The 122,574-nt window shown below is 41.8% G+C and overlaps 1 protein-coding gene and 1 long non-coding RNA gene across 7 annotated transcripts; one reads left to right on the forward strand and one right to left on the reverse strand.

Annotated features, from left to right (window-relative positions):
- Positions 1-25,742: 25,742 nt before the first annotated feature.
- LRRCC1 (leucine rich repeat and coiled-coil centrosomal protein 1) lies at positions 25,743-107,644 on the reverse strand. 6 transcript variants are annotated; one of them, XM_075583003.1, is made up of 19 exons: positions 107,601-107,644; positions 84,849-85,054; positions 83,061-83,126; positions 69,281-69,448; positions 68,102-68,268; positions 67,579-67,797; positions 66,596-66,801; positions 64,050-64,251; positions 58,168-58,316; positions 56,890-57,094; positions 53,447-53,586; positions 51,641-51,842; positions 50,326-50,511; positions 49,445-49,619; positions 47,966-48,129; positions 38,811-39,019; positions 38,572-38,709; positions 27,580-27,715; positions 25,743-26,199 (listed from the first exon to the last, which is right to left on the reverse strand). In XM_075583003.1, the coding sequence occupies exons 1-19, from the start codon at positions 107,627-107,629 to the stop codon at positions 26,077-26,079; spliced, it is 3,090 nt and encodes a 1,029-aa protein (XP_075439118.1). In that variant the 5' UTR covers positions 107,630-107,644; the 3' UTR covers positions 25,743-26,076. The 6 variants fall into 6 exon arrangements, with proteins under 6 accessions (XP_075439118.1, XP_075439116.1, XP_075439117.1 ...); XM_075583001.1 differs by lacking the exon at positions 107,601-107,644 and adding an exon at positions 106,377-106,532; XM_075583002.1 differs by lacking the exon at positions 107,601-107,644 and adding an exon at positions 105,928-106,525.
- LOC142482161 (uncharacterized) lies at positions 105,874-120,774 on the forward strand. The gene is made up of 4 exons (XR_012796412.1): positions 105,874-106,739; positions 117,410-117,476; positions 117,838-117,863; positions 120,629-120,774. It is a non-coding gene; the product is annotated as an uncharacterized LOC142482161 (long non-coding RNA).
- The last annotated feature ends 1,800 nt before the right edge of the window (positions 120,775-122,574 follow it).

A 122,574-nucleotide genomic window follows, 5' to 3' on the forward strand; every position in this document is an offset into this window, starting at 1 on the left:
TACTAACTTCAATAGTACTTCTCTAGCCTTTCTCAATGTCTTGACTCTCATGTAAAAGTTGTGAGCAGAAAAGATTTATGGTTAGGGGGAACAGGTGGGGGTAGAAGAAAAAAAATAAGGGAACCTCCCCCTCCGGGAACTTGGATAATAACAAAAGAAAAAACACCAAAAACAAAAATGAAACTACAAAGAAAGATGAATTAGGTGTATTCTTAACCCTGACTTTGGGAGGCGCCATTGCAGTGTTTTCTGTATATGCTAGAACCAGAGTTGGTAGTCATACAGGTGGCCAAACTTCACTTGCAGAGTTCATAGCTCTCGCAGGCGTCACTGTAGACTTTATTTTTTCTCCAGCACGTTGTAGCTTTTCTGCCTGGATGTGTATCCCTTTAATTCTGGTCACTTCTGCACTTGATTATTTTGTTCTGAAACTGTAGACAAACAAAAGTACAACAATTTTCCCAGATGGCTCCCAGGCCCCTTTTGACATTCAAAGACCACCTCTCATCCCAACTTCTTATACCATATGTAGGACACGAGTGCAGAGGTTCAACCAGGGAGACAAAGACTGGGGAAATATACAGTGGCTTTTATTTAGCCCGTATCTTCTAAAAACAACACAGATTTAAGGCAGCACACAAATAAATAAAACAGCCTATCGCTTTATAAGCCCTAATCACATTTCCCAGTTCCTATCTGCAGGGCTGGGAGAATAGGCCTCTTACCAAGCTCTGACCCAAAGTCAAAAGAGGTACCTGTTATCAGAGTCTCTTTCCTTTAGTCCGGGTCTGGGTTGGTGTCCATGGGGTGCACCCTCTGGCGGGTTCCAGGGACCCCTGTATCCTGGAATAGAGGGTCTGATTCCTTGGGATCTCTGTCAACACACACTTCATTAGTGCTAGAGATCCCTTGAAGTTTACGGAGGAGGCTTTTCTACCTGACTGATGTGCCAGGTGGACACTGGCTAATTGTCTGTAGTTGCAATTAACCAGCTCCCTGCTGGCATCAATAGTCAGATCTAGGCTTTCTATTTGAAGCTCTTTTAAAAAGGTGTTAAAGCCCCGCTACAGTCATTTTGATCTAATATCGAGCTTTCAGAGTTCAACTCGCTGTATAACGTGGAGCGTCTATAAGTAACCAATTTAGTGACTGTCGTATGGGATAGGAGGGAGAACTAAAGAAAAAATGGGAATCAACTGGCTATTGGGTTTGGTTCCCACTTACTGTATGTTGGACATTTGACTCTGTCTGTGGGACGGGGTAGAATCTCAGAGTCTACGGGGTGGGTTGGGGGTCGTGTCAGACGCTTTTCGTCTAGTTCACACTTTAGATGTTCTGGAGTACTATACGTTGCATTATGTTTTCTCCCTTAACAACTTGGAGCTCCAATGAGCTCTTAACTGGACTGTGGTTATACATACATCTTTTTAAATTCAATTATTCAGTTTAACTTTTTTTTTTTTCAACCAAAATTTTTTTATTGAGCGCCTGGCACAGGCCAACATTTATCTAACAACACAATGTCATATATCACAGTAACCACGGCGCCGCCTTATTCTGCAACATACATGATCAGACTTACTGGGGAAACTGACTGACGTACGAGACTACACACAGAGACAACAGGAGGAGGGGGATGGGGGGGGGGGGGTGGATTGCCGTCTGGAATGCTGCCCGCTCTTTACTGATGAGTGTGGACCATATCTACTCCAAAAGGCCTCCTCTAGTGGCTCATGACTCTCCCGCAGATCCTTGGAAACCCCGGTCTGCCCTACATGTCTCTGCAGCATCAATCGTCAGAGCTCACCCATCCAAGGAGAACGCGTGTTTCACTAATAAAGCAGTATATTGGAGGCATCTACCCCTGGGATATCCGTTTGGGCCAGCCAGGGAGCCCAGGTTTTTAGGTAATTTGTGCCGGTGTCGTTGACCAAACTCGTCAACTCCTCCATTTGGCAAACGTACCAAATTCTGTTCCGAATCTTTGGAATATTGGGTACCTCGGGTTGCTTCCACAATGCTGCGAGTTCGCATCTTAATGCTGTCGCAAAATTTGAGATTAATTTGTGCTCCGATCTGTTTAGCCCCCGCGTGCGCCTGCCTAATAGGAACAACAAGGGGTCCAATGGGACCGTGTGTCCGAGAATCCTCTGTAGCCAATTCCTGATGTCCTCCCAGATTGGGGACACCTTTGCGCAACTCCACAGCATGTGCAACAAGTCCGAGAACAACAAAAACCGTGTAAAAGCTCCAGGTGGTTTAGCAGATAATGCTAGTAAAGCATGATAGTTGATAATAACAAAAGGAGCTAACACCGGACATTGGGGAATGAAGGGTTAAGCAGCAACAGTATAAATGAGGATGACTGGGGGTAACAAGAGGGGAACATAACAGGGACAGAAAGTGTGATATTTAATCACTGAGTCCTCATAGCCCCGGCTATGCCCTGTGTGGAGTAGTTTCTACTCACGATAAGACACCGTCTTGATCCCCCTCCTTCCAGCTGCTTCCCTGACGCTGCCAGATGCGTCTCCCGTTTGGCCTCCGGTGGTGTAGCAGATCCTCTCAGACAACAGCAGAACAAGATAAGGATCACATAAACATCCGCTCCAAGAAAAAAGGTAAGGCGCTCACCAGCAAAAGGGGATAAAATCAGCTTTATTAAACTACATAAAAAACAAAGAAACAATCAGTGCTAGCTACTTTCCCACGCGTTTCACGCCCACTGTGGCACTTTTTCAAGTAGCTAGCACTGTTTGTTTCTTTGTTTTTTATGTAGTTTAATAAAGCTGATTTTTATCCCCTTTTGCTGCTGAGCGCCTTACCTTTTTTCTTGGAGCGGATGTTTATGTGATCCTTATCTCGTTCTGCTGTGCAACAAGTCCGCCTGTTCCCCACAATGTTTTGGGCACAATGGGGGGTAATCTTTGACGAACTTTTCTAATCTCATGGGGGTGAGATACCACCTCATTAGGACCTTATACACGTTCTCCTTTAATGTGGTGCATATAGAACTTTTTGCCGCCGCTAGTACTATAGTGTCCCAGTCCTCGTCATCTAAAGTCTCCCCATAGTCCTCCTCCCACCTAATCCGATAACTAAGTTTGATGTCTTCGTCCTTTGCAGGACAGACCACCTCTCTATATATACCAGAAATCAGTCCCGCGGTATCCGTTCCTCTTGAACAGAGCTGCTCAAAATTTGTTCGCCTGGGGCGTTTTGGTATTTTAGTAGAGAACGCTCTAATCTGGAGGTATCTAAAGAATTCCGAGTTTGGCAACTCTTTTTCGGATTTAATTTGCTTCAAGGTTTTAATTGATACTCTACCCTCCAGATGTAAGAGCCTCGTGAGGCCCTTCTGCTTCCAAATTTCGAGGTCTTTACTATGCAGGCCCGGAGCGAAATCAGGGTTACCCACAAATGGGGTCATTAAAGAGTGTCGCCTGGTAAGCGCACACTTGTATCTGCTGCCCTCCCACACCGCCAACGAGTTGCCCACCACGGATAGCGGGATACTGAAACTCTTATGCACTTGTTTTGGTAGCCAAATTAAGTCCTGTATCTCCACTGGGGAACAGCACTCCTTTCCAGCGCCACCCACCTCCTTAGGCTTGGGTGTGTGTGCCACGGTGTGATTTGTGCCAATTGGGCCGCTTTGAAATACGACAACAAGTCAGGTACCGCCAGACCCCCTCTGTTCGTGGGCCGAATTAGTGTGCTACTTTTAATGTGTGGAGTCTTATTACCCCAGACAAATCTCACCATAGAGGCCTGCAGCCGGAGGATATCATCTCTGGCCACTTGTAAAGGGAGTGTCTGGAACAAATACAGAATTCTGGGGAGAAGATTCATTTTTAAACTCTGGATTCTGCCAATCCAACATATTCCATAACCTGACCATCGCCTTAGATCCTCCTTCAGAGTCCTTATCAGTCTGGGGTAATTTGCTTTATAAAGGGCGCTATAATCCTTTGTGATGTTAACCCCTAGGTATTTTATGTGAGAGGCTTGCCATTTGAAGTTGAAATTTAATGCTATTAATTTTTCGATGACCTTGGGAAGGTTAATGTTAAGCACCTCCGTCTTTGACTGATTGATCTTGAAGCCTGATATCATATTAAATTCCCCTAGCAGACTGAAGACATTTGGCAGAGAGGTAAGGGGCTGTGATAATGTTAAGATAACATCATCGGCGTACAGGGCCACTTTATGTGACTGCTCCCGGACTTGGATCCCTGTTATATCGGGGCTGAGGCGTAAATGCGCCGCTAAGGGCTCGATGCATAATGCAAAAAGGAGAGGGGACAGAGGGCAGCCCTGTCTGGTGCCGTTCTTTATCGGGAAGTCTGCCGACGGGAAGCCCTGGTGTCTAACCTTCGCCGTCAGCCCCTTATACAGAGCCAGAATGGCGCCCATCATTCTCCCCCCCAACCCATACTCCCCCAGCGTCTCTCTCAAATAGGGCCAATATATTCTATCAAAAGCTTTCTCGGCGTCCAGACTTACCACTAATGACGGCATATTTTTCTTTTTTGCCAGATCTATCAAATCAATTATCAGTCTGGTGTTGTCTGCCGCCTGCCTGCCGCATATGAACCCTACTTGATCGGGATGGACCAGTTTTGGCAATACCCTATTAAGACGGTTCGCCAGTAATTTGGAAAATATTTTAATATCTGAATTAATCAGGGATATGGGTCTATAGCTTTTACAATCAGCTGGGTCCTTCCCTTGTTTGTGTATCACTGAGATGGACGCCTGGAGCATTTGAGCTGGAATAGGGGCACCCTCCAAAAATGAGTTAAAGAGCTTCAAAAGGTGAGGAGCTAGTATGTTCCGAAATATTTTGTAATATAGATTGGAAAATCCATCAGGGCCTGGGGCCTTAGATGGCTTCAGTGACTTCATTACCTCTAAACGCTCCTCCACCGTGAAGTCTTCCTGCAGCATGTCCCTTTCCTCTCTGCGTAACCTAGGTAAATTCGCCCCCTCCAGAAATGTCTTCAATCGCCTGTGCGTGGACTCACACTGGGAGACCTTCGCCCCATCATAAAGGGTCGCATAATAATCTTTGAATTCCTCCACTATTTTTGGGGGGTCAGAAGTGAGATCACCGTTTCTAGTCCGAATTGCCTGAATATGATAGTTTTGGTCTCGCTCTTTAAGTTTATTGTCAAGAAGGGTATCTGATTTGTTCGCTTTCTCGAAGAATTTCCGCTTGGACCAGGATATCTCCTTTTCGGCACGGGAGGTCAGCAGCAAATTTAGCTTAGTTTTGGTATCAAGCAACCTCTGTAGAGTCGGAGCTTGTTTGTTTTCTTTATGTAGGGTAGATAGGACCGCAAATTCAGACTGTAACTGTTTTATTTTAGTGTCCTCCCTTTTTCGTCTGCTCGCCAAACCAATAAGTTCTTCGCGGAGAGTCGCCTTATGGGCCTCCCAAAGGATGGAGTGTGAATCCACACTGCTGACATTCTCTTGAAAATACTCCCTGATTTTTTCCCCCACCTTCTGTTCAATCTCGGGGATTTTTAACAATAACTCATTGAGTTTCCAATTCGCTCCTGGTCTGTCTAGCCTAAAATCAGAGCACCGCAGCTCGATTGGTGCATGATCAGCCCATGAAATATCATGGATTCCTGTATGGGAGATCTGAGAGACCATTCTGTTCGACACAAAGAGGTAGTCTATCCTGCTGTATCTATCGTGTGGGTGGGAGTAGAAGGGGAAACCCCTCTCAACTTGATGTTGTTCCCACCATATATCTATAAGGTTGTTGGCCTTAAGCCATCTATTCCAAGTGGACCGAGCGGTTCGATGCTTACTACCTCCCGGGGTGCACCGGTCCAAAACCGGGTCGATCGTCTGGCTAAAATCTCCACCCACCACCACACAACCCTGGGCCAGTTTTCCCAGTAAGGGGAAGAATTTATCTAGAAAGGGTTCCGCATGGTCGCTGGGGGCATAAACATTTGCCAACGTGATGCTTTGGCCTTGTATGTCCCCCACAATAATTATGAACCTGCCATTCTTGTCTTTCTTTATGAGGTTAACCTGTAGCGTCAGTCGGATGTGCACCAGAATTGCCACGCCTCTCTGTTTTTTATTGGCCGATGCCGCAAACCAGTGCGAGTATCTACTGTCAAGAAATTTCGGGGAGCTGGATTTGGAGAAGTGAGTCTCCTGCAACAGTATAATGTCGGGTCGTACCTTTTATAATCGTCATGGCCAATCTCCTTTTATGCGGACTATTGAAACCCTTCACATTGTGCGATAAGATTACAATGTCCTTACCCATTTAGAAAAACCCAAACCTGCGCTTGAACAAGGGCTATTAACTCCTGCATGGGTAACTTGTGCGAAGCCATCTGCTGCGGACTGCTCCACTGCCAAGCTGTGCTTTCCGGCTGCAAGGGGGAAAAACAAAGGAGCACACGCAAGGAAAACAAGGAGACACTGACTAACCAACACCTAACAACATTGAAAGAACAATCGACGACCAGCTGGGGTCGGCCCCCTCCTGTCGCCGTATCTGCCCCTCCTGGGCGTCCAGCCTGGGCGCAGTCCCGGGTGATCTTCATCCCGCTGCGAGCTCCCATGTCTGCTGACCCAGTGGACTTTCCTGAGCCGTCTGGGCAAAAACTCCCCAGTGCTCAGATGGAGACCCATGAAAACGGTGGGCAAGGACCCTGATCCTCCCCCTCCTTTCTACAGAGACAAACATTAACCATGAAACAACCACATTAACGTTTGCTTACCCCTTCTACCCCCTAACCCGCAGCTGAGCCTAAACTGCCCTGGAACACTATCGTACCTGCGTTTTTTTTTCGTTTTTTTCTCCCCCTTCTAAAACTTTCTAACTTGTCCCTGACGCCTTGAAGTGACCTCCCCCCACTTTGGCCTACCGTTGGGACCCGTAAACGCTCCTGCTGCCTATCCCTCTGTCCCCTCCCCCATCTGACCCACCCCGCTGCTTTGCACTCTTCTAGCCTGCTATGGTGTAAATGCCCTCTCCTGCTGCTACTAACTAGAGTCTGCCGCCACCTTCTCTTAGCACCCCCCCTGGTCTTCCGGAACGCCCGGGGTATCATGGACCCCCTGTTGCCAGGGGCGGGATAGCACGGCCTTTATATTTTGGTATGGGTGCATGGACCCCCTGCTGCCAGGGACGGGATCGTATGGCCTTTATATTTTGGTATGGATGTATGGACCCCCTGCTGCCAGGGACGGGATAGTACGGCCTTTATCTTTTGGTATGGGTACGTTGGTCAGACCTCCCAGTCGCTACGAGCATGTCCACTATCAAGGTCCTCTGGGCCCCCTGTAACTCCCCTATGCTTGTCCCTGCCGGGTGTCTGTCTGTGCCCTTCCGGCGCTGCGAACATAGTCTCGCGAGAGCACGGGTCCCCGGTGCCATTTGCTGACGTCAGCTGGCAGCCCAGCCCGCCACCTCCAAGATGGCGGTCTGATCACTTCCGGCGACGCACATCCGGACGCCGTCATTTTCTTGCAGGAAGCCTGCGAAGACGGCTGCTCTCCCGCCTGTTCTTCCCGCCATCCAGCCTTCCTCATTCGTCCGCATCCAGCATGTCTCCCAAGCCATCCGAGCCCGCCATCTTGCTCATCTGCGTGTCACCGGCAGCGGCCATCATCTCCTCTGCTTCTGGGACAGGTAGGAATTATGAGAAGTTATTTTTAAAGATAGTTTTTATTGCAGCGGGGTGACCGGGGCAGAGGCGCCAACCTATTCTGCTTGGACCTGCTCTTGCCATCCCGGGGTGATGCAAGTTATGGGGAATGTGCACTCAGGTGTCCAGCACTTTTTTTTACTAAACCGAACTTCTTAAACTTAGAAAACTCATTTGAGCAACCGGCAACAATGTCCAAAACCTTCCTATTAGTCCTCATCACTTTCCTCCGTGCCACGGTTCGCCCGGGACTTGCCCGCCTTCTGCCACCCCTCCCCCGGCACTTGTGCTCTCCTTGGGCCTTCCGGTGGGCCTTCTCTCACCCCCAATTTGTGCAGAAAGTCGTCGCCCTTCTCAATCTCCTTCATGGAGATGGCCTTCCCGTTTTTCAGTACCAGCAGGCCAAACGGGAAGGTCCATCTCTAGCGAATCGCCCTGTCCCGGAGGATTTTTGTGATGGGCTGTAGCCGACGTCTTCTGTTCAGCGTTACCAAGGAAAAGTCATGAAAGATCTGTAGGGAGGCCCCTTCAAAACGGCAGGCCCCTTCAGATTTCGATTTCTGAAACACTGCCTCCCTGGTCCGAAAGTAGTGGAGCTTAGCAATAACATCTCGCGGTTGCTCTGTCGCCACTGGCCTACTCCACAGGGCCCGGTGACAACGGTCCATCAGGAGTTCCCCTTCTGGCAAGTCCGGGAGCAGCGATGCCAGCCAGCGAGACACAAATCCCTCCACGTCTGTCACTACTTCAGGGATGCCACGGACCCGTAAGTTATTGCGGCGGTCCCTGTTTTCGGCATCCTCTTGCCGGTCAGCCAGCTCTGCGATTTGGGCTTGAAGATAAGTTGATTCCTTGTCAGCTTTTTTGATGGTTTTGGTTGCGGCTGCCATCTTTACTTCCAGGGCTCCAGTTCTTTCCCCAATAGATTGCACATCTTTGCGGAGCTCCTGGATCTCCGTCTGCAGTAAGGTTTTTAGATCCCCGTAGAGCCGATCAAAGTCCCCTATGCGAACCGGCCGCTGCTCCGGGCCCTCCGCTGTATCCTCCTCTCGTTCTGAGTCGGAGCCGGCATTTGAAAGAGGCGCCATTTCTGCCTCCGCTGCTCGTGAACTGGAGCGGTTTAAATATCTTCTCAGATCTCCTGTATTCTTCTTCTTTGTGCCCTGCGGAGCCATCCTCAGCAGTTCCCTTTTATGTCTAGGGCTGCTGTGGGGTTAATAATCTACTTTTTTCGTGGTTAAATCACAGTTTATTGATCGGTGGGGGACGGAGCTCAGGGCTTACACATCCAACCACCTCACCATCGCGCATGCGCCTCCATTCAGTTTAACTTTTGAAAACCACACAACAAATATTGAACAAAGATGATAGCTGGTCATGATACCCTCTTATGGCCTGGCCTGGATCGCCCACGTATCACTCTGTCATTCTTCTTCTTCAGTCATCTTGAGATGATAAAGTCTCCATAACCATTGCTGGGCATCTAATGACCTGGCCTGCTCCGGGTTTGTCAACAGTCTTTAGGTACCTCTCCATCTGGTTCTTTGGTTTCTGGGGAGGGGCGGGAATGGAGCCTCAGCACTTGTTTCAACAGTCATTCATTTCTTGGTGCTTCTTGTCCATTCCTCTGTGGCTTAACTGCAGAGGAGGATTGTTTAAAGATGTCTGCCATCTCACCCAGTCCTAGTTATTCCAGGAAGGCATTAGCGTCCCTCATGGTAGCTGTTTTACCCTTGTGGGTGGCCTACAGACAAAAGGGGAAACCAACACTTTACCTGACTCCCCGTTTTCACAGGAGAGTGGTGATCCCCCTGAGTTCTCTTATCTTTGCAAGATTAATCACTGCTAAATCACTGAAGAGCTGCAGGTTGCTTTTCTCAAATGTGATATTTGGCAGGTTTCTGGTTTTGTTTAGTATGTCTTTCACAGAGAAGAAGTACACCCTCACTATGATGTCGCTGGCTCTGCCCCCCTCCATTTCTCTTGGCCTCAGTGTGCGGTGCGCTCTATCTAGTTCATAACTGTCTGGGGCTTGTCAGGAATCAGATTCTGGAAAAAACGTAGGAGTTAGGGCCTGATCTGATCAGAGGTAATGGTCTGTTAGATTTCGTACCCTGAGATTGTTTCTTCTTGATCGATTTTCTGCTTCCTCCTGAGACTTGAATTGTGCTTATTTGTTTTTTTTCAGCTCCCTGATAGCACCATCAGCCTCCACTTGCTTCTCCAGGACCTCATCCACTGCTGTCTCCAGGTTGTCAGCTAGGTTTTGTGCCCTGACAGGGCAATCTGCAGTTCCTCATGGATGGTTCTCTTTATCTCCGCAACCCAAGCCTTTAGGTCCCTCCTTATTCCCAAGTCGCGGTCTCATTCAGAGCTGTGCTGATCTCGTGGCGATCCGCCATTTTCATTTTCAGGGCATGCAGTCAAAGTCTCTTATTTATTTTTTTTTAAAGAACAAAGAGGCATCTGATCTTTGGGACTTTCTTGACTTTCGGGGCATCCTGCACATTGTTTGTGGGATTAAGGGGATTAAAATCTCGGAGTTTCAACTCCTTTTAGCAGCTGTTTGCTTCTTTATGTAAGCACAGCTCTCCCTTCATGCTGCCATCTTGAGACTGGTTGTTTTAAAGCCCTTTCTCACACAGACATCAAATCTAGTAGCTACCAAGTAAAATGGACATTCCTCTGCCCCCCATATAGCATATGGGGGTTGTAAAAAGCAGAGTTAGTATCAGGGAGTAAAACAGTTTTGTTAGGATGGCATGTATGAGTTCCATGCATATGTTCATATTCCTTTAATAAGGGAAATGTTGAAGTTGATGAGAGAAGGGGTTTTACAGAAATAAAAAAGAATTAACAAACAAGTTATGGTAAGTAAAAAAGTGACATTATGAGTGCTTATTTGCATGTAGTTACCCAGAGTCTCTGGCTGTCTAACTCAGAAACATTCAACCCCCTTGGAAAGCAGGACAAAACATCACTAGGTACAGTGTACATCCTTCTAATAGTCCACAATACAAAATATGTGAGAATATCTCTGAGTGGAAAGTCCAGGGCTGGCTTGATGGCAGTTCCTTTGGTGCCATCACACAGAACCCTGTGGTTACAGGGGCCCCACAGCAATTAAGCTGATTGCCGGGTGAGAGTGCAGGGCCTCTGTAACTGTCTTTTACCTTGTCTGGTGGCATCTCCTCCTGCAGGGTTTCGGTAGTACGACGCCATAACAATGTGACGCCACAACATATTGCCATGATAACATGGCACTGCGACGTCACGTGATGCCGCAACATCATGACACTGCATTGGAAGAAGAGGAGATTCCACACCGGACAAGGTAAGAGTCCCTGCAAAAGCCCCTGCACCGAGCCCTGCAATACTCCCAGCCGGCCCTGGTGGGTACTATCTGTAAAACAAAACAACCAGTTCAAAATGAGACATACTGTACACATGCTAGTCTCTCTAATGCAATCTACTACATTCAATGAACAAAATGCCCCAATACGAGATTCTTGAGAAACCAAAGAAAGATTGCAAAAAAGGATGGATGCACATAGATTTACTATAAAACGCAAACCGGAAGACAAACCCATAGGATAACATTTCTCACAACCAGGTCTCTCTGTCTCTGACGATTTTGTATTGATCCTACTGTAAAGCTGTAGTAGGCAACACGATATACCTCAAATGCTGCATGTGCAGTCAGGGACATTGCAGCCATAGGTATAAATGAATGAAGAAGCATTTTTAGATTAATTAGGCCTTTAAATTCGTTGTGTTATTTTTAGGGACCTTTTGTCAGTGCCTCTGGCAAAGCAGTACACATCAATACATGAGAAGTCTCATTCTGTCGTAACGCGGCACCCAGTAATGAGACACCTAAAGTAATGTTTAGTGCAGGGGTGAGCAAACTTTTTATGCCGAGCCCCCCTTTTCATCCATGAAATTTCTCGGGCCCCCCCTGCCTGATGTAATCAAAATCACATGACGTCAGTGCATGTGCAGTGCATGACGTCAGTGCGAACCAGCTTTGTAACGCCCCCGCCACGCGTCTACAAAAAAAGTATTTATAGCACAAATTACATAACTTAAAAATAAATATTATAATATTTGTCTAATAGCGTTCCCATTTCTGCTGTATTATTAATCTCTCTCTTCCCGCCACATTAGAACACCTCAGGACCTCTCTAACCTCTTCCAGTCTCTCCCTGTATTTCTCACTCCCCCTCCAGTCCCTCTCTATTCCTCCCCTCAGTGTCTCCCCCTCCCCCCCCACTCTCTTTCCCTCCCCCCAGTGTGTGTCTCTTTCTCCCTCCCCCCATTGTCTCTCACTCTCTCCCCTCTTCCAGTCTCACACTCCTCTTCCAGTCTCTCCAACTCCCTGTATTTCACACTCCCCCTCCAGTCCCTCTCTATCCCTCCCCTCAGTGTCTCCCCCCACTCTCTTTCCCTCCCCCTGTGTGTCTCTCTCTCTTTCTCCCTCCCCCTAGTGTCTCCCTCCCTCCATTGTCTCTCACTCTCCTTCCAGCCATTGCCTCTCCCTCCCCCCAGTGTCTCTCTTGCACTCTCCAACCAGCTATTGTTTCTCCCTCCACCCGGTGTCTCTCTCACACTCTCCCTCCAGCCATTGTGTGTCTCTCTCCCTCCTGCCAGTGTCTCCCTCCCTCCCACCAATGTCTCTCTCATCCCCATCCCCATGTAGCTCTTTCACCCCCCCTCCCCATGTCACACTCACTCTCACCCCCATCCCCATCTCACACTCTCACCCCCCTCATGTCACTCACACCCTCCCCATGCCTCAGTCTCACACTCACTCCCCCATGTCCCAGTCTCACACTCACTCCCCCATGTCCCAGTCTCACTCTCCCACCCCCCCATGTCCCAGTCTCACTCCCCCCGCATGTCCCAATCTCACTCCCCCCATGTCCCAATCTCACTCCCCCCCCCATGTCCCAGTCTCACTCCCCCCCCATGTCCCAGTCTCACTCCCCCCACATGTCCCAGTCCCCCCCCTCACATGTCCCAGTCCCCCCCCACATGTCCCAGTCCCCCCCCACATGTCCCAGTCCCCCCCCCCCATGTCCCAGTCTCACTCCCCCCCCCCCATGTCCCAGTCTCACTCCCCCCCCCATGTCCCAGTCTCACTCCCCCCCCATGTCCCAGTCTCACTCCCCCCCCATGTCCCAGACTCACTCCCCCCCATGTCTCAGTCTCACTCCCCCCCCATGTCCCTGTCTCACTCCCCCCCCATGTCCCAGTCTCACTCCCCCCCATGTGCCAGTCTCACTCCCCCCCCATGTGCCAGTCTCACTCCCCCCCCATGTGCCAGTCTCACTCCCCCCCATGTGCCAGTCTCACTCCCCCATGTCCCAGTCTCACTCCCCCATGTCCCAGTCTCACTCCCCCCCATGTCCCAGTCTCACTCCCCCCCATGTCCCAGTCTCACTCCCCCCCATGTCCCAGTCTCACTCCCCCCCATGTCCCAGTCTCACTCCCCCCATGTGCCAGTCTCACTCCCCCATGTCCCAGTCTCACTCACCCCATGTCCCAGTCTCACTCCCCCCATGTGCCAGTCTCACTCACCCCCTCTCCCCATGTCGCTGATGCAGGAAGCAACGAGATGCTGCTGTGTACTGTAGCACAGCGCCACCTAATGGCCAAAAGAAAAATTGCAGCTGCAGACGGCTTTTTTCCCTCTGCTCCTGGCAAAATCGCCGCTGCTTCCTGCGCCCCCCCTAAACAATCTTGCGCCCCCCCAGGGGGGCGCGCCCCCCAGTTTGCGCACCGCTGGTTTAGTGGCTTCTGTTTTAACTAAATGTCTTTCTTTTTTTAAATTTTACTTATAAATCATTGATGGAATAAGAGTAAAAATAGTCTTTAATAGCGGCAAATGCCTGATTGGGCTATTGCTCGTTACCCAGCACTTCAAGCTTCCCATAACAACAATTGAGTATTCAACAGGAGCTATAGTTAAAAACATGCAGCTTTGAATTTAAATGCAGAGCACTTGTTCATGCGTAGGTAAGAAAAGGTGAATATTGTCTGAAACAAAAATTATATTTAGTTAGTAAACCAGCAGGATGGAGGGTTCATTGAAATTAATACTCTGCAGGTAATATCTATATTAAGTTCAGTTCTTGTATCATGCTGCATGGAAAGTACAGAAATGTCACAGCAACTTGTCAGCAGCATGGCATCCGCTGTCAATTCAATCTACAGTGTCATATGAATGAAATGTCAAGTCCTTTATTAGGTCTATGCGGTGACACCACAGAAACAAGAGCAACGTTTTGTGCTGGGCTAATCATGAATGTCTGAATTCAAACCAAACTACTATTATTTCCTCAAGTAGTTTTAGCGATTCAGTTGTAATTCTCACATATTTAACATTTGTCAGACTAAACGTTGGCTTGACCTCACTAGCAAGTGTGCATTCAATCTATCAGATGAATAAGAGGAAATCACAGAAATAAGACTACTTATACCCCAGGATATATGCTAACCAATTTAGTGGAGCTACGTAGCCTTCAAACCCCTTAGTTTGATTATGATTGGTGATTAGAGATGGGCAAAATATTCAACTAAATTTGAATCCGCCATGGATTGGTAATTTCCTTTCAGCTGCTGGATTCCACGGATCCGTCTCAAAAAGGCTGATTTGTTTTCTTCCATCAATGATAATCCTCCAAAAAATCAGGGGCTTGTCTCGTAGCCATAAAAATAAAAAGAACGTTACATAGTGCAATAATGTTTTAAATCAGTGATTTGTGCAAAAAAGGCTCAAAAATGACTACTCACATTGAAGTAATCAAAATCGGGCAGTCATCCAATTTAAGGGGTGGATGCACCCTGTGTATATGCAGCAGCCACCAGCCCCCAACCTCCAAGGAAAAAAGAAGAGACCATATAGTGCAGATGGTATTATATTAAAACAGGGAATACAAAAATGAAGGCTTACACTTCATATGATCGAAATAGGCAGTATTGAAATGCGGATAACGGGTGCTCAGCTGGTCGCAATCCTCTGAGTTCCTCGCTCTCCTCTGCTCAACCGGAAACACTCGCGTCCACGCCGGGGCTCCCGTCACGTCACTTCCGGTGCAGTGGGAACCAGCGGATCTGATGATAGGAGTGGATCCTCGGTGTTCTTCCTCTCTGGTGTGGGCTGAAACACTCTACGCGTTTCATCGTTACTTCTTACGGCTTCGCCCACACCAGAGAGGAAGAACACCGAGGATCCACTACTACCATCAGATCCGGTGGTTCCCACTGCACCGGAAGTGACGTGACGGGAGCCCCGGCGTGGACGCGAGTGTTTCCGGTTGAGCAGAGGAGAGCGAGGAACTCAGAGGATTGCGACCAGCTGAGTACCCATTATCCGCATTTCAATACTGCCTACTTCGATCATATAAAGTGTAAGCCTTCATTTTTGTATTCCCTGTTTTAATATAATACCATCTGCACTATATGGTCTTTTTTTTTTCCTTGGAGGTTGGGGGCTGGTGGCTGCTGCATATACACAGGGTGCATCCACCCCTTAAGTTGGATGACTGCCCGATTTTGATTACTTCAATGTGAGTAGTCATTTTTGAGCCTTTTTTGCACAAATCAGATTTAAAACATTATTGCACTATGTAATGTTCTTTTTAATTTTTATGGCTACGAGACAAGCTCCCCTGATTTTTTGGAAGATCACCTGATGCAAGACGAGTGGAAGTCTTTTTCAAGGGTTGCAGTCTGTTTCTAAGTCTTTTATTCACTATTTGGTTATTTAGACACTATATTGTTATTTAAGCATGAATATCACTATTATTGTTTATTATTCACATATGAGTGGTTATATTGTGTATTTTACATTTAGGGTGTGTTAGAGCGCTATTGTCACTTTTTTCACTTAATCAATGATAATCCGACTGATTGGCTCTGAATTTGTACCTGGAACTGGAATCCGAATCCGCCAAACAGAATTATTATGGGAGGAGGAGAATATAAATAGAGGTGCAGCCTCAATTTTAAGCCATTGTGTTGCAAACAGGGTTTGGGTGTCTGTTGGTTGGGCTGCTGCTGTAGTACTTACTATAGATCATACATTTATACATTATTTACTTAATAAAAATTGTAGCTTTACCAACATTAGCCATTAACCTGTGACTGACTGCACTGACCCCTGTTTGTGTGTGTCCAATGACAGTTCACTATCTGGGCTGTGTCCTGCCTGGCTTCAGTGGTCTGGGCTCCTGTACTGTTTGTGTAAATTAAATTAATTATATAGCAGTATAGCAATATTTAAAAAAAAAATACTCCAGACAGTTGCGATGTTGCCTCGCTTTATACCTCTATCATGTCAGTGGTTGTGAGGCAATAAGAAGGGTTCTAGATAGTGATCCAGATGTACGGAAAAAAAACAAGTAACATTTTTAATAGTTTTAGTTTAACTCATAATTCCTTTTTGTTAAATGGTGATTATTTCTTACAAAAGTCTGGTCTGGCGAAGGGGAACCAGGTTCGCACCGAGCTATGCCAATTTATTTATGGGCATTTGGAAGTCAGACTTCATTTGGTTTAACCACCAGTTCGGTGTGAACCTGGTCCTTTGAAAATGCTACATCGTCGATGGCTGGATAGTGATAGTTATCTACAGCTCTTTCTTGACTCTCTCAATAACAACCCTCTAAATTTAAAATGTACATCTCAATGGAGTAGTTAACAAATTGACTTTCTAGATTTGACAATTTGTATAGAAAATTACAGAATAAATACTAAAACGTTTTTCAAGAAAGTAGCTAGACACTGGCACATCCGTAAGAAAGACCCAATTCTGGGTAAAAAATATTCCAGACTATTCGGAAGTAATTTTTAAGAAGGCACCAAACTTAAAAGAAAAATTAGCACGGAGTGTGTTCAGAACATCAAAAAAAGATGCTGGCCCTTACTGGCTACAGAAAATCAGCTTCTTTAAATGTTTAATGTGTAAAGCCTGTACGTTTGGATCTATGGACAGATTCAATTTTGACTCGCACATCACAGGTGGAAGTTTCCAAAATGAAACAATATTTGAACTGTAAAATGATTTTTCGGAGTATACCTTTTGGAAAGCCCCTGTGGGTTCCAATATGTAGTATGGACTATGAGACCCTTACGAGTCCACATATTGGAAACATTAAAAAACAAGGTCTTACTCAGTGTATCTAAACACTTCCATCTAGCCCATGATGGAAATCTCACAGACCTTGTATATAAGGCTATAGTTATTTATTTATAAAATATTTTACCAGGAAGTAATACATTGACAGTTACCTCTCGTTTTCAAGTATGTCCTGGGCACAGAGTAAAACAAATAATACATGGTTATAACAAGAAAAAAGTGAGAAGCGCAGTCAGTGAGGGGTTGTGATTAAACTAATGTTCTTTATTAAATGAACTTGTCCCAAGAAAATCCCTCTAGGACAACAATGATAAAAAGACAATACATAAATGGTGGTTAAAAATAGTGCAAATAGAGTGGGTATACGGTAACACTTGATGGGTCTCCAGGGGATTGAAAACGGGAGTAGCCCGATGGATAGTCTTAATCCTGTAGGTTGTGCACTGCCCGGGCAGGTATTAGTGAAGAAGGGTACCCCAGGGTTGAGACAATGTTGGATACGCTCACCCTTTCAGTACTGTAGATCCTTAGCGGTCCTGTTGTCCCTCAGATCACGAAAACCGCTCCGGTGCACACTGCTTGAATGTGCTGTAGCACGCGATACCACGTAGCCCTCCGGGTGTCCGGGTCTGATGTCACTTCCGGCTGTGACGCACAGACCCTTCCCGGTAGTCTCTGGGCTCCGTCTCTCAGTGCTCCTCCTCCTGATGGTTGCCAATGACCATGTAAACAGCCCAGCAAGTGGTGTTATCCGCTCCTCTCAAACGCACTGATGGCAAGCAAACACCCTATTGCTCCTCCTCCTACGCGTTTCACCAAAAGGCTTCGTCAGGGATAACGTCACACCATGTGTCTTCATAATTTATAGCAAAGTTAATTGCAATAGCTTAAATGCCCAATTAGTAGCTAATTCAACTTTGACACAAATTCAAATGAGTCCATTATTAGAACGAAATGGTGCAAACAGTATATATGACTGGTTCATGTCACAAAAAGAAAAGAAAAAACACACAGTAATTATACAAAATGCTAAATATCTTTAAAATTGATAAGAATGTATTAAAAATATATTGGTAAATTGATTTTATAATTGATGTTTCAAAGAATAATACAATAAATGAAACAAATACATTCCTTTATAAATTAATTGAAGGTGGTCACTATTAAACACTAAAATTCAATGGTAGATGGTATTTATTTTTAATTTAATTTTTATATTAACTAAATAATTGCAACACATTGATATTCCACAAACATTTTCAAAAAATTGATAGCTTATTGGCTAAATAGAAAAAAGATTAATACATAACACACGTTGATTGGTATGGATCATTCTGAAGCATTTATATGTATTGTTCATTATTGTTAAAGCTAAATAATTGAAGATACATTCTTAACCCACAAACATTTTCAAATAGAGTGCTGACTCACATAAATACAGTAGATCAATACATAGTATAGATAATTAATAAAAAAGATTTAAATTATATAAAATCTGATAAAGAATAAGAATATCAACTTTTTTATCATTTAAAGGTATTGGTGACAGATATCAACTATTGAAAAGCTAAAAGGTCCAACTCTTCATTCAGACCTACTGGACTCATCGTTTGTAATTTAAATATCCAGTAGGTCTCCTGTTTCCTAAGTTTTAGAAGTCTGTCACCCCTCAAGGTTGTTTGGCTAATGTGTTCAATGCCCACAATTGATAATCCTCCTACATCTTTATTATGTGCTAATAAAAAATGGCGAGAAACCCCATGTCCAAGGAAACCTCTTAAAATGTTTCTCCTATGCTCAGTAAAACGTTCCTTTAGACTTCTCTTTGTGCGGCCTATATAATGAAGGCCGCATGGACAACTCAGCAGATAGACAACATATGTTGTATTACAGTTGATAAACTGTTTTATTCTGAATTTTTCTCCCGTGACGTTGGATACATACTCAGAACACTTGTTTTTAATGTGTTTGCAGGTTAGACAATTTGTACGTCCACATTTATAGCAGCCACCTGGGCATGACGGTAACCACGTGGTTTGTTCAGTTCCTGTTGCATTCAGTTTGATTTTGTTTTGTTTTAAAACTGTAGGGGCTAAAACATTCTTAAGGTTTCTTGCACTTCTAAAAACAATCCCTGGTCTGTTTTGTAATGTCTTACCTATGATTGGATCATTTAATATGATCCCCCAATGTTTTGTGAGAATCTTCTTGATATCATTACTGGCCCCATTGTATTTTGTAATGAATAAGCAGTCGTCTTTATCCTTATGATCTGTGCTGAGTAAATGATCTGTTTGATTGGGGAATTCTTTATTGTTATTTTTTTTATTATTATTATTTTTATTATCTTGTATCAAGCACAATCTATTTTGTCCCTTCACCTTTAAAAGTGCTGCATCTAATTTATCCTTACTGTACCCTTTTGCTAAAAATTTCTGATAAAGTGCTTCTGATTGTTCAATAAAATCCGAATCTTTTGAGCAATTCCTAAAAATTCTTAAAAATTGCCCGTAGGGTATATTGTTGATCCAAGCCTTTGAGTGGTTGCTTGTCCGCTCTAGATAACTATTAGCATCTACTTGTTTAAAAAAATGTTTTGGTAAGAATTTTGTCCCCTTCACTGAATAAAATTAAATCTAAAAAATTGATGCTGACCGGATGATGCTCATGTGTAAATTGTAAGTTTAATTCATTATTATTCAGATAATTATAAAATTCTAAAAGCTCCTCTTGTGTGCCCTTCCATATTATTAAAAGGTCATCTATGAACCGTTTATAAAAATAGATGTTGTTAAAAAAAGGATTGTTCTGCCAGATATTCTCTATCTCCCATTTGCCCATTAAAAGGTTGGCAAAACTGGGGGCAAATTTTGTCCCCATTGCTGTTCCGATTCTCTGAATATAAAATTTATCATCAAATAAAAAATAATTGTTTTTTAAAATAAAATCTATACTTTTAATTATGAACGAACGTTGTTCATTACTCATAGAGGGGTCTTTCTTTAGAAAATAGTCTACTGCTTCTATTCCTTTTTCATGGATAATGCTTGTGTAAAGTGCAGTGATGTCACAGGTTACCCATGAGGTCGTCAGCCCATTTCATGTTCATCAATAAATCTAAAATGTGTTTTGTGTCCCTCGTGTAGGATTTCCAATTTTTTACGTTTCTGGAGGTATGAATCCACAAATTCAGACAAATTTGAAGTGAGAGAGTTTATCCCTGAAATAATCGGGCGACCTGGTGGGTTGATGAGACTCTTATGAATCTTGGGTAGGTGGTACATTATTGGTGTACTAGGATTTTCCACATAGAGGAATTTAAACTCTGCTTGATTCAGTACACCTTGCTGTTTCCCATCTTTTAATAAATGCATAAGGTTTTTTTGGAAAATAATCAGCGGATCTGTTTTGAGGGTTGAGTATGACTCCCCATCTCCCAAAATTCTAGAGGCTTCCAACACATAGTCAATTCTGTCCTGTATCACTATCCCTCCGCCTTTATCAGCTTGGCGGATAACGATATTTTGATTATTTTTCAAATCAGCAACAGCTTCCATCTCAATTGGTGTTAAGTTAGGTCTTGTTTTAGGGGGGTGCTCACAGAGAATCTCCAAATCTTTTAAAACAAGGTCAAAAAATACCTCTACATTTGGACCTTTTGATTGTGTTGGGTTAAAATTAGATCTAGGTTTGAAGTTAGAATGTATAGTTACGTTTTGATCTCCTATTTGGTTCAACAATAACTCTGTTTCTAAAGGCCCCTCGTTCTCCTCGAGTAGTGCAACCATTGATGCTAGGCATTCTTTTTCTTTTTCCTGCACAGAACTATCATATATAGGAACATTCTTAATACCATTCTTTAGAAAATGTCGCTTCAATGTTAGTTTTCTTGTAAACCTGTGCAGGTCAATAAATAGATCAAATAAAACTGGTCCACTAGTTGAAAGAGAGGCCTATAGTGGTCTATAGTGAGTGGAAAGCTGGACAAATTGAAAATGCTTCCCTTCTTGGTTTCCCTGGCTATTTTACATTGTCTCTTTCTTTGAACCTCCTTGCCCCCTCTGCTACCTCTCTTTCTAGTTTTTTTTTAAGTTTTTCTGTGTTTGTACTAATTGTTTCTTTCTCTTTTCTAGAAGTAGTATCTCCTTCTCCCGAGCTTCTTTTAAATCTGGGTCTTTCTTCTGTTTTTGGTTTTGATGCACTAAATTTTTTCCAATCCTTCCTTTCTCTAAAAAAGACCCACTTGGTGTATTTCTAAAACTTTCTTGAAAGCCTGACCTTGTCTTTGGTCTTGCTCCTAGATTCCCTTCAATGTGTGAGACCTCATTTATTCTAAATGTATCAGAGGCTGGTCTAAATGAATCCTGGCCTAAATCTTTAGGTGTTGAGTAGCCTCCCCTATTAGGTACTCCCGAATTCATATTCGAGGGCCTATGATTAGGTTTCTCATTCTCCCTGATTTTAGATTTTTGTGGGACAGCAAACTTCCTCCCTGAATCAGGAGGGTTCTTATATGATCGTTCAGTAACGGGATTGGCCCTTTCATAGGATGTTTGATATGACCTAGCCCGAGCCTGATAGGGATTCTTATTCTGGGGTCTAAATTTCTAATTTTTCTCATATTTCTTTGTCCAATTCCTTTGTTTATTTGTAGAATAATCTATATAGTCTCTTTCAAACTTTTTATTTTTAGATGATATTAATTCTTCCTCAAATCTCTCAAGTGTCAAATCTGTACTTTCAGTCAAATCGTTAAATTCCATTGTATCACTAAACAATTTTAATTCACTCTGAAGTTGATCTATTTCCTCAGCTAAAGTTTCCAAAACCTTTTCCCTATATGTAATGAGTAATCTCATGAGGGCAAAGGTACTAACATCTAAAATTTCATTCCAAGATTTTGTAAATTCCGGGTCTTCAAATGTAGGCTCTTTTAAAATCCTTAGGCCTCTTGGGGCCCTACCCTCTTGTAAATATTTTTTGAGGAAATATACATCCCACCAATGGCGAGCCTCCAGTTTCAGGAGGTTCTCTAATCTGACAAACTCAGACGAGAGATCACACACATCATCTTCTACAATTGTTGTTGTATGGATGCGTTTTTCACCAATGAGATGTCTATTCCTTCTAGTCAATCTATCGCTTCCTGTTCTGAAGCTCGCCATTGGTCAATAGGCTCTTGGCAGATAAATTTATATGTAGAAATACTTTAAACAATCAATATTAAAATATACATATACATTTTTCTAGCAAACACTTATATGCACCGGACTGGTTCATGTCACATGATTTTTGTTTTTTGCTTCAGTGCCCATATTCAAACTAACATCCCATTCGGCGCTTTTACACTTTTTTGGTTTTTCTTGTTGTTCTCATCACCTCAAGAGCTGCCTTATGGGTTGTTAATTTTGAATATTTGGTTTATTGTTCCAATTGGAACTCTATATATTTATTTTTTTAATATTGATTGTTAAAAACCGGTCAGACCCGGACACCCGGAGGGCTACGTGGTATCGCGTGCTACAGCACATTCAAGCAGTGTGCACCGGAGCGGTTTTCGTGATCTGAGGGACAACAGGACCGCTAAGGATCTACAGTACTGAAAGGGTGAGCGTATCCAACATTGTCTCAACCCTGGGGTACCCCTCTTCACTAATACCTGCCCGGGCAGTGCACAACCTACAGGATTAAGACTATCCATCGGGCTACTCCCGTTTTCAATCCCCTGGAGACCCATCAAGTGTTACCGTATACCCACTCTATTTGCACTATTTTTAACCACCATTTATGTATTGACTTTTTATCATTGTTGTCCTAGAGGGATTTTCTTGGGACAAGTTCATTTAATAAAGAACATTAGTTTAATCACAACCCCTCACTGACTGCGCTTCTCACTTTTTTCTTGTTGTCACGTTTACATCAGGGACTGGGGGTTCCCTGTTATAAGAAGCTGCACCTACCATCGGGTTGTGATTACCTTAATCTTATTTATACATATACATTTTTCTAGCAAACCCTTATATGCACCGGACTGGTTCATGTCACATGATTTTTGTTTTTTGCTTTTTATTTTGCTTAAGTGCCCATATTCAAACTAACATCCCATTCGGCGCTTTTACACTTTTTTGGTTTTTCTTGTAATACATGGTTATATTCTATAGAATATATAGATCCCAATTGGAGAGGAGAGCGACTCCTTAGACTTGACCAATTGGAAATGTTTTGGATTTATAGGCTTAAAACATTAGTTCCAGCTGGACTGAACATAGACATTGAAATTGGTGCATTTATTGTATGAACCGTATCATTGGTCCCCTTCAGCATCACCTTGCTATTTTAGCTGGGTGTGTGTTATCAGACATTTTCTGATTAAGCCATTTTTGGCAATTTAGACATGTAGGTCTCCAAGATTATGCTCGCACTTGTTTGTAAGTGTCATGTTTTTCTTCTCAAGTCTTCTATAGATGGAATACTGTACATCTATGTTTTGTATATTTAGATACTAGCTATATGTCATGTTGCTACTGCATATTTTTTGTTATACATTCTGGTTACGTCTATTGTTTACTGTAGCTATTATTGTAGAATTACTATTTGACATTAATGATATAGCTATTTGTCCTAATTTTGTTGCTAGGATGACTAAAATACCTTTATATATTGTTATTGGGTTTTCTACAACCTGTTAGGTTGTGTTACCATCATCTTTTAAGGTTATGGACAGTAAAGTTGTTATTTTTTGTATGCTTTTTAGAATTATTTTACTACAATGTTGTGATATTTCTGTGTGCTTTAACTATTCTATGGAGTTTGATATATTGTATTTGTCTAGTCATGTTTGTCACTATTAGAATGTTATGTCTTCTCTGATGCACCACATAGAAGTCGCTGTACACTATTTTGAGAGCCACTGACCTAATAGAGATTATTTTCTGTTGATCAAGGGTTAATTGCCCGATTGTAATATGCTTGTACTGTACATGATGCACTCTGTGTTTGATCTGAGGCTATCTTGTGTTAGTGGTTTTGATTAAATTATTGAAGCGTTGCATTAGAGTACAGAAGATGTCTACTTTGGACACAAGATACAAGACTCTAATGAAGCAGCAGTGAAACACGTAGAGCCAGTGACCGGTATTGCAATAGAGAGGAGTAAACCACCGGACGAACTACCTCAAGACCTCACAACCGCAATCCCAGGAACGAGGGGTTGGATTAAATTATCTGGCCGATGTATGTAAAGGCCAGTATTTTGGCCATTATACTGTTTATATATAGGAAAGACAGGGTTAACGCCAGCTTCAACTAGGTGATAAGTAATGTAGTAAAAATGATCGAAAATGGTAATGCTTATTTTTACTAAAATACACGCAATAAAGACGATTTTTACTAGGCGTGCTATTTGTTATCGCATGAGATACAATGTACCCATTTCTTGCTGTGCAATGGCCAAAATGTTAAACTAAAAGACCATTTTATTTATTAGTTATTTATACATGTATATTTAGGCACTGTACCGTATATAAGTTTTTCTGGATGTGCACTGAGCTTTGTCTGTGTTTTATGTTATGTCTCTGGTTTTAAATACATATTGCCATGCTCAATAGCACTCCTCTGTGAAACTTATATGCTTCTATACATGTTGTGGGTATTTTGGGGGTTCAATATGAGCTTGTAGGTGTTCTGTATGTTGTGCAATGGTAATGCATGCTAGTAAGATGCATTTTTAAAATGTATCTTTGGCAATAATAGCACCTTTTTAGGTTATGAACATTTGATGTATCTGGCCCTTTGAGTGTTATACATGTGAGAATCAATGCATTGACCATTCCACTGCTGCATAATTGGCCACTGACTAGCTTCTTGCCCCTGCTTTATCATTTACCACACAACCATTGGTCCATCATCATCTCATTGCCAGAGATGAAAAATGGCATTTTATTTTTACTATCTCGTCGGGGCACAAACAAGTCAGCACCCAAACTGCCATTCTATCCTATGCCAGGCAGTACCACACAACATAACATCTAGGATGGAATTGACAAATGGCACAGGCTGCAGCCAAGCAAGCAACCACCATTCCGTAACATAGGCTGGCACTTCTTACAGTGCTTGGCTTGTTTAACATTTGTGTCCTAAATCAAGTTAATGTTGCATCACTCAGTAATGCATGTGTGGGAGGGAGGGCCCAAGGACATAATACTTTTATTTTTTCCTTCTCACACAATATTTTCTACACTGTGAAAAACTCTTTGTTTTTAATTTTAGGCAGTATGTGAATTACTAAACCAGCCACATCTGCAACAGTGCCACTCCCTGTTCATATGTATTTATTTGTTAAAAATATTTGTAATTAAGAAAATAAGTCCGCTGGAGTCTGGGATGGTTTAGGGTTCACCTCCCTTCCAGTGACTTTGTCAGGCGAGGTGGATGGTGGAAATTGGAATAAGGGCCAGAAGTTGAAGTTTTGTATATTCTGGATGATCAAACAAACCGCTAAAGCAGAAGTGGGACCTATTCAGCCATAAAAGAGGCGACAAACCATCCACTAGCACAACCATTCATATTTCAAGGGCTCAGTCTTAGGCCTCACAAGTTGTATTGAGTGTATTGCTTTGTCTTCATTTAAAAAAAAAAAAAAAAATTTATACTGAAAGGATAAAATATTAAACTAGCCCTTTAAAAAATATACATTAAACCAGTTTAAATTCCTCTTAAGAAACATGCTGTATAAATGTACCGTTTACAAAAACATAAATGTGTATTAAAGCACAGGTATGTGTAGGATAAAGGGAGTAGTAATTTGGACAAATTAATGAACTGTGCTTTAAATTAATCCGTTGTAATCAAATTCTAAATGATAATTTGTGCAAAAAGTAAAATATTTTCATTATATGATTAATGAAATCAAAAAAAATTATGAATAATTTATTTCAGGTTTTAGTACAAAAAATGTATATTACAAACATCACTTTCTTACATAAATATTTGAATGGTAAAGTAGCACATATATGTAATTTGGAAAACAACAATGAACACATTATTACAATTCTAGTACATCAGACTGTAAATAATCATAGATTATGTCAACTCTTCAATGAGTTGCAGGTCAACTGTAGCATCTGAGGTGCTAAAAAGTGCCCATCATAAAGTTAAAACGCCTTCAAAATGGATGCAACTTTGAAATATGTGCAATCAATGTTTGCATTGCAAGCCCTTCAAACATTAAAACGATTATAATGCTTTTCAGAATTCTTGCTGAATGTCACTTAATGCATTTGTAAGTCGTTTTATTTTTTCCTCCATGGCTTTTTTATTGCTTGCAGTTTCTTGCAAGAGCTGACGCATTTCTTCTTCAACCTGGTAAACCTACAATGACAGTTGTACAATTGAAACAAATAAGATACATTTGGACCTACCCATTATTTTGGGAAACATTTTATATTTGTGCACAAATGCATATTAAACCGTGTACAACCCATGCAAAATGAACATACTCTTCTGTGGTATGTAAATAAGGAAATCCCAAAAATTGGTGTTTACATGATAGCTGTAAGATTCCATTTAGCATTTAAAGGTTTAAATACATTAAGATTCATTATTAATTCTTCAGGGCTCTTCTGGAACAGTAAAAACTTGTTCTTCTCAATGCCGACTTGTAAAATTACAATTAAAGAAAAAAGGTGCAAACGGAAACCTGTCGCTGCTGTAGAAGCAGCAAATACCACAAGACTAATTAATTTTAAAGCACTTCAGTGTGTAAGCTATCTCCTGAAGCCTAGCTCAAAATAAAATACATTTAATTTAAAGCTGCAGTGCAACCAATATCCTACATGTGTTTTTTTTTTTAATAAATCAGTTCTGTACTATGAGAAAATACTTGTAGCATTTAAAAAAATAAAAAATAAACAATTTGAAAGACATTTTTAATCTATTCTAATGTAACAGGCATTTTTGTTCCTGTAGCAACCATATACAAAGTCACACCCCCTTTCTCTTCTGTAACAGCATCACCTTTTTGAGCCCTGCCCTCTCTAGCAATTAACCAATTGAATCTAGTGCCTGCCTGGTCACATGATCTTCCTCACAGATCTGTGTCTGTCAGTGCAGCAGCAGATTACCCAAAATGCATTTAGTGAACCCCCAGCTGAATTTGAGCGATCGATTACAGGAGAACAGATCGATCAGCAACTTAGCTAATCACTTGTCAGCGTGTAGATTGTATTGATGCACATATTGAATTAAAATATATATATTTTTTTTAAATGACAGCTTGAACTGCAGCTTTAATAAATGGTTACTATTTTGTATTGGTTTTGATTACCTAGACCTCTGCACATCTACTAATAATATATCTACATGTTTAGTGATAAACCGTAGAACATTATTTTGCAGGTTGGGATCAGGAAAATCTGTTTTGCTGTAAAATGGTCTGGATACAAGTACCGCCATCTCAAAATAAGCATGTTTCTTTTTTTAATAGTCATCTTTGAGAAAAAATTATCAGTTTTATAAAACTTGATAGTACTGTATTCAATATAGTGAGGAGCAGGAGTAACGCAGTTAATGATGTACTAATTTGCATGCAAGTAAATTGTACATCGTTAACCATGCACTACCCGACTATACTGAATATGGAGGTAAATGTTTTTTTTTAAATATATTTTCAGCATTACATTCTGTGTGTCACTAATTCTAGTTATTGTTGCTGTAACTTCAGAAACATCACAGAGCACAGTGTGCAGTTACCTTTTCATTTGCTACTTGAATTTCTTTTTGCTTCTCACTTGCCAACTTAATAAGTTCAGCCTGGTGAGCAGCCAGCACTGACTCCAACTGTCTCCGAAATGCATCGTCCACGGAGTGAAGTTTCTCCATTACAGCCCTAAGAACAGACATGAAATGATGTAACAAACACATATATTGAATGCTATACACATCTTATTAGCTAGTGCATATTGTAATTAATATATATATATATTATATATATATTAACACACACACACGCGCACACACGTTTGTGAACCCCAATGATAATTATGGAAGTTCCATAGTTTTTCCATGATAACCTTCTTGAATCACAACCAGTCTTTTCCTAAACATCCAATAGGATTTATATTAACCAATTCCATGTTTTTTTTTTTTTTTATAAACAAAATGACATCTGAATTAGACAAACCAATGATTAATTAAAAGTCAGGGTATGCGAAAAAGTAAGTGAAACCCTGGTTTTATCAGCTACATTAAATGGGATAATTAGAATCAGGTGTTTAAATAATTAAGAAAAAATAAGAAGGTGCTCCTATAATGTGATAATTTACTTCAATTAGTCGGTGAATATACATATAAACAAACAATAGTGTTATAGCTGAAAAATACCAAAACAGGAACAGATTTAAATTCCTCTAAAAATAGCAGTAAACAAAAGATAGGGGAGCGTAAATCTAAAGTGATGTTAATTATATATGTAGCCAGGGCTGGGCCAGATACCTTTCTGCCTTCCCTGTCATGTAAGTTCTAGTAAGATCCAGACAGTGACAGGCTATCCTGCGGGGGTTTCCCCCCATCTGCTGCAGCCTCTCTGAGTGGCAGAAGTGGAGATGACATGGGAGTCTGCATGTGTCCAATGAGGTTGCAGATCCTGTGCCCTCCCCTTTTGCACAAAGGAGGAGGTGTTCTAAATTATAGCGATGAACCCAGCCCTCGCAGGGTGGGGTTCACGCATTCCCTCTTCCCCTTCAAGGGATGAGGATGTAAGCCAAGTCTTCTCCTGGCTGGGAGGAAGACATGTGCTCAGTCCCTCATGGGCTGGGTGCATTCCACTACTCTAGTGAGGCCTCATCATTACCAGCAGGCCTGTACCATCCAGGAGTCTGGAAGCTATCCTGCCAACTGTTTGTCATCGCTGTAAGAACATCATGCAGTGGCTGCAGAATAAAGACCATCCCTTTTTATATATCTGGCTGAGTCTCAATCTATTGGCTAGATGTATGGGGATAAAAGACTGTCATAGTGGGGATTGCCTTCATTTCTACTGGAGCCCACTATGGCTGGAGGCGCTGGCACCAAGAAAGAACATCCAGGATGACTGTGAGCCTGTCCTGTGTTCCCCCTACACACCAGAACTCTCAGCATTCCTGAGCCAAACAGGTACTGAGCACCACACAGGACTGTAGCCAGAGTAAATCCCAGAGAGGGGGTGGGGGGGAGGGGGGAAAGCAGTGCTATATATAGTAAAAATACCCACAGGTATTAACCCACCAAGTTGATAAAATAACCCACATTTACTGGTTAGAAAGAAAATCCATGTTACCAACAGGTTAAAATGGCATAATTAGTTAGATCTTCAGGTATCAATTTAGGAGGCCCCACCCTACATAAAAATCAAAATCTTTGTGAGTTTGGCCTTCACCATACAGGTGTGTGGAAACATGTCATGCCACGATCAAAAGAAATCTCTGAGGACCTCAGAAAACCGGTCATTGATGCTCATCAGTCCAGAAAGGGTTACAAAACCATGTCTAAGGATTTGGGATTCCACCAATCCACTTTCAGACAAATGGAGAAAGTTCAAGACCAGTGTAACTCCACCCATGAGCGGTCGTCCTACTAAAATCTCTTCAAGAACTGGCAAATCATCCAGGAAGTGACAAAGAACCACAGAGTAACATCCAAGGAGCTGCACACCACTCATCTTCGTATATGTGAGTGTTCAGCCTGTTTCTGATAGTTGAGTCATGAACAATAATGTTCTCTGGACAGACGAGTCAAAGTTGAAACTTTTTGGCCTCAATGAGAAACATTATGTTTGTCAAAAAACCAAACACTGCGTTTGACCATAACCATCTCATCCCAACTGTCAAGCATGGTGGTGGGTGTGTTATGGTTTTGGGAAACTTTGCTACCTCAGGACCTGAACGGCTTGCCATCATTGACGAAACCATGAATTTTGCATTGTATCAAAGATTCTAGAGGAGAATGTCATGCCATTCATCCATGAGCTGAAACGTAAGTGGGTCGTGCAGCAAGGTAATGATCCTAAACATACAAACAGATCTACGAAAGAATGGCTGCAGAAGAAATTCCATGTTTAAGAATGCCAAATTCCGGACCTAAACCCCATTGAAATGTTGAGGCAGAACCTGGAGGGAGCGGTCTATGCAAGGAATCCTTGAAATGTCACTAAGTTGAAGGAGTTCTGTTAGGAGTAATGGGCCAAAATTCCTTAAAACCGATGTGAGACTGACCAGCAGTTACAGGAAAAACTTAGTTGAAGTTATTGCTGCTGAAGGGGTAATCTAAAAAGTTACACACACACACAAGAAAAAAGGGACAAGCAAAAAAGTGAAATTTATTGACAACGTTTTGGTCCCACTGGGACCTTTCTCAAGAGTGTTGACTCCAGTGGGTGCTAAGGTGGGTTTGGGGTGCCGAGACATTTACTATGTCCCCATAGTCGATAATTGGCATTAGCATCTACTGTGCTATACGCTTTTTGACCAGCAGACTTAGGGAGGATTTGTTCCTGTAAAGTACACCTAATTTGGCATAGGTTTTGGATGTCAGGGTATCAATGTGCATCCCGAATGTTAAGTGGGAGTCTTAGACGGTGGTTCTGATATATATTCGGAACCAACGCTAACACCACCCTAACTCCTGTTACTAGTTTTAAATACTTGGGCATATGGTTTGACTTCCACTTAACATTCGGGACACATACATACATATCGAAAACAACACAAATAAGCCTGCAACTAACTAGAAAAATGACACAATTGCATATATCAAAAGTAAGATAATACTGATAAATGTATAACAGCCTAATGACGGTGCTGGGGACAAATATAAATAGATACCAGGAAAGAGAAAGAAAAGGTGTCCCACTAAAAGCACTCAAGCAAGGATTATAAATACATTGATTTATTCAGAGAAAAACATGAATTACACAAAATAAATTAAAACAGTCCCCACGGTACCCCTGCAGCATGGAGTCTAACCTAGGCACAAGATGGAAATACTATAATGTGTTGTGGTCTAAAGATGACATATAAACCATATGTGATATACAGAGCAGGAAAAACAACAATAAAACCTACTGGGTAATATTAAGACCGGCCGGTCAATAAGAGATACTCTACTAGGTAGCTGTATGCTGTATCTGTGTACTGCTGTAAATAATAATGACTGCAAATGCAGTACCACTTAATGTTTTCTACCTATGCATTTCCCAGGCAGCACATAGTTTAAAAGGTAGGCTTGAGCAGGGCCATCATTTCTTCTGTATTAGTTCATATCTAACCTAGTCCCAGCACCCAGTTTTTCTTAAGTGACTGTCGCAGTAGTGACCTCCCACTCCACTTTCCCTTTGAATTTATAATAATAATTGAAATACAAAACAACTCAAAGCAATAAATGAGTTGTGAGACTAACAATTCATTATAAAAACTGCATAACAGGAGGAAACAATAATTATGGACGGATAAATATATTTGGGAAAATCATTCAGACTTTTAGGCGATAATGAGACATAAGGAAGAATTTAATTTTATTAGTATAGAAAATCCTAGAACCTAGAAATGTTTTACCATTTACTCAAAGTACATAAGAACATACAAAATCCACCAGGCCGTCCAATGGTGTCAGGAATAGACCAGCATCAAATTTGTCCAGATACATAGATTTTTATTTGCAGACTTATGCAAAGAATTTGTGAATTATTCTTACAAGATACTATTCTGGTTCTTAATATTCTAGACCCCATTAAAGGCGCAATCCAAGCAATATTCTCCATTTGAAACTGAAAGGCAGCCATAGTGAACCCTTGGAAGCAGGATTTTGGTGATCGATCACGGGAGAACGAATCGAATGGCAGCTTAGGTAATTCATTTTCAATATAGGTAATCAAAGGCTGTATGTGTATGTATATATATATGTATGTGTGTATATATGTATGTGTGTGTGTGTGTATATATATATATATATATATATATATATATATATATATATATATATATATATATATATATATTACATAGTAGATAAGGTTGAAAAAAAGACTTCCGTCCATCAAGTTCAACCTATGCTAAATTTAGACAACAGATACTTTATCCTATATCTATACTTATTGATCCAGAGGAAGGCAAACAAAAAACCCCATTAAGGGGAAAAATTAATTCCTTCCTGACTCCAAGAATTGGCAATCGGATTAATCCCTGGATCAACATCCTTCCCATGTATACTTATTTGGTATATCCCTGTATACCTTTCCCATCTAAAAAGATGTCCAACCTTTTTTTGAACAAATCTATTGTATCTGCCATTACAGTCTCCATGGGTAACGAATTCCACATCTTAACTGCCCTTACTGTAAAGAACCCTTTCCTTTGTTGCTGGTGAAATTTCCTTTCCTCCAACCTTAAGGGATGGCCCGAGTCCTTTGTACTGCCCGTGGGATGAATAGTTCTTTTGAAAGCTCCGTGTATTGTCCCTGAATATATTTGTATATAGTTATCATATTAGACGCCTCGTTTCTAATGTAAATAAATCTAATTTAGCTAGCCTCTCCTCATAAATTAGATTATCCTTCCCCTTAATTAATTTGGTGACTCTTCTCTGCACTCTCTCTAGTTCCATAATGTCTTTTCTTAGGATTGGTGCCCAAAATTGTACTCCATATTCAAGGGGTGGTCTTACTAATGCTTTGTAAAGGGGCATAATTATGTTTACTTCCCTTCCATCCATTGCCCGTTTGATGCAAGATAAGATCTTGTTTGCCTTTGCAGCTACTGCATGACATTGGGCACTATTGCTAAGCCTGCCGTCTACAAGCACTCCTAAATCCTTCTCCATCAAGGATTCCCCCAATATATCTCCATTTAATTTGTAAGTCGCCTTTTTATTCTTGTATCCCAAATGCATAACCTTACATTTATCTGTATTAAACCTCATCTGCCATTTACCTGCCCACGTTTCCAGTCTCTCCAAGTCCTTCTGAAGAGAAATTACATCCTGCTCTGATTCTATTACCTTACGCAATTTAGTATCATCAGTAAAGATGGAGACTTTGCTCTCGATCCCAACCTCAAGGTCATTAATAAACAAGTTAAAAAGCAGGGGTCCCAGTACGATCCCTGAGGTACTCCACTCACGACTTTAGCCCAACCTGAAAAAGTTCCATTTATGACAACCCTCTGTTGTCTGTCCTTTAACCAGTTTTCAATCCAGGTGCATATATTATTACTGAGTCCAACTTTCTTTATTTTGTACACCAACGTCTTGTGTGAAACCGTATCAAAAGCCTTTGCAAAATCTAAGTAGACCACATCAACTGCATTACCCTGGTCTAGATTCCTACTTACCTCCTCAAAGAAACAAATAAGGTTAGTTTGGCAAGATCTATCCTTCATAAATCCATGCTGACTATTACTAATAATTTTTCCATTAGGTATTCCTGAATATTATCCCGTATTAAACCTTCAAGTAGTTTCCCTATTATTGAAGTCAGGCTTACAGGTCTGTAATTTCCCGGTTGTGGTCTAGCTCCCCTTTTAAATATAGGCACCACATCTGCTTTACGCCAATCTTGTGGTACTGAGCCTGTGGAAATGGAGTCCTTGAATATTAAATATAATGGTTTTGCTATTACTAAGCTTAACTTATTAACCTTATTAACTTAAATTTTTTCAAGTCGCTTATGAACGTCTTCCTCAGTTAACCAATTGTTCATTAATATGGAGGTTGTGGCTTCCTCCTGCGGCACTACTATTGAACTTGATTCTTCCCTGGTAAACACAGAGGCAAAGAATTTGTTTAATACCTCAGCTTTTTCCTCATCTCCAATAACCTGCCTACCCATCTCACACTGAAAGGGTCCTATATTTTCTTTTCTCATTTTTTTGTTATTAAGGTACTTAAAGAACTTTTTAGGGTTGACCTTACTTTCTATTGCAATCCTTTTTTCATTATCCATTTTTGCTAATTTAATTGCCCTTTTGCAATTTTTGTTACATTCCTTATAATTCTGATACGGTTTCTCTGTCCCTTCTGACTTAAAGAATCTAAACGCCTTCCTCTTCTTGTCCATTTCCTCCCCTACTTGTTTATTTAGCCACATTGGTTTTGACTTATTTCTTTTATACTTATTACCCAAGGGTATACACTGATAAGTGTGCTTTTCTAACAATGTTTTAAAGACTGCCCATTTATCTTCTACATTTTTCCCTGCAAAAACATCATCCCATTGTATTACTACTAGATTAGACCTCAGTTTATTAAAATCTGCCTTTCCAAAGTTGAAGGTCTTGTTGAACCCAAGTAATCTGTTTTTTGATAATTTATTTCAAATGAGACCATGTTATGATCACTGTTACCCAAATGTTCCAGGACTTGAATATTTGTTATTACTTCTACATTGTTTGATATGACCAAATCCAGAACTGCCCCTCTCCTGGTTGGTTCCTCAATAATGTGGGTCATATAATTGTCTTTAAGCACCCCAAAAACCTGTTCCCTTTTGTTGTAACGCTAATCTCATTGCCCCAGTCCATGTCTGGATTATTAAAATCCCCCATTATGCAAACATGACCCAGTTTTGATGCCTTCTCCATTTGCAAAATTATTTTAGCTTCCTCAATCTCAGATATTTGGTGGTTTATAGCATATTCCCACAAACATTTTCTTTATACTGTACTTTTACCTCCACTGCTAATTTCTATCCACAAAGTCTCTACATTTTCATCATTCCCTTCATAGACATCATCCCTTATTATAGGTTTTAGATCCGGTTTAACATATAAACATACTCCACCTCCCCTTCTATTTGTTCGATCCTTCCGAAAAAGAGAATAACCCTCTAAATTAACTGTCCAGTCATGAGTTTCATCCCACCATGTTTCAGTAATGCCTATGATATCATACTGCTCCCTTGCAGCTATTAATTCAAGCTCCCCCATTTTATCTGTCAGGCTTCTTGCATTAGCAAGCATGCATTTCAGTTTTTTTTCAGCCTGTACTATTATCTTATCTGCTCCTTCCTTTCTGCGCCCACTTTGTTTAGTCTTTAGAAGTTTTCTAGTATTATCTGTATTTACTATGGGTGTCTCACTGCTTGTCAAACTTGCACTTGCCCCCATTCTACCTCCATACCACCTTGTATCCTCATCTATTCCATTTAGTTCATTATCTGTTTCATTCCCCTCCCCCCTCCATCCTAGTTTAAAATCTCCTCCAACCTTTTTAGCATTCTCCCCCTAGCACAGAAGATCCCTCTTCATTGAGGTGCAATCCGTCCCTAGAATATAGATGGCACCTCTCAGAAAAGGAGTCCCAGTGCTCTAAAAACCTAAACCCCTCCTTCCTGCACCACTTTCTTAGCCATGCATTAACCTCCCTGATCTCTGACTGTCTCCCTGCGGTAGCGCATGGCACTGGTAGTATTTCAGAAAATACTAACTTGGGGGTCCTTGCCTTAAGCTTTTGGCCTAGATCCCTGTAATCATTTTTTAAGACCCTCCATCTTTCTCTAACTTTGTCATTGGTGCCAATGTGTACCAAGACCGCCGGGTCAATCCCAGCCCCCCCCAACAATCTGTTTCCCCAATCCGCAATGTGCCGAACCCGAGCACCCGGGAGACAACAAACTGTTCGGTTCATGCGGTCCTGGCAACAGATTGCCCTATCTACCTTCTTAATAATGGAGTCCCCTACCACCACAATCTTTATTTGTAGCTGAGCATCCTGAGTCCCCTCTGTGCTGGAGGAACTATTCCCCTGGCTGCTAGAGGAATTAGTCTCCCCCAGCCTTGCCATTTCTGCGCCAACATTCCCAATATCTTCACTCAACATGGCAAATCTATTGGGATGTGTCAGCTCAGAAACGACCAGTCTCTCCCTATTGCCCCTGCTTCCCCTTCTGTCACCCAGCTACCTACCTGCTCCTCACTAACAGCAACCAAGCTACCTACCTGCTCCTCACTAACAGCGCCACCATCTGCACCACTAGTTGAAGCAAGGGCCTGCTCAGTGAGCTTTAATTCCCTTTCAAGATTGCCAATGTCCCTCAATACTGCAAGTTGCCTCTTAAGATCAGCAATCTCTGACTCTAAAGAGACCACCCGCTCACACTTTTCACAGCGGTATGCTCCTTGGAACAGCTGCTCCAAGTGCACATACATGTGGCAAGATGTGCATTGAGTGGCATTTTCAATCCTGCTCATTCTAGCAACTATGAAGTTTAGAAGTACTAACAGTAAACTGTACTTCAATAACTATACCTTGTTTAACCGCTTCCTTGTTCAAACTGCTTCTGGTTCTAACTGCACACACTTTAAACAACCAGCACTTGAAAACAACCACACATATCAGTCAGTACACGCAAGCTCAGGATTCGTTAGAAGCCTCTGTTTAAATAGGGACACCCACCAGATGTGTTAAGTTATCAATTAACTAACCCCACCCACTGCAGGTGTGTTAGGCCAGTCAATTAACCAACCACACCCACTCTGCCTCAGGCAGGAGAAAGGGGAAAAAAAGTTACAGGCTTCAAATTACAGCACACTTTAAAAATAGATTAACCCACTGCACACTCCCAAAAAACAGCCACCCCTGCTAGTATACCCAGTACTTCCCTTTCCTTCTGGTTCTAACTGCACACACTTTAAACAACCAGCACTTGAAATCAACCACACAGATCAGTCAGTACACGCAAGCTATATATATATATATATATATATATATATATATATATATATATATATATATATATATATATATATATACACACATGTCGACAAATCACCAAAAAATCTACTCGCCACCTAGTACCACACGTGTGCTGCTTGGGCCAATAGGAGCTCGCCACGATGTTAAATCCACTCGCCCGGGGCGAGCAAATGTATAGGTTTGTCGTACACTGTATATATATATATATATATATATATATATATGACTATATAGTTAGTGGAGAGTAGTTGGCACTCACGTGTGTACAGTAAAAGGTAGGTGCATGTCCCTTAGCAGTAGTTAACAGACAGGGGGTTTCCTCACAGCAACGCAGTAGGAACGAGACAGCACTCAGAGGTAATTTTCAAAAAGATTGTATTAGAGTAGGTGGCACAAATGCCAACGTTTCGGTCCTCACAGGGGGACCTTTCTCAAGGCAGGGCACTGTGCACCTACTCTATATATATAAAAATGTGCAAAAGATTTGCCGCCTTGGATTGCCTTTTTAAAGTATATAGGTATTTAACACACAATAATTGGAGTGGAGGTGACAGGGTTAAGACTTTCACAAAAATAAACTCTCTCTCTCATATATATATATATATATATATATATATATATATATATACATACACATACACATACACATACAAGCTAACAACCCTGAAACCTCATGGTCTGAACATAGACATCGATTTGGGTTGTTTTCTGATGTAGCCGTTTCTTTCAAATTCCTCTTTCCTATTTTTTTACGATGTTTCTCATTATTGGTGCAAAATAAGTTAAATAAAAGTTAGAGGAGACTAACATTTAAATATTCATTTTGTCCATAAATCACCTCTGATGAAGCTACAGTGAAACGCATAGGGTGTAATAATGACTGGAGGAAGAGACGCTCTGACGACTAGTGGCGAGTCCTGTAGCTCAGGAAATGGAAAAGGCCCGACAGCACATGGGGGCGGGGCCAAACTACAGCGAGTTAGTAACCTGGCATCTTTGCATCTGGTGCCCTACAGTGCTGCCTCTTAAACCCAGCAGATAAGCAATCAAGTATTTTTACATTGCGAGTGTGACCATTATGGCTGTATAGAATTCTTTATTTAATAAATGGTATTGCCCTATATTTTCCGGTACATTATGATTCTGGGGACAGGTTTTCTGAAGGAGTGCGCCAGGAGTGTCCACGTTGGACACAGATTCAAACCAATGAATAACATTAAGATACATGAGTGGATTCACATATAGTTTTTCAGACATTACTATACTATATTTTTCCCATTTTTGCACTCTAGGTTAGTGTGACTGTTTGGATATACACGAGGGTTGCAAAATGTACTTTTGCAGGAATCAACTTATATCTATATAAATGGAGTAACTGAGTCACAAAATATGTTGGTTAGCAATTGGCAATATCATAATCCTAAACAAAAAATTTAATCAGATAAATAAAAATGTGATAGTTGAAAAAATAATATTTTAGAGATTTAAGCAGGTGCAAACAACACGCGCAAGTGACTTAAATGATAAAATTGGTGATAAATCTGTGTATGAATATTAAAGTAACAAAAAGTTACACCGTAAGTACAGTGTTGCTCAACAAAAGAGACTGACCTAGAAGTCTCAAAAAGACTTTAGGTTCACAAGAATTATCCAGAGCATTATTCTATGCAAGTCCTATAGTAAAGAATGTATTCCACTACATTTTTCAAAGCAATAATCTTTAATTTGTTAAAGTAGCATGCAATACTTGTTACATGGGTTGGAACCATCAGTAAAATCTTCGAAGAGCATCTTGCAGCAATTAAATTTTTTTTTTAAAGTACAGAATACATTCTTTGCGATATACAAATGGAGAGAAATTATAATTTAGCCATGTAAATTATGCAAACAAATGCATTATGTGCATCTGTATACTCCAATATTCTATTATAAACTTACTTGAAAGTGTTCCAAAAGGTTGCAAACCTCAAAGATATTGCACTTTAAAAAAGTTTCCTAATACTAAAATAGCTTTCGACTTACTTCTGAGTTTGAAGACCTTTGTCTCTCTCTTCAATCAGTTTTTTTTCCTTGGCATCAAAATTCTCTTTCATCTTCCTGACTTGTGTTTCAAGCTGGTTTAGTAATTCTGCTTTATCTTGCCACTTCTTATTCATTGCACTATGAATAGAAAGAGCATATGCCTCAAATGAGCGGAGATTCAACATCAAAAGCACAAGCTACATTTTCTAAACCCTCTGCTCTAGAGGTTGGTTAATCACCTGTAAGCTTTCTTCACATCTTCTAGTTTGGTTTCCTTTTCTTCTACCAACTGTTTGAGTTGCTCCTTTCTCTCTGTCTGCCTTTCCAGCTTCTCTTTCAGCTCTTCCAATTGTGTTGTTCTTTCATCGTCCTGTTCTCTCAACGCTTTCTCAATCTCAATATTTTCCTCACGAAGTTTTCTGATTCGTTCATCTCTTTCCTGAAGGCCCTATCAATAAAAGCATAAAGTGTTAAACTGTAAGGCTCAAGTAGAAGTTCATCATTCTTTCGTTTGGTGCAGTTTGAAGCATATATTTTTTTTTGTAATGCTCAACAATATTTTACAAATCCAAGGCACAGTAAACAAGAAAGGTTTCTGAATTAAGGTTTAAAATGTTAAAATGTTTACTAATGTATATGACAAACAATATGTAAAAGGAGGACGTTATGGAGGAAATTATTTATTTCATATGTTGGAGCTCTCTCTCTCTCTCTCTCTCTCTCTCTCTCTCTCTCTCTCTCTATATATATATATATATATATATATATATAAAGACAGTATAATATTGTTATTGTAGAACCTACTGAAATGCAATTACCGTGACATGGTTGTAGGCTTAAAAAATTTTTTGGCCAAAGTATTGAACTAAATGACTCATATTTATGAAGGAAGAATACAGAGGAATACATCGTAATGTACTAAATCATTTGTCATATTGGATCTCTTGTCTTTTGTTGTATACGCTAGGTCACAAACTGAGTAGCACTCCAAATGACACAAATATATTAGTATTTTGAGCTTGCTGAGATTGTATGCCTGAATATAAATTGAAAACAATTTTGGGTAATCTGGTGACCCCCTCCTCAGTTTAAGCTCACCCATCCCACTTAATAAGTGGGTCCTGGAACACACATGAATTCATATACACAGCTAAACCCCATTATAACGCGGTCAACACACAGAATGAGACCGCGTTATAACCGGGATCGCATTATAAAATTTCGCCACGCAAGGACTTACCGGCATCTGCAGCTCTCCCCTCCTTCAGGCTGCGTCCACGTGCATGGCACTTACGTAGACTTTCAAGTGCAGAGGAGGGTCACATGACACACCCCCTACACCACGTGGATTTTTTTTTTTTTAACACAGCTTTATTGCTAACGGACATACTGTAGTGCCGACGAGTATTCTAAAACAAATCTGGGGCAAATCACCAACAAGACCCAGGTAGATGCTGCAACATTTCAGTGACATTTCTTCAGACAGACTAATGGCCCATCGGATTAAAAGCGGGGGTCCCTGGCAGTCCCATTCAAACTGAATGGGACTGTATTGTATGTCTTTATTTACATAGCGCCATAAATGTACATAGCGCTTCACAGTAGTAATACACGTGGTAATCATATATATAACAAATAATATAAATAACAGGTCATGGGGATAAGTGCTTCAGACATAAAAGTAACATTAAGGAAGAGGAGTCCCTGCTCCGAGGAGCTTAAAGTCTAATTGGTAGGTAGGTCAACGTATAGAGACAGTAGGAGGGAGTGCCAGGGACCCCTGCTGTGTTAATCCGATGGGCCATTAGTCTCTACAGAAATGTCACTGAAATGTTGCAGCATGTACCCAACATGTACCTGGATCTTGTTGGTAATAGCCCCAGATTTTCCAAGGCAAGTTTAAGGCAAGTTTTAGAATACTCGTCAGCGCACCTGTACACACACCCCTACACCATGTGGGAGTTGAACATGAATACATTTGATATAATACACATGTAGGAATTGAGTATGCTAGTACCAATTCTCTACCTGCAAGCCACAGGGCTTGTGTGATGTCACAGACTCTAAAAACAAACTAAACATATAGTACACCGTACAGTCCACTACACTGTGTTGTAGATAAGTATAGTTATAGAGTCTGTTTCATCACACCAATCCTGTGGCATAGCAGGTAGGAAATTGGTAGCATATGAAAGATCCAGGGTTCGACTCCTGCATGTGTATTATATAAAATGTATTCAGGTTCAATTCCCACATGTGTGGGCGTGGGTCCGTTAGCAATAAAGCATTCAATGTTAAAAAAAAAAAAAAAAAGGAGATGTTTTTACATCGGGAGCCACACTCAGACCACATTATAAAACGGATCCGCGGGAGAGCAGTATTTTCCTTCTTTGTGGTGTTCTATAGAGTGTCTGTGCATATTCATTCTGCCTTCAACTTTTTGGCTGGTTTCCCCAATGTAGCATCATTGGTCACATTTGTTGTATTGAATCATATACAGTGGTGTGAAAAAGAAAGTACACCCTCTTTGAATTCTATGGTTTTACATATCAGGACATAATAACAATCATCTGTTCCTTAGCAGGTCTAAAAATTAGGTAAATACAACCCCAGATGAACAACAACACATGACATATTACACCGTGTCATGATTCATTTAACAAAAATAATGCCAAAATGGAGAAGCCATGCGTGAAAAACTAAGTATACCTTATGATTCAATAGCTTGTAGAACCACCTTTAGCAGCAATAACTTGAAGTAATCGTTTTCTGTATGACTTTATCAGTCTCTCACATCGTTGTGGAGGAATTTTGGCCCACTCTTCTTTACAACATTGCTTCAGTTCATTGAGGTTTGTGGGCATTTGTTTATGCACAGCTCTCTTAAGGTCCAGCCACAGCATTTCAATCGGGTTGAGGTCTGGACTTTGACTGGGCCATTGCAACACCTTGATTCTTTTCTTTTTCAGCCATTCTGTTGTAGATTTGCTGATGTGCTTGGGATCATTGTCCTGTTGCAAGACCCAATTTCGGCCAAGCTTTAGCTGTCGGACAGATGGCCTCACATTTGACTCTAGAATACTTTGGTATACAGAGGAGTTCATGGTCGACTCAATGACTGCAAGGTTCCCAGGTCCTGTGGCTGCAAAACAAGCCCAAATCATCACCCCATCACCACCATGCTTGACAGTTGGTATGAGGTGTGTGTGCGGATATGCTGTGTTTGGTTTTCACCAAACGTGGCGCTGTGCATTATGGCCAAACATCTCCACTTTGGTCTTGTTTGTCCAAAGGACATTGTTCCAGAAGTCTTGTGGTTTGTTCCGATGCAACTTTGCAAACCTAAGCCGTGCTGCCATGTTCTTTTTAGATAGAAGAGGCTTTCTCCTGGCAACCCTTCCACACAAACCATACTTGTTCAGTCTTTTTCTAATTGTACTGTCATTAACTTTAACAGTTAACATGCTAACTGAGGCCTGTAGAGTCTGAGATGTAACTCCTGTTTTTTTTTTTTTTTTTAAATTTCTCTGAGCATTGCACGGTCTGACCTTGGGGTGAATTTGCTGGGACGTCCACTCCTGGGAAGATTGGCAACTGTCTTGAATGTTTTCCACTTTTGAATAATATTTCTCACTGTAGAATGATGGACTTTAAATTGTTTGGAAATGGCCTTACAACCCTTCCCAGATTGATGGGCAGCAACAATTGCTTCTCTAAGATCATTGCTCATGTCTTTCCTCCTTGGCATTGTGTTAACACACACCTGAATGGTCCAGACCAACAAACTGCTAAAACTTCAGCTTTAATAGAGGTGGTCACACTTGCTGATGATCAATTAATCAAGGGCATTTGATTAGCAGCACCTGTTTGCTACTTGACATCTTAATTCCTATTGAAGCAGTAAGGGTGTACTTAGTTTTTCACACATTGCTCCTCCATTTTGGCTTTTTTGTTGTTAAATAATCATGACAGTGTAATATGTCATGTGTTGTTGTTCATCTGAGGTTGTATTTACTTAATTTTTAGACCTGATAAGGAACAGTTGATTGTTATTATGTCCTGATATGTAAAACCATAGAATTCAAAGAGGGTGTACTTTCTTTTTCACACCACTGTATAGTGCTTCTTAAATTGTAACCCTTTAGGTATTGCATATGTCTGGCACCTCATGCTGTCCGCTGCAGTATTCTGTTTCCCCTTCTCTCTATGCCAGTGATTCACAACCTTTTTTGTTTGGAGGAACTCTTGAAGTGTTTCAAAAAATCTCAGGGAACCCCAATCTGGCTGACACCTATTGGGTTCATTTCACACCTTACGAGCCCCCTCTATTTCCCTCCCTTTACCCATGTATTCCTCTTTTCCTCTCTCCCTTCCCCCCCCTCTCCTCTCACTTGCCCATACCTTCCATCAATTACCCCACTCTCAATCAATCCCCCCCCCCACAAAATACATGTTACCCAAGAGAATTGCTTACAGGAATGCTTTTAAATGCAGTAAACACTGTCTTTTTAAAATAGATTCTCTATCTTCACTTGGAAAAACATTTCAGGAGAGATATATTGACAACAAATGGTTTCTTAACTTCACAACCTGTCCAAACATCTTTTGTTGATTATCAGGGACTTCAACAAACAATACTGTGGTTCCTAAATTAATATCTAGATTCCCAAGCAAGAGCAGCTGTTTCTTTCCCCTCAGTATGTTGACCTGTCCAAAAACTATTGATCAATCTGGTAGTTCTAGGTTTTCCCCACCATCTTCAAAGCAACACACACACACAATTTAGTTTTGAACATACTTCCTCAACCAATCAAAACCTCCTACATGTTGAGCTTTGGGTTTAGAAAACACATTTAAACTAGAAAAGATTGTCAGTTAGTGAGAAGAAGTACAGGAGGAGAGGGGAACTCAGTGAAGATAAATATGATCATAATTCTTGTGCACTTGTAAATCTGTATATATCTGTTTTATAGAAATGTATTGTTAGGTAGTATGAACTGTATTGTATTGTTTTGTTAGCAAAGTAGAAAGGACGGCGGTGCATCTGCTGCTGCTGAAGAAAAATTATAGACCGAATACTGCCAAGAACTAGGTGCAAAAATGTATTAAAGGCACATTAAAAACAGCAAAGGATCACTGACGCGTTTCACGTGGCAACCCACGCTTTATCAAAGAGAAAGTACAAACAACCGATCGCGCATTTAAATACCCATGATTCCCTCCCTTCACCTGTGACGCTGCACTGCTGCAACCAATAGGAAGCGTCACGCCCCCTCGTTGACGTGGAGCACATAAGCCCAAAGCATCGCCAGCTGAGCTGCACTGTGTGCATGTGTAAGAGGTAAGGTAACCTCCCAGCTATGACGTAACGGCCCGTCTAACCAATCAGATACTATCTAAGACGGATTGTTATGAAGAAGTAAATAACACAGCTTTGTAGGGTATACTGCATAATCGGAGGGGAGAGAGCATGGGTATATAACTCAAACAAATAGCGTACTGGGTCAATGCTATATTTTCACAATTAATTAATATAGACCATTATAATTCAAGAGACATTAACCCACATAATAATTTTAGAAAGTTAAAACACTATCAACACTATAGTGAAAGCACATAAAAAACACACCATTGCTGTGAAGATACCCTCACAATACACTAAGAATTGCAAAATATACATCTAAAGTACCAAAGGTATTAACCACACTGATATTTACAAGATCATATTAACAGATATGAGGCATTTCATTCACTTGCCTAAATGTACAAGACAATGTATCATATAAGGACATTTTGGAAGAAAAAGATAATGGCAATAAACTATATATGAAATATGATACCCATGTATTTATTCTGATGTTTTATAATAAATATTATGATTTATCTAATCATTTAAAATAGAGATAGGATGTTCTTATCCAGGGGAACCCTGTTTCAAATGTACATTATCATTATTATTATTGTTCATCAAAAGCCCTAGTTCAATCACATAACATATATGAAATAATACTCGAATTACATAAAATAGTTACACATTATTGCAGGAAATCTTGTAGCTCCCAGTCCACATTGATTCCATAAGGGACCATGGTGTTCAAAGAGAACATCCAGAACATTTCTCTTTTGTTCAGAACATTCAGTCTGTCACCCCCTCGTTTCAAAATCTCAATGTGCTCTATTGCCAAAAATTTAACATTTGTGAGACCACCTTGAGGACATTCTACAAAGTGTCTTGACGATGCTGTATGTCTTTTATTCTAATAAACCTGACATGCTCCATTATTTTTTGTCTCAGGGGTCTTATTGTTCTTCCAATGTATCCCTTAGAACACTTACACCAAAAAATATAATAGATCACAATAGATCACAAACTGTGTGTTACTATTTATAAAAGACCTAATCACATATGGTTCTTTCATTTTCTTAACACTAAGGTTTTTGACCGGGCAAGCATACTACAGATCTTACATTTGCCGCATCTGAAAAAAACTTTGGTTTTAGTCAGGGATACTCCTGAGTCATGGGATGAGAAAAGGCTGGGGGAAAGATAATTAGCCAAAGTTTTGGCTTTGGTAAAAACTGTCTTTGGACCCTGTTCTATAAATGGGAATAGCTCGCTATCAAGTTTTAAAACACTCCAATGTTTACGTATGATGTTTTTGACCTGTTGTGCCTGATTACTATATTTCGTTATAAAAAATGGAGTTCCAAAGTCACTAATCGGGTTATTCTTTTTCCTTACATATCCCTTTGATTTCTTTATTCGTGATTTGTCTCCACATGTGGCGATAAGGCTCTCTATTTAATTGAAATGCATTATCAAATGCATTTTTTTTACAGTCAGTTCATCATATCCCCGCTCTCTGAACCTCTGTGTCAAGCCACTAAAATGGTGAATGAATGTCTCATCTGAGGAACATAATCTCCTTAATCTCAAAAATTGACTTTTGGGTATCCCTTTTATCAGTGCCCTTGGATGACTGGTGTCAAATCTCAAAAACGTGTTTCGTGAGTTGATCTTCCTGAATACCTCCATTTGGATGGTACAGGATAGATCTATATATAAATGTACATCTAAATAATAAATACTTGTGGAGTGACTCTCAAATGTGAAATTAAAATTAAATTGATTAGTGTTTAGTATATCGATGAATGTACCTAACATATCAATATTACCGTCCCATATCAGGATCAGGTCATCGATATACCTTTTGAAGAAAATGATGTGATTCCTAAATAAATTATTACTACCGTAAATGTGAGTGCTCTCCCAAAAACCCATAAATAAATTTGCATAAGATGGGGCGAAAGAAGTCCCCATTGCAGTACCCTGTGATTGAAGAAAAAAGTGATCATCAAACATAAAATAATTGTGATTTAATAAGAATTTAATAGAGTCCAGCAAAAAAATTTGTTGTGCTCCCGATAGATCTGATTTGTGTAAATAATATTGAACAGCAGCCATCCCTTGGTCATGATCAATAATACTGTATAAAGATGAGACATCCATTGTTACCCAACGGTAAGATTTAGACCATTGGATTTCCTTTAGTGATTTAATCAGATCTACTGTATCTCTGATGTATGAGGGTAGAAGCTTGACCAGAGGTTGCAGGAACGAGTCAACGTACCGAGCTCCTGGGTAGGAGAATGCCGACAGGACCAGGAAATCCAAGGTCAACAGTGAGTAACTTATAATTTGTTACTTCATTTATGTGATCAGTCCACCACTTATCACCCAGATCACCACATAAGATATACGTATTATAGGCTAGTGGTGAGTGTATGGGTTGTGTTTTATTACAGTTGGACATTTGGAATCCTGTGTCTTATAAACCGTCTATGGCTATGAAGATGATGATGATTTAAACCAAGGCACAGTCTTCTCCTGGCAAGCATCACAAGGGGGGTACCCCTTTTCCTTTGTATTGTTTTGTTAGGCCTGTAATAAGTACAAGCCTTATAAGGAAGTATATGTAGTATTACCGTGTAAGGCCGCGCTTATAGTGCTGGTGACGCGATGTCACCCAAAAACAAATGCATTGCCGCTTATAGTAAGCGCGACGGCGACAATGTGACGGGGCGATGTCGCCGTCGTGAAAACTGGTAGCCGGCAAAATTTGATTTTTCAAGGGCTGTCGCCTCATGTGATGGCCCTTGAACCAATCAAATGCCTGGAAACCTGCAACGACGACGCCCAGCAAAATATAACTTTCGCCTGTGGCGACGGGTGACGTCACCCGTCGTGTTGCAATCGACGGCACTATACGCTCGGCCTAAGTCTTATATTTTGTCGTTGTGCTAATAAATATTGTTTATATAACTGAAGCCTCCCTATCGTGTCATAACTCTCATAAACTAAGGGCATGCATGTTTGAATGTGTTTCATATTGGAACACAAATCTACACATTCATCTCCCTAAATAATAGTTTGCCATATAATTACAATTAATTATAATTATTATAAGCCAGCAATACTTTTATAGATGAATACACTATAAATCCATCTATATTTCTATTTCTAGATAAGGCTAAACATTATAGGTAACAACATATTATTAAAAACAAAGCAAAAAAACACCCCCCAAAATACATATAACCCCACCCGACAATATATAATAAAAATACCCTGAGAATACATATTAAAAGACCCCCACAACCCCAATACATATATTATTATTATTATTTTTTTAAATCGGATCTTACGGGTTAAATCGCCATCCTCATATCTCCCCCAGCATCCCTCATCATCCTCATATACCCACCCCCCTGCATCTCACATCACCCCCTGCCGCATCTCACTTCTCCCTCCCCCCCTGCATCTCATTTCTCCCCATCATCCCCCCATATGCCTACCTCAGGCAGCGGGCAGCGACGGTGGGCTAGAGCAGGCAGGACTGCATGCTCACTCTAGCTAGCAGAAGGCACCGGAAGTACCGCTCTGCTAGAGCGCACTCCCGAAATCCTGTGACCGGCTACTGGGGTGAAGGGGAGAGCCTGGAGAAGCCGTCACGGGCCGCACAGGGAGTGCGAGCGGCTAGGCAGAACCCCTGGGACCACTCCCCGGAACCCCAGGGTTCTGCAGAACCCTGGTTGAGAATCACTGCTCTATGCAATAGAATACATAAGACAGTATAATATTGGAAGTGTAGGACCAACTGAAATGTATTTATTGTGACGTGGTTGTAGGCTTAAAATATTTTGGCCAACCTATTGAACTAAATGACTCATATGTAACATTTAAAAAAAAATGGATAAACAAATTATTAGGCAGGAATAAAATATTATTTAGGACAAGCTACTGTACTGAATATGTACAAAATACTGTATAGTAGCACCAACAGACTGTTAACGAAGTTACTGTAAGAGATGTGAAGACTAGTCAAACACTCACTTCTTTTAATTTCCTTATAGTTTCAGTTTGATCGTCTACAACTTTGGTTTTGATTCTTAGAGTATCATTGTCACGTTCATTTTGCCTTTTCAATGTTTCCATTTCATTTGAAAGAATTTCAATTTTGGCCTCAAGTCTTCCTCGATCCTGGGCAAGCGAAACTCCTGAAGAAACAAAATTTGTACAATAATTATTACAAAATGTAATTCTCCTAACAAAAGGAAAGCAATTAGACATCTTACGGCTGTGGAAATGAAATACACCGTGACAATTACGGTTGACCGAGAAAACAACCTAGCTGAATCAGAAATAATATTTGAGTCATACAATTATAGGTACATAGCAGATGAGGTTGAAAAAAAAAAAAAAAAAAGACATATCCATCAAGTTCAACCTATGCTAAATTTAGACGACAGATACTTATCCTATATTGGTATTTACAGTAGGCCTATATTGATTCAGAGGAAGACAAACAAAAAACCCCAGTGAATCTTTATCCAATGATGTCGCATAAGAGGAAAACAAATTCCTTCATTACTCCAATAATGGCAATCAAATTTCTCCCTGTGTCAACATTCTTCCCATGTAAAATTATAGATTACATTTAGCAATAATAAAGCGGCATCTCCACCTGGGGAGGGGGTTCTCTTTGGTGGGACGCAGGGATTCCTGGGAGCTGAACAGAGTTTATTTCAGCACCGGGGACCCCCTGCTTCCTGAGGTACATACCTCTGAAGGGGCTGCCGGCTATTTAAAGGTCTTGCGTCATGCGGGCCTATAGGAAGCCGTAACATCAACCCTTCTGGCTTCCTATTGACGCATGGCCATTTAAACCTAAATTAGATACCTGTATCACCTTTAGGAGGTATGTATTTTGGTGAGCAGGGGGTTCCCAGAGCTGACATAAACACGGTACAGCTCCGTAAACTCTGCTTCCCACCTAGAGGGAAAAAAACATTCTTTTAACTGGAAATACTACTTTATAGATCCATGCTATATTTAGTAAATTAATACTTATAGTCCAACCTAAACTAAATATCCTGCCAGAAGAGTGTGTATGTAAACTAGCTATCTGCTTTAACCACGTTCAACATTGATAATGATTTGTATTAACATTTGTTAATGTGCACTTGGTATCTTAACAAAATAAAACCTCATTCATGGTTCGTTTTTGTCCCTACAAATTCCTTTTTCTCCGGACAAACTGCCATCAGCTTTTCTAACTAATAATGTAACCTCACTAACAACAATACAGTATCTTCATCAAATGAAGAAAATCCTTTTCATTTTACAACTCTTTAGGACTATACTAAGAGTCCAATGATTCAACAAGTAAAAAACACAAGGTGGTTGCCTGCAACCAATAAGTTTAAAAGCTAGAACATCAATAAAACTCAGCTCTTTGCCTTATTGTTAATAACTAGTGGTAACTTTCATAACTTGCACTTTAGCTATGCTAAACACAAACAAAATATTTACCTTGTTGAGTTAGTTCCTGTCCCCAGATTTTTCTCTCTGCTTTTAATCCATCGATCAATGACTCCTGGGCACTGAGCTGTGAAATAAGTTTTGATTTTTCTTGCTTCAAAAGTTCATTTTGAACAGTTTTTCGTTTTTCTTCTTCAGTCACCATTTCCAGTGTGCGTATTTTGCTCTACAGGGTTAGCAGGGTACATAAAACAACCATTATTATTATTCTTTAAGTCTCAATACTAAATTTAGTAGAAAATTATTTTAATTTACCCTATTCAAAGAAATTTGAGTAAAAGCTTTTAGCTTTTATTTCGCAACACAAAAATCTACAGATCTTTAACATTCTTCACTGTTGGGAATCTCTGGAATCCTGTAATGCATTGTAGGTCCCTCTAACAAATCATAGGGCCTGGGCTATTGCCCCTTTCGCGGACAAGAAGGTTTTGTGTAATGAACAGTGATATTCTAATTAGGATTCTGAAGTGTGTTATTGACAACCAGGCTGTACAGAACACATTAAAAGTACAGGGTTATTAGAAGGGGTCATGTGAAAAGAAAAATATCAGCATGATTAAAGCTTGTCAACGTTACATTACAGCGCATGCACCAACAGGAAACTTATACCCAGTAGTTGTACATCAGCTTTTAAGAGGGGAAAAAGCAAGAATAGCAAACTTTTGTTATCTCAAAATCAGGAACAACAATACTTAAATGAATCATTTTCATGTTTGTCCAGTCAATGGAACCAATATTGCCAAAGCTTTGCATCTCTAGGATAATACAGTTTAATTATATAAAAAAAAAGTTTCTATAGCAATTTACTTAGACACAAGAGAGAAAAAAACAAAGTAAACAGCTTAGCTAACACTTTCAATGCAGTAACATACCTTTAAATCCCTCGTTGTTTCTTGTTTTGCTTTGTTGAGCTCTACTATTCTTGTTTTTTGTTCCTTTACCATGGCAGTCAACTCCTGAACTAAACTTGCCGACTGCTTTTCTTTTAGTTGGCAGTGAGCGAGTGCATCCTTATGTTCCGCTAACTCGGCCGTAACATTATCAAAGCCATCCTTAACCTGCATTAAATAAAGAACTGCAAACGTGTGGTTTCCAAGAAGCATCTGCATTATGTCACATTTTAGACATGAATGTACCATAACCATTCTGTATGCTGATGAATCAAAATTGATTCTGTACAGCGGTAGAAAGTGGAACCCAGCAATGCTCCACTCTCATACAGCATATTACTTAGTTGAATTGCTGTAAAGTGAATATTACTTCCACTGTTGTTGCTTAGATGCCTTTTATGATCTATGTAGTCATTTGAGTAAATAATGTTTTTGAACAGTCATCTTAATGCCAAATTTAATCAAAAAAGACAATTTTCTCTCACTGCCAACTACACCTTTGTAACTACCTTATTCTCAGTGCCAAGAACCAATTTTCCTAACATATTAGACTGAAAACTCTCTCCAAGACACATAAACCTCTCCTCATATTGAGCTTTAATGTTTGATGAACTTATTGTACTTTACATTCATGTATTCTTTTGTAAAGTGTTGCATACATTGTCCACACTATATAAATAAAATTATACCAATAAACCAGAATGTTCGTTTAGAATTCATGAACAGGGCAGTTTTATTTACAAAATGTACCAAAGTGATATCACATAGTAGCTATTCTCATGTTGAATGTTTTTCATTATCGATTTAATGTTCCACCATAATTCAGATGTATATCAAGAACTATCCATTCTTGGAGATGATTTGTTTTTAAATTATTGCCCAGCTTTAGAGAAATCTCTCAATTATGAAAAAGATGAACAGCTACAATATTGTTTTTCATTCTTCGTGCTATTTAGGCTAAATCCCGCTAACAGTCAATGTGCTTGCAAACTAGGATGTATTCATATGGCCCATAGCTTGTTCTTCTGTTTACTGCTTCAAATTATTCTTAATATTTGGCAGCAATGAAGAATTCTATCCATTAATGGGACATCAATTGGAATCACAAGGTCAGGCATTTCAACTAGAACACTGATCACAGACATCTTGTTTTGCACATTACCATTTTGATGACAATACACGTTTCTTCCATACAGTATCTTAGGTGCAGACTTAAAAATGATCTGCTGCTTTTGTATTGTCAATTGGATTTGTTTGCCGAAATATATTTTCTGGATGAAAACCATATTAATAGTACCTCTTTAAATCTTCCTGCTTCAATAATCAGTGCAGCACGAAACTCATCTTCTAGATCCATATATTGCTGTGTCAGCACATTCATTTTCTCTTGAAATTCATTCATTTGTCGACTATGCTGATGCTCTTCCTTGGCAATTTCCTTAGCCACTGCCTCTTTGAATTCAGGCCCATGTATTGCTACTTTTGAATCAAGTTCCTTCCTTGGAGTTAAAAACACATGCAGGAACATTGAAACCACTGCTGGTGAAAGTGCATGAAACCCAAATTCACGATTGCCCTACAATGCATGCCAAGTCTATGCAACATCAGTGATATTAACATACATATATATCTAAAACAGACATATCAGGCATTATACAATTACATAATTTGCAGCAGAAAACCAACAGTAGTCAAACATTACTCAGACATTACTCAGACATATTATTTGAACGGCAATGCAGCCTTAAATTCTTACACCGATGGTGGTTCCACCATGGTGTGGAGGGGGTTAAAGAAGCACATTAAAATGGAGCAAGAGACAGGTCCTAAAATTGAGTTTGTTTCATTAGAAGATTATATCTGCTCTCATTCTATTAGTCTTCTGGCAACATTGTTTCTGAATTATTAACAGCCCCAAAAAGGGATAACTCTAGGAAATAACCCAAATTGTGCCTTTTTATAATAGATTAGGTTTACAATGTTGTCTGGTCTAAAAATCGTCCAAAAGGACCCCAAACTTTATCGATTTTCACATTGTAGTTATTCATTAAACTGTGAAAAGCTGGACACTACTACATGAAAACTCTCATTGAACTGTAGTTCCCCCTAACAGGTAATGAGCATGGAAAGCAGGACATATTCATGTGCCTCAGATTTTTCTGCTTGCTGCTGAAATTATCTTATAATTTCAATGCCGCATTGAAGAAATCTATCCACACATAATTGTGGACATTACTTGGTATCACAAGGTCAAACACATTTCTGCTGCAATAATGATCGCAGATATCTTATCTCCGTTTATTTTTCACATGACAATACATTTTGTATCCATATCTTAGGTGCATACTTAAATTATCTAATACTTTTGCAAAATCAATTGAATTTGTTTGATGAAATCTATTATTTTCTGGATGAAAACCACATTAATAGTACATCTTTAATCTTCCTGCTTCAATAATCAGTACAGTATAAAATTCATCTTCTCTACTCAAACTACTGCGTTAGCATATTCATTTACTCACTCAATTGGAATTTCCCCGATCAGCACTGTGGCAATCTAATGAATAACCAGAAATGTGTCTCTCAAAATAGAGAACTCCCAACTCTGCAGGAGAACGGAAGGACATTTATTTTCAAATATTCTAACAAGCGTATTGAATGTTGTTGCAGTCCACATACTGCCTTTTTACGTGCTTGTAACATGGATGGATCACACTACTGTGGCTTACGTACTTAAAAGAACTCGACACAAATTATATCAGCTATACATGGCTATAGCAAATAAGTAAACATGGGAAGGATGTTGATCCGGGGAGAAATCTGATTTGCCATTATTTGGAGTCAGGAAAAAATGTAATTTTCCCCTTATGAGACGTTGGATGTTTCACTGGTTTTTTTTTGTTTGCCTTCTTTTGGATCAAAATACTGTAAATACAAATATATAATAAGTATCGGTCTAAATTTAGCATACGTTGAACTTGATGGATATAGGCCTTTGTTTTTTCAACCTCATCTACTATAACTATGTAACTTAATACCTAATTTTATTGTCATTTGTTAATAGTCTCTACGCAACTGAACAAAAACACTGAAATAAAAGTACCTGTACGCCTGCTCCCTTGAGACAAGTAATTCCTGAAGTTGCTGCACTTTATCTTTCTGCTGACGAAGAGACACTCGAAGTAAATCTACTTCTCTTTGGAAAACAGATGCTTTACGTTCAGCTTCTTGGATTTGTTTCATCTGTGTCGTGGAGGAAATGCATTATCCATTTGTTCAGAAAATTGTTAAAAACAAAGCTGAACATGTTAACAAACTTAATATGAGAGTACAATGATGTTCTGTTAATTTTTTACAGTCAAATACTTCTGCACAACACTAATAAACTTTTAAAAAGCTATCAAGAGAAAATGACTCCACTTTTAAGAACTTGTTTAAGGTCTACTACTAATACAAAAAAAATAATGTATTATATATAGATAAAGTTTTAAAGCTTCAGTTCAAGCAATATACAGCATGTTTTTGTTGTTGTTATTTTTTAAATAAATCAGTTTTGTACTATGAGAAAATACTTGTAGCATTAAAAAAAACTAAACAAAAACAATTTAAAGACATTTTTGATGCATTCTAATGTAACAGGCATTTTTGTTCCTATTTTATTTATTTATAAAATGTTTTACCAGGAAGTAATACTTTGAGAGTTACCTCTCGTTTTGAAGTATGTCCCGGGCACAGAGTTATAATGACAAATACATGGTTACAAATACATAGTTACATAAGTGAACTGGGTATACATTATATACAAGACATTGCATGCACAGTTAGAGATAATATATATTATAGGCGTATATAACAGTTACAGACCAGATTAAAATGTGAGACGGCTTTAGTTTTGAAAGAACTTAGACTGGTGGTGGCTGTGAGTCTCACGGTATATTGTTCTAGTTTTGGGGTGCACGGTAAGAGGAGGAGCGGACGGTCATCTGAGTCAGATCCAGATGATAAGTGCTGCATGGGTGGAGGCGAGGAGCTTGTTCAGGTAGACGGGTAGCTTGCCCAGAAAGTATTTGAAGGCAAGAAAGGAAAGATGAACTTTGCGCCTAGACTCAAGTGATGACCAATCCAGTTCTTTGAGCATTTCGCAGTGATGTGTGTTGTAGTTGCATTGGAGAAAAAAACTGCATATTGCATTGTAGAGGGTGTCAAGTTTGCTAAGGTGGGTTTGGGGTACTCAGCCATATACTTTGTCATTGTATACAATAGCAACCATATTTCTGATTTCCTTCTCCCACCTTACTTTTGGTAATTGTCAGTCTTTTGCAATCCCTTGAAATCCAGTCAAGGACCATCTTTGCCCCACAATGGTAATTTCTTGATGACACTTGCTGACCAAGGTAGACAGTCTTTGACACACACACACACACACACACACACACACACACACACACACACACACACACACACACACACACACACACACACACACACACACACACACACACACACACACACACCAAAGGTAGAATGTATTGGTAAAGAAAAATATTCTACATTTCCAGAGTGGGATCGAAATTTGGAATATTAGTCAATAAAAAGTCTACAATGTTTCTATAAGTTCTTCTTTTTTTTCAGAACATTTTCTACATTTATAGAAGTTAATATAGATCACGTGAGTGCCTCTATTGATAAACTGATGTGTGTGGATATATATCTATCTATACAGCTCAACCCCGTGATAACGCAATCCGCTACAACACGGATCTGCTTATAACATGGTCTGAGCGTGGCTCCCGTTTTCAAGCAAAACGGGAGCAGTGTTTAAAGTCTCTTTATCTTTTTTTCATTGCCACCAGCGTGCATGCGCATGCCAGTGTATGGGTTGCAAATGCATATCATTGAGAGGCGGGGGGGGGGGGGGAGGGGGGTTGGGGGGGAAGGGTGCAGCAACATTACAGCAAAGAAAAGCAAAGGAAAAAAACCCTCTTGTTTACTTGATCAAACCTTATCCTACTAGTCTAAATATGATCTCTGAAGTTAAGACGTCACATCAATCTCTCCTTGAAAGGGGACATGTTCCCACTCAGAGGGAAAGGCCATTATTCAGCTGTACAAGTCATCTAATATTCAAGTCAAGCTTCAGTTCACACTGGGTTCTCTGGCTTTGTCTGTGGGAAAGATCTGCTCTGGATAAGTGTGTATGCTTAAGGGGAGGGAGGGGTAATAGGAGGGTAGAGCGGGTTACCTTTCAAAGAATCTCTGAAGCGAATAGGAAAGAATGACATGCAGAGCAGACATCTATCAGTCCCTACTGCACCGGCAGAACTTCTAGTTCGGTAGGTTTTGCTGCCCCCCTACCCCGCCCACATTGGACTGACCTGAGAAAATGGTTCGTATTTGTTTTAGTGCACGAGGAATCCGCTTATGTCACGTCTGAGGAAAGATTACGATGGAGAACACAAGCTTTTCCAATAAACAAAGTTGCGTCTCATTTCCATGAGCCGGGAGGGTTACAGCCCCACGCTGTGTAATAGGTGAAAGACACGCGAGCCTTTGAACGCCACACACACACCACGCACCCCCCCTTTAAGGGAGCTGGCTCTCGCGCTGATCTGTCAGCCGGAAGCTGAAGCGGAGAGACAAGAGAGCTGGCAGATACCAGATGACAAGCGGAGGACGAGGGAGCTGCCAGATGGGTAAATCCTGTGTGCCGCTGGGTCTGGGAACGCTGGGAGAGTGATCCCAGCTCTCACCCTCCGGCAGAAGCAGAACCCGTGATCGCAGCGGCCATTTTTTTTCCCTCCGCGATCCCGGTTATAACGTGGTCTCATTATGTGGACCCCAAGCACCACGTTACAACAGGGTCCAGCTGTATATATAACGCTCTCCAAGTATAGATAATAATTGTAAATGTTAATTTTAAATTAATTAATACTTGGAGTGCAATATCATAGAATCTCTTTTTCTGTGGGGCTCCCGCACAGTTTTTTTTTGTTTGCTATATCAATTACCATATAGTTCTTAAGCAGCACCTGTACTCCCTCCTCCTGTCTTTGCCGGGATGCATCTTCCACCCAAATGGAGGGAACGCAGGGGCCCAGGAACCAACCTCCAAGGTAAGAGAGAGGTGTGTTGGAAAGGGGGGAATAGGATGCCTTACCTTCTTCAGATCTGCCCTACTCCTGCAGGGTTGCATTGTCCTGGCGACCAGATGTCAAATGACGTGTTGTCTCAACGACACAACATCACTTGCCTCTGTGATGCTGCAGGAGGTGGGCAGAACTTTAGGGAATCGCTTGGACTAGCAGGTAAGTGCCTTTACCTAATTCTACTGTGCATTGTGCCCCGCTAAAGCTGGCCCTGCAACTCACCAATGATCTTCCACGTATTGCTGTTGCAAGCTTCTCTTCTCCACATTGATTAACATTTTCTGATTTCATCCTCCAATTTTACTTTTGGTCGTCGTCTTGGTATTTTGGGGACGGACGGATGGACACGCATGCACACACCACAGGAGAAACGAATACAATGTAATTTAATGGTAAATACCTCCAAAGCTTGCTGCTGTATATGTTGTGTCTCTAATTTGGACAATGCTTCTTCCTTATTGCTAATGGCCTTCATATATTCTTCCTCTTTGCTTGTAGATTGTTTCAGTTCATTTGTAAGTTTCTCATTTTCATCTTTCAAATAATTGATGAGTGCCTGCAGCTTTGCTTTTGCATTTTTTTCCTTTAAAAATAACTCCTTTATCCTAGACATCCAAAGATATTTGAGAAAATGGGACAAGCAACTTTCCAACATGTTTCTAACAAGCTAAAGAACAAGTAAAGACATACACAAAGTGAGACTGGGTAGGTATTAGAACACACAGCATAATCAGGATGATCCATACTGATAGCCAATCCACCTGGTTCTATCTCCAGAATGTTGAGTTTAGCAAATAAAAGACAAAGGACCTCATTCTGCAAACTGCGATAGTGATCACACAGAAAGCCTCATTGACTTCAGAATAAGGCCCAAAGTTGGAAATGTATGTATGTATATCTTTACGTATAGATAGCCATTCAGGTACATGGTGCTTTACAATATGTGACATAATATTATAACACAATGGGCATAAGCGCTTCAGACAAAACAATAGGAAAAGGAGCCCCTACCCCAAAAAGCTTACAATCTATGTGGTAATTGGGGAGAATTTACAGAGACAGTAGGAGGGCGTTCTAGTAAGTGCGTCTGCAAGGGGTCAGTGCATATGAGAAGTATAGTGTCAGCCATTGGAGCTACCCATATGTTTTGTTAAAGAGGTGTATTTTAAGAAATGTTCTAAAGGTGGAAAGATAGGTTGCCAGTCGGATATTGAGGAGAAGGACAGTCCAGAGGTGTGGGGCACTGAGAGAGAAAGGTTTTAAGTGGGAGAGAGCTTTAGATAAAAATGGGGTAGACAGAAGACATCCTTGAGCGGAACACAAGAGTCGAGCAGGTGTATAGCGAGAAATTAGGGATGAGATGTAAGGAGGGGCAGAAGAGTGTACAGCCTTAAAAGATAGGAGGATAATTTTGTAAGTAATACAGGATTTAATAGGAAACCAGGCGAGGGATTTCAGCATGAGTGATGCAGAGACAGATTTAGGAGAGTAAAGTGATTCTAGCAGCAGCATTTAGGATAGATTGTAGGGGAGACAGCTGAGAGGCAGAAAGGACGGACAGTAGATTGTTACAATAGTCGAGAAAGGACAGAATGAGGAACTGCTTTAAAGTTTTAGCAGTAGAGCGACAGAACATATGTTATAAGATACAGTATTAATCAAATTATAGCATCATTACCGGTCAGTGGTATACACTGCCATACTGTTAATATCTTTTTCTTCTTTTGCCTGGCTCTGTAATTCTTTGATGTTTTCAGTCAACTTGAGGACAACTTGTTCAGCCTTCCACCTTCGTTCTCTCTCCTGATCCAGTTCTTGGACAAGTCCCTGAAAAAAAAACCGATACATTTCTAGCCGTTAAAAACATTAGGCAGAGAAATGTACTAAAGTCTGTTGATTTACAATTCCATCTAAATTAAGCTATGAAACGGTCTAGCAGACATCTAATAGGTTATAGACTAATGCCCAACTAATCCAGTCACGCTACTCTTTCTGCAGTGCAGCTGTAGGATACTGCAGAAAGAGTAACACGGCTGGATTAGTTGTGTTCAATACATGCGTATTCCTCGCTATCATCTGGTTCGGGATGCTTTTTGGATTACTTGGTTCAGCTGCCGCTGATGTTATCACGGAACGCGCCTGCCTGCTGCTTGAGGTGTGCGAGGACTGAAAATCGGTGATGTTTGGATAAATGTGCTGCGGATCACAGACATCCAGGAGAGACACATCCTGGTGCTATCTACACTCAGATTTTTTTTTTTTTGAGTTAAATCAGTTCTGTAGTATCAGATAGTGAATGTTATTTTTTTTTTTTTTTTTTTTTTTAATTCAAAGCTTAATGCTATTTTTAATTAGTTTTAAGGCATCCTTTGATTTCCATTGCTGGTTTAGCCCACCTCCCAAGCAGTGCATCCTCTTTGCAACACTTTCCTGTGAAAGGTCATTGCAACCTTTTTCCTGGGGGAAGAAATAGACCATTACATTCACGTGTGTGTGTACTTAGACATGTTGATTAAATGGAGGTGGGACGGGTGAGCTTCAAGCAGCAAAATAAATGAAATCTTATGCGTTTTTTGGTTTTGTTACATAAATCAATTTTGTATTATTAGGCAAGTCACTTTTTCAATTTTATTTAATTCAACTCTTAATACCATTTTTAGTGAGTTTTAATATACTGAGCATTCTTTGATTTCTATAGCAGGTTTAGCACACCTCCTCAGCAGTGCAACATATATTTGTAACACTTTCCTGTTTGTGATAATGTGTTGCAATATTCCCAGCAATTTGAGCTGTAAACTGTAATAGATAAGGTTACCATAGTAATATCAGGATACATTGTAGCTGGAGGGTTACACTGATTGAAGGATTGATTGAAACTAAAATGCGGCCATTATGTTAGGCACACAATCAGGATTTTTACAGATCTATAACAGGAGCATCAAACGATTGGCAGCTTAGGTAAGAATGGAGAATTATACTTTGTCACGTTTTACATATAAAAAAAAGTGGGACTATAGTATTGCTGCTTTAAGTAACAAAAGAGTTCATATTTTGTGTAGTCTTGAGGGGGAGGATATGCACAGGTACAACAATACCTTTTGGTTCTTGTATCAATGGTTATACTTGGAAGCACTTCTCGACAGTCAGTGTTCATGCATCTTTAATATGTTTAAGGCATTGCAAGGCATTAAAAATCCTTACATGCAACAACTTAGATTGTAAAATCGCTTGGGCATGGATGTTAGTTCCGAATGTCTGCTTTATAAAATGTTTATGTAGCCTAATCCCCTGGCTATCATCTTTTCTTTAGCCATATCAGTATAAGTCCTGTTAGATACAGGCAATGTGGGGGATAAGCTCTCGCATGGAGGCCTAGCTTGTTGTTGCAGCCTGGATACACTATTGCTGTATCCAGGGGCTGGCCTAACAACAACTAGAGAGTGTCATCCCTGCGGAGGATACTGGCTGGGTCACATGCCCATGATGTGATGCCTGTCAGTATCGGACCTGCCCTGTTATGGGGCAGGGTTACAAGTCCCTCCCCGGGGTACAAAAGCTGACACTCTCCCAGAAGTCAGTAGCTCTCTTCCCTCCCCCTGTGGAGTAGAAGCACTTACCCTTTATCTCATCAGGGGGTAAAGGAGCCGAGAAGGGGCCTGCAGGGCCTCAAGCCCTGTGGGTACTACTTCAGTGAATGAGCCTGCCGTAACTGTATGTATGAAGTAAATAAAGATCCAGTTGAATACCTCTGTTGTGGCCTGCTTGAATGGAACACCACATGACTTGCCAGTGAGGACCATCCTGGCTGCACCAGGATCCTCACCGGCTGGAGGCACTGCACAAGAATCACAGAGAGCCTGTCCTGATATCTCCCCATACCATCGCAGAGTTCCCAGTGCCTTCTGTTCAACCTCACAGGTATGCACCAGCGGCAGCTAGATTATCTCACTTAGGGTGAGGGAATAGGTGCTACATTTATATTACAGTTTCCTGTATTGTATTCCTTATAAACCGCTGCATACATTGTTGGTACTGAATAAATACAAATATACATACCATAAAAAAAACATAAGCCCATTGATCTTTTACTCAAAATTTATTTGTACCATCATGTCATTTCCCATCAGATTTTTCTGATTTTAGTACAACACTTAAGATGAAATAGGTAAATGACCTATCATTTTCCCCCAAAACATTTTTTAAATCTGTGGTTTTACATTCCCTTAACATATTAACTTGCAGTGGCTATACTTCTTGGGGTTTTCTTATTTATTTATTTATTTTTACTGGGTTTGAAGCACAGCATCTCCAACTCAGCTACATTGATTTCAGTACTGTGGACCCCCTGCTTCCCGAAATACATGCTTCGGATGGGGCTGCCGACAGCATCTCAGGCTGGGCACACAGTATGGTGGATTAAAGGTCCTGAGCTGCAATAGGAAGCCAGGCTTTGCAGCTTCCCATTGCCCCGCATGACGTGGTACATTTAAGCAGGGGGTCCATGAAGCTGATATTAACGTACTACAGCACCGGAGTCCCCCTTGTTCCAAACTTAGATAGATAGATCTATCTATATATAGATCTATCTATCTAAGTTTGGAACAAGGGGGACTCCGGAGCTGTAGTACGTAAATATCAGCTTCATGGACCCCCTGCTTCCCGAGATACATCCCAGATAAGCTCATGTCTGTATCTCCTGTAAGTTTAAATGTACCACGTCATGCGGTATGGTGGTATATATATATATATATATATATATATATATATATATATATATATATATATACACACACACACAGTGGTCGACAAATCACCAAAAAATGTAGAACAAAAAAAATCTACTCGCCACCTAGTACCAAACGTGTGCTGCTTGGGCCAACGGAAGCTCGCCACGATGTTAAATCCACTCGCCGGGGGCGAGCAAATGTATAGGTTTGTCGAACACTGTGTATATATATATATATATATATATATATATGTATATGTATATGTATATGTATATATATATATATATATAAAAAAGGAAAGAGAAAGAAACAGGCGCACACCTAGTGCATTACCACAATAAAAATGTATTGATTGAACATAAAATCTTACAAATGCCCACTCACAAAAGTACAGCAAATATAGGCGTGTATGAGATAGGCTCTCATGTGCCAAGCAGCTCAATCTCCAGCGTCCGTCCGCAATCAATGGCGTCGTCACGCGAGTCACCTCCGTGGAACCGGATCCGGAAGAGGGGTCCTTCGCCTTCGGTGTTCAATCGAATTGGTCCCTCCAGGAAACAGACACCTCCAGTGTAGCTAATGTATGAGGTTGTAAGCCGGGAGAGCAGCACACGGGAGCCAGAGTTCTACAATCAACCTGCAGCAGTGCTTGTGGGCAAATGGCTAGATTCTGGCCGCCATTTGCCCACAAGCACTGCTGCAGGTTGATTGTAGAACTCTGGCTCCCGTGTGCTGCTCTCCCGGCTTACAACCTCATACATTAGCTACACTGGAGGTGTCTGTTTCCTGGAGGGACCAATTCGATTGAACACCAAAGGCGAAGGACCCCTCTTCCGGATCCGGTTCCACGGAGGTGACTCGCGTGACGACGCCATTGATTGCGGACGGACGCTGGAGATTGAGCTGCTTGGCACATGAGAGCCTATCTCATACACGCCTATATTTGCTGTACTTTTGTGAGTGGGCATTTGTAAGATTTTATGTTCAATCAATACATTTTTATTGTGGTAATGCACTAGGTGTGCGCCTGTTTCTTTCTCTTTCCTTTTTTCTAGATATCATTAGGGACTGGTGATCCCTTCGAAACGGGCTGCAAGAAACCAAAGACTTTGCCACTGGAACAGGACTTTATGTATTGAAGGTTTTTTATTCCATTTTTTCTATTTTTTGGCAATTTTTTCTATTTTTTACCTATTAAATATATTTTTTATTCTTTAGGGTTAATTGTCAGGAGATTGTATTGTTATTGTAATTTTTAAAGTTCTATCATAGTGTACTAGCCTACTCCAGCTGCCCCTCCAAGCATATCCAATTAGCTACTGCCTCTCATATTTATATCTATATATTAACTGGGATATTTAGCGGCGCTACTTCATATTGTTGTTTTTTTGAGATATATATATACAAAATTACAAGCAAAGGTACTTTAAAGGGGGGCTCTATTACAAAAGTTATGTACAATTCTGAAAATCTACTCTGTATTACTTTCACTTGCATCACCGCAGCGATATAGAATTTTTCAATACACAAAATCAAAAGCTTCTGCCCCCAATCACTGCAATAACATGTATTTTCTGGGCTTTAACATCAGACGAACAGTAAAGAATTTGTAAAAAAAAAAACCATGACAGCAGCATTGCATTAATAGGGGTTTTGGATGTTAATAATTCTTAAAGCAAATCTAGTTGGCTTGTTTTTTTTAATGGTACTGTATGTACTGAACATGTTTAATTTTTAAAAACCAACTTATTAGACATGTAGCAATTAATTATTATTGCTGAAATTCAACACACATATTTAACACATTGTAAGGCAGGGGTGCACAAACTGGGGGAGATTTTTTTTTGTGGGGGGCGGCGGTTACAGAGGACCCGCAATCTACGACACAAAAGAGAAAAAGAACCCCTATGTGAGAGCACTGTAGAAGGTCTAGATAGGCTATGAGACACCTCCGTATGGTGGGTATAATAACTGCAATGATATGATGTATAAATTAAAATGTAAACATTAAAGTGAGCTATGCTCGAATTTAAAATAGATAGTGGGGGCAAAAAATTGCTAGTAAGCCTCACATGGTATATAATAGCCTTGATCAAGTAGCGAATTAAAAACGATAAGTCTCTGCAGGACCAGAATCTAACACCTCGTAGCACTCCGATTGATGCTTGATACAAGTTGTATATATGCCAAATACCAGGCACGCAACCACAGTGTTACTTAATGATTCTCTAACGATCGCAATGCCATGATGATCTTGGTTGGGGGTGTGAGCCCGAGGCACAGTACTGCGTCTATACCCGTAGGGAATTGTTGGAGCCAATTTATGTAGTCAGTCACTCGGGAGCATTGCTGTGTTCTGGCAGAGTGCTATGTGGGAACTAAAGTATAGTCCTAGTATGCCTAGATAGTAGTCCTAAATGGACATATGCATAGCTGGCTCGTCATATTTTTGAACGTGCATTCATTGAATCATAATGTAGGTATACATGAGTGCATAATGAGTGCATAATGAGTTGAAATTGCCTCATATCATATAGTGCACTCGGTCCAGAATGTAACCCCTCTTTCCCTGAGTACCGACCCGCAATCTTCCCCAAGGCATTTAAATTAAATGCTGGGGGACCGCGCGAGACCTCTGTAACTCACTCACCATGATTCAGACAGCTTCAGGCGACGTCAAATGACACGTGGGGTCACGTGACATCACATGACCCTGCAGCGTCATTTGACGCTTGATAGAAGATAAGGGGGTGGGGGGGGAGAGCAGTGGGGGAGAGCAGGCAGGGGGGCGCAGGTCAAAAAGTTTGCACACCCCTGTTGTAAGGTACTATACCCGGTATGTCGATTCTTCCACGGTATTGTGCCCAATCTCTGTCATTCTCCCTTTGTGACCCTGCATTGCGTGAAGCTTCCCAGGTATCCGTTCCGCACTATCTGTGTATAGTCTTTCAGATGATAGACTGCTGCTCTGAAGTTCTGCTTTCCTTTGAGGAACAGAACTTCTAGGTTTCCTTGCCGAGCTTTGATTGGGTACGCTGTGGAATAATAACACAGAACTTATTAAGAAGACGTCTGATTGTGTGGGCAATGTACAATGTTCTGCTGTAGGGAAGTGTGAAGAGTTGGAGTGAAGGTCATAGGCAGAACACAGGTGAGGTAGGCATGTATTTGAAGATAAGGACTTGGTTGTATTGAGGGGACTAGTAACTTAAATACTGGTGCCTTGGGAAAGATTATTTGACTAAACCATGCTTATCCTCATCACACAGAGGCAACACTGTACTATTTATCCTAATTGCATGGTGTGCTTAAATAAAATGAAATGTACTTTGAGAAAGGAAAAAGTTTGAGAAAATCATTCACTCAGTTCAACGGAGGCCTTAAACCCTAAAAAGTCTGTTTATATTGTTAGCAAATAATTAATTTTCTATGTATTAACCCAAAAATATTTTTGGTGCAGCACTGGTGTTTCACTATATTAACAAAATGTATTCTTTTCACAGTATGGCTGTTATAAATACTATAACACTAATATTAAATATAAATTAACACTAGTGCGAAAAAATTCAACAAATACACGTAATTATGTTATAGAGTAATTTAAACTATATCAACCAGGCATTGAATAGGACACCATGTGTCAAAATTCAGATCAAACAATTAATTATGCATCACATGTATAAAGCCTTCATACATACAATGCACAATTCAGATACAATAAAAAAAAATGTAAATATGTTTGACACGTACGGAACACCTGTGAGCACGTGACCTGTATATGGGACAAAGGTTAATTCACAGTTCTCTAGAGCAAGGGTGCACAAACTGGGGGGCGCGAGAATTTTTTTTGGGGGGGGGGGGGAGGGAGAAGGGGGGGGGGGCGGTGGTTACAGAGGTCCTGCACTCTTCCCACAAAGCATTTAAATTAAATGCCAGGGAGCGCACAAGGCCTCTGTAACTCACTTACCTTTTCTACGACTGCCTCATTTGATGCTGGATACCAGGTGGGGGGGGGAGGGTCTAAATATATCAAAATACTTAACAATAGTTTCCATAATACTTAAATACACAACATCTTCACTATTGCGTCTGTATACTTATGTAGCACCCTGCTATATTTCTATGGCCTGCCAGGGTTAAAAAGTCACAAGCTGGTGAGATCACATCCTCTCGTGTTTTAATAATGTAGCAACTTAGGCCGGGTCCATGGTCAAAAAGACAGCGCTGACCCGCCCTGGGGCGGAACACTTACCCCCATCATTCCTACTGAGGGCGGCTTTAAATGGCGCTTCCGCAGGCATGCGAAGGCGTACTGAAGATGAGAAGGTAGGGAAATTTAAGTTTTCGCGCTGAGAGAAGCGGAGGGCCAGTCACGTGACCGCCAAAAGCCAATGACACTCAGTGACGTCGGCGCCGTGACGTGGCGCGCTAGCCCCGCCTCGCCTCCCATGCGCGCTCATGCCAGGACACAAAAAAGCTCCTGCTTGAGCATGAGCGTCAGCACGGCATTTTTTTTACCATGTCCGAGGCCTTACAGGCACATGCCTGGACCTGGAAGGTGCTGGGTCCACATGACAGGATGAGAGCCTTGCTACATTAGGTTCTGCGCAGTTACTGGGATAAAGGGACTGTTACTGTTAAAAGGCACAACTACCCCACCCAATTTTTTTTTTTTTTTTTTTTTGAAAGATCCTTAGATTCTAAGCAGTTTATGTGGTAGTTTTGGACAGGACCCAGACAGCATGATATCAAACAGATTTGGAGAATAGTACATTTTCAACCATATGCAGCAATAACTCCATGCCCATATCCTCTGTGCTGTACAATGCAAATAATACAAAATACAGCTGAACCCAGTTATAATGCGATCCTCGGACCGCATTATAAAATTTCGCCGCGCGAGGACTTACCGGCATCTGCAGCTCTCCCTGCTTCAGGCTGCAGGAGGGTCACAACACACACACACCACATAATACACATGCAGGGATTGAACCCAGGACCTTTCATATGCTAGTACCAATTCCCTACCTGCTACGCAACAAACTTAACATATAGTACACAGTGCAGTCCACTGCACTGTACTGTAGATGTTAAGTATATTTATAGAGTCTATTTCATCAAACCAATCCTGTGGCGTAGCAGGTAGGGAATTAGTGTCTGTGTGTATGTGTGTGTCTCTGTTAGCAATAAAGCATTGAATGTTTAAAAAATGCAGATGTTGTTAAATCGGGAGCCACGCTCAGACCGCATTATAAGCGGATCCGCGTTGTAGCGGATCGCGCTATAACAGGGTTGAGCTGTACAATGGAATACTTCAATGTCATAGGACACCAAATTCTTCAATTAATAATAGTTTTAAACCTATGTCAACTATGATACCTGTTTGAAGTTCTAGCCTTGGAATGCTGGTTAGCTTGGTGTTTGGTAGCCTGGCTAGTTTTACGGTAGCCAGGGATCTTTGTCCGTTTCAATACACTACTTCTCTGGTTTTCTTTCCCACTTTCAGTCTCACTCTCTGTTGTCAGATCTGTGTCTCTCTTGGCTTTCAATACATTTTTAGGCCCATCTGGTTTTGAACTGGAAGCCTGAAATAGGACAGCACAGAAACAATTCAACGGTCTGAGTGACAAATTCAGCATTCTATTTTGTTAAATACATTTTTATTTCAGGCAAGTATAACGAATACAAATATACATTTTTGGCAATCAAGGGCAATAAAAGGAGACACTGAAAGAGTACATAAGAAGAAAACAGTTCAAAAATGAGTTTGTCTGCTCACTCCTGGGAGAAGTTCAAAACAGATAAAGCCAGGGGTCGAAACGTGATTGTAAAATGCGGTACAGATAACAACTACTTTTGTTTTATTTACAAATATTACATTTTACTTTCTTTTTAAAGAAAAGGGAATTTGAGAAAGCCTGCCCTTTCCATTTAAAACAGCATTAATGTTACTGACATCTAAGTTACAGTCTAAAGTGTTTTGATCCAAAGTTGAATACTGTACATGTAAATCTTGTGCATATCAGGCAAAGTCTCCATAGGTTTTGTTAAGACCCTTCAACCACTAGATAAAAACTCTATTATATTTTTGTCTATTGCGTGTGTGCAGTATCACGGGAGACCAGGCATGTACACCCTTTTTACCGGGATCATCAATTGGGCAAAACAAGATAATGAAATAAATTGTAATTTATTCACTTAAAATAGGCATACACACAATGGAACACAAACTACATAAGAAATAAACACTTACTTGGGACCTGAGGCAAAAATAAATAAATAGACTTTTCTAGCTGAATTGAACGAAAATTTACAGTATAATGTTCCAACCTTAATAACAATGGTATGCTTCAATTTCGTACCTTCTCCAGAAGTTCTGATATCTGATCCTCTAATTTTTTAATTCTCATTTCACGTAACATGTTGTTGGCATCTTGATATTTGGGAACCTCTAGCTCTGATGACGAGGGAGCATCTATACCAGAACTCAAGGTATCTGAGACAATGGTAGTCAAATGCTTTCGGTAATGAGATAATACCTCATCGATTCGAGGTGTTATTACAGGAAAATTTGTCAACACCTAATGTAACAAAGAAAGCATAAAAAAACAAAAAATTAAAACAAAATCATTCAGAAGTGCCAAGTGATGCGCAACCATTGATACATTTACCAAAATCAATTATCCCCATTAAATATAGTTACTTAAGTGTGAAATTATTATGAAATGGGTTACATACTGTATGAAAGGAATTGATGCAACACTAAAATGGCACACATACTAATTGATAAATATAAAGTCACACCCTTTCACAATTTAATCTATATAGAACAGAAATGTGTAAGACCTTTCAGCAGTGACTACAGCAGGAAAAATGGGTTCTTACCGTTTCTTCTTTGCTTTCAGTGTCATAACCAATTAAATATTCCAAAAAGTCTAAATTGGGCAAATCAGTTGCATCTCCTTCAAGCCCAATAACTGACTCACCCAACCAGTTTGTCCCATCTAGGGCTCTTAATTGCGGTAAACTTTGCAGAACAATTTTTCTGTACCCTATAGACATTACAACATAATACATAATTAGAATTGGGAATATGTTTTAGGCAATTTTCTTAACCACTCGTGTATAACATCTAAAAGGTGCAATATCAAAATGTGAGCGTAAACAGGATATTCACGCAACTTGTTTTTATTTAATGCATCCTTACACACCATATGCTACAAACATAGGTAAAGCTGCAGACCAAGCAATTTCTTACATTTTTTTTTAACCAAATCAGTTCTGTACTATGAGAAAATACTTGTAGCATTTTTTTAAACAACTCTGAATTACATTGTTTTAAGTATTATAATGTAACAAGCCTTTTTGTTTCTATAGCAACCATTTACAAAGTCACAGATATTGAGTCAATACTCCTCTGCAGTCCTTAAGTGAAGGGGTCCTCAACTCCAGTCCTCAAGGCCCTCCAACAGGTCAGGTTTTCAGGATATCCAGCTTCAGCACAGATGGCTCAATCAGTGGTTCAGTCATTGACTGAGCCGCTGATTGAGCCACCTGTGCTGAAGCCGGGATATTCTGAAAACCTGACCTGTTGGAGGGCCTTGAGGACTGGAGTTGAGGACCCCTGCTTTAGTGAATCCCCGAGCCAAATCTTCGCCGACCGATCACAGGAGAACAGATCGATCGGCAAATTAGCTAATGACCTATCATTGTGTGAATTGTGTTGATACACATATTAAAAAAAGGGGGGGGGGAGGAGCTTGGACTGCTGTTTTAACAGCTATTATGTCAAATCTTGAAAAACTTTGTGACCATCCGTATCAAATTTATGCTTATTTGTAACAAATGCATGCAATACAATAATGACAAACACCAAACCTGCTTTTGCATTATTGGGGTTTATTTAAAAAAAAATATGTGCAGCTCTACAGTAAAGCAACTTCATGCTGTAACAAAGGACTAAAAATGCAGCAATTATTATAGAAAATATAGTTTCTTTAACTTCAACATCGGTGTGATTATAAAATAATTTCTGTCAAGAAACTACCGTTTATAATTAATTACCTGTTGCATTACAAACTGGGTTGCTTTTTCCACTTTGTTGTAGCGTAAGATGAAGCAAGTAATTTAGCCCCACCATGCTCTGGAGTACATGGTTAATGTCACTTATGCAATTGCTATGGAGATAAAGGTGGCTGAGCTTGTGATTTCCTCCATGGAGTGCTACCAATCCTAGAAAACAAAAACGTCACTTATATAGCGACATTTCTATGGTTGTGAAGATCATTCTCCGTACAATAGCGATTTCTGTTTAAACCTCAATTTAGCAAATAAGACATTGCAACTTTTGGCAAATTTTGGCAAAAGACAAGTGGTAAAAGAAAATGTTAAAACACGCTAGTTTTTTTTTTTTTTTTTTTTTTTTACTATAAAATGGCCAGATTTGTAATGAGTTACCAAAGAAATCCATCCTTCTACTTGTATGCTGTATGAGCTGAATCATTATGTTCTAAATAAAATGTAAAAAAGATAACATTTAAAATAGAATACTGAGCAAGTGCTTTTAACAATATACTGTACTGTAGATATCCATTCAGTGGCTGCTAATGTATCTTTCGCAGGACAACAAAGGCCTCTTAATATAGGGTAAAGTAAACATGGTAAAAAGCAGAAGCAACAGCTGCCAAAATACCACATGCTAATGCCTTTCTCGAAGGAAAATTGAGTGATTATGCATTATTTCCACATCAGGGTACTAGCACTCACTGCTTTGGTAGTATTAAACATGAATAACAGCTATTAGGTCAGTAAGCATTGAGAAAACCTTTAAAAACCATAAAGGGTTAGCATATAACCACCCGCAATACTGTCCCTAGGTTTTCGTGACTTATTTTTATTATATATAAATAAAAAAAGATGTATCCCACTGTTTATTTGCACATACAAATAAATAGATTGTCCTATTGCGTACCGCTGAGGCATGCAACATGACTGATCAAAGGCGCAAGCAACATGACTGATCAAAGGCGCAAGCAACATTACAGAAAACAAACTCTTAGAAATAACTGTGCAGGGGAATTACATTTAAGAATTGGCATCATAATTGTTTTATTAACTTGTGGTATCAAATTATAAAGGACGGATAAAACGTTTTGAAAATGTGAGAATGCAGTACTGTATCAACTATAATTCTGCGAGGTTGCGCTTCCTCAATTCACAGCTCCCATCAGAGTTATATTTCATGCTGTCCAAATTTATGTGGAATTCACATTTAAAAACACACATCCATAGATGACTCAACAACACTATTTTGGTTTTACTTGTGATTTAATGAAAAAGAACAAATGTGTAATTTACTTGTGACATTGGGCAAGTCACTTTGTGTTCCTGTGCCTTAGGCACCAAAAACATAGACTGCAATCTCATGTGGTTTGGGACCGTGTATGTAAAAATCCCATTTACAAAGCTGCTTACCACACACTATACAGTAATTGTGAAGCGCTTTGAGTTCCATTGGGAGAAACGGAAAAAATATTTTAGATCTTACATGAATTTTCTTTTCTTGGAAGGTCCTTCCAAGGCAATGCTCACCTATGGGTTAAGTCCCACCTTACTGCTGAGATAGGACAGCAAAAGTTCCACCTGTGGGAGGCCCTATAAATAGCCACACCTTTCCTCCCCAGGTAGTGTTATGATGCAAAAGCTGAAACATAATATCTACACGTTAATATCATACAACAAATGTTATTGGGTGGGAATTGGTGAGCTCTGCCATGGAAGGACCTTCCAGGAAAAGAAAATTACGGTAAGATCTAAAACTATTTTCTCTTTTCCTGGTAGTCTCCATGGCATTGGTGACCAATGGGACTTGCCAAAGCAGTACCTGTAAACAAAAAGTTTTTTTTTCTCAAAATAATAACCACTGACAAATTAAAAGTGTCCTTATTAAACAGAAACAATGGACGGAAAGATTTTCCTGCCAAAGCATGCATCTGCTGAGGCACATCCACATGATTGGACTTCTATGAACACATTTATAAAGTACAATTGCTACCATGCATAACTCTGCAGGAGAAGTTTTAGCCTTTGCCACCCAAGATGCAGCTATCACCCTTGTAGAATGTGCCTTCTTTTGGATGTTGTATCCTTTTTGATAGCCATTATGACCCATTTGCTTATCATTGCCTTGAAGGCTCTTTTTTTCTTCCCATTGACAGCACTAACAAGATACCGGATTTCCGGAAATTCATCGTTCTGGAAATGTGCTGTTTAAGACACTTTACTACATCCAGTGTATGCAATACTCATTCCTCATCATTCAAAGTATTCAGACAAAATGAAGGTAAAAATAAATTCTTGATTAAGATGGAAGGCTCACACCACCCTTTGGTAATTGCAGAACTGATCTTAAGACAACCATGTCCTGGTGAAATATCTGGAATGGTTCCTTGATGCTTTCAATTAGCTAATTCTGTGTGCTGATGTTACTGCTATTAATAGAACCATCTTACATGTCTGATCTCTGTTGAAATGGTTCAAAAGAAGCTCTTGTCCATGATTGCAGAACCAAGGGTAAATTCCAGGCAGGAATTGAATCCTTAAATTAAGGCTAAATTTTCTTTAAGGCAAAAAAAAAAAAAAAAAAAAAAATTATATATATATAATATAGTGTTCGACAAACCTATACATTTGCTCGCCCAGGGCGAGTGGATTTAACCCCCGGGCGAGTAAATATTGGCCCAAGCAGCACACGTTTGGTACTAGGTGGCGAGTAGATTTTTTTGGTGATTTGTCAACCACTGTATGTATGTGTGTATATATATATATATATATATATATATATATATATATATATATATATATATATAAATATAAATATATATATATATATACACACACACAGGTAAACCCCGTTATAACGCGCCTCATTATACCGCGATTCGGTTATAACACGGTTTTCCCGTGGCTCCCGTTTAAAAAAAAATTTTTTTTTTAATTTAATTTTTTTTTGCACACACTGCACATTGCTCACACTGCACACACACTGCTCATTGCTCACACTGCACACACACAGCTCATTGCTCACACTGCACACACTCTGCTCATTTCTCACACTGCAAACACACTGCTCATTGCTCACATTGCACACACACACTGCTCATTGCTCACATTGCACACACACTGCTCATTGCTCACACTGCACACACACTGACACACTGCTCACACTGCACACACACTGCTCATTGCTCACACTGCACACACACTGCTCATTGCTCACATTGACACACTGCTCATTGCTCACACTGCTCATTGCTCACACTGCACACACACTGCTCATTGCTCACACTGCACACACACCTCACACTGCACACTGCACACACACTGCTCATTGCTCACACTGCTCATTGCTCACACTGCACACACTGCACACACACTGCTCATTGCTCACACTGCACACACTGCTCATTGCTCACACTGCACACACACTGCTCATTGCTCACACTGCACACACACTGCTCATTGCTCACACTGCACACACACTGCTCATTGCTCACACTGCACACACACTGATCATTGCTCACACTGCACACATTGCTCATTGCTCACACTGCACACACACTGCTCATTGCTCACACTGCACACACTGACACACTGCTCACACACTGCTCATTGCACACACACACACACACACACACACACACACACACACACACACACACACACACACACACACACACACACACACACACACACACACACACACACACACCCTCCCAATACACATATACATAAATCAGCCTTACCTTGGGTATGATTTTTGAGGCCTGTGGCTGCAGGGAGGGGGGGGGGGGGGCGCTGTGTGCCGGTGGGGGTGGTGCTGCGGTGGAGGGGGGTGATGGCTGCGGGGGCCCCCGATGCTGCGGGGGCTGGTGGGATGGCCCGGTGCAGCGCGGGGGGGCAGGTAGGTGGGGGTAGGTTGGCGGTACGGCCCGGGGCGGGGGGTGGGACCTCATTGTGCTGTGGGGGGGGTGGCGGTGCCCTGCGCTGCGCTGGAGTGGCAGGACGACCCTGCGCTACAGCGGGGCGAGGGGGCCCGGTCCTGCGAGGGGGGGTGATGGTGCTGGGGGAGGGGAGGTGACGGTGCTGGGGATGGGGGGGTTGGTGCTGCGGGGGTCCAGGCGGCTGATCACCTGTTCCCCGGGCCTCCCTCTCGCGCCGGAGCTGATGACTTCCGGCAGACCGGCACTGTCGATAGGGAGACCAGTGCCGGTGCAGTTTTTTTTTATTTAACATATACTGTACTGTATTAAATTAACGGGCATGGCCCTTTGCCCTGGGAGGGAGAGGGTAGGGGCTGGGAGGGAGAGGGGGCTGGGAGGGAGAGGGGGCTGGGAGGGAGAGGGAGGAGGCATGTGGCCCGCATGTAGGGCTTCCGGACACCACTTCCTTCCTTCCCTCCTCACTCCCTCCCGAAGAGGCGCGCAGCGGCCATTTTTTGTAAATTAGCGTGACCCCGTTACTAACGCGGTGGTCTCGGGGTGGACCCCGAGGACCGCGTTATAACGGGGTTTACCTGTATATATCAGTACCGTGTTAGCCGAGCTTCAATAATCAAAAAATAAATAGATGATACCGTTCTGTGGCTAACAAAATGCTTTTATTTGTGCGAGCTTTCGAGTTACACTGATCTCTTCTTGCGGCGATGTTACAATGAATGAAGCAAGCAAAAGGTATACTTAAAAACAGTGTCTCTTGAAATGTTATCTGTGCTTGTCCTTCCCCCGGTTGGATGTGTTTTATGGCTAGAGGTGTCAAAAGGTTCCTGAAAGCAAGTGATGTAAGAGTGTGTGTGTATATGTGTGAATATAAGTGAATGGAGAGCCCACAGTATATACAGTGCTTTACAAAAGGTGTGTGTGGAGTGGGAGTGGATATAAATGGTGTGGAAATGTGAGAGATTGTAGCACAACTAAAAGTGTGTGTGGATACTATGTGGTCCCTATTGGTGTATAGGGATGGAAAAACAAGGAGTATTAGTATGTGTAAGAGACAGCTGTGTGTGCATACATATAGCACAGTATGTACAGACATGGTATATATATATATATATATATATATATATATATATATATATACACACACATGTAGAGGTATCAGTACCGTGTTAGCCGAGCTTCAATAATCAAAAAATAAATAGATGATACCGTTCTGTGGCTAACGAAATGCTTTTATTTGTGCGAGCTTTCGAGATACACTGATCTCTTCTTCCGGCGATGTTACAATGAATGAAGCAAGGATTACTTAAAAACAGTGTCTCTTGGAATGTTATCTGTGCTGGTCCTTCCCCCGGTGTGGATAAGATTTATGGCTGGAGGTGTCAAAGGGTAACTGAAAGCAAGTGAAGAAAGAGTGTGTATGTGTATCAGTGTGAATAAAAATGAATGGAGAGCCCACAGTATAAACAGTGCTCTACACAAGGTGTGTGTGGAGTGAGAGGGGATATAAATGGTGTGGGTGGGTGTGGAAATGTGAGGGTTTGTAGCACAACTAAAAGTGTATGTGGTCCCTATTGGTGTATAGGGATGGAAAAATAAGGAGTATTAGTATGTGTGAGAGACAGCTGTGTGTGCATACATATAGCACAGTATGTACATACATGGCCTTTAGCGCTCATGGGAAGAGAGTTCGCTAGTGTCAGTAATGACTCATAAAATTTCGATCTCTGTTTAGGCCACTGCTAAGTGTCCCGAACAGTTGCATAAATTTGTATTCATGCAACCGTCTCTCTTTCGGGGTTTTAAGATTACCTTTGAGTATGGCAACCCTCAGATCGTTCATCTTATGGCCAGAGTCAGAGAAATGTTCGCCAACAGGACTGTCTCTTGTTCCGCGTGTGATGCTGTGGCGATGCAGGTTCATTCTCTTGTTTAGCCCCTGTCCTGTCTCACCTATGTAGTAGCAGCCCCCTGGGCATTTCATGCACATGATGAGGTACACGACATTGCTGGAGGAACAGGTGAACCCTCCTCTGATTTTGTATTCCCGATTCTTGTGTGGTATTTGTATTGTGTCCGCTGTGTAGAGCATTGCGCAGGTTTTGCATCTTGGGTCCTGGCATGGTTATGTCCCGCATTCAGTTGTACTGCTGAATACTTTACTCCTCACCATAATATTCTTGAGATTATGGGGTTGTCTGTATGATAATAAGGGTGCTTCAGGGAAGACCTGTTGCAGTCTTGTATCTTCCTGGAGGATGGGTTGTAGTTTCCTGGCGATCTTGCGTAGGGCTCCTAGGTGTGGGTTATATGTGACCACCAAAGGTACCCTGTCGCTTGTCTCCTTCTGTTTGTATTCAAGGAGATCACTTCTTGGTATTCTGGTGGCTTTGTGAATTTGCTGGTCTACAATTCTGTGGTTATATCCACGGTTTATAAAGTCTGATCTCAAGGCTTTAATCCGCTGGTCTCTGTCTGCTGTGTCGGAGCATATCCGGTTGTATCGTATGGCTTGACTGTAGATGGTTGCATGTTTGGTGTGTGTCGGGTATATATATATATATATTACACACACACACACACTTCATTATGAGATCTACCATAGCGAATTGTCTTCCTAGTAATGCTGATAATCCCAATATTTGAACCTTCAGGAAACGAACACTGAGTCCTGACTCCAAGCCTTTCTGTAAAGATTCTAGGATTGCTGGAACAGGTGGCTCAAAATGTTATATTCTGGTGTTCACACCAGTGAAAAAAGCGTTAGCAAATTCTATAATACACACTAGATGTTGAGATCTTCCTTGCTGCTATCAAGGTCTATATGGCTGTGTGACACACCCGTGGTCTTGGGTAAGATCCACGCAACCTCTAGACTGTTAAATTCCAATATTCCGGATTGGGATGTTGAACTGGGCCATGGGACAAGAAACCTGGGAACACTGGTAATTGCGGCGGTTTGTCCGTTACCATGTTGATTAATTGTGGAACCAGACTCTGCGTGGCCAGTTTCAAACTATTGCCAGTAGTTCAGCCCCATTCAGACTTAGTTTTCTGAGTACCCTCGGTATAAGAGGAATTGGAGAAAATATGTACGCCAGTTAAAAGTCCCATTAAAAGGAGAGGGTGTCCATACAGACGGCTTTCGGGTGAAACTTGCTTGAAGTGACCATGTTTCACCTGTTTGATGCTACCGCAAAATCAGGTCCATCTTGGAAAGTTCCCATCTTTCCACTGTCTGAAGATGGTCTTTGGACCTCACATTCAGGTGATTGGATTGGTCCGTCGCCTAGAGAGAATATGACTACTTTCTGTGGAAACCCCTTAAAGTCTATCGCTGTAGCCCCATAACAGTATTCGGTCGGTGTCCACCTTCTTGTGCTAACCATGGGACCCAAACCCTGTTAAATTTATGGGTGTTTTCCCTGTGGTAGATAGGCTGTGATGCTTTCCATGAAGAGTATGTATCAAACTCTATTCTTTATAGCCGCAAGATCTGGAACAGCCGGTTTGTTCCAGCATGTTGCTATAACGCATCTTGAAGCCGTAAAGATATGAGAGAACAGCTTATAAGATAATTTGGGAATGTTCTTGGGTGGTTTTCCCAAAAGGGCCAGCCGAGGAGTGCAGGTCCAACATGGAATTTGCTAAAGTAAAGAAAGGTCTGCCTCCACACAACCTCTATCCTGGGACAGAACCACTAGGTTGTCCACAGCCTCGAAAGCAAATCGAGGAGTTAAAATTGCTAATGGTGCGCATTCTGACAGGTGTTCCAATGTAGTAGTAACTTGTATGTGTTCTCCTTTACCACTATGCAAATTGAGCTGGAGGCCACTGCCTCAGATATTTTGCCAGTCCTACATCTCCAAGGTTGTTGCTAATTCTGCTTCCCAATTTAGCATGTATTGGCATTTGGCATCTAGCATGATATGAAGGAGCAATTGGTAAATAAGCAAAATCAAACCCTTATCGAGGTGTGTAAGAAAATATCTTACAAACAGGTCACCATGTCCGGGGACGCTACTGAATGCCTAGAAGTAGCGAAGTGCTTTATATGGAGGTATCTAAAAAAATGTTGGCGAGGAGTAAAGCTTTAGAATCACATAAATCTTTTGAGGTAGGTCCCAGTTATCATGTCCCTGATCCTCGTAATCTTTTCCATCTTCCAGGCTTGGAATGATAAGGGTTCCATTCCCGGCTGGAATTTGAGATTCTGAAATAAAAGGAACCATGTCAGATCTTTTAGTTGAGAGATGAAAACGGAATTTATGTACTGTAGGTCCCACAAGTTAAGGAAGTTTCTGATTGTATGGCAGGCCGTAGCAGCCTTGGGGCAATCATTTTTGTTAAGCCTAAGGATTTAGTTTGTTAGCGGGTGCACCAACCTCATTCTCCACATCGCCCACCCTCTGATGTTACTGTGGGAATTTCAGAGCAACAGTTGGGCTAGTTGGGAGGCTTGTATGTATTTACAGAAGATTGGGGCTGTGAGGCCTCCCAATGAGGTCGGCCTCTGAAGGATCGATTCTTTTGCCCTGTGGTCTTCTTCTACCCCATATAAATCTTGATACACTGGACTGTATGTCCTTGAGATCTCAATGGGGGACAGGTATCGGAAGAGTGCAGAATAATTACAACTTCAAAAGAAAATGAACTTTTACCGAAATTATTCTCCCTAAACATGAAATGCTATACTTTTTCCAGGATTCTAGCGAGATTTTTAAAATGTCTCAAGACTGTCGGGTATTTGGCAGAGTATGGCGACTCAAATGATCTGGTGATATTGATGTCCAAAAATGGGAGAGTGTATTTGCACCAGGAAAATTCAAAGTTTATGGATTGTAATTTGATCAGGCTCTTTGGGAGATTGACATTCGGGCCATTGATTTGGCTTGTTTAATTTTAAACCCAGAGATCGGACCAAAGTGCTCAAGCTCATGAAACGTATTGGGAAGAGAGATTAGAGCCCTAGTTATTGGTAGCAATATGCAGTCTGCAAAAAGTGACCGCTTAGTCCTTTATGCCAATAGTGATGCCTGATATATTAGGGTTCCTCCTAATTGTAGCTGCCAGGGGCTCAATAGACAGGCCGGACAGCAATGGGGATAGAGGACATCCCTGTCTAGTTCCATTTGCTATGACTACAGTTCAGATAACATCCTGGAGCATTTGATCATAGTGCTTGGGGATTTACACCTGAGAGTGAAACTTCCAGGAGAAGCTAAAGCTCTGGAGCACTTGGAATAAGTACCCCCAGTCCAGACTATTAAAGGCTTTCTCTGCGTCTAGTGAAAGCAGCATCGTTGGGGTCTTTGTAGACTAAGCCCTGTGTATTAGGTTAATAGTTTTACGGACATTAGCCGGGGCATGTCTGGAGGGGATGAAACCAGTCTAGTCATGGTGAATCAGTGAGGGCATGAAAGCCTTCACGCGTCTAGCTAAAATATTTGCATACAGCTTCAAGTCTGTTTATGAGGGTTATGGGGCGATAGCTGGCACAAATCGTAGGATCTTTGCCTTTTTTTTTATGTACAGTATTAGGACGATATTCGCCAGGGACAATGACACGGGTATTGGGGAGCCATCCAAAAATTAGTTAAACCGTCCTGTAAAATGTGGTATTAGAATTTTGGCAAACTTTTAATAATATAATTATTAATATTATAATTTTATTATAAAAATAACATTTGCGAATCCATCCAGACCCGAGGTTTTAGAGCTCTTATGCTTCTTAATTACTGCAGCCACTTCCTTGTGTGAGCTAGATTTGTTAAGGTGGGCTTTTTGCAGGGTGAGCAGATTGGAAAGTTGCCAGGAGTTCAAGTATGTCTGTAAATTGGCCGGTGTGCCCCTCTTACAATCTGACTTTTTCCTATCAGAATTTTTGATAAAACCCACATAATTGCTTGGTAATTAAAGTCGGGTCATGTGTTAGAGTACCATACACCAGCCTAATGGCATGGATATTTTGGTCTGAGAAAGTGTCACTCAACCTCCTAGCCAAAATTGTATGGGCCTTATTAATCCTTTCGTAGGACTTCTGGGATGCCCAACGCATTGCCTGCTCTATCTTGTAACTTGGGCATGGGTTGAGTTCCCCCCATGTCATTGTTTCAGCTAATGAAGTGTCAAGGTAGTTTATCTTATGTTTCTCCTCAAGTTTATTTAATTCTGATGTTAACTCAGAGATGCGCTTCATCCTGCATTTTTTTTCCGGTAGGAACCTGCTCTAATAAGGACACACTATAACCGCTTTGTGGGCTTCCTATATGGTGGCTTTCCAGAGGTCCTGGGAGAGGTTGTGACTGGAAGAAAAAGCTCAATTTGTAACCTAATTGTTTCACTACTTCTGGAGCGCACAGGAAGGATTAATTTAGGCACCATTGCCCAATACCATCATGGGGAGCTATATTGGGGATTATGACGTTCACCATCGCATAGTCTGACCAGCAGCCTTCTTTTTAATGGTAGACTCAGAAGCCTTGTTAACTCCACCTTCCTCTGGCTGTATACCTGCAGCACTGATAGACATAGGTGACACAGCTCCATTGGATTTACCTTGTATTCTTAGGGATAGCACACTTTCCTGAACCAGAATTAAATTAAGACAGCGGATTAGATTAGCAGATTTATTTGGCATACTTTCCAAACTTCTGCAAGCTTTATGTAAGGAATCGGGGAAAACGTCCCCCGCGCCGTGTTCCCTCCTTACTTGCTGCAGCGCTCCTCCCCGCTCTGGTTACAGAGCGCCCGCATCTCTTCACGCTGAACCACGGAGCTTGGCTGCGCACCTCTCGCACGTGACAGAGCGCACCACTCCCCACCAGCGTTTCAAGTGCCAGTATTGCCTCCGGCAGCCTATCCTGGTCTCCGCAAAGGCCGCGCCTCTGCTCCTCCGCCCCCCTTGCTACTGGTTCCTGTTTCCTATTTAAACCCTGCCTGCTCATTCTCTCATTGCTAAACATAATCCTGTGTAGCCTTGTGTTCCTGTGATTGCTGTGCCTTGTACCTTGTTCCTGTGTTTCTCTGCTGCTTCCCTTGTGTACCAACCCGGCTTGACTTTAGGACCCTCTCTGGATAACGACCCCGGCTTGCATCTGACTACCCGCACCTCTCCACCCCTGACCACGTCTATCGGATATACTACCACTCTCCCGGCTCCAACCCCTGATCACGCCTCAATGGACATAGATCATCCCTCTGGCTCTGCCCCTGGACTTCAGCAAGTATCACAACTAACCAGATATCTCCTACCAAGACCCGGCTACGCTGACTATCCACTCTCCAGGCGTGCCTCCGCTGCTGTGGGTGCGCAGTCTTGTACTTTCCCACCCCAGTACCGGGGTCCCGCCTTGTTCATGGTGAGCACAAGCGTTACACTTTACAGCTGAGCAGACCTTCCAATGTTTGGGCAAATTTCTCCTGCTTGTGCAGGCTCCTTTGAGTGTCGGCCAACATTTTTTTGCAGCAGAGCAGCGGTCAAGCAAGCATGTTCTTGTTTATTTTCTTTAAAGGGCTGCACGTCTTCCAGGTGACATAGCAACCCCCCTCCCCTGCTGCAAACGGGCGGGCCGGGTGTATAGGAACTTCAGCGCATGGCTCCAGACTGACAGCAGCGACTTACCTTCGCGGTAGAGTGCAGCATAACCAGCTGGTCAGCTTCACTGACTGGCTAATCTTTGGAGTGAGGGACGTCCAGGATCCAGAGGGAGAAAGGAGGCCAGAACTCCATAAAGAAGTCTGATAAGCCCCATTTTTAAACTACCAAAACACAACAAACACTACCTTAGCTAACATTGAAGAAAACAAAATGAAGGACTACCTGGGGAGGAATGCTGTGGCTATCTACAGGGCCTATAACAAGGAATAAATGCTGCACACCACAATATAACAAAGAGTGATAGTTACCGGTGCTCCAATCAATGTACGATCGGCTGCATCCAATCCACGGCATACAAAAAGGAATGAAGATGGGGCACACGGATTTCCAAAATAAAGAGATTTATTAAAGCATGTGCTTTAATAAATCTCTTTATTTTGGAAATCTGTGTGCCCCATCTTCATTCCTTTTTTTTATCTACAGGGCCTCCCAAAGGTGGAACTTTTTGTCTGTTCTATATCATCAGTAGGGTGCAACTTAACCCATTGGTGACCACCATCATAGGGACTAGCAGAAAAAGTGCTATATGAAATAAACATTGTTATTATTACATAAGTCATTTTTCTGTGTATGATTAACATAACTACATTTACAAACTTACCATGTGTACACCCAACATACATATACGTACGTACCTACATGCATAACACACGTTTAGGAGAAAGGTTTGCTTGGCAGCAGGGGGCGGGTCGTAAGGAATGCGGCTGTTCTGGTCTCTCCTTTCCCATGCTCAACTTTGGCTCCTAAATATTCTCCACTCCCCCTGTCGACGGCTGTCTAAGGCCGTGCCTATAGTGCCGGGCGGCGGGGTCGCGGGATTCCGGCAATTTGATTTGTTCAAGGGCCGTCACGTGACGCGACAGCCCTGGAAAAATCAAATTTTTGCCGGCTTCCAGTTTCGGCGACGGTGCTTTGTCGCCGTCGCGCGCACTATAAGCGCACGCGGCGGCAATGTATTTGTTTTCGGGTGATGTCGCATCGCCGGCACTATAAGCGCGGCCTAAGAGTGTGTGTGTGTGTCAACGTATATCTGACACACACACCGACACTCTTCCCCCTGCATATCACCCTCTCCCAGCTGTTGATGCCTCTGCCGCCCTCTCCCTTGCCCCCGATCCAGCTTTGATGTTGCAATCATAAAGCAGGTTCGGGCGTGCTGTTATCGGCGCGGACAACCCTGATATATACATACACATGTACAGTTAAAATCTACATTAATAGGTTTGCTTTTCTTTTACATCCTTTTTCCATAAAAATTGTCTCAATACACCATTAAGCCATATATTTTCTTGTCCCCAATATGGGTAAAGAGTGCATCCATCAAATCTTTTTTCATATTTAACACATTTTCAATACAGCGCTGGCTCTCACAGTATGCTTTGCTTGAAAGCCAGTAGAGTATATTGTGCAGCAAACAAAAGGTTGGTGTGGAAATAGACAATATGACGGAGTCAATGAAAGTGGTGTCTTTCGGTAAAGTGTAATAACGGTGTAGAACGTGAAAAGGTTAACATATCAAAAATGTAAAAAGCCTGTGAAATCTGATCCTTTAGGCAAATTTGAGGGGAAAAATATAACAAAAGTGCATAACATCTAGGGTTAGCCGCCATGGTGTACTCCCTGTTTGCATCATGCACATGTGGACAATTACAGAGCTGAGCTTACATATGTAGTTGCCTATCTTTTGTGCTCAACCGGATGGCCTCCAACATATTGTACTATAACTCTTACTTTATTATAGGGAAGAACATACATATGTCTATTAATTGCAGCCAGAGGCCAGCAGGGCTGTGTGCAATGGAAAGCAACAAGCTTTGTATAGATTTGTGGTTTGAAGCTATTCACATTATATGTTCTCGCGGGAGGTGGCATTTTGGAGATTGTAGCCTTAAATTGTGATACGTGTTACTTTTTTCAATCCTGAAATGTTGCTTTGAAAAAGCAGCATAATCTAACACTAATATGCCAAAAGGCATTACAATAGCAAATGTTTACTGGGATATGTGAGCTTTAATTCAATCATAAATATGTTATTGTCACAATACATTAAGACCTCACAAATGATGAATCATTCTATTACGCTCAAGTGTCTCCGTTTTAATGCACAGCCGTTAATAAAACAACTCTACTAGCAATTCACAATGTCAACTAAGGAAATTAAGAAAACACAAATTGTACATCCACTTACCAGTAAGGTCATGGAGGCGATTATAAGATAAATTTAGTTTCTTGAGATTTATTAACTTCTCCAACCCTGGGGGGGAAAAAAAGGAAGATGTTTCAGATTACAAATGTTTAATAGCTGCAGGCATTTTCAGTAACATACTGTAAACTAGTAGCTATAACTAAGATCTGTAAGGAATCTAATTGGAAAGAACCGGTTTTAGAGATACAATACAGATACTGTACTGTGAGAACCATTTACTGGATAAAAGAAGTTGACATTTGAAGATTTTTTTATTATGTAAATTAATTTATTATTGGGATACATCTTGATGAACCGTCTGAGTTTTTCGTAGATTACATGAAAGGAAACAATCAGTGGTGCTCTTGAAGAACCCCCTGAGGAATTCTTCCAGTATGTTTAGGGTTAATTTTGGAGCACATAAATATTTATAATCATGTTCTATGTTTGTAACAAGGTATGAAATGTAATTACTACATGTAATGACATTTTTAATATATTTGTATTAGGTATCATGGGCAATGCCAACATTATAAAATGCAGACATTTCTAATGTATTAAATTATTTTTTGTTCTATGGCATAAATCTTTTAATCAGTTACAATTAAGGGATTCCAAAAATAAGATTACATTCTTATGGAGGCAGCAGTGAACATACAAAAGAGCTTTGAACAATGAAGTTGAAAATGTATCACTGCTGAATCTATGCATTTCACTCTTCTTGTGAGAGCTTAAACTAAATAAGTGTAGCCCCCTGTAGGAGACTACTAAAGTTTAACTCCGTAAAGGGTTAACACTGTGCTTAGAAAGGGTAACCGCCCTTAGCCCATCACATGGTACAAGATGACTAAGTACAATCCATACCACTTCCTCTGCAGGCATGGGAACCAGACGTCATTAGTGTGTATATATAGTAGGGGGCGGAGAGTTATAGATCCAGGTCCCAGGAGGAGACAGATGGGGGACCTCACTGTGTATAGTGTAAGTCATGTTTATGTGTAGAGTTGTGTGCTTATGGGCGTCTTGTCACCTTTATTATTATATATATTTAGGGAATGTGCCTCTTCCAGTCATAGCCCATAGCAATGGTCTGAGGTTAGTCGTCTGCACTAAAAAAGGAGGAGGATGCATTGCAGTCTGGGGGTAATCTTCTTAAATAAAGAGCTCTGGAGCTCCGTGGAATTGTCTCATACTGACCAGTTTTAAATGTGACCCCCTTCTGATATCTAGAGATATGGAGGGTACTACTCTGAGTGATGGGGTATTGATCCCTGAAGACAGGAGTATCCCTACCACATTCCTGGTGGGAATGAGGCAAATATAAATGCAGGAAAGGGACTAATCACACATACCCAGTACTAAGGATACCAAGTCCAGAATCTCCATAGAATAGTGGTGAGAGCTAAGAGGAAAGAATACTTAATGCAACTGTATTATTTGCCACTCCTTGTCTGAAGAAAATGTTATTACATGAGGAGCTTAATCAATGGAATGAATAAAGCTATAATTTGTGCCAATAAAGTTCCTGGCGTCCTTCATTACCACCATCTTAGCATGCATGCTCAACCAGTCAGGATGCCAGCACCCTGAGAAGGTAAATAGAGACACTGAGCATCGCCTTTATAAAAATAAGTGATACCGATCTAGACCTCTTCTAAGAACCAGGAAAAGAGGGGTTACATGGTGGTCCAATCCCAGTCCCTTCGCTACCTACAGGCTTGGCTTCCAAAATTTGTCTAAAAAGCAGATAACTAAAACTAGGTTTACAGGTTGATTATCAGTAACACAAACCTTCTACTATTGTGAGCTTGTTACAGGACAAATTCAAGCTGTGCAGACAGGTCAAGGAGTTGAGTCCTTCAATCTTGGTTATGAGATTAGACGACAGGTCTAAATGCTGTAAATTACAGAGGTGTCCGAGTCCTTCGATCTTGGAGATTTGGTTACAATGTAAATTGAGGGAATAGAGAAACGAATTCAAGGAAAGTTCCGACAAACTAAGAAAAAAAAATAACAAAACATTAACTCACAAATGTATTGCAGTACTGAAATAATCAAATTAACTACAAATTCAGGAACCGTTTCCACTACCACTGCATGAGAAGTAAAGATGGCAAGAAGATTGCCATGTTTAAAATCTCACCACTACTTTCAACTGACCAGACTACTTCTATTTGTATTGTTTATGAGTTGATAATTCAGCATTCAAAAGTACTTCACCAAATAGGAATTAAACAGAGATACAAAAGCAATTCAATAGGGAAGTTACATGACACTAAGGCTGCGCTCAACGCGACAAATTGGTCGCAATCGCTGGAAGTATTAGACACACAATCAGGATTTTGACACATTTATAACAAGAGCACCAAACGATTGCCAGTTTAGGTAAGAATGTGGAATTATACAAGGTAACATGTTTTACATATAAAAACAATTTTAAAAAAAAGAAAAAAAAAAGAGAAAAAAAAGTTGGAAACCAGTATTGCTGCTTTAATACATTTTCCTCGATATATGATCCATGGAGGTTTTATCTTAATATATAAATTTTAAATTTGTGAGTCTGGTGGTAGATGTGGTGAATCTGATTGGTCCGTGGGTCTGCCCGCCCCCCCCCCCCCGCGACTCATTGGCCAAGAGGTAAGCTCCACTGTGACACACACATTGGTCCCTGTGTCCGCCCGCCCATAGTCAGCCTCCCACTCGACTCTCATTGGCCAAAAGGTACAGTGACATCACTGACTGACACCTACTTCACTGTCACACACTCTCACACCATACCCCCAGAGTACCCCTGCGGAGTCCTTGGTAAGTTTCATCCATCTCACACTGTCACCCCTGTCCACACACACACACACACACACACACACACACACACACACACACACACACACACACACACACACACACACACACACACACACACACACGAGACCATGCTTCTTCACCTAATAAAAACGGCGTTCTCCCTTAACTTTAAAAAAAATGCACCTCCGTCCTCTTCAGCTCCGCACACACGGCCGCCCGATACTCTCTCTAGCCGTGCAGCTTTCTCCACACACCCTGTCTAATTTAACCCACCTCAGACTATCACCCCTGTCTAATTAACTAATTAATTATCAGATGATATTACTTAAGAGATGACCAATATTAATATAAATAAGTGATTCTTTTGAAGAGTATATTTTTGGGGGATATTTAATATCACATGAGATCCATATTAGATGAATGTTACACCTCTTAAAGGGATAAGTTGGAATCTACATTTTACAATATTAAGTGGCTGCTGTGAGTATCTCCTCACTAACTGTCATTTAATGGCTAAACATATTGTTATTTATTTGCTTCACTGAAAAGGGAATAAAAAAACATATGTTTTGCACCTGTGTGTAGAAATTAATCTGTCTTTACACAAAATGGCTGCGGTGAGAATCTCCTCACTGTCATTTAATGCCTACAAATATTGTTATTTATTTGCTTTCACATGCTATTATGCAGTGGTCTTATTATATGTTGCACCTGTATGTAGAAATTAATCTGTCTTTACACAAAATGGCTGCTTGTGAGAATCTCCTCACTAACTGTCATTTAATGCCTACTATCATTTTGGCTCCGCCCCTTATTGACATTTGACCAATCAGAACTTTCTCAGTCAGTGTGTAGTTGGCCTACATTTATCACTCAGGCTTGTTTACAAACAAACTTTTTTCAACAACATCCTTTTTCTTTGCATCCCGGGAAACGCCGGGTATATCACCTTCACCTAATAAAATTTTTACAGTTCCCAAAATGTCCGCCTTCCCGCGCCCACCTTCACCTAATACAAATTTTACAGTTCACAAAATGTCCGCATTCTCGCGCAGCTACAAAAAAAATGTCCGCCTTTGGCCCCTTAACACGCTGAACACTCCCTGCCACCTTACAACCTTTCTGAAATAATAAAAGCCTTCCTTCACCCCAGCTCACCACTCAAAATATAAACATTCTCCTCCATATCAACGCCGTTCCGTCTGCGCTCCGCACGCCCGCAGCTACTGTTACATTTCAGCCTTTCGAAAATGAGCATTTTCAAAATGTCCACCTTTTCGCCCCCACCTTCACCTAATAAACATTTGACAGTTCACAACATGTCCGCCTTCATGCGCAGCTACAAACCAAATGTCCGCCTTTGGCCTGAACACTCCCTGCCACCTTAGAACGTTTGTTAAATAATAAAAGCCTTCCTTCACCCCAGCTCACCACTCAATAAAATATAAACCATTCTCCTCTGCATCAACGCCGTTCCGTCTGCGCTCCGCACGCCCGCTACTGATGTCCATCTGCGTTTCTTCAGCGCTCCACTCCCCCAGCTTACCCTCATCCACACCACACCTTACCTCAAAACTAAGTTTTCATCAGTCTCCAAGTACATAATAATAACATTTTTCTTAACAGTCCCTCTTAATGTTTGCACAAATACTTCACTCACCCCCCCTTCCCTCTCTTTTTTTACCCGTACCTTACCACACTCTCCACAACCCACCCTCTCCACTCCACAAAACTATTTCACACAACCATAAGGAATACATTTAAAACACCTTCACAGGTCGCATCAATTTATTTTATCAATTTACATCACGGGCAACGTATTCATACCCCGCATTCAACTAATTCCTACAAACATGCCCTTCAATTTCAAACGCCTACAATTTCCACTGAGACTCGCATTTGGTATCACCATCAACAAATCACAAGGACAATCAATCACACAATGACAATCAATCAAGTACACTGGTATAAACTTACAATAAACATGTTTATCCCATGGACAGTTATATGTGGCATGTTCTATACTCGAAACACCCCATTACTTATATATCTTTGCTCAAAGTGGATCAAAACATATGTTGTACTTTAATAATATTGAATTCTTATACTTTTTATTTTAAACAACATCAATTTATTTTATCTATTTACATTCCGGGCAACGCCGGGTCTCTCAGCTAGTTCTATATATTTGTACTTCAAAATGAAAGCAGCAAGTCTGAGTGCATGTATTTGGCAGGTGTTCTGTAACTGCAACATTCTCATTTTGCTTCATCAAAACAAATAAATGGCTAAGGCTGAGTCCATACAGACTTCAGCCGTGCGGAGGCTGGGGGAAAGCGGGTGCTTTCACTGGCCTTAGACCGCGCCATCCGGGGACGTGTTGGGAGGGGGCTGTGACGTAACGGAGCTGGTTCACCCTCATTGGGCGAACCGCTCACTTGACCGGCCCTGCGCTCCGAAACGTAACATTTGTTAAGACACACGCTTCCGCAAGCGTGCGCGAGCCCCTGCTAAAGCCGCTCTCATTGCAGCTGCAGGGGCTAACTGCCAAGCAGCAGCGCGCCTCAGCACGGGTCAGCGTCTAAGCGCTGACCATGCCCGAGACCTAAGGTGTCAGACAAGTAACAGTCACTAAAAACCAATGCATTGGAGGAAAAACAGAACGAAATGGCAAAAATGTATTTATTCACAATAAAATACTTAATTAAAAATATTTGTATTTTAATCGCACTGGCCTAGAAAATGTTTTGCTTCACTTGTTATCCATGGTAACATCATGCAGTAGGGAAGCAAGCTGCACTTTTGCCAAAGTGTCTATTCAGATAACATCTATATTAGGGCCGTTCTATACAGCATGCGGCCGTGCGTGCCTATCCGTATGCGCGTGCACGTGCCGCATGCTTTTTGTATGTATAGTGTGTTGAGTGTATGCAGTGTTGAGTGTGTTTGTGTGTATATGTATGTATGTATGTATGTATGTATATGGGTGTGCGTGTACGTTTATGTGTAATTTATTATTTATTAAAAAAAAAAACATTCATAACATTTTTATTTTTACCACACTTGTGTAGACACACACACACACACACACACACACACACACACACACACACACACACACACACACACACACACGGTAGCGGTGCGAAAATATGAATCTCTTCATCTTTGCCGCTGTCGGTCAGCTCCCTTCTCCCTGCCGTGTGCGCCCCTTGTATAGAAAGGCTGACTGACGTCAGCCAACTACAATTCCCCACGCGCGCACGGCGTAGCACGCACCCGGCACTATAGAACGTGCCTTAGCCCCTTTGCCACAGGAGGGGCTAGGTTTCAAAATGTGCCACAGAAGGAAACTACATGTGACCATCACTTTGCCAACAGTAGGCTTAATATAACACAATATATAACACTTAATATAATATAATGGATATCTTCAAAGTCAAAGTGGTTTGAGTACTAGATACACCAATCACTCCAACCTCACCTCACAAAGGTTTAAAGTACAGTATTATGGTCAAAAGGTTGGACAAATAATAGCGTCACATGCCCATAAAGCACCTTTTTGGTTTATCTCAGGTAGTTAACGGTGGTTGAAGAGCAAACAGCTTGCCATTGAAAGAGCTAACTATTTTCCGATTAATCAATAGCTAAGTGTGTACTGTCTCTTTAAATGAAAATGCAAATATACCACTGGAGTGGGGGCCCATGTCTACAAACATCTCTAAAAGCGCAATGTGTACTAATATAAAAGGAGAATGGATATAAAGTCCTACTCATTTGGTACCTAGTACTGGATAGACCAGGGGTGTGCAGCTTGCCCCCTGACTTTCTGAGGGGGTGAGGGGGAAAGGGGGTGCGGCGGTAACAGAGGCGCTTCCCTGAAGGCATTTAAATTAAATGCTGGGGATTGCGTGAGGCCTCTCTAACTTCATTTACCTTGACTTCCAGCGACGCGTCATCATGGCAACCCGGCGTAAAATTACACCATAGGGTCACGGGATGTCGTGTTGCCATGGCAACGTGATGTCACATGACCGGGCATAATAAGAAAACTTTGCACACACCTGGGATAGACTACATAAAATATATCATGCATTAAGTGGAAATAGCCATGTTAGTTAGTTGTTAGTTGTGATAGTGCTGAGTAAATGAATACTTTAGTAAAGCGCAATCTTTTTTTCCCTGCGTCCCTTACCCTGTCGGCTGTCCCTCTCTCTGCGCAACCCTCCCCTCTTACCTCGGCTCTGGCGTCATGACATCACGTTACTAGTGACGCGTCTCCAGAAGCTGTCTGACCCAAGGTAAGTGCAGTTTATATAGGCCTTCGCCGCTTCCCCGGCACTTAATTTAAGTGCATTCGGGAAGCGCGCAGGGCCTCTGTAAACCCTGTGCCCCCCTTCGACAATCTCGCGCCCCCCATTTTGCACACCCCTGCTTTAGTATAAAGGTCATACCTTTTTTATTTGGACTGACAATAGATATTATAAAACAAGCTTTCGAGAGCTCTCCTCTCTTCCTCAGGTCAGCAATGCTGATTTATAAAGATTCCATGAGTTTAACACAGATGTAAAAAAAGAAAAAGAAAAAACAAGATAACCATCTAAGTCAGATGATGGAGACAAGAAATAGGCAGGGCAAAGAATGGGTGTAAGGAACAATCAGCAGTGTGCAGGGGGTGGGGATGCAAGGGGGTGAGAGAGAGGGGTTAATTATAAAATTCACCGAGAGGCAGGGAGAGTTACAAAAAATCATGGTAGTGGGATGGCACAGAGTCATGCTTGCATTTCCTTGCAACATCTCCCATGGATCAGTAAGGCCTCGGCCATGGTTCTGGCGGGCGGAGGCGAGATGAGGCTCAGGGAAAGCGGGTGCTTTCCCTGGCCTTAGACAGCACGCCGTCAGGGGGCGGGCCAGTGACGTCACGGAGCTGGTTCGCCCTCATTGGGCAGACCGCTCACGTGACCGACCCTGCGCTCCGGCAAGTGGAAAATTTACATTTTCCTAAGACCTACACTTCCGCGCGCTTGCGGAAGCGTAGGCGAGCCCCTACTAAAGCCGCTCTAATTGCGACTGTAGGTGCTCAGTGATGAGCGGAAGTGCGCCTCAGCCAGCAAGCAGTAACCCTGGACGAGACCTAATACAGCGCATTAGTAATGACCAAACTGATAGAATACATTTTCACACACAACTACTTCAGCTTCAACAAGGACATTTATGTACAACTAATGGGGACTGCAACGGGCACCAGCATGGCAACACAATATGCCGATCTTTTTATGGCCAATCTTGAACAGATTCCTTACCACATGCCTCCACAAACCTTACAAATATTACAGATACATTGATATGTTTATAATATGGACAGAGGGTGAAGGAAATCTCAAACAATGTTGTGAGTCCTTGAATCCATTCCACCCATCAATTAAAGTTCAAAATATATTATTCAGAAAACCTAGTGAACTTTCTACATAGAACAGCACGACTGAAGAATGGTAAACTACACACATCTGTATACAGGAAACCCACAGACAGATGTAGTTACCGCCATAACTCCAGCTTGGATAAACGGATGTCCCCTTCATCCATGTATTGCCCTGTTTATTCCTTGTCTGCATTATCTGCCTTAGGCTGCACTTATAGTGACGGCGATGTCACGCTGCGGTCGCTGGAGAAATCAAATTGAAGTGACTTCCAGCGATCGCGACCAAGCCGTCGCGCCACGCCTACTAAAAGGGCACGCAACGGCGTCAATACATTAATTTTGTTGTGACATTGCGTCGCTGTCGCTATAAGCGCAGCTTTTAAATGTGCTATTAAACTAATTTTTTGTACCAAGAAGACAGCAGTCCACTTTCATTCTTCCTTTACAGGCAGCTGCCCCGCCTCTCACACTCCAATTCCATGATTCAGATCCCAACATGGCACTGGATCGGCCTTCCTCATTATATACCACACCTACTCAATAAAAGGCATTACCAACACACTTCTCAATCGGTCGGCTGCATTAGACACTCTTAATCATAACATGATCACCACTTCAATGAGGGATGTGGTTGGCCTCAGAGTCACTCCGCTTGAATGGATCTGATTCTTGAAAGACTGCAAGCACTCCACCCATATGGGACAACATATAACACGGACACATGTGGAGTAAGTACTACAAGGCTCATCACTTTCATCCCTCCAGATCAACATCTGCATTAAACCTTTGACAGACCTTATTAGAACACAAGGACACAGATTTCATCTTTATGCCGATGACACTCAGATATACATTGGAGTATCCAATAATCATAACGAACAAGCCGATTCACTTACGCAATGTCTTAATGACATCCAAGAATTGATGACTTCTAACTTACTTCAACTTAACCCTGATAATGATCCTACACTACCACACACTACCATTGAACAAATAGCAAGAGCCCAGGAATGCCGCCCGTCAATAGGCAACAGTTACATTACAAAAAAAACAAGAAATTTACTAGTCATCCTGAATGACCAAGGCACCTTCACATCCCTTTTTCTACTCTCCAGGCAATCCAGAATGCCACAGCTAGACTAATCAGTGGCACCAAAAAGTTCTACCATAGCACCTTCAATTGAGAAAACTTCACTGGTTGCCCACCAAGCAAATAGCAATGTTTAAACTCCCCAATATGGTACACCGGGTGCTCCATGACACAGGACCCCTCTACCTTCAAAATGTAAGTTCAACTGAACCACATCAAATCTACAATCCCCAAAACCTCAATTTATAAAAGTCCCCAGATTTAAACGCAGTCAACGAGCTGGTCATGTCCTTTCAGTACAGGGAGCCGGGGAATTAATGGAATGCCCCTCCCCCATATCCATCAGAAACATCAAAGACCACTTTCTGAACCCCGATTGATTCTTCGCTCCACATTTCTCTTTTTTTTTTTTTAAACGCATAGGAGCAGAGTTTGCTCTGTGTATACGCTATACAAGATATTGAGGTGGGTAGATTAGATAGATGTAGTCGTGCAGTGGACCAATGACACTAATGTTTTTAGTAGGTTTGGGTTTAACACCTCTAAAATAAAATGTTACAAAATTAAGATAAGACAATAAGTATTTAGATTTTATTGTTTTATATTCCAAAGGGAATCTTGTGGTGTGACAACGCTTATCTGTATATTATCACTCCATAACCCCTTTCCTCCTCAGATTTTAGAGACCTGTGGGAGTAAAACTGAACACTTGCCATTTGGGTGAAGGAAAGAGGATTGAGACACTTACAGTACTTTCATTAAAAAGATTCAATCATCCTTAAAGTAAAACATACTTATTAGTTACCTGTAAAAAAAAATCTTTTATTTGGGTTCTATGAAAATGACTGTATTCAGAATCCGATAGCTATTGTGCTAAACACTTGTTTAGCTAGTGCAGACAACTATTATTTTACCTGCCGTAATGAGAGGCATTTTAGCCTTCTGGTGTTGAGTGCATGTGAGAATTTCATACATAAAAAAGGGGAGATGACCCCGGTCAGCCTATGATGCTATATCTAGAGGGGCGCATCTAGGGATATGATGTGTTGGCAAGAAAAACAGAAAAATATCCCTTACGTGATGCACTGAACCTAAATAATTGATATAGCAATAGTTGTAAACTTAATTATTCACTGGAAAGAGATGGAGTACCCGTTTAAAGATACTCCACCTCAACTAAATGCAAAGTATTAATTTTAACTGAAAAAACATAAGAAACAGCTATGAAGAGTGGGAATAAATTCCATTATCTCTTTAATATGACAAATAGACCTTTGATTAAAGTCAATATCAAAGATACTATTATTACTAGTGAAGTATACTATATAAATGATAATCCTTGTATAGTACAGTATTATCTAGCGGGATGATTCACTGTGAGTGACTATATATAATCTAGAGCAGGGGAGCGCTAACTTCTGCTGCTGCGTCCCCCTGTCTTGCTTGCCCCGGTGCTCACGCCCCCCCTACCTTGCAGCTGCGCCGTAATGTGAAGTCAAATCACGTGACCTGCGCCATCATTTGACGCGTTACGTCACATGACCCTGCGGCGTCATTTGACGTTGCGTTGCCATGGCGATGCGTCACAGCGTCTGATTACATTAGGTGTGTGTTGCAGAGGCCTCATGCGGTCCCCCGGCATTTCATTTAAATGCCTTGGGGGAAGAGCGCGGGGCTTCTGCAACCTCCTGCGCTCCCCCCCCCCCCCCCCAAGAAAAATCTCCCTCGCCCCCAGTTCACGCACCCCTGATCTAGAGTGAATATAATTGAACAGTGTCTATATACAGGCCTGCCCCGGTTTAAGGACACTCACTTTAAGTACACTCGCGAGTAAGTACATATCGCTCAATAGGAAAACGGCAGCTCACGCATGCGCCTGTCAGCACGTCCTGAACAGCAATACCAACTCCCTATCTGTACCGAAGCTGTGCGCAAGCGGGGAGACTATAGAGCCTGTTACACATGTGTTATTTACATCAGTTATGCATGTATATGACGATTGCAGCACAGTGCATGCATCGATAATTGGGAAAAAGGTAGTGCTTCACTTTAAATACATGCTCCGGTCCCATTGCGTACGTTAATGCGGGGTATGCCTGTACAGTTGTGTGAAAAAGAAAGTACACCCTCTTTGAACTCTATGGTTTTACATATCAGGACATAACAATTGTCTGTTCCTTAGCAGGTCTTAAAATTAGGTAAATACAATCTCAGATAAACAACAACATATGACATATTACACCGTGTCATAATTTAACAAAAATAAAGTCAAAATGAAGAAGCTGTGTGAAAAAATAGCCTATCAGCCCTGAGGAAGCGTGCATGCGCGAAACGATCGTCGGCAAAGGCTGACAAGTTCACAGATTGTATCACTTCGGGCTTCTGATACTCTGTATACGCAGCAAGTAAATTGAACTATAGATTTAAGGTTGCGATTTTGAGGTTAGTGGTTACAAAACACCACAAAGACTGATAGCCTTTGAAGTTATACTACGCTGAGATCAGGGAGCCCATTTTGGACAATACACAGCAAAGCCTGCAAGTTATCTTATGCTGGGAGCGTCTGGACAAACAGCTGATTATATCATAAGAGATTACTGGTTTGGACATAGACCCAGCACTTCATCCTTGCATATGTGTAGGATTTTTACTCCTCTTTCTATGCCTTGCCTAGGTGTCATTTATAAGCTATATCACCCTATTATCTGCATACTACTTTAACAGCATTGCTACTTGCAACTAACGGCACTCCATATTTTGGGAGCAATTACAGCTGCACCAATACAGCTACAATTGCATTATACACCTACATACACCCTACCTATATACATAGACAGCTTAGGGTTAATGACATCGCACTCCTGCATATCAATTATTATTAACAGCTAAGGAGTCATATGTAGGTATACTATAGTGTGGATGTTATACTGCTGCGACCAACTTTATTCTAACAAATACCCGGTTTGTCCCTGGCTGGTTCCTGGAATGTGACACTTTTCACCCGGAATATGCCGGGCTCCTTTTGCCTTCCCAGCCAGGGGTCATGCCCGGCTGATGCGCGGCTGATGTGTTAATTTATAAAGGTTCAGGATTTAAAAGGCTGCAATGCTTCGCGTGTCTGCCAGATGGCATAAAATCATGAATTGTAATGCAGTATATATATATATATATATATATATATATATATATATATATATATATATATATATATATATATATATATATATATATACATATATACATATATATATATATATACATATATATATATATATATATATATATACACTGTATAACAACAACCCCTATAACCCCTAACATACAGTACTGTACACATACAGTACTATATATGCACATCACTGATACTATGGGCCGGCGGGGGCGAGATGTGTTTGCAGCAGAGAGAGATCCGCTGCTCTCTCTGCGCAAACATCGGCACATTAAAAATTATTTAAAATACATTTTTATTCATAGTGTACATGTGCAGGGGGTCTCGGGAGCTGAACCGCGTTGGTTTCAGGTCCGGGGACCCCCTGCTCCCCGAGATACAGCCCCCTTTATGAGGTGCCGGTATCCCTCTGCGTTTAAAGGTCCCGATCACGTGACCGCGGCCTGTAAACAAAGCTGAGGGATACCGGCACCCCCTAAAGGGGCCTGTATCTCGGGGAGCAGGGGGTCCCCGGACCTGAAACCAAAACGTTTCTGCTCCGGAGACCCTCTGCACATCTACAGTATGAATAAAACACACACATCAATAAAGAATCGTTCTTTACCTTAGCGGCTATGTGCTATGGTAACGAAGCAGCATTTCTGTATTTTAATAATATTGTACAGTGAGCAGGGGGTTCCCTGAGCCAGAAATTAATGCTCAGGGACCCCCTGCTCCTGCACAATATTATTAAAAATACAGAAATGCTGCTTCATTACCTTAGCGTATAGCCGCTAAGGCAATGAAGGGGTTAACTCACCGTGCCCGCTTTATTGTGGGTAGCGGGGGTGGGTGAAGGGGGTATTTGGCCCTTGGTGTGAGTTTAGGACTTGCGCGGGGGTTGCGGGTGCACTTAACCCCTTCACGACTGTAGCAGTTATTACCGCTACGGTCATGAAGGGGTTAACCCCTCCCGCAAGCCCTAAACAGCCACCGATGGGGCTAATACCCCCTTCACCCACCCCCACTACCCACAATAAAAAAAAACTCACACACAGCAGCCGCCCAAAAAATAAATAAATAAATCTAAATAAATAAATAAATCAATATAAATACATTTAAAATACATTTTTAGTTATAGTGTAGATGTGCAGGGGGTCTTGGGAGCTGAACCTCGTTGGTTTCAGGTCCGGGGACACCCTGCTCCCCGAGATACAGCCCCCTTTATGAGGTGCCGGTATCCCTCTGCGTTTGAAGGTCCCGATCACGTGACCGCGGCCTGTAAAGCAAGCAGAGGGACACCGGCTCCCCCAAAAGGGGCCTGTATCTCGGGGAGCAGTGGGTCCCCGGACCTGAAACCAACGCTGTTCATCTCCGGAGACCCTCTGCACATCTACACTCTGAATAAAAAACATATATAAATCAAAACTCATTCCTTACCTTAGCGGCTATGTGCTATGTTTTTTAATAATATTGTACAGTGAGCAGGGGGTTCCCCCGAGCCAGAAATGAATGCTCAGGGAACCCCCTGCTCCTGCACAATATTATTAAAAATACAGAAATGCTGCTTCATTACCATAGCGTATAGCCGCTAAGGCAATGAAGGGGTTAACTCACCGTGCCCGCTTTATTGTGGGTAGCGGGGGTGGGTGAAGGGGGTATTTGGCCCTTGGTGTGAGTTTAGGACTTGCGGGGGGGGGTTTGCGGGTGCACTTAACCCCTTCACGGCCGTAGCAGTTAATACTGCTACGGTCATGAAGGGGTTAAGCTCTCCCGCTACCCCTCGCAAGCCCTAAACAACCATCGTTGGGGCTAATACCCCATTCACCCACTCCCGCTACCCACAATAAAAAAAATCACACACAGCAGCCACCCAAAAAATAAATAAATAAATCTAAATAAATGACTATAAATAAATACATTTGAAATACATTTTTATTTATAGTGTAGATGTGCAGGGGGTCTCCGGAGCTGAACCGCGTTGGTTTCAGGTCGGGGGACCCCCTGCTCCCCGAGATACAGGCCCCTTTATGAGGTGCCGGTATCCCTCTGCGTTTGAAGGTCCCGATCACGTGACCGCGGCCTGTAAAGCAAGCAGAGGGACACCGGCACCCCCAAAAGGGGCCTGTATCTCGGGGAGCAGTGGGTCCCCGGACCTGAAACCAACGCTGTTCATCTCCGGAGACCCTCTGCACATCTACACCCTGAATAAAAAACATATATAAATCAAAACTCATTCCTTACCTTAGCGGCTATGTGCTATGTTTTTTAATAATATTGTACAGTGAGCAGGGGGTTCCCCGAGCCAGAAATGAATGCTCAGGGAACCCCCTGCTCCTGCACAATATTATTAAAAATACAGAAATGCTGCTTCATTACCATAGCGTATAGCCGCTAAGGCAATGAAGGGGTTAACTCACCGTGCCCGCTTTATTGTGGGTAGCGGGGGTGGGTGAAGGGGGTATTTGGCCCTTGGTGTGAGTTTAGGACTTGCGGGGGGGGGTTTGCGGGTGCACTTAACCCCTTCACGGCCGTAGCAGTTAATACTGCTACGGTCATGAAGGGGTTAAGCTCTCCCGCTACCCCTCGCAAGCCCTAAACAACCATCGTTGGGGCTAATACCCCATTCACCCACTCCCGCTACCCACAATAAAAAAAATCACACACAGCAGCCACCCAAAAAATAAATAAATAAATCTAAATAAATGACTATAAATAAATACATTTGAAATACATTTTTATTTATAGTGTAGATGTGCAGGGGGTCTCCGGAGCTGAACCGCGTTGGTTTCAGGTCGGGGGACCCCCTGCTCCCCGAGATACAGGCCCCTTTATGAGGTGCCGGTATCCCTCTGCGTTTAAAGGTCCCGATCACGTGACCGCGGCCTGTAAAGCAAGCAGAGGGATACCGGCACCCCCAAAAGGGGCCTGTATCTCGGGGAGCAGGGGGTCCCCGGACCTGAAACCAACGCTGTTCAGCTCCGGAGACCCTCTGCACATCTACACTGTGAATAAAAAACATATATAAATAAAAACTCATTCCTTACCTTAGCGGCTATGTGCTATGGTAATGAAGCAGCATTTCTGTATTTTAATAATATTGTACAGTGAGCAGGGGGTTCCCTGAGCCAGAAATTAATGCTCAGGGAACCCCCTGCTCCTGCACAATATTATTAAAAATACAGAAATTCTGCTTCATTACCTTAGCTGATAGCCGCTAAGGCAATGAAGGCAGAATAGCATGTTTATTGGGGACATTTGATTTGCCCCCAATAAATATTGCAATAAACAACATACAGTACACCCCCTGTGTATTTAAAATACATAAACAATAAATACATGACATACATATTTTTATTGTGTGTTTTAAACCTGACTGCCTTCACTGTAATCTATGTAAAAAAAACCTCCCCCTATTGTGTCTGCTAAGCTTCCCTGCTTTGACTAATCTGTGTAAACCCCCCTCCCCCTATTGTGTCAGTTAAATCTGCCTGGCCTGTGTTTCTGTGAGTACAGTGTACTGTATGTAAATGTGGGGAGGGGGATCCCGTGTAAATAACCACACCCACACCCACTACCCACTACCCACGGCCCCTCCGCTGCTTGCTGCAAAACAGAGACAAAAATTAAAACATACAAAGTAATGTCCCCACACCCCTTAATCACCATAGCGGTTATTAACCTCTACAGTCATTAAGGGGATAACTCACCCACCACTCGGGATGCCTACATACCCTCCCACACTAACCCCCCCCCGTGAGGCCTAACCACCCACCCACTACCCACAAGGGAGGCCTACCCACATACCGTTGGGGAAACACCCCCCCCCCACAATAAAAATAATACACAGCCCCACAATAAACATCCTTCTATTTATTAAATACATTACCCACCCCCTGTGCCCCCCCCCATAAATACAAGATTTATTCTTTTACATACAGGGTTCATAACGCAGCCCCACGCGAGTCCCCGGTGGGCTGGCAGGGCACCTGGACAGACCTACAGTTTACCAGCAGCCCTTTTTACACAGGTTCTAGCTCTAGTATACCATGTGACAGAGGCTTGGGGGAGAAAGGATGTGACGTCAATGAAAACCTGTCACATGGTATACTAGAGCCAATCAGAGTAGGGATGGAGTTCCCACGCTCTGATTGGCTAGCGTACCATGTGTGGACGGCCATGTGTCTTTTAATGACGTCATCTTAAAGGCAATTGAAGCAAAGCCATTCTGATTGGCTGTGCTTTCATTCCCTTTAAGTGACGTCATCATTTTTTTTTTATCGGCCAAAACACATGGTTTTCACGGCCCAATCAGGACCGTGGGAACCATGACGAAAAATGTGATGTCATAGGCCTTTAAAAGCCTATGTCGTCTCATTTTGAAGCCAGACGCCGCGGAGGAAGGACCTCCGGGGCAGAAAAAAGGCCAGGGCGTGGCCGAAGACGGAAAGAAGACCCCGCCCCGCCCGGAAGAAGGTAGAAGAAAGAAGAATACAGATGAAGATGGATTACAATTAGAAGACCCGTGGATTGATTTGGATTTTTAGGTTAAAGTTTATTTTTTTATGGTTTATTATTTTATGGGTTCCTGTGCCTGGTGGATTGGTTCGTGAGTAAGGTGCGCAACGGGAGTCGGTGGGGGCAAGTAATGGTAAGTGAACTAAAGGAATGTATTTTATTTAACTTGTTAATTTTTTCAAAAGGTTTTATAACATGTGTATTTTTTTTTTTTTTGTGGTATATCATTTCTTGCCACTGTATGTATGTATGTACAATATATATGTCTAGAGAGATATATACATACAGGGTAAGAAGTGATGTTGTTTTAAAAGCTTGATTTGATGTGTTTTAAATTAATTTGTCTATGCTGCTATGCTTTATTGTGAGTTTAAAGTATTTTAAAATTAGATAGATGTAATCGTTGGTATTGTATTTTGTGTTGCCTTGGTTTTAAAGGTTGTATTCTGGTCGGTACTGTATTTTTTCACAGGCTAAATTGTTCTGCTCCAGGCGTAAATTAGTTAATTGTTTCATTGTTCGGGATGGAGTGTGAATTGTTTAGGGATGTAAATAATGATTGCTAATTGATTTTTGTTTACTTGGTTGATTCATTTGCAGAATGTACAGTATATGGTGCATAGATTTTATGCATCATTTATATTGGAATGTGAGGTGTTTCATTGACTTTTCATTGGATTGTGATGATTTAGATTGTAAAATCAGTTGGGATTATTAAAGGATATTGATTTTAATGTAGTGTGTCTATGGAGAAGTTCTATGGAGCAGTGTTATTTCTAGGACAGTATGGTTTTGATAACCCTTCTACATGTATTTGTATATTGGTTCATCATGTGTGTATATACTGTGTATATATATATATATATATATATATATATATATACTGTATATATCTCTCTCTCTCTGTATATATCTACAGTATATATATATAGTCGCATGATGACGCCACGGTACAAATTCATGGGTGAAGGGTGGGTATCGGGCCACTGTGGCTTAACCCCTTAATCACCTTTGCGGTTATTATCTGATAAGGTGTTTAAGGGGTTGATTGATATCTGAATGTAATTGCAATGTATTGGCTTTGTATTTGCTATGTATGTTGTGGGCAAGACAAGGATTTTGCTGGCAACGGACACTTCGTATTGATGAGGTCAGTAGTACTTTATTTATTTGTATATGCTAGTTAATGTTTTTAATAATGGGCAATTAATCTATTATCCATATCTGGATAATAGTTATTTTGCACATTATTGTACTGTAGGTGTTGGGGGGGAGGGTGTATGTATTGAATGTATAGGCCAGGTTTATTTTTTTTACATTCAGGGTTGGTTCCGTGGTTCTGCGTGGGACCTCTGGAGACCACCTGCGGGTATCCTCGGGTATCCCAAGGGTATCAGGCTGGTGGTTCCACGGGTGACACATGCGGGGATGAAGCGGTGGTCTCACATCTGTGGGGGCACCGCCGACCCATAGTCTGCGGGGATGACGATGTGTGGTCCCACTTCTGTGGGGGCACCGCGGACCCGTAGTGAGCACTCGTGAGTTCCCCAGACCCCCGAGGGAACCACCTGAGGCCCCGCAGACACCTGTGGGTCTGACCCGGGGCTCCCAGACATCCGCGGGCCTACCGTGGGGACCCAATTGTGGCCCACGGTGACCACCTGGGGGCCATGGTGCTGGCGGGACCCACCAGCAGGCCTCCAGAACCTGTGTAAAAAGGGCTGCTGGTAAACTGTAGGTCTGTCCAGGTGCCCCGCCAGCCCACCGGGGACTCGCGTGGGGCTGCGTTATGAACCCTGTATGTAAAAGAATAAATCTTGTATTTATGGGGGGGGGGGGCACAGGGGGTGGGTCATGTATTTAATAAATAGAATGATGTTTATTGTGGGGCACTGTATTGTTTTTATTGTGGGTACTGGGGGTGGGGGGGGGGTGTTTCCCCAACGGTATGTGGGTAGGCCTCCCTTGTGGGTACTGGGTGGTTAGGCCTCACGGGGGGGGGGGGGGGTTAGTGTGGGAGGGTATGTAGGCATCCCGAGTGGTGGGTGAGGGTGGGTTAACCCCTTAATGACTGTAGCGGTTAATAACCGCTATGGTGATTAAGGGGTTAGGGGACATTACTTTGTATGTTTTAATTTTTGTCTCTGTTTTGCAGCAAGCAGCGGAGGGGCCGTGGGTAGTGGGTGTGGTTATTTACACGGGATCCCCCTCCCCACATTTACATACAGTACACTGCACTCACAGAAACACAGGCCAGGCAGATTTAACTGACACAATAGGGGGAGGGTTTTTTACATAGATTATAGTGAAGGCAGGGAGGTTTAAAACACACAATAGGGGGGAGGGTTTTTTACATAGATTACAGTGAAGGCAGTGAGGTTTAAAACACACAATAGTGGGAGGGGGTTTTACATAGATTACAGTGAAGGCAGGGAGGTTTAAAACTCATTACACAGAAAGCGGGGAGTAAGGGAGTGATCAACTAAACCATACTAAATGTGTGTAAACTTAATAATAATGATACAATTGATAATGAAAGGTAGGTGCAACTGTGAACTGAAGTGAATCAGAAAAAGTGAGGGATACAATGGTTTGTACACCAAAAGAAATTCACTTACATGCACACTACCCAAAATTTAAAATGTAACCTTTAATAGTCAATACTTAAAATACTTGTTTTAAGTATTGACTATTAAAGGTTACATTTTAAATTTTGGGTAGTGTGCATGTAAGTGAATTTCTTTTGGTGTACAAACCATTGTATCCCTCACTTTTTCAGGTTTAAAACTCACATTAAAAATATGTATGTAATGTATTTATTGTTTATTCTGCCTTAACCCTTCATTGCCTTAGCAGCTATACGCTATGGTAATGAAGCAGCATTTCTGTATTTTTAATAAAATTGTGCAGGAGCAGGGGTTCCCTGAGCATTAATTTCTGGCTCAGGGAACCCCCTGCTCACTGTACAATATTATTAAAATACAGAAATGCTGCTTCATTACCATAGCACATAGCCGCTAAGGTAAAGAACGATTCTTTATTTATATGTTTTATTTATACTGTACATGTGCAGAGGGTCTCCGGAGCAGAACCGCTGTGGTTTTAGGTCCGGGGACCCCCTGCTCCCCGAGATACAGACCCCCTTAGGGGGTGCCGGTATCCCTCTGCTTGGTTTACAGGTCGCGGTCACGTGATCGGGACCTTAAACGCAGAGGGATACCGGCACCTCATAAAGGGGCCTGTATCTCGGGGAGCAGGGGGTCCGCCGACCTGAAACCAACGCGGTTCAGCTCCGGAGACCCCCTGCACATCTACACTATAAATAAAAATGTATTTCAAATGTATTTATTTATAGTCATTTATTTATTTAGATTTATTTATTTTTTGGGCGGCTGCTGTGTGTGATTTTTTTTTATTGTGGGTAGCGGGAGTGGGTGAAGGGGGTATTAGCCCCAACGGTGGTTGTTTAGGGCTTGCGGGGGGTAGCGGGAGGGCTTAACCCCTTTATGACCGTAGCGGTATTAACTGCTACGGCCGTGAAGGGGTTAAGTGCACCCGCAACCCCCCCGCAAGTCCTAAACTCACACCAAGGGCCAAATACCCCCTTCACCCACCCCACTACCCACAATAAAGCGGGCACGGTGAGTTAACCCCTTCATTGCCTTAGCGGCTCTACGCTATGGTAATGAAGCAGCATTTCTGTATTTTTAATAATATTGTGCAGGAGCAGGGGGTTCCCTGAGCATTAATTTCTGGCTCAGGGAACCCCCTGCTCACTGTACAATATTATTAAAATACAGAAATGCTGCTTCGTTAACATAGCACATAGCCGCTAAGGTAAGGAACAAGTGTTTATTTATATGTGTTTTATTCACAGTGTAGATGTGCAGAGGGTCTCCGGAGCAGAACCGCTGTGGTTTTAGGTCCGGGGACCCACTGCTCCCCGAGATACAGGCCCCTTTAGGGGGTGCCGGTATCCCTCTGCTTGGTTTACAGGTCGCGGTCACGTGATCGGGACCTTTAAACGCAGAGGGATACCGGCACCTCATAAAGGGGGCTGTATCTCGAGGAGCAGGGGGTCCCCCGACCTGAAACCAACGCGGTTCAGCTCCGGAGACCCCCTGCACATGTACACTATGAATAAAAATGTACAGTACTGTATGTTAGGGGTTATAGGGGACGGCTTTAAAGACAACAGCTCGCAAACGCCCCCATGCGTTTTTACACGGCATTGCAGTATTGCAGCCAGCGGGAATAAAATGCTTAAATCACAGCCGCGAAAATAATGCTATATACCCCGGGAGAAAACGACACAAAATCGCACATCACCGGGATCTTCTGAAATTCGCGGAGCTAGCCAAGTAAGAATAAAGTTGGCCGCCACTGTACGACACTGGAGTTATATTGATTGTTGGATCAGATCACACATGGACTATTTGAGAATGCATAGGTTGGAAAGAAGGTCCAGGCACTCGGTCTTTGCAAATAATGAAATATTTAATCCAGCAAAAAGTCCAACGCTTTGACTGCGTATAAGCAGTCTTTGTCAAGCTCTCACCTTCACAAAGACTGCTTATACGCAGTCGAAACGTTGGACTTTTTGCTGGATTAAATATTTCATTATTTGCAAAGACCGAGTGCCTGAACCTTCTTTCCTACCTATGTGACTTCTTGGGGATTTTGCAGGACTATCCTCCTTGGCCCGTGGGCACCGGCAAGTTATATCATTATTGATGTTTTGATTGTGTGCCAGATCACCCATCTCCTATTTATTTTATTTATTTATAAAATATTTTACCAGGAAGTAATACATTGAGAGTTACCTCTCGTTTTCAAGTATGTCCTGGGCACAGAGTAAAACAAATAATACATGGTTACAAGTACAGTTACATAAATGAACAGGGTATACATTATATACAAGACATTGCGTGCACAGTTAAAGAAAATATATATTATGAGCATATGAAACAGTTACAGACCAGATTAAAATGTGAGACAGCCTTAGATTTGAAAGAACTTAAACTGGTGGTGGATGTGAGAGTCTCTGGTAGGTTGTTCCAGTTCTGGGGTGCACGGATGGAGAAGGAGGAACATCCGGATACTTTGTTGAGCCTTGGGACCATGAATAGTCTTTTGGAGTCTGATCTCAGGTGATAAGTGCTATTTGAGTATGCAGACCTATCTTCAAAGGGTGGCTTAGCTCTATATACCTATACATTTATATACCAATTATAGGTATTATTCTGTTATAGCAGCACGCTAACTTTAGCCCCACTAATTGTGACCCTATTATATGGATCAAGGCAAGATTCTGTGTTATGTATTAGTTTTGTCTTTTGTGTGCACTACTTCATTTTAACCAAGGTCATTAATCAATATTATTTTTAAATACTTCACACAACACTACTTAGGTTATACTGTGCTAACTAGCCGAGTTATTTTTCTTCAGTATCTGCAATCTAGAGGAGACTGCACATCTTTACTAGGGAACTGAGACAGCTGTGGCTGTAAAAAGAAAACATGCTGGGTGCAACCAGCGACCAATGCTGCTTCTGTAACAAAATGATCAAACAACACTTATTTAATCAAATGAATTGTTATTTTACGTCTGGTGTGCCACAGCTATCCTGTCCATTTAACCCTGCACCTCTACTACGCTGCCAGCTCCTCCCATTGAAGGGCTTCAGCAGAAGAAGAATAACAGAAATAGGTGACCCTTTCAGGAGCCCGCCCCCGGCCGCTGTGACGGATACTGTAGGAAAGCCCAGTGTATGCGAGTGCTGCAGAGGCTGACTCTCAGACAGTTACACACAGAAGGGCTAGATACAGCAGGAAAGCCCAGTGTATGCGAGTGCTGCAGAGGCTGACTCTCACAGGCGGGCCTTACCTGGTCACCTGTTTATCCATCAGGCTCAGCTCCCTGCTGCTGGGGTCTCCCCCTGCCATATTCCTGCCACAAAGAGGGAGCAGGGCGTGCGTGTCTGTGTGTCAAACTGTGTGCAAAGGCTACTTCACAAAACGGTGTGCGTTTGTAACGGGGTGTCAGAGATGCGTGTGTAATTGAGTTGTTTGTACGTACGTTGTTTACAATGGCGTGTGGTGTGTATATATAATTAGTCTTTTGCGTGTGTCTGAGAGTTGTGTTTGTAATGACGTTTGAATCGGTTGACTGTGTAAGTGCATCGCCACAGGGCTGCAGTGCCCGGCGGCGGATGTTGTGTCTTGTTGTCCTCAGTAACGTGCTGGGTGTCACCCGAGGGGGCGGAGATCAGGGTTATAACATGAAAATAAGGGCGATAGTGATGCTTTCAGGGGAGATGAGGGGGTCGTAATTACCCAAAGTGCGGCCAGGGGAGAAGGCGCAAAGCGATCATTGATAAAGGGAGGGAGAAGTGAGGCGGTGTGACAGTGACCAGGATGAAGTCTGGAGACATGTGCCGCCATCACCCCCTTCACGCAACCGCCTGCAGTGAACGGTGACCACGCCCACACCGTGACGTTTTTCCTGGTGACGCCCACAACCGCTACCCCCTCTGTGCTCATGCCCCGCCCTCCTCCAAGCCCACAGCGAACCTTTACCTCACTCAAGGACCATGGCCACGCCCACTGCGCGAGCTGCCCACACTCTGTCCCTCTGCTTGGCAAGTTAATGCTCTGCCCTCCCTGGGAACGTCATTGCCCCGCCCGCTCTGCTTTCTGGTAGGTTCCCGCCTGTGGGGTTGTGTGTTCCCGCCTTCCAGTTCAAACAAGCGGCCGTTGGGTCAGTGTGCCTTGCCAACTGTGAACAATTGTCTCTTGACCAGAGCTTACCGATTTCCTATTTATTTATCAGTCTGTCACTTTTATTTTTAAGCATCACATAAACCCCAAGCCATCCTCATTACTGTGAAGATCATTGATATTTAGTCGCAAATGTATTACTGTACTTATCTAAATCATATGCATAATACAGCTAAAACAAATAATAATCTCCCCAGTTCTAGAAGTGCCTGGAAGAAGTATTATAAGATACTATATAAGGTATAGGTATAGGTATAAGAAGTGCCTGACTTTTATAAGAATTTTTACGTCTTGCAACGCCTGATCTTATGAATGTTAATGTAATCACATTTTGAAGTCTGTAGTTTAATATGAAAGTATTTTTGGGGGATCAAAGAGACCTAAAAACATACACCAGATATTTTGCACAGATGTCAACCATCCAAGGTCCCAAATCACCACTTTTAATTGAGACTTCCAGTGAGATCTGTCCTGGGCTTTTTGACCATTTTAAATGGAGGGGCATTTTTTGGGTCCGTGTAGTTACTTGTTGCTGAACAGGAGCGACATTTTAGTTTTCTAAAAGAAATCCCATTTAAAGAAGTAATGTTTTTATATTTCCTTGGTACAATTGGTGCTAGTTTACAGCTGCCTCACTATTATAGTAACAATAGCAATCTGAGTGTTACTATCATGCCTCAGATGGACACATCTTAAGGCTAATGAAAAAAACAGCGCAAAACCTCATTGTGTAGTATTAAATATATTGTGAAAATATCAGTTGGTAAGTATCACACGTACATCATTAAAATGATAAAAGGACATAACATGTTAGGGACATGTTACCACTACACCCGCTCTTCTACACCAAATCCCGTCACATGCTGGCCAATCCAGGGATTAAGATTTTTCTCTCCTGGGCTGCTGTAGATCGTCTTTGTCCCCGTCTCAATCGTCTGTGTGGAGCGCAAAATAGAGCCTCACAGGAACGCTGGTACACTCAGATCCCGGTATCGGATTCTAGGGGAACTGCTGATGATGTCACTGCGACTCCGTCGTGTCTTAGGCCTCGGCCATGTTACTTGCTTGCTGGCGGAAGCGCGCTGAGGCGCGCCCCCGCTCAGCACTGAGCCCCTACAGCCGCAATTAGAGCGGCTTTAGTAGGGGCTCGCCTACGCTTCCGCAAGTGCGCGGAAGCGAAGGTCTTGGGGGAATTTAAAATTCCCCCGCTTGCCGGCGCGACAGGCCGGTCACGTGAGCGGTTCGCCCAATGAGGGCAAACCAGCTCCGTGACGTCACTGACCCGCCCCCGGCCAGTGACGGCCCAGCCCACCCCCTGACGGCGCGTGCGGTAAGCAACCGCAAGGCCAGGGAAAGCACCCTCTCTCCCTGAGCCTCAGCGCGCCTCAGCACGCCAGCAGGGAGCCTGGCCGAGGCCTCTGACGTCACTGGTGGTGTAGACTGGTAGCGGATGGGAGTATCCGTGTGGAAAAACAACGCAGTGTGTTTGGAACCCACAAATAAAAATATGGAACAGCGCTAGCGTGTGCACCTCCTTCCTACGTTTTTAGTAATTAAATACTTCGTCAGGGAATACCAAAGTTTATAATTAGGTACTCTATATACCATGAACTCATCACTGATTGGTTGCCAAAAGGTGAAGCAGCCAACCTAATTGTTGTTATAGCTGATTGCAATAATTTATACAATTCATTAAAATGCATACCCCTTTCACAGGAGATTAAACAACAAACTGTAATACATTGTAAAATACACAACAATGTTATATTAAAAAAGAGAGAAAATAATGAAAATATATAAAAGAAAGGGAGACAAAAAAGGATTGGATTAATGATGGATAAAGAAACATATGTTGTATATAGTGACATAATTTGTAACAACCGCATATATTATCTCCATCTACTGTATACAGAAAATATTTAGATTAAAGAATAGTGGGAAGGAACGGGAAAAACCTTATCTATATCCACTGATTGTGTTTCTGACATTTATAAAATAAATGACCTAAAATGTAGAAATTAAATATATACTATGAAATATAAATTGGATGGTTAAATATAAGTGTATTAATAATGACATAAAAAACTGGAATCATGGATATTTAAAGACAATGGATTGGATAACTATTCAGATTGATACTTGTTTAATACAGTGACCAGACGTCTATCTCCTCATTTAGGCCTAGCAGTGCTAAGGTCTGCATTTTGTAAATCCATAGGCTTTCTTGTCTAGATAGCATTTTATCCCTATCACCTCCTCGTCTTCCTGAGGAGACGATTTGGGTGCCTATATACTGAAGGAGTGTTAAATCACAATTATGTTTATTTTTAAAAAACGTCTGGACACACTGCTTATCTAGACCATGTCTAATTTTTTCTAGCATGTTCTAAGATCCTAACTTTAAGGCATCTCTTAGTGCAGCCAATGTATTGGTGACCACACGGACACTGTAAGAGATACACTACATATGTGGTTTTACAGGATATGCAATCTTTCCCTGTAAATTTCTCCTTGGTTATGTTGGAAATTAATGTTTACGTTCCGTGTTTAGCATACTACACGCTCTATATTTTCCACAACCAAAGTTTCCAGGTGGGTTCTTTGGAATCCACGAGACCCTGGATGTTGTATCAATTGGGGGTCCAATATCACTAGGTGCTAGATAATGTTTAAGATTTTTAGCCTTACGATAAATAAAGCTCGGCTGTGATTGAAGGGAAGGACCGAGAATGGGATCATTACATAAAATGTTCCAATTTCTTTTTAGAATTTTTTGGATATTTATACTTGCTGAATTGAATTCAGTGATAAATGGAACTTTAATTTTATTGTCCAACTGTTTATCATTACTTTCTGTATCCTTAATTCCCCATTGTGTTAAAAGAGACTCTATTTAGACTATTTACCTGTTTTAAAGATTCAATTAGTATAGTCCTATCATAACCTCTTTGAATAAATTTGTCAAATAGAGTCATGGATTGTGCTTCGAACTCAGCCAAAAGGCTGCAATTCCGTTTTAATCGCATGAACTGACCTGTAGGTATATTTGTGATCCATGATCTTTTATGGTTACTTGATGATAGTAACAAATTGTTAGTATCTACCTTCTTAAAGGTCTTAATATTCACTGATAATCCTACTCTAGATTCCAATTGTAAATCAAAAAAATTAATTGTGTTTATATTGGACTCAAATTGAATTCATTCTGGTTTATGTATAGCCTGAATTGATTCAAAGATTCCTCATCGCCTTCCCAAATACAGAGCACGTCATCGATATATCTGCGCCAAACAATAACTTTGTTGGCAAACGGATTGTTATTCCAGATATATCTATTTTCCCATGCCCCCATATATATGTTGGCGTAGCTGGGGGCAAAGCGCGTCCCCATAGCTGTACCGCATAATTGGATGTAGAACTGATTGGTGATAAGAAAATAGTTATGAGATAATATAAATTTTATCGCATTAACTATAAACTCACTATTCAATTAATGCAATTTTATATCTTGCATCAGAGTTTCTTTCACAGCCTCTACACCATTAGTATGGAGAATACACGTGTACAGTGATTGCACGTCAAAAGTGACCCATCTGTAATTTTCTTGCCAATTTATAGTTTTTACCAAATTTAGAACTGCTGTGGTATCTTTTATATGTGATGGTAAAATCTGGACATATTTTTGTAAGAAAAAGTCCACGTATTGTGACAAATTGGAAGTTAGAGAGCAGATACCTGAAATTATGGGTCTCCCAGGTGGATTGTTCAGTGCTTTGTGTATCTTGGGGAGGTGATAGTATATGGGTATGCGAGGATATTGTACATACAAAAAAAGAAATTCGGATTTTGTGATTACAGTGGAAGAAACAGCATCATCAAGTAAAACCTTAAGTTCTTTTAGAAAATCTTGAGTAGGATCATTTGTCAATTTCCTATAAGAAATAGGATCATTCAATATGCGTAGTGCTTCTACTTCATAAGCTTCTCTATCTTGAAGCATTACGCCTCCACCTTTATCCGCTTGGCGAATGATTAATTGGTCATTATCTTGTAGTCCTTTAAGGGCTAGATACTCGTCATGTGTCAGGTTTTGTTTGGTGTCCGATAACTTGAAATCTTTAACTAGCTGTGTGAATTCATTATTAACTATATTAAAAAATGAGTCTAAATTTGAAACACATTGCTATTTCACTTGCACTATTTTGAGCGCGGTTCCTATTTATTTTATTTAATCTTAAGGCTAATACCTTACACAAGAGAGGCACTATACTGTATGGTGTTAGGAGTACTGTATCCATACCATAACTCTCAACCTGTAGCAAATACCCAAATTTTCCCTTCCCTCCTTCCCTCTTCACTGAGGGCTATATCCCTACCTCTAGAGGGGATTTTTTCAACATCAGATTCAGATTACACCTCCAATCTGGCAAGTGTTCTTGTGTGTTTATTCATTCACACACTGCAGACTTTATTATTTTATTTATTTCACTCTGCAGCTTCTTTTCTAGTTATCCCTGGTTATAGTGGGTATCTGTTTTAAATTATATCGCCAGTAAGCCCCCTTTGGCGACTTATTTCACTGTTTTTGTATATACATCACACACTTGTTTACACACAGCAATTAGAATATTTTCCTATGTTGATGACAGTGATCGACAAATTACCCAAAAATCTACTCGCCCAACCAAAAAATCTACTCGCCACCTAGTCCCGCCCCCAACCCACCCCTAGTCCCGCCCCCAACCCCACCCCTAGTCCCGCCCCCAGTCCCGCCCCCAACCCCGCTTTAAAATAAAATATATAAATAAAATACATTTAATAAATTCCTAGTCAGAACAACATTCGTTTTTGACAAATGTATTTATTGTATTACATTATACTACAATTAGTCCTTGTTACATGTGTGTGTGTGTGTGCGTGCGTGCGTGTGTGCGTGTGTGTGTGAATGTCGGATCTAGAATTAAAAGGCAGGTGTGAATGACTAGTTTCCTGAACCCTTTAACCAGTGTCTGGACGTCCCCGCTTCACAATATCTAAAGCAGCAATCCCACCTGGGATCTTACCTGATCCGCAGTCCCTCAATGTCCAGGTACCCTCATTCCCGCAATGTTATACATTGAAGGGGAGGTGTTCCCTACCTGTCTTCTGGGTTAGGGGGGTTCCGATGTCTTCCGTGTGAAGCTTGAGTCAGATCTGGAAGAAAGCAGTATAGGGCAGTTAAGATTTCGGTGTAGTATAGGGCAGTTAAGATATATAGGGTAAATAAGAGATCCAGATCCAGAGTGTGAGTGACAGAGAGAGAGAGTGTGGGGGAGAGAGAGAGAGAGAGTGAGTGTGTGGGGGAGAGAGAGAGTGAGTGTGGGGGGGAGAGAGAGAGTGAGTGTGGGGGAGAGAGAGAGTGAGTGTGGGGGAGAGAGAGAGTGGGGAGAGAGAGTGTGGGGGAGAGAGAGTGGAGGGGGAGAGAGAGAGTGTGAGAGAGAGTGTGGGGGAGAGAGAGAGAGAGTGGGGGGAGAGAGAGAGTGTGAGAGAGAGTGTGGGAGAGAGAGTGTGGGAGAGAGAGAGAGTGTGGGGGATAGAGAGTGTGGGGGGAGAGAGAGAGTGAGTGTGGGGGGAGAGAGAGAGAGTGTGGGGGGAGACAGAGGGGGGAGATACAGAGGGGGGAAACGGTGGGTGACACACACAGAGTGTGGGTGATACACAGAGAGAGAGAGAGAGAGGCTGGGTGACTGGCTGAGTGGGTGAGTGACTGGCTGGGTGAGTGACTGGCTGGGTGAGTGACTGAGTGACTGGCTGGGTGAGTGACTGAGTGATTGGCTGGGTGAGTGACTGAGTGACTGGCTGGGTGAGTGACTGGCTGGGTGGGTGAGTGACTGGCTGGGTGAGTGACTGGCCCGGTGGGTGAGTGACTGGCTGGGTGGGTGAGTGACTGGCTGGGTGAGTGACTGGCTGGGTGAGTGACTGGCTGGGTGGGGCAGGGGTGACTGGCTTGGTGGGGCAGGGGTGACTGGGTGGGTGAGTGACTGACTGACTGGGTGGGTGAGTGACTGACTGGGTGGGTGGGGCAGGGGTGACTGGGTGGGTGGGGCAGGGGTGACTGGGTGGGTGGGGCAGGGGTGACTGACACTGACTGGGGCAGGGGTGACTGACACTGACTGGGGCAGGGGTGACTGACATTGACTGGGGCAGGGGTGACTGACACTGACTGGGGTAGGGGTGACTGACACTGACTGGGGCAGGGGTGACTGACACTGACTGGGGCAGGGGTGACTGACACTGACTGGGGCGGGGTGACTGACACTGACAGGGGGGGGGGTGACTGACACTGACTGGGGGTGGGGGGTGACTGACACTGACTGGGGGTGGGGGGTGACTGACACTGACTGGGGATGGGGGGTGACTGACACTGACGGGGGTGGGGGGTGACTGACACTGACTGCGGGTGGGGGGTGACTGACACTGACTGGGGGTGGGGGGTGACTGACACTGACTGGGGGGGTGACTGATTGGGGGGGGGGTACCTCTGGTGTCACACACATACTCCCATACACATTCTCTCATACACAAACACACACACACACACACACACACACACACACACTCTGCACATACAGGGGGGGGGGAGGAAATGCCGCGACCAGCACCACCACCACCACGCTCCTCCCCCACCCATCCGCGCCCATCTCCCGGTCGTGGGGGGGGGGGGGGGGTGGCAGGCCGACATCCCCCCCCATACCTCACGCGGGCGTAGTGGAAGCTTTGGGGAGGTGGCAGGCACGTTGCGAGGTGTCCCCCAGCAGGCGCCCCAGGGGACAGTCAGCCCCGCCGTGGCCGCCACTGTCCTGCTCCCCTCGACGGCATGAAGCTAGTGGTCGAGTGGGCAGACCGGCATCCCCCCCCCCCACACCTCATGCTGCGCCGTCATAAAGATAGCTGGCCTTAGTGTAATCTTTGGGGAGGCGACAGGGTGGGGGGGAGGCACACTCTCCCATGCACACACACCCATGCACACACACACCCATGCATACACACACCCACCCATGCATACACACAGACACACACACACACACGACAGGGGGAAGAAGAGGAAAGGCTGCGCGACCACCACCACCACTGTCCCGCTCGCCCCCCCCCCCCCCCCCCCGTGACCATCTCCAACCCCGCGCGGGGATCGGCGGGAAGTCGGGGTAAGCGAGGACAGGGACAGAAGGGGGGACACCCCACTACCATCTCCTGCCCCGCGCGGGGATAGGCGGGAAGCCGGGAGAAGGGGGGACACCCCACTACCATCTCCTGCCCTGCGGGGGGATCGGCGGGAAGTCGGGGTAAGCGGGGACAGGGACAGAAGGGGGGACACCCCACTACCATCTCCTGCCCCGCGTGGGACCCCTGAAATGTGAGAGTCGCGCATGTGCGGAAGCAGCGAGGAGCCGACAGAGTGCAGGAAAGGTTGTGCATGCGCAGGGCAACCCCACGGCGGCCATTTCAGGGGTCGCACAAGTACAAGGTGCAGAGCGGCGGCCATTAGAGGGAGAGCATGAGGCTCCTAATGTTAAGTGTGCAGTAGAGACTTCAACTCCCATGATGCTTAGGGAGAAAGCTGCCTGGTGACACACAATAGCCAATTGGGATGGCTGGATTGCTTTTGAAGGAAGGAAAGACTACTGCCTGCTGGGACAGGAAGTGAGGAGTCAAGACCTGGACACTGAAGGTGCAGGTAGTGTCCACGGAGCAGTGCTCCAGGGACTAGGCCAGAGGTAAAACCCCCAGGGCCCAGTTAGTCCCCTGAGACACTGTAGAGAATATAAGTGCATGAGATAGGGACAGGCCTTAAGCTACGGACTCCTCCACTATACTCATAGAGAGAGAGATGCTGCAGGACAGTGCCTGACTGTCAGTACAGCATGTAGCTGAAAGAGTATCTGACTCCATAGCAGAGACTGTTGCAAAGGATCATCCGGCTGGGGATCCCTCCCTTGGGGAGTCAGACGGTGTACTCATCCCGGCAAGGAGCAGGGGGTCGCGCCGTGGGATCACAGTATATACATATATATATATATATATATATATATATATATATATATATATATACACCCTGAGTTTCCTAATCATAAGAGGCAGAGTGCAGTGTTTTCAGGAAATACTTTTAGTTTTCTAACATATTTGATTATTTCCATTTGCACCACTCACAACTACTTAGCTGTGCTGAACCTGCTCTTTCTTTACTGACACCCTAAGTCTAGACCAAACTAAAATGGAGCATTTATATTTTCTCTCAGAATTAGGAGAACTCTGTTACTGAACAAAATGCTTTGAAAGATCTAATCAGTTTATTGGATGAAAATGATTTTAATAAGTATTATTCACACACCTCACTAAAACACAAATCCAGGGGACTATATATATTGAAATGTTTGGGAAATTGATAGAAAGGAATTTCATTCAACTGTATAGTGACTCGAGGTATATAGCTAATGATAATCTTGATAGATGGGAAAGAAGGGCTTTAAAATAACTTAATGAGAATTCTGATTTTATTATATGCCATGTGGACAAAGGAGGTGGAATGGTATTACAGAACCGTTAAGATTATGTGAATAAGTCCTTGCGCCTTCTGAATAACCATGTTTTTTAGCAGCGACTAGATGATAATCCCACTGCATCTTTTTAATCTCTTTTTGCGGAATTTCTATCAAAAACGAAGGGTATCTTAAAAAAAATTATTGCTATATTTTTAAGGAACATCCACGTATTCCCATAATGTATCATCTATCAAAGATATATTAATGTGTGACTAGCCCCCCTGGCGTTCCCATTGTATCCGGAGTAGATTCTATCACTTCTAATTTATCAGGATATGTTGATTTTTTTAAGTGAAACTTCTTTGCTGGCGCCTACAGGGTTTTCATAGGAAAAAAATCCTTACCTTGTAATGAAAATCCGTAACGCAAGTGGTCATGCTCCTAATGGGCGCGCGCCCGTCACCCATGCGCACAAAACCACTATTTCAGGCCACACGGAGGTTAAAAACAATGCTGGGTCTCACCACACATGCGCAGTGGCGGCCGGACTCGCCGCATATGTGCAGTGGCGGCAGGATTCTGTTGCACATGCGCAGTGGCGACCGGTCTCGGCTCTTGGGAGACAAAGGCAGACACACAGGCAGGCACACACACAGGCACCAGAGACGCACGCAAGCACACACACACAGACGCTCGCGCGCTGATCACACGCACACAGAAACAGTTAGTATAACTATATAAATGCAAATAGCTTAAACAGAGGTGTGTGCCGATCACGCGTGTTCTAAGTCAAACTTCTTTGCTTTTTCCCACTGACATTGTGTTTTGAATTTTAATTACAAATATCACCACCACAAATACAATATCTGTAACAAAACAGTAAACAAAGACAAAGAAGTTTCACTTAAAAAGCACGTGATCAGCACACACGACTTTTTTTTGTTTGGTTGTTCATTATGTTTGCCCACGCTTTTGTGATGTGCTCTTATGTTACATGTTTCTAATGTGTTCCATCTGTGCCCATCATTTGTTGCAGGTCTTTTTATTTCTATTTGACATTGCATGTATATTATTCGTATCTGTTTTGTATCATCATTATCCGTTTCCCCTTTTGGATCATATCTTTTGCCTAGTTTTGCACACTTTTTTGGAGGATCCATTTGTGTGCTGTATGTATGTGCCTTAAAAGTTAAGCTACTAAGTCAAAAAATATATATGGACTCTTTGAGCGCCCCTAAGCCAAATCCCTGACGAAGTGTATTGAGGCGAAACGCGTAGTGGTTGGTGAAAGAATACGCTGTGACATGAATGGGTGATGCAGTGTTTGTTAATCCTTGTTCAGAACTCTCACCGCCAGCATTAGACACTTGTCAGCTCGCAACCTCGAACTTGAGACGATGAAAATGTTTGTGCCGTTTTAAGAATTTTTATATGCAAGTTTTTAATTGAATTGCTATTATATAAATGATTTTATACTTGCACGTTCTCTTGTTGTGCTCCTTTCATGTGTTTTCTCTGCTGAAGTTTTTCCCATTTATCGTGTAGGTTTTGAAAAAAACTAACCATTTAAATCTTGGGACTACTGTCCACACAATTAAGGAATTAGGAAACAAAATGTTAACCTGAGCTAAATTCCTTTTAATTATATGTAATAATTCCAGTGTCTGAATTTTCCCCAAATCATTACCTTCCACACATATAATGCTAACCATTGTATCCTGTGACCTCTTTCTTGTTTTGAATCAACACGCAAAACATCAAACCACCTTAAACTCCTATGACCAAACCATCCAATTAAAACGTTGTCAGATATTATAATTGCATGTTGCATTTTGCACAATCTGGCACTCCGCAATAATTTAGAAACAGACATACGTCAGGGCTTGGAGGAGGAGCATCCCGTAAATTTACCAGCTGACACTGAGCAAACAGCCTGTGGTGTGGAGACACGTCGGAATGTCATAAACACATATTTTTCTTGTAAGCAAATACATATGTGTTCAGAGTCCTACATAGATGTATGAATTCATTGTAATGATAAATACATGTGTCCAAATACCATTCACTTAGGAAACAGATGAATATGGTTCTCCCACCTTTCTGTTCTCTGCTGTGTGGACAATTGCATGTGGCACCGGTATGTCATTCATCAACAGGTTGTATTATACTTCTTACCACTAAAGGTGTTGTGTGTACGTGAGGAAATAATGTGTACTAAATCTATATTTTCTGTACATGCTCTTTTTGGTTATGCATACACAATAAACCTACTATGTCGATAGCCAATAGCTAGTGCAATATGGTTACATACAATTTTTCTTTTGGAGTGTGACATGTGTGTCACAATGATGTGTAGACTATTGTGTATTTAAGATCATATTTGACGTATTCTAGATTTTGTTTCATATCACATACAAAAGTGTCACTTCTGTGTGTTGCTTACCTTAATGAACATGTCATGACAATGATTTATATTCATTCATGTTTTCTTTTTCAAGGTATATAACTCCAAGGACTGCTCATGGTATGTATTTGAATTCACATCTGTAATAAGATAACCTCGATACAGGTATAGTTACAGGATGTATAAAGAGAACGTAATGAAAAAGATGTGACAATTGAAAAATGTCGTTTCTGTATTGTGTCCGTGCGTTTTTCTACACTTGGTGGTTATTGTGAAGTGTGTTTTCAAATCATTACTTACATTACATAACATGTCATTTTGACAATGTAACAACATCCATTCATGCACATGAGCGATGTTAACACTCAATGCATGTTTGTATGAAATGACCCAAATGTGGTAAACATCATTAACATTGCAATGTATGTGATTATTTATTCTCTCACTTCATCTTCATGTTGATTACTACATTGTCACATGTGTATGTATAAGTGAAAGATGTGGGTTGATTTGACGTACATCTGACATTTGTCAAAATGTTAACACCATTCCAAAGTATAGTTCTTTGGATTCTCAACTTTTCCTAAATCATTCAACACAATGACAATGTAGTTAATACTTTTTTTATTTCATTCACGTTACTTATTCATAATGATCATGATGCTTTATAACTACTGTCAACATATGAACATAAATGAAGTAAACATTTACATACACACACATTTCAGCAACATAGTGTGTGTGTGTTTTAGTTTTTGTGTGATGCATGTATTTCTACCAGAAATAATATAAACCTACTGCACCGACACACTTTATTCGAGCAAATACCCAGTATGTACCTGGCAGATACCTGGAATGCGCCGCTCCTCACCTCTGACAAGCCCCGTTGCGTTTGCCTTCCCAGCCTGGGTTCATGCCTGGCTGACGGGCGGCTGATCTGTTAAATGATAATGATTAGGATTTAATAGGCTGCAATGCTTCGCATGTCTACCAGATGGCATAAATTCATGAATTGTAATGCAGTATATATATATATATACTGTGCAGTATTGCAGCCAGCGGAAATAAAATGCTTCAATCCCTGCCTGGAAAATAACCCAATGCACTCGGGCAGAAAACAGTCACAAACCTCAATACACCCGGGTATACCCGAATTCGTGGGACTAGCCGAGCTCGAATAAAGTGTGTCGCCAGTGTACATAATAATGTTGTTTTTATCATCGGCGTCACTTAGCTATGTATGTGTTGAACGTTTACTAATAACACTAAACTATAGTTACTCGTGTAAATTAAATGTACACACAAATGTTCATGGTTTAATGATCTGTACCTAACATTCATTAGCTCATGCATGTTAGGTTACCACTACAACCTAGGTGATAATATAACATTCACACGACTAAAAAGTTTTTATCACCTCCCTATTGTTATTGTGTATGTTCAGATACAATGTCTACGAGTTGTTATGTAGCATTTACATTCTTTGACAAGTCACACGTGAGAATATAATATATAGTAGATTAATGTGTTTGCTGAGTGATAATGTGGGTAGCATATATCACATGTCAATACATATAATGTTAGTAGAAATTTAAAATTTATGAATATAAGATCTAACTTCAGTTCTTAGCAACATCATTATGATAATTAAGTGCATAGTAAATATTTGCACAATAGGATAACATTATGTAGTGATTGTTAATCTGCGCACCAATCATTGAAAGCATTGTTACATATTTATTATAATTGTTGTTCGCTAGTCGTCACAATCATCTAATATAACGATTGTCCCATCTGAAATCATACATTGGTCCCACGTATTCATCCTCGACATCTGTGAAATACAGCAAACACATGATGTTCAAATATGGCACATTTATCTATGTTTCAGCATGACAACGCTTAACACATCTCTATATGATTGTGGATATTCCCGCATAAGTTACGTATATGTTTAAACTGCAAGGATAAAACTAAAGATACAGAACTATCTCATTTTTCAAATGGCGTTGCTGGCATTACTACTGATATGTTTGTTCCGGTGCCTGTATACATAATAATGTGCACGCACAACGTCTGTTGCGCGCGCACGTCACGAATGTGTGGACTAAGTCTTAGCGCATGCACAAAACGATGTGTACGCTGTACGTTCAATACATGTCCCTCCATGGTGCTGCTAGCAGTACGCATATCATGGCTGAAAGTTATGATATGGAAGCGAAACAAATTCACTTCTACACACGTACATATCTAAACTTTGTAAACGGACGTGTGCCCACGGCCAAAACGGACGATCAGCCAATGAGTGAACAAAGTACGTGTGACGTCATGTTAAGGCACCGTGAAATGCACGCAAACACCCCTCCCACTGAATGAACATTGGCCTCCAGTGCTGTGCACGCACCGCCCCACCGACGCGTGCGCATGACACACTGCACTGACCGTAACAATAAGCTACGGGCACAGCCAATACTGTTTCACGCGCGCACGTCGGTTGGGGGTGGGCCTTGCATCAGTAACCTTTTTAAGGACGCCTTGGGACATGACCACGTTCCCACGTCATATGTGGGCGACACTTTGTTTTTATATGTTGAATGTTAAACAATGAGGTGTGTGTTTGTGTTACAGTTAGTGTAACATGTTGAAATGATACTTTGAAAGCGATAATAATCTATGATTTTGGACTCCGTCACCAATGTGTACTAATGGTTCGTCATGTAGTATATTGTTATAGGAAATAATGTCTTTGTGCATGCTACATGTAAGGCTGTCTGCAATGTTAAGCTGTATCCACTTATTTGGCTAACAAATGGTGTATATTATTAATGTACACATATATAATTTGAGTAAAGGCATAACGAAATTTATATTTACCATTCTTGTAGAAGTCAAAACTGATTTGGCTGCAACAACTCGCTTCAGGAAGGCACAACAGTATCATCCATGGTTGAGTCAACCATTGAATCCTGAATCAGACACATCTCCTTGAGGCCGTCATATGGATCTGCAGTGGCTTCTTCAAACAAGACGTCCGGAGGTACATACAGTTGTTGGTTGTTTTCACTTCCACATTCGTATTGGCCATATAAGCTTGGATACATATCATAGTAGTTATGTCCATCTTGCATCTGGTCTTGATGAATGGACGGTGCAGGTATATCAGCAGACGCGACAGTCTGTGTGGCTTCAATGTAACTGGTATTAGGCAAAAATATGCTATTTAACAGAAGATATGTTCCATGTTCCATGGTAAGTTTAAATGATGAAGCAACACGCCAGCATCCATATCATTGATCTTGACGATCATGGACACGCTCAAAACATTCATTTGCGGATAAAGTGAAACGTACAGAAGTTTTAAAATGTCTTTGTTTGGCTGGTTCTTGGTAGTATGGATAATTGTTTTGGATCAAGTCATAGATTTCCCCCACGGTTGCCTTTTTCTGTGGCGTTGACTCGAATGCTTCATAAATCAAAAATTTGTATGATTTACGTGGATGGCTGTGCAATGTGGAAGCTCCTGCCATTTCTTCTCTCTTCAAGTGTACAGTGTCTAAGTTGAACGCATATGGATGTCTGCTGAATGTGTGAATAGTTACATATTATTTTCGCGGTTTGTTCCAAGGTTATAATACAATCTAACAGTTATACGCCTAGGATTTCTCCCACAAGAAATTTGTTACAATAATTGGCTGAAATTCTTTGTCTAAGATACCCTCTTTTCACAGGAATCAAAACTTTACTTTCGGCTTAGGCAATCAAAATGTGCAAAACAAGTTTACTCTTTTAATTACAATAACAATGTGTGTGAAATCATCTACAGTGCTATGATGAACAGATTTCTACTTACACTTAGCTAAAATTAACCATACACACATCTCTTTGTCTCTTTTTCTGTTTTTCTCTCTCTCTCTCTTTGTCTCTTTTTCTGTTTTTCTCTCTCTCTCTTTCTCTCTCTGTTTCTCTTTCTCTCTCTGTTTCTCTCTCTGTTTCTCTCTCTGTTTCTCTCTCTCTCTCTCTTTGACTCTCTGTTTGTCTCTCTTGATATATATATAAGTGACACTGTGTGCTCATTTGCATGTCATTTCCCAGAATCCCTTGCTGCAGTGGAAGTGCTGTATGCTGGGTGATGATGGGGAAAGGCGGGGTTGCAGACCTGCCTAAGACATGCAGATGAGCATACAGTTGTATTTGCATATATATATATATATATATATATATATATATATATATAAATATATATATGTATATTTAACTATATATTGTGTGTATATATGTCTGTATGTGTGTGTGTGTGTGTGTGTGTATATATGTGTGTGTGTGTGTGTGTGTGTGTGTGTGTGTGTGTGTGTGTGTGTGTGTATTTATGACATGCTAATGAACATACAGTAATATTTACAGTTGCTATATATATATATATATATATATATATATATATATATACAGTGTTCGACAAATAATGATAACCACTCGCCCGTGGCGAGTGGATTTAGGCCGCTGGCGAGCCGTGCTGCGGCTCTATGAATTCCCCTGCTTGTGCCAATTTTTAATTTTTTAAAAATAAATAAATAATCCCCCTCCCTGATTGGGTTAATGCGGGGAAGAGGGCCACGGGGAAGAGCCCCTTCCCCTGATCTCCTCCCCCTCCTGATCTCCTCCCGTGAGTCAGGGGGGGCCCGGCCGGGCGCCTGTTAATTACATTTAAAAAAAAAGTTTAAAAAAAATGGCGGCGATTCCCGTGGTCCCGGCGCGCATGCACAGGGCAAGAAGGGTGTCCTGCCCTCTGCGCTGCCTGTGGGCCCGCTGCCTGTTCCCCCCAGCAACCCAAAAT

The sequence above is a fragment of the Ascaphus truei genome, chromosome 2 (genome assembly GCF_040206685.1).
Source record: "Ascaphus truei isolate aAscTru1 chromosome 2, aAscTru1.hap1, whole genome shotgun sequence".
In the NCBI taxonomy this organism is placed as follows: Eukaryota; Metazoa; Chordata; class Amphibia; order Anura; family Ascaphidae; genus Ascaphus; species Ascaphus truei.

What these genes read in the sequence shown, in the direction of transcription:
- LRRCC1 (XM_075583001.1), bottom strand. Translation starts at nt 106,474, where the DNA reads ATGTCTCCAGACTTCATCCTGGTCACTGTCACACCGCCTCACTTCTCC. An exon ending in CTCCCCTGGCCGCACTTTGG is followed by an intron (nt 85,055 to 106,376) that starts GTAATTACGACC and finishes TTTTTTTCTTAG; the next exon opens with TTTGTCGGAACTTTCCTTGA. An exon ending in TATCAGAACTTCTGGAGAAG is followed by an intron (nt 66,802 to 67,578) that starts GTACGAAATTGA and finishes GTCCTATTTCAG; the next exon opens with GCTTCCAGTTCAAAACCAGA.